At 43.2% G+C, this 121,010-nt stretch overlaps 5 protein-coding genes across 13 annotated transcripts; 3 read left to right on the top strand and 2 right to left on the bottom strand.

Annotated features, from left to right (window-relative positions):
- Window positions 1-22,484: 22,484 nt before the first annotated feature.
- LOC133107021 (MAPK/MAK/MRK overlapping kinase-like) lies at window positions 22,485-36,394 on the top strand. 3 transcript variants are annotated; one of them, XM_061216078.1, is made up of 12 exons: window positions 22,485-22,512; window positions 23,477-23,591; window positions 23,958-24,047; window positions 24,483-24,553; window positions 29,714-29,792; window positions 30,377-30,425; window positions 31,565-31,743; window positions 32,580-32,681; window positions 32,845-33,018; window positions 34,664-34,784; window positions 35,732-35,929; window positions 36,229-36,394. In XM_061216078.1, exons 2-12 carry the CDS (start codon window positions 23,572-23,574, stop codon window positions 36,304-36,306), a joined length of 1,161 nt encoding a protein of 386 aa, XP_061072062.1. In that variant the 5' UTR covers window positions 22,485-22,512; window positions 23,477-23,571; the 3' UTR covers window positions 36,307-36,394. The 3 variants fall into 3 exon arrangements, with proteins under 3 accessions (XP_061072062.1, XP_061072060.1, XP_061072061.1); XM_061216076.1 differs by lacking the exon at window positions 22,485-22,512 and adding an exon at window positions 22,902-23,106; XM_061216077.1 differs by lacking the exons at window positions 22,485-22,512; window positions 23,477-23,591 and adding an exon at window positions 23,688-23,815.
- A 2,660-nt stretch (window positions 36,395-39,054) lies between these two features.
- wdr20a (WD repeat domain 20a) lies at window positions 39,055-66,681 on the bottom strand. 2 transcript variants are annotated; one of them, XM_061241497.1, is made up of 4 exons: window positions 66,411-66,681; window positions 43,170-43,352; window positions 41,190-42,515; window positions 39,055-40,880 (listed from the first exon to the last, which is right to left on the bottom strand). In XM_061241497.1, exons 1-4 carry the CDS (start codon window positions 66,672-66,674, stop codon window positions 40,806-40,808), a joined length of 1,848 nt encoding a protein of 615 aa, XP_061097481.1. In that variant the 5' UTR covers window positions 66,675-66,681; the 3' UTR covers window positions 39,055-40,805. The 2 variants fall into 2 exon arrangements, with proteins under 2 accessions (XP_061097481.1, XP_061097488.1); XM_061241504.1 differs by having other exon boundaries at window positions 39,055-40,477.
- Window positions 66,682-71,699: 5,018 nt separating this feature from the next.
- LOC133125270 (heat shock protein HSP 90-alpha-like) lies at window positions 71,700-78,150 on the top strand. 2 transcript variants are annotated; one of them, XM_061237062.1, is made up of 11 exons: window positions 71,700-71,892; window positions 73,586-73,735; window positions 74,257-74,623; window positions 74,801-74,934; window positions 75,092-75,391; window positions 75,661-75,826; window positions 75,936-76,126; window positions 76,351-76,498; window positions 76,647-76,915; window positions 77,315-77,648; window positions 77,731-78,150. In XM_061237062.1, the coding sequence occupies exons 2-11, from the start codon at window positions 73,586-73,588 to the stop codon at window positions 77,841-77,843; spliced, it is 2,172 nt and encodes a 723-aa protein (XP_061093046.1). In that variant the 5' UTR covers window positions 71,700-71,892; the 3' UTR covers window positions 77,844-78,150. The 2 variants fall into 2 exon arrangements, with proteins under 2 accessions (XP_061093046.1, XP_061093056.1); XM_061237072.1 differs by having other exon boundaries at window positions 73,546-73,735.
- Window positions 78,151-78,767: 617 nt separating this feature from the next.
- LOC133106279 (uncharacterized) lies at window positions 78,768-81,809 on the top strand. Of its 4 annotated transcripts, none has more exons than XM_061216020.1 (5): window positions 78,768-78,858; window positions 79,801-79,868; window positions 80,212-80,283; window positions 80,446-80,529; window positions 80,674-81,809. In XM_061216020.1, exons 1-5 carry the CDS (start codon window positions 78,804-78,806, stop codon window positions 81,211-81,213), a joined length of 819 nt encoding a protein of 272 aa, XP_061072004.1. In that variant the 5' UTR covers window positions 78,768-78,803; the 3' UTR covers window positions 81,214-81,809. The 4 variants fall into 4 exon arrangements, with proteins under 4 accessions (XP_061072004.1, XP_061072003.1, XP_061072005.1 ...); XM_061216019.1 differs by having other exon boundaries at window positions 78,773-78,858; window positions 80,209-80,283; XM_061216021.1 differs by lacking the exon at window positions 78,768-78,858 and adding an exon at window positions 78,919-79,104 and having other exon boundaries at window positions 80,209-80,283.
- Window positions 81,810-82,740: 931 nt separating this feature from the next.
- Window positions 82,741-119,151, bottom strand: dync1h1 (dynein, cytoplasmic 1, heavy chain 1). Of its 2 annotated transcripts, none has more exons than XM_061215736.1 (78): window positions 118,818-119,151; window positions 116,398-116,485; window positions 115,802-115,975; window positions 115,154-115,409; window positions 114,730-114,916; window positions 114,347-114,618; window positions 113,947-114,174; window positions 112,674-113,750; window positions 112,386-112,565; window positions 111,962-112,111; window positions 111,629-111,775; window positions 111,405-111,545; window positions 111,110-111,286; window positions 110,871-110,981; window positions 110,657-110,776; window positions 110,244-110,483; window positions 109,988-110,143; window positions 109,744-109,857; window positions 109,548-109,658; window positions 108,567-108,776; window positions 108,308-108,454; window positions 107,985-108,151; window positions 107,582-107,755; window positions 107,308-107,473; window positions 107,028-107,216; window positions 106,670-106,864; window positions 106,119-106,401; window positions 105,912-106,012; window positions 105,485-105,644; window positions 104,947-105,187; window positions 104,444-104,627; window positions 103,890-104,102; window positions 103,325-103,563; window positions 102,767-102,923; window positions 102,363-102,590; window positions 101,815-102,045; window positions 101,544-101,684; window positions 101,154-101,387; window positions 100,817-101,023; window positions 100,580-100,701; window positions 100,319-100,484; window positions 99,801-99,964; window positions 99,471-99,600; window positions 99,116-99,249; window positions 98,912-99,026; window positions 98,605-98,766; window positions 98,221-98,435; window positions 97,894-98,098; window positions 97,626-97,799; window positions 97,385-97,504; window positions 97,178-97,298; window positions 96,533-96,728; window positions 95,434-95,551; window positions 94,073-94,288; window positions 93,765-93,977; window positions 93,499-93,626; window positions 93,205-93,358; window positions 92,771-92,917; window positions 92,246-92,396; window positions 91,844-92,097; window positions 90,873-91,007; window positions 90,570-90,664; window positions 90,269-90,443; window positions 90,097-90,172; window positions 89,731-89,891; window positions 89,351-89,462; window positions 89,204-89,264; window positions 88,901-89,024; window positions 88,659-88,772; window positions 88,380-88,550; window positions 87,865-88,082; window positions 87,396-87,499; window positions 86,224-86,435; window positions 84,820-84,973; window positions 84,415-84,557; window positions 84,132-84,300; window positions 83,894-84,018; window positions 82,741-83,199 (listed from the first exon to the last, which is right to left on the bottom strand). In XM_061215736.1, exons 1-78 carry the CDS (start codon window positions 119,068-119,070, stop codon window positions 83,071-83,073), a joined length of 13,932 nt encoding a protein of 4,643 aa, XP_061071720.1. In that variant the 5' UTR covers window positions 119,071-119,151; the 3' UTR covers window positions 82,741-83,070. The 2 variants fall into 2 exon arrangements, with proteins under 2 accessions (XP_061071720.1, XP_061071728.1); XM_061215744.1 differs by lacking the exon at window positions 96,533-96,728 and adding an exon at window positions 96,003-96,198.
- Window positions 119,152-121,010: the final 1,859 nt, after the last annotated feature.

Genomic DNA, 121,010 nt, shown 5'->3' with positions numbered 1-121,010 from the left:
CCAGTGTGGGGTGGTATTATGTAACTCTTCAAATGTCGTTCAAGGCAACCTGTCGCCAAATACCCAAGTATAACCTATACTAATGAAAGTAGGAGACATTTTCACAGACACAGATTAAGCTTAGTCCTGGACTAAATATAGTTTGTGTATGGAGAATCATCATTGAAAATGGAATTTAGTCAAGGGCTAGGCTTAATCTGAGTTTGTTATACTGGCCCTTGGAGTGGAATTTTATGTAGTCTACCTGTAGGGCACTACTACTCCCCAGTGACAAGTGTTTGTACCGTTATATGCAACTGTTCACACTTGTTACTTTATTTTCAAGAATGGAAGCAAAAATCTGCAAACCTCTGTAGGTGTAAAATGTAACGACAGGATGGCAGCTGTATCACTGAAATGACGTCATCAGTTGGACACTACATGAGCACTCACTGCCTGCTCTGCTTTCGCTGGGCGTAGTGGCGTGCGCCTGTCATCCAAGCTACTGGGAGGCTGAGGCTGGTGGATTGCTTGAGCTCAGGGGTTCTGAGCTGCTGCGGACTATGTCGATCAGGTGTCCACGCTAAGTTCGGTATCGATATGGTGCTCCTGGGGGAGCCCGGGACCACCAGGTCGCCTAAGGAGGGGTGAACCGGCCCAGGTCGGAAACGGAGCAGGTCAAAGCCCCCGTGCCGCTCAGTAGTGGGATCGCGCCTGTGAATAGACGTTGCAGTGCAGCCTGAGCAATACAGTGGGACTCAGTCTTTTGCAATTCCAAATCAGGAAAAAAAAAAATCTCAATGATTGAACGTAAGAGAACAAATTGAGTACTCATAAAAAGTCTTTTTCTTTGTGCAAGCCATATATTCTTGCGTCTCCGTGTGTTCAACCCTAATGGTTGAAGCGTAACCTGCTATGTTTCTCTCTCTTGAAATACAGAAGTGTCAGTAGGAGGTGTTATAGTGTAACTCTTCAAATGTCGTTCAAGGCGACCTGTCGCCAAATACCCAAGAATAACCTATGCTTTAGAAAGTAGGGAACATTTCCAAACACACAGATTAAGCTTAGTAGTGGACTAAATTTATTTTTTGTACGGAGAATCATCATTCAAAATGGAATTTAGTCAAGAGTTAGTTTAAACTTAATCTGTATCTGTTATACTGGCCCTTGGATTACAATTTTATGTAGCCTACCTGTAGGGTATTACTACTCCCCAGTAAACACTATATTTTTGCATCTCCGTGCGTTTTCCGGTGCAAGGAGATATTGCCCCCTAATGGTTGAAACGTAACCTGCTATTTTTCTGGCTGTTATAATGCAGAAGCGCCAGTGTGGGGTGGTATTATGTAACTCTTCAAATGTCGTTCAAGGCAACCTGTCGCCAAATACCCAAGTATAACCTATACTAATGAAAGTAGGAGACATTTTCACAGACACAGATTAAGCTTAGTCCTGGACTAAATATAGTTTGTGTATGGAGAATCATCATTGAAAATGGAATTTAGTCAAGGGCTAGGCTTAATCTGAGTTTGTTATACTGGCCCTTGGAGTGGAATTTTATGTAGTCTACCTGTAGGGCACTACTACTCCCCAGTGACAAGTGTTTGTACCGTTATATGCAACTGTTCACACTTGTTACTTTATTTTCAAGAATGGAAGCAAAAATCTGCAAACCTCTGTAGGTGTAAAATGTAACGACAGGATGGCAGCTGTATCACTGAAATGACGTCATCAGTTGGACACTACATGAGCACTCACTGCCTGCTCTGCTTTCGCTGGGCGTAGTGGCGTGCGCCTGTCATCCAAGCTACTGGGAGGCTGAGGCTGGTGGATTGCTTGAGCTCAGGGGTTCTGAGCTGCTGCGGACTATGTCGATCAGGTGTCCACGCTAAGTTCGGTATCGATATGGTGCTCCTGGGGGAGCCCGGGACCACCAGGTCGCCTAAGGAGGGGTGAACCGGCCAAGGTCGGAAACGGAGCAGGTCAAAGCCCCCGTGCCGCTCAGTAGTGGGATCGCGCCTGTGAATAGACGTTGCAGTGCAGCCTGAGCAATACAGTGGGACTCAGTCTTTTGCAATTCCAAATCAGGAAAAAAAAAAATCTCAATGATTGAACGTAAGAGAACAAATTGAGTACTCATAAAAAGTCATTTTCTTTGTGCAAGCCATATATTCTTGCGTCTCCGTGCGTTCAACCCTAATGGTTGAAGCGTAACCTGCTATGTTTCTCTCTCTCGAAATACAGAAGTGTCAGTAGGAGGTGTTATAGTGTAACTCTTCAAATGTCGTTCAAGGCGACCTGTCGCCAAATACCCAAGAATAACCTATGCTTTAGAAAGTAGGGAACATTTCCAAACACACAGATTAAGCTTAGTAGTGGACTAAATTTATTTTTTGTACGGAGAATCATCATTCAAAATGGAATTTAGTCAAGAGTTAGTTTAAACTTAGTCTGTATCTGTTATACTGGCCCTTGGATTACAATTTTATGTAGCCTACCTGTAGGGTATTACTACTCCCCAGTAAACACAATATTTTTGCATCGCCGTGCGTTTTCCGGTGCAAGGAGATATTGCCCCCTAATGGTTGAAACGTAACCTGCTATTTTTCTGGCTGTTATAATGCAGAAGCGCCAGTGTGGGGTGGTATTATGTAACTCTTCAAATGTCGTTCAAGGCAACCTGTCGCCAAATACCCAAGTATAACCTATACTAATGAAAGTAGGAGACATTTTCACAGACACAGATTAAGCTTAGTCCTGGACTAAATATAGTTTGTGTATGGAGAATCATCATTGAAAATGGAATTTAGTCAAGGGCTAGGCTTAATCTGAGTTTGTTATACTGGCCCTTGGAGTACAATTTTATGTAGTCTACCTGTAGGGCACTACTACTCCCCAGTGACAAGTGTTTGTACCGTTATATGCAACTGTTCACACTTGTTACTTTATTTTCAAGAATGGAAGCAAAAATCTGCAAACCTCTGTAGGTGTAAAATGTAACGACAGGATGGCAGCTGTATCACTGAAATGACGTCATCAGTTGGACACTACATGAGCACTCACTGCCTGTTCTGCTTTCTCTGGGCGTAGTGGCGTGCGCCTGTAATCCAAGCTACTGGGAGGCTGAGGCTGGTGGATTGCTTGAGCTCAGGGGTTCTGAGCTGCTGCGGACTATGTCGATCGGGTGTCCACGCTAAGTTCGGTATCGATATGGTGCTCCTGGGGGAGCCCGGGACCACCAGGTCGCCTAAGGAGGGGTGAACCGGCCCAGGTCGGAAACGGAGCAGGTCAAAGCCCCCGTGCCGCTCAGTAGTGGGATCGCGCCTGTGAATAGACGTTGCAGTGCAGCCTGAGCAATACAGTGGGACTCAGTCTTTTGCAATTCCAAATCAGGAAAAAAAAAAATCTCAATGATTGAACGTAAGAGAACAAATTGAGTACTCATAAAAAGTCATTTTCTTTGTGCAAGCCATATATTCTTGCGTCTCCGTGCGTTCAACCCTAATGGTTGAAGCGTAACCTGCTATGTTTCTCTCTCTTGAAATACAGAAGTGTCAGTAGGAGGTGTTATAGTGTAACTCTTCAAATGTCGTTCAAGGCGACCTGTCGCCAAATACCCAAGAATAACCTATGCTTTAGAAAGTAGGGAACATTTCCAAACACACAGATTAAGCTTAGTAGTGGACTAAATTTATTTTTTGTACGGAGAATCATCATTCAAAATGGAATTTAGTCAAGAGTTAGTTTAAACTTAATCTGTATCTGTTATACTGGCCCTTGGATTACAATTTTATGTAGCCTACCTGTAGGGTATTACTACTCCCCAGTAAACACTATATTTTTGCATCTCCGTGCGTTTTCCGGTGCAAGGAGATATTGCCCCCTAATGGTTGAAACGTAACCTGCTATTTTTCTGGCTGTTATAATGCAGAAGCGCCAGTGTGGGGTGGTATTATGTAACTCTTCAAATGTCGTTCAAGGAGACCTGTCGCCAAATACCCAAGTATAACCTATACTAATGAAAGTAGGAGACATTTTCACAGACACAGATTAAGCTTAGTCCTGGACTAAATATAGTTTGTGTATGGAGAATCATCATTGAAAATGGAATTTAGTCAAGGGCTAGGCTTAATCTGAGTTTGTTATACTGGCCCTTGGAGTACAATTTTATGTAGTCTACCTGTAGGGCACTACTACTCCCCAGTGACAAGTGTTTGTACCGTTATATGCAACTGTTCACACTTGTTACTTTATTTTCAAGAATGGAAGCAAAAATCTGCAAACCTCTGTAGGTGTAAAATGTAACGACAGGATGGCAGCTGTATCACTGAAATGACGTCATCAGTTGGACACTACATGAGCACTCACTGCCTGCTCTGCTTTCGCTGGGTGTAGTGGCGTGCGCCTGTAATCCAAGCTACTGGGAGGCTGAGGCTGGTGGATTGCTTGAGCTCAGGGGTTCTGAGCTGCTGCGGACTATGTCGATCGGGTGTCCACGCTAAGTTCGGTATCGATATGGTGCTCCTGGGGGAGCCCGGGACCACCAGGTCGCCTAAGGAGGGGTGAACCGGCCAAGGTCGGAAACGGAGCAGGTCAAAGCCCCCGTGCCGCTCAGTAGTGGGATCGCGCCTGTGAATAGACGTTGCAGTGCAGCCTGAGCAATACAGTGGGACTCAGTCTTTTGCAATTCCAAATCAGGAAAAAAAAAAATCTCAATGATTGAACGTAAGAGAACAAATTGAGTACTCATAAAAAGTCATTTTCTTTGTGCAAGCCATATATTCTTGCGTTCAACCCTAATGGTTGAAGCGTAACCTGCTATGTTTCTCTCTCTTGAAATACAGAAGTGTCAGTAGGAGGTGTTATAGTGTAACTCTTCAAATGTCGTTCAAGGCGACCTGTCGCCAAATACCCAAGAATAACCTATGCTTTAGAAAGTAGGGAACATTTCCAAACACACAGATTAAGCTTAGTAGTGGACTAAATTTATTTTTTGTACGGAGAATCATCATTCAAAATGGAATTTAGTCAAGAGTTAGTTTAAACTTAATCTGTATCTGTTATACTGGCCCTTGGATTACAATTTTATGTAGCCTACCTGTAGGGTATTACTACTCCCCAGTAAACACTATATTTTTGCATCTCCGTGCGTTTTCCGGTGCAAGGAGATATTGCCCCCTAATGGTTGAAACGTAACCTGCTATTTTTCTGGCTGTTATAATGCAGAAGCGCCAGTGTGGGGTGGTATTATGTAACTCTTCAAATGTCGTTCAAGGCAACCTGTCGCCAAATACCCAAGTATAACCTATACTAATGAAAGTAGGAGACATTTTCACAGACACAGATTAAGCTTAGTCCTGGACTAAATATAGTTTGTGTATGGAGAATCATCATTGAAAATGGAATTTAGTCAAGGGCTAGGCTTAATCTGAGTTTGTTATACTGGCCCTTGGAGTGGAATTTTATGTAGTCTACCTGTAGGGCACTACTACTCCCCAGTGACAAGTGTTTGTACCGTTATATGCAACTGTTCACACTTGTTACTTTATTTTCAAGAATGGAAGCAAAAATCTGCAAACCTCTGTAGGTGTAAAATGTAACGACAGGATGGCAGCTGTATCACTGAAATGACGTCATCAGTTGGACACTACATGAGCACTCACTGCCTGCTCTGCTTTCGCTGGGCGTAGTGGCGTGCGCCTGTAATCCAAGCTACTGGGAGGCTGAGGCTGGTGGATTGCTTGAGCTCAGGGGTTCTGAGCTGCTGCGGACTATGTCGATCAGGTGTCCACGCTAAGTTCGGTATCGATATGGTGCTCCTGGGGGAGCCCGGGACCACCAGGTCGCCTAAGGAGGGGTGAACCGGCCCAGGTCGGAAACGGAGCAGGTCAAAGCCCCCGTGCCGCTCAGTAGTGGGATCGCGCCTGTGAATAGACGTTGCAGTGCAGCCTGAGCAATACAGTGGGACTCAGTCTTTTGCAATTCCAAATCAGGAAAAAAAAAAATCTCAATGATTGAACGTAAGAGAACAAATTGAGTACTCATAAAAAGTCATTTTCTTTGTGCAAGCCATATATTCTTGCGTCTCCGTGCATTCAACCCTAATGGTTGAAGCGTAACCTGCTATGTTTCTCTCTCTTGAAATACAGAAGTGTCAGTAGGAGGTGTTATAGTGTAACTCTTCAAATGTCGTTCAAGGCGACCTGTCGCCAAATACCCAAGAATAACCTATGCTTTAGAAAGTAGGGAACATTTCCAAACACACAGATTAAGCTTAGTAGTGGACTAAATTTATTTTTTGTACGGAGAATCATCATTCAAAATGGAATTTAGTCAAGAGTTAGTTTAAACTTAATCTGTATCTGTTATACTGGCCCTTGGATTACAATTTTGTGTAGCCTACCTGTAGGGTATTACTACTCCCCAGTAAACACTATATTTTTGCATCTCCGTGCGTTTTCCGGTGCAAGGAGATATTGCCCCCTAATGGTTGAAACGTAACCTGCTATTTTTCTGGCTGTTATAATGCAGAAGCGCCAGTGTGGGGTGGTATTATGTAACTCTTCAAATGTCGTTCAAGGCAACCTGTCGCCAAATACCCAAGTATAACCTATACTAATGAAAGTAGGAGACATTTTCACAGACACAGATTAAGCTTAGTCCTGGACTAAATATAGTTTGTGTATGGAGAATCATCATTGAAAATGGAATTTAGTCAAGGGCTAGGCTTAATCTGAGTTTGTTATACTGGCCCTTGGAGTGGAATTTTATGTAGTCTACCTGTAGGGCACTACTACTCCCCAGTGACAAGTGTTTGTACCGTTATATGCAACTGTTCACACTTGTTACTTTATTTTCAAGAATGGAAGCAAAAATCTGCAAACCTCTGTAGGTGTAAAATGTAACGACAGGATGGCAGCTGTATCACTGAAATGACGTCATCAGTTGGACACTACATGAGCACTCACTGCCTGCTCTGCTTTCGCTGGGCGTAGTGGCGTGCGCCTGTAATCCAAGCTACTGGGAGGCTGAGGCTGGTGGATTGCTTGAGATCAGGGGTTCTGAGCTGCTGCGGACTATGTCGATCGGGTGTCCACGCTAAGTTCGGTATCGATATGGTGCTCCTGGGGGAGCCCGGGACCACCAGGTCGCCTAAGGAGGGGTGAACCGGCCCAGGTCGGAAACGGAGCAGGTCAAAGCCCCCGTGCCGCTCAGTAGTGGGATCGCGCCTGTGAATAGACGTTGCAGTGCAGCCTGAGCAATACAGTGGGACTCAGTCTTTTGCAATTCCAAATCAGGAAAAAAATAATCTCAATCATTGAACGTAAGAGAACAAATTGAGTACTCATAAAAAGTCATTTTCTTTGTGCAAGCGATATATTCTTGCGTCTCCGTGCATTCAACCCTAATGGTGGAAGCGTAACCTGCTATGTTTCTGTCTCTTGAAATACAGAAGTGTCAGTAGGAGGTGTTATAGTGTAACTCTTCAAATGTCGTTCAAGGAGACCTGTCGCCAAATACCCAAGTATAACCTATACTAATGAAAGTAGGAGACATTTTCACAGACACAGATTAAGCTTAGTCCTGGACTAAATATAGTTTGTGTATGGAGAATCATCATTGAAAATGGAATTTAGTCAAGGGCTAGGCTTAATCTGAGTTTGTTATACTGGCCCTTGGAGTACAATTTTATGTAGTCTACCTGTAGGGCACTACTACTCCCCAGTGACAAGTGTTTGTACCGTTATATGCAACTGTTCACACTTGTTACTTTATTTTCAAGAATGGAAGCAAAAATCTGCAAACCTCTGTAGGTGTAAAATGTAACGACAGGATGGCAGCTGTATCACTGAAATGACGTCATCAGTTGGACACTACATGAGCACTCACTGCCTGCTCTGCTTTCGCTGGGCGTAGTGGCGTGCGCCTGTAATCCAAGCTACTGGGAGGCTGAGGCTGGTGGATTGCTTGAGCTCAGGGGTTCTGAGCTGCTGCGGACTATGTCGATCGGGTGTCCACGCTAAGTTCGGTATCGATATGGTGCTCCTGGGGGAGCCCGGGACCACCAGGTCGCCTAAGGAGGGGTGAACCGGCCCAGGTCGGAAACGGAGCAGGTCAAAGCCCCTGTGCCGCTCAGTAGTGGGATCGCGCCTGTGAATAGACGTTGCAGTGCAGCCTGAGCAATACAGTGGGACTCAGTCTTTTGCAATTCCAAATCAGAAAAAAAAAAAATCTCAATCATTGAACGTAAGAGAACAAATTGAGTACTCATAAAAAGTCTTTTTCTTTGTGCAAGCGATATATTTTTGCGGCTCCGTGTTTTTCAGTGCAAGGAGATATTGCCCCCTAATGGTTGAAGCGTAACCTGCTATTTTTCTGGCTGTTATAATACAGAAGCGCCAGTTGGAGGTGGTATTATGTAACTCTTCAAATGTTGTTCAAGGCTACCTGTCCCCAAACACTCAAGAATAACCTATATTTAAGATAGTACGGGCCATTTTCAAAGACACCTTTTGCCAACAGTGTTGGGGCTAATGTGTTACTTTAGTAGCACATAACAGTAATAGTATTACTTTTATGTGTAAGTAAGTAATATAATGAGTTCCTGTCAAAAAATGTTTCATGTTAGTAGATTTATAAGACCAAGTAATGTATTACTCTTTCTTCAGAAACTGTTTTGATTGGTGTTGTTTTTTGTTTTTTTTTATCAATTTGTGTACTCTGCCGTATGCTAGGAAAAGCAGCACCACAAATAAGATGAATTGCCTGCTATGAATTCAGTGAAAATGGAAGATACCAGCTTGTTCTCCAAGTGGAAACATGTACATTAATTATGCACATTCATTTCATCAATGAAAAAGAAAGAACATTTTCATAAAATGCAGTTCTTGTCCAGGCAATACGGAACTGCCTACAGCCAGAAACACTAAAACACTACACCTAACCTCAAAGAACAAGGTACATGCTAATATTAAGCTAGACGATAAAATCACTGCCCAGTGTGCAGCTTCTGCAAGAGCAGTGGTGGATGTGTCATCGTACACAACAAGTTTCATATAGTGTCTGACAACATTAATCTTACAAAGTATCATTGAAACCTCCGGCAGGAAATGTCCTTGTTATTGATGTGGGGTCAATGGCAAGATTACTCTGACAATTTACTTGATTCTATTCTATTTAGCCTCATATGCCTTGTCCATTAGTGCTTCATTTAAGGTCATTCTTTACAGGTAACGCAAAATTAACGTGAAGTAATGTAACACATGACTGGGCATGAATAGAAATATTGTAAGATTACTTATTTCTCGTATTTGAAAATAATAAATAATCATATATATATTTAAAGTAACTTCCCTGGATAGGATAACCTACTATGAGTACAAATTCATATAGGCTATTACAGGGTGCAAAAATCTGCAAACGTCTGTAAAGTCTGTAGGTACATAATTCAACCACAAGATGGCACCCTTTTCACTGAAATGACGTCATCAGCTCGACACTTCATGAGCACTCACTGCCTCCCTGGTTTTCGCCGGGCGTGGTGGCGTGCGCCTGTAATCCAAGCTACTGGGAGGCTGAGGCTGGCGGATTGCTTGAGCTCAGGGGTTCTGAGCTGCTGCGGACTATGTCGATCGGGTGTCCACGCTAAGTTCGGTATCGATATGGTGCTCCTGGGGGAGCCCGGGACCACCAGGTCGCCTAAGGAGGGGTGAACCGGCCCAGGTCGGAAACGGAGCAGGTCAAAGCCCCCGTGCCGCTCAGTAGTGGGATCGCGCCTGTGAATAGACGTTGCAGTGCAGCCTGAGCAATACAGTGGGACTCAGTCTTTTGCAATTCCAAATCAGGAAAAAAAAAAATCTCAATGATTGAACGTAAGAGAACAAATTGAGTACTCATAAAAAGTCATTTTCTTTGTGCAAGCCATATATTCTTGCGTCTCCGTGCGTTCAACCCTAATGGTTGAAGCGTAACCTGCTATGTTTCTCTCTCTTGAAATACAGAAGTGTCAGTAGGAGGTGTTATAGTGTAACTCTTCAAATGTCGTTCAAGGCGACCTGTCGCCAAATACCCAAGAATAACCTATGCTTTAGAAAGTAGGGAACATTTCCAAACACACAGATTAAGCTTAGTAGTGGACTAAATTTATTTTTTGTACGGAGAATCATCATTCAAAATGGAATTTAGTCAAGAGTTAGTTTAAACTTAATCTGTATCTGTTATACTGGCCCTTGGATTACAATTTTATGTAGCCTACCTGTAGGGTATTACTACTCCCCAGTAAACACTATATTTTTGCATCTCCGTGCGTTTTCCGGTGCAAGGAGATATTGCCCCCTAATGGTTGAAACGTAACCTGCTATTTTTCTGGCTGTTATAATGCAGAAGCGCCAGTGTGGGGTGGTATTATGTAACTCTTCAAATGTCGTTCAAGGCAACCTGTCGCCAAACACCCAAGTATAACCTATACTAATGAAAGTAGGAGACATTTTCACAGACACAGATTAAGTTTAGTCCTGGACTAAATATAGTTTGTGTATGGAGAATCATCATTGAAAATGGAATTTAGTCAAGGGCTAGGCTTAATCTGAGTTTGTTATACTGGCCCTTGGAGTACAATTTTATGTAGTCTACCTGTAGGGCACTACTACTCCCCAGTGACAAGTGTTTGTACCGTTATATGCAACTGTTCACACTTGTTACTTTATTTTCAAGAATGGAAGCAAAAATCTGCAAACCTCTGTAGGTGTAAAATGTAACGACAGGATGGCAGCTGTATCACTGAAATGACGTCATCAGTTGGACACTACATGAGCACTCACTGCCTGCTCTGCTTTCGCTGGGTGTAGTGGCGTGCGCCTGTAATCCAAGCTACTGGGAGGCTGAGGCTGGTGGATTGCTTGAGCTCAGGGGTTCTGAGCTGCTGCGGACTATGTCGATCGGGTGTCCACGCTAAGTTCGGTATCGATATGGTGCTCCTGGGGGAGCCCGGGACCACCAGGTCGCCTAAGGAGGGGTGAACCGGCCCAGGTCGGAAACGGAGCAGGTCAAAGCCCCCGTGCCGCTCAGTAGTGGGATCGCGCCTGTGAATAGACGTTGCAGTGCAGCCTGAGCAATACAGTGGGACTCAGTCTTTTGCAATTCCAAATCAGGAAAAAAAAAAATCTCAATGATTGAACGTAAGAGAACAAATTGAGTACTCATAAAAAGTCATTTTCTTTGTGCAAGCCATATATTCTTGCGTCTCCGTGCGTTCAACCCTAATGGTTGAAGCGTAACCTGCTATGTTTCTCTCTCTTGAAATACAGAAGTGTCAGTAGGAGGTGTTATAGTGTAACTCTTCAAATGTCGTTCAAGGCGACCTGTCGCCAAATACCCAAGAATAACCTATGCTTTAGAAAGTAGGGAACATTTCCAAACACACAGATTAAGCTTAGTAGTGGACTAAATTTATTTTTTGTACGGAGAATCATCATTCAAAATGGAATTTAGTCAAGAGTTAGTTTAAACTTAATCTGTATCTGTTATACTGGCCCTTGGATTACAATTTTATGTAGCCTACCTGTAGGGTATTACTACTCCCCAGTAAACACTATATTTTTGCATCTCCGTGCGTTTTCCGGTGCAAGGAGATATTGCCCCCTAATGGTTGAAACGTAACCTGCTATTTTTCTGGCTGTTATAATGCAGAAGCGCCAGTGTGGGGTGGTATTATGTAACTCTTCAAATGTCGTTCAAGGAGACCTGTCGCCAAACACCCAAGTATAACCTATACTAATGAAAGTAGGAGACATTTTCACAGACACAGATTAAGCTTAGTCCTGGACTAAATATAGTTTGTGTATGGAGAATCATCATTGAAAATGGAATTTAGTCAAGGGCTAGGCTTAATCTGAGTTTGTTATACTGGCCCTTGGAGTACAATTTTATGTAGTCTACCTGTAGGGCACTACTACTCCCCAGTGACAAGTGTTTGTACCGTTATATGCAACTGTTCACACTTGTTACTTTATTTTCAAGAATGGAAGCAAAAATCTGCAAACCTCTGTAGGTGTAAAATGTAACGACAGGATGGCAGCTGTATCACTGAAATGACGTCATCAGTTGGACACTACATGAGCACTCACTGCCTGCTCTGCTTTCGCTGGGTGTAGTGGCGTGCGCCTGTAATCCAAGCTACTGGGAGGCTGAGGCTGGTGGATTGCTTGAGCTCAGGGGTTCTGAGCTGCTGCGGACTATGTCGATCGGGTGTCCACGCTAAGTTCGGTATCGATATGGTGCTCCTGGGGGAGCCCGGGACCACCAGGTCGCCTAAGGAGGGGTGAACCGGCCCAGGTCGGAAACGGAGCAGGTCAAAGCCCCCGTGCCGCTCAGTAGTGGGATCGCGCCTGTGAATAGACGTTGCAGTGCAGCCTGAGCAATACAGTGGGACTCAGTCTTTTGCAATTCCAAATCAGGAATAAAAAAAATCTCAATGATTGAACGTAAGAGAACAAATTGAGTACTCATAAAAAGTCATTTTCTTTGTGCAAGCCATATATTCTTGCGTCTCCGTGCGTTCAACCCTAATGGTTGAAGCGTAACCTGCTATGTTTCTCTCTCTTGAAATACAGAAGTGTCAGTAGGAGGTGTTATAGTGTAACTCTTCAAATGTCGTTCAAGGCGACCTGTCGCCAAATACCCAAGAATAACCTATGCTTTAGAAAGTAGGGAACATTTCCAAACACACAGATTAAGCTTAGTAGTGGACTAAATTTTTTTTTTGTACGGAGAATCATCATTCAAAATGGAATTTAGTCAAGAGTTAGTTTAAACTTAATCTGTATCTGTTATACTGGCCCTTGGATTACAATTTTATGTAGCCTACCTGTAGGGTATTACTACTCCCCAGTAAACACTATATTTTTGCATCTCCGTGCGTTTTCCGGTGCAAGGAGATATTGCCCCCTAATGGTTGAAACGTAACCTGCTATTTTTCTGGCTGTTATAATGCAGAAGCGCCAGTGTGGGGTGGTATTATGTAACTCTTCAAATGTCGTTCAAGGCAACCTGTCGCCAAATACCCAAGTATAACCTATACTAATGAAAGTAGGAGACATTTTCACAGACACAGATTAAGCTTAGTCCTGGACTAAATATAGTTTGTGTATGGAGAATCATCATTGAAAATGGAATTTAGTCAAGGGCTAGGCTTAATCTGAGTTTGTTATACTGGCCCTTGGAGTACAATTTTATGTAGTCTACCTGTAGGGCACTACTACTCCCCAGTGACAAGTGTTTGTACCGTTATATGCAACTGTTCACACTTGTTACTTTATTTTCAAGAATGGAAGCAAAAATCTGCAAACCTCTGTAGGTGTAAAATGTAACGACAGGATGGCAGCTGTATCACTGAAATGACGTCATCAGTTGGACACTACATGAGCACTCACTGCCTGCTCTGCTTTCGCTGGGCGTAGTGGCGTGCGCCTGTAATCCAAGCTACTGGGAGGCTGAGGCTGGTGGATTGCTTGAGCTCAGGGGTTCTGAGCTGCTGCGGACTATGTCGATCGGGTGTCCACGCTAAGTTCGGTATCGATATGGTGCTCCTGGGGGAGCCCGGGACCACCAGGTCGCCTAAGGAGGGGTGAACCGGCCCAGGTCGGAAACGGAGCAGGTCAAAGCCCCCGTGCCGCTCAGTAGTGGGATCGCGCCTGTGAATAGACGTTGCAGTGCAGCCTGAGCAATACAGTGGGACTCAGTCTTTTGCAATTCCAAATCAGGAATAAAAAAAATCTCAATGATTGAACGTAAGAGAACAAATTGAGTACTCATAAAAAGTCATTTTCTTTGTGCAAGCCATATATTCTTGCGTCTCCGTGCGTTCAACCCTAATGGTTGAAGCGTAACCTGCTATGTTTCTCTCTCTTGAAATACAGAAGTGTCAGTAGGAGGTGTTATAGTGTAACTCTTCAAATGTCGTTCAAGGCGACCTGTCGCCAAATACCCAAGAATAACCTATGCTTTAGAAAGTAGGGAACATTTCCAAACACACAGATTAAGCTTAGTAGTGGACTAAATTTATTTTTTGTACGGAGAATCATCATTCAAAATGGAATTTAGTCAAGAGTTAGTTTAAACTTAATCTGTATCTGTTATACTGGCCCTTGGATTACAATTTTATGTAGCCTACCTGTAGGGTATTACTACTCCCCAGTAAACACTATATTTTTGCATCTCCGTGCGTTTTCCGGTGCAAGGAGATATTGCCCCCTAATGGTTGAAACGTAACCTGCTATTTTTCTGGCTGTTATAATGCAGAAGCGCCAGTGTGGGGTGGTATTATGTAACTCTTCAAATGTCGTTCAAGGCAACCTGTCGCCAAATACCCAAGTATAACCTATACTAATGAAAGTAGGAGACATTTTCACAGACACAGATTAAGCTTAGTCCTGGACTAAATATAGTTTGTGTATGGAGAATCATCATTGAAAATGGAATTTAGTCAAGGGCTAGGCTTAATCTGAGTTTGTTATACTGGCCCTTGGAGTACAATTTTATGTAGTCTACCTGTAGGGCACTACTACTCCCCAGTGACAAGTGTTTGTACCGTTATATGCAACTGTTCACACTTGTTACTTTATTTTCAAGAATGGAAGCAAAAATCTGCAAACCTCTGTAGGTGTAAAATGTAACGACAGGATGGCAGCTGTATCACTGAAATGACGTCATCAGTTGGACACTACATGAGCACTCACTGCCTGCTCTGCTTTCGCTGGGCGTAGTGGCGTGCGCCTGTAATCCAAGCTACTGGGAGGCTGAGGCTGGTGGATTGCTTGAGCTCAGGGGTTCTGAGCTGCTGCGGACTATGTCGATCAGGTGTCCACGCTAAGTTCGGTATCGATATGGTGCTCCTGGGGGAGCCCGGGACCACCAGGTCGCCTAAGGAGGGGTGAACCGGCCCAGGTCGGAAACGGAGCAGGTCAAAGCCCCCGTGCCGCTCAGTAGTGGGATCGCGCCTGTGAATAGACGTTGCAGTGCAGCCTGAGCAATACAGTGGGACTCAGTCTTTTGCAATTCCAAATCAGGAAAAAAAAAAATCTCAATGATTGAACGTAAGAGAACAAATTGAGTACTCATAAAAAGTCATTTTCTTTGTGCAAGCCATATATTCTTGCGTCTCCGTGCATTCAACCCTAATGGTTGAAGCGTAACCTGCTATGTTTCTCTCTCTTGAAATACAGAAGTGTCAGTAGGAGGTGTTATAGTGTAACTCTTCAAATGTCGTTCAAGGCGACCTGTCGCCAAATACCCAAGAATAACCTATGCTTTAGAAAGTAGGGAACATTTCCAAACACACAGATTAAGCTTAGTAGTGGACTAAATTTTTTTTTTGTACGGAGAATCATCATTCAAAATGGAATTTAGTCAAGAGTTAGTTTAAACTTAATCTGTATCTGTTATACTGGCCCTTGGATTACAATTTTGTGTAGCCTACCTGTAGGGTATTACTACTCCCCAGTAAACACTATATTTTTGCATCTCCGTGCGTTTTCCGGTGCAAGGAGATATTGCCCCCTAATGGTTGAAACGTAACCTGCTATTTTTCTGGCTGTTATAATGCAGAAGCGCCAGTGTGGGGTGGTATTATGTAACTCTTCAAATGTCGTTCAAGGCAACCTGTCGCCAAATACCCAAGTATAACCTATACTAATGAAAGTAGGAGACATTTTCACAGACACAGATTAAGCTTAGTCCTGGACTAAATATAGTTTGTGTATGGAGAATCATCATTGAAAATGGAATTTAGTCAAGGGCTAGGCTTAATCTGAGTTTGTTATACTGGCCCTTGGAGTACAATTTTATGTAGTCTACCTGTAGGGCACTACTACTCCCCAGTGACAAGTGTTTGTACCGTTATATGCAACTGTTCACACTTGTTACTTTATTTTCAAGAATGGAAGCAAAAATCTGCAAACCTCTGTAGGTGTAAAATGTAACGACAGGATGGCAGCTGTATCACTGAAATGACGTCATCAGTTGGACACTACATGAGCACTCACTGCCTGCTCTGCTTTCGCTGGGCGTAGTGGCGTGCGCCTGTAATCCAAGCTACTGGGAGGCTGAGGCTGGTGGATTGCTTGAGCTCAGGGGTTCTGAGCTGCTGCGGACTATGTCGATCAGGTGTCCACGCTAAGTTCGGTATCGATATGGTGCTCCTGGGGGAGCCCGGGACCACCAGGTCGCCTAAGGAGGGGTGAACCGGCCCAGGTCGGAAACGGAGCAGGTCAAAGCCCCCGTGCCGCTCAGTAGTGGGATCGCGCCTGTGAATAGACGTTGCAGTGCAGCCTGAGCAATACAGTGGGACTCAGTCTTTTGCAATTCCAAATCAGGAAAAAAATAATCTCAATCATTGAACGTAAGAGAACAAATTGAGTACTCATAAAAAGTCATTTTCTTTGTGCAAGCGATATATTCTTGCGTCTCCGTGCATTCAACCCTAATGGTGGAAGCGTAACCTGCTATGTTTCTGTCTCTTGAAATACAGAAGTGTCAGTAGGAGGTGTTATAGTGTAACTCTTCAAATGTCGTTCAAGGAGACCTGTCGCCAAATACCCAAGTATAACCTATACTAATGAAAGTAGGAGACATTTTCACAGACACAGATTAAGCTTAGTCCTGGACTAAATATAGTTTGTGTATGGAGAATCATCATTGAAAATGGAATTTAGTCAAGGGCTAGGCTTAATCTGAGTTTGTTATACTGGCCCTTGGAGTACAATTTTATGTAGTCTACCTGTAGGGCACTACTACTCCCCAGTGACAAGTGTTTGTACCGTTATATGCAACTGTTCACACTTGTTACTTTATTTTCAAGAATGGAAGCAAAAATCTGCAAACCTCTGTAGGTGTAAAATGTAACGACAGGATGGCAGCTGTATCACTGAAATGACGTCATCAGTTGGACACTACATGAGCACTCACTGCCTGCTCTGCTTTCGCTGGGCGTAGTGGCGTGCGCCTGTAATCCAAGCTACTGGGAGGCTGAGGCTGGTGGATTGCTTGAGCTCAGGGGTTCTGAGCTGCTGCGGACTATGTCGATCGGGTGTCCACGCTAAGTTCGGTATCGATATGGTGCTCCTGGGGAAGCCCGGGACCACCAGGTCGCCTAAGGAGGGGTGAACCGGCCCAGGTCGGAAACGGAGCAGGTCAAAGCCCCCGTGCCGCTCAGTAGTGGGATCGCGCCTGTGAATAGACGTTGCAGTGCAGCCTGAGCAATACAGTGGGACTCAGTCTTTTGCAATTCCAAATCAGAAAAAAAAAAAATCTCAATCATTGAACGTAAGAGAACAAATTGAGTACTCATAAAAAGTCTTTTTCTTTGTGCAAGCGATATATTTTTGCGGCTCCGTGTTTTTCAGTGCAAGGAGATATTGCCCCCTAATGGTTGAAGCGTAACCTGCTATTTTTCTGGCTGTTATAATACAGAAGCGCCAGTTGGAGGTGGTATTATGTAACTCTTCAAATGTTGTTCAAGGCTACCTGTCCCCAAACACTCAAGAATAACTTATATTTAAGATAGTACGGGCCATTTTCAAAGACACCTTTTGCCAACAGTGTTGGGGCTAATGTGTTACTTTAGTAGCACATAACAGTAATAGTATTACTTTTATGTGTAAGTAAGTAATATAATGAGTTCCTGTCAAAAAATGTTTCATGTTAGTAGATTTATAAGACCAAGTAATGTATTACTCTTTCTTCAGAAACTGTTTTGATTGGTGTTGTTTTTTGGTTTTTTTTATCAATTTGTGTACTCTGCCGTATGCTAGGAAAAGCAGCACCACAAATAAGATGAATTGCCTGCTATGAATTCAGTGAAAATGGAAGATACCAGCTTGTTCTCCAAGTGGAAACATGTACATTAATTATGCACATTCATTTCATCAATGAAAAAGAAAGAACATTTTCATAAAATGCAGTTCTTGTCCAGGCAATACGGAACTGCCTACAGCCAGAAACACTAAAACACTACACCTAACCTCAAAGAACAAGGTACATGCTAATATTAAGCTAGACGATAAAATCACTGCCCAGTGTGCAGCTTCTGCAAGAGCAGTGGTGGATGTGTCATCGTACACAACAAGTTTCATATAGTGTCTGACAACATTAATCTTACAAAGTATCATTGAAACCTCCGGCAGGAAATGTCCTTGTTATTGATGTGGGGTCAATGGCAAGATTACTCTGACAATTTACTTGATTCTATTCTATTTAGCCTCATATGCCTTGTCCATTAGTGCTTCATTTAAGGTCATTCTTTACAGGTAACGCAAAATTAACGTGAAGTAATGTAACACATGACTGGGCATGAATAGAAATATTGTAAGATTACTTATTTCTCGTATTTGAAAATAATAAATAATCATATATATATTTAAAGTAACTTCCCTGGATAGGATAACCTACTATGAGTACAAATTCATATAGGCTATTACAGGGTGCAAAAATCTGCAAACGTCTGTAAAGTCTGTAGGTACATAATTCAACCACAAGATGGCACCCTTTTCACTGAAATGACGTCATCAGCTCGACACTTCATGAGCACTCACTGCCTCCCTGGTTTTCGCCGGGCGTGGTGGCGTGCGCCTGTAATCCAAGCTACTGGGAGGCTGAGGCTGGCGGATTGCTTGAGCTCAGGGGTTCTGAGCTGCTGCGGACTATGTCGATCGGGTGTCCACGCTAAGTTCGGTATCGATATGGTGCTCCTGGGGGAGCCCGGGACCACCAGGTCGCCTAAGGAGGGGTGAACCGGCCCAGGTCGGAAACGGAGCAGGTCAAAGCCCCCGTGCCGCTCAGTAGTGGGATCGCGCCTGTGAATAGACGTTGCAGTGCAGCCTGAGCAATACAGTGGGACTCAGTCTTTTGCAATTCCAAATCAGGAAAAAAACAATCTCAATCATTGAACGTAAGAGAACAAATTGAGTACTCATAAAAAGTCATTTTCTTTGTGCAAGCGATATATTCTTGCGTCTCCGTGCATTCAACCCTAATGGTGGAAGCGTAACCTGCTATGTTTCTGTCTCTTGAAATACAGAAGTGTCAGTAGGAGGTGTTATAGTGTAACTCTTCAAATGTCGTTCAAGGCGACCTGTCGCCAAATACCCAAGAATAACCTATGCTTTAGAAAGTAGGGAACATTTCCAAACACACAGATTAAGCTTAGTAGTGGACTAAATTTATTTTTTGTACGGAGAATCATCATTCAAAATGGAATTTAGTCAAGAGTTAGTTTAAACTTAATCTGTATCTGTTATACTGGCCCTTGGATTACAATTTTGTGTAGCCTACCTGTAGGGTATTACTACTCCCCAGTAAACACTATATTTTTGCATCTCCGTGCGTTTTCCGGTGCAAGGAGATATTGCCCCCTAATGGTTGAAACGTAACCTGCTATTTTTCTGGCTGTTATAATGCAGAAGCGCCAGTGTGGGTGGTATTATGTAACTCTTCAAATGTCGTTCAAGGCAACCTGTCGCCAAATACCCAAGTATAACCTATACTAATGAAAGTAGGAGACATTTTCACAGACACAGATTAAGCTTAGTCCTGGACTAAATATAGTTTGTGTATGGAGAATCATCATTGAAAATGGAATTTAGTCAAGGGCTAGGCTTAATCTGAGTTTGTTATACTGCCCCTTGGAGTACAATTTTATGTAGTCTACCTGTAGGGCACTACTACTCCCCAGTGACAAGTGTTTGTACCGTTATATGCAACTGTTCACACTTGTTACTTTATTTTCAAGAATGGAAGCAAAAATCTGCAAACCTCTGTAGGTGTAAAATGTAACGACAAGATGGCAGCTGTATCACTGAAATGACGTCATCAGTTGGACACTACATGAGCACTCACTGCCTGCTCTGCTTTCGCTGGGCGTGGTGGCGTGCGCCTGTAATCCAAGCTACTGGGAGGCTGAGGCTGGTGGATTGCTTGAGCTCAGGGGTTCTGAGCTGCTGCGGACTATGTCGATCGGGTGTCCACGCTAAGTTCGGTATCGATATGGTGCTCCTGGGGGAGCCCGGGACCACCAGGTCACCTAAGGAGGGGTGAACCGGCCCAGGTCGGAAACGGAGCAGGTCAAAGCCCCCGTGCCGCTCAGTAGTGGGATCGTGCCTGTGAATAGACGTTGCAGTGCAGCCTGAGCAATACAGTGGGACTCAGTCTTTTGCAATTCCAAATCAGGAAAAAAAAACTCAATCATTGAACGTAAGAGAACAAATTGAGTACTCATAAAAAGTCATTTTCTTTGTGTAAGCGATATATTTTTGCGGCTCCGTGTTTTCCAGTGCAAGGAGATATTGCCCCCTAATGGTTGAAGCGTAACCTGCTATTTTTCTGGCTGTTATAATACAGAAGCGCCAGTTGGAGGTGGTATTATGTAACTCTTCAAATGTTGTTCAAGGCTACCTGTCCCCAAACACTCAAGAATAACCTATATTTAAGATAGTACGGGCCATTTTCAAAGACACCTTTTGCCAACAGTGTTGGGGCTAATGTGTTACTTTAGTAGCACATAACAGTCATAGTATTACTTTTATGTGTAAGTAAGTAATATAATGAGTTCCTGTCAAAAAATGTTTCATGTTAGTAGATTTATAAGACCAAGTGAGGTATTACTCTTTCTTCAGAAACTGTTTTGATTGGTGTTGTTTTTTTTGTTTTTTTATCAATTTGTGTACTCTGCCGTATGCTAGGAAAAGCAGCACCACAAATAAGATGAATTGCCTGCTATGAATTCAGTGAAAATGGAAGATACCAGCTTGTTCTCCAAGTGGAAACATGTACATTAATTATGCACATTCATTTCATCAATGAAAAAGAAAGAACATTTTCATAAAATGCAGTTCTTGTCCAGGCAATACGGAACTGCTTACAGCCAGAAACACTAAAACACTACACCTAACCTCAAAGAACAAGGTACATGCTAATATTAAGCTAGACGATAAAATCACTGCCCAGTGTGCAGCTTCTGCAAGAGCAGTGGTGGATGTGTCATCGTACACAACAAGTTTCATATAGTGTCTGACAACATTAATCTTACAAAGTATCATTGAAACCTCCGGCAGGAAATGTCCTTTGTTATTGATGTGGGGTCAATGGCAAGATTACTCTGACAATTTTCTTGATTCTATTCTATTTAGCCTCATATGCCTTGTCCATTTGTGCTTCATTTAAGGTCATTCTTTACAGGTAACGCAAAATTAACGTGAAGTAATGTAACACATTACTGGGCATAAATAGTAATATTGTAAGATTACTTATTTCTCGTATTTGAAAATAATAAATAATCATATATATATTTAAAGTAACTTCCCTGGATAGGATAACCTACTATGAGTACAAATTCATATAGGCTATTACAGGGTGCAAAAATCTGCAAACGTCTGTAAAGTCTGTAGGTACATAATTCAACCACAAGATGGCACCCTTTTCACTGAAATGACGTCATCAGCTCGACACTTCATGAGCACTCACTGCCTCCCTGGTTTTCGCCGGGCGTGGTGGCGTGCGCCTGTAATCCAAGCTACTGGGAGGCTGAGGCTGGCGGATTGCTTGAGCTCAGGGGTTCTGAGCTGCTGCGGACTATGTCGATCGGGTGTCCACGCTAAGTTCGGTATCGATATGGTGCTCCTGGGGGAGCCCGGGACCACCAGGTCGCCTAAGGAGGGGTGAACCGGCCCAGGTCGGAAACGGAGCAGGTCAAAGCCCCCGTGCCGCTCAGTAGTGGGATCGCGCCTGTGAATAGACGTTGCAGTGCAGCCTGAGCAATACAGTGGGACTCAGTCTTTTGCAATTCGGAAAACTTTTCTTTTTTTTTTTTCGTTTAACGTAAGAGAACACCTAAGTAATCATGAAAATTCATATTCTTTGTGTTTATTCAATATATTGTTGCATCTCCGTGCTTTGTTCGGTGCAAGGAGAAATTGCCCCCTAACGGTTGAAGTATATCCTGGAATTTCCAGAGTGTAAATCTTGTTATTAAATGTGGCTCTCCCTGTCGCCAAATAGTCATTTAGATACTGGGGACCACGAACCCACAAAAGCTCTGAGCACAGCTCTGAATTCCAGTGTCGACATTAAAAGTAGGCCTACAGTATTCACATTGAGTGCTTAATGACGTTTTGGTTTTTGTGGTGAATATACAAGGGTGTGTGTTTTATGAGGTAGAAGTACACTGTATGCCGGATGTATTGGCGACGGTTGTCTGGTTACTTCTTAAACGAGAGCAATTGGGCTGCATTATATTTAGATATTGAACAAAACATAGCCTAAATTCATATGCAATACAAAATATGCAAATACATCTGGCCTACCTAATTTAACAGATACGAGAAGCCTACTGAGGATATTAACAAGAGAGCCACAATTAGTCTCAATTAATCGGAAATGACAACTTTATAATGGAAATCTTAGCGGATGTCAGTAAATATGGACAGCGCTGGCACAATCGAAATAGATCTCGACATGCTCTCAGCAACACGCTCAGAAGCAGAGGTGAGACATCACGTTGTTCAAACTGATGAGTGTGTGTCTGCAGTTAACTTTACCTCAAGAAAAAATGAGACTGCGCCAGCTTAAACGCGGAGGGTGTGGCTGGGTACTTAACTTAGCTAGACTTTCTTTTTGCGAATCATCATATGCATATAACTACTATTTACCAATCTAGCCTATATTATAGTCTGGTTAACATGCACGACACGAATATTCATTTTCCTGAAGACAAATGAAAGTGAAGATAACATGGACATAAATACATCTATCTGTGTAAACCATACGCTCACAGAGAATGGAGTTTAGTAGGTTCTACATTTCGATATTCTCGCGGAGATGAAAGGATAACGTTACAGTTTTCCAGCCGCACAAGAGCGGGTCAGAGTTGAGGCGTGCCCGGTTGCTAAGGAGACGGTTGTAACACGGCGAGTTTTTAACTGTTGTCACCTTAGCTAAGTTGGCTAACTAGCTAGCTAACTAAGCATGTTTAGTTTTATTTGCGCCTTACGATGTAAACGTAATGTATGATTTAAATGTGTATATTATGGGCAAACTGCATGTGTATGCACCGCCGATGACTGTACTGAGGAATGGATGGTAAGTAGCTAAACGTGAAGACAGTGTTTGAGTCAAGTTAACGATAGCTCTAGTGTTAGCTATCTAACGTTAACGTATTTGTAGAAATATTTTCCAACTTATGATTTTCTCTTTTGCCTAATGTGCTTCTATGCAGACAGCCAACTGTTAATATGTGAACATGTGTGTTTTTAGGGGCTTACAATGTAAAATGTATGTTTCAATTTTTATAATTTCCTAATAATAAGCAAGCGAGACACCTTAACATTAACTACGTAGCTTGCTAATTAGACCTATGATAAGGTAACATTAGCTATTCGAAAAATGAAACCAAGTTGCTGTCCAGAGAGCAAACATTGACTTCATGCATTGCTTTCTTTCTTTCGTTTAGATTACAAAATAATCAAGAAGATTGGAGAAGGGACGTTTTCCGAGGTGGTGAAAACTCAAAGCCTGAAAGATGGGAAATACTATGCATGTAAAACGATGAAGCAGCACGTAGACAGGTGATTTTAATTGTGTTTTTTTAACTATTTAAATATTTAATGAAAGGCTGCTCGCTTAAAAAGTCAGACGTGTCCAGTTTTGACGGTGGTGCGCCAGCATATGTGTACGATGCGAATTGCTGACCTGAAACTCGAGCAGGCCAGACCAACACGTCCGAGGCGCGTTCTTTTCCGGCCTCATGGATGACATCATGCCCTGCTAGTGACCTTGGGGGCAGGCTGAGGTCAGCCTTTACTTAACCCCAGGCAACGCCGTCACCTTTTCTGCTTTCAAAATAAAACAGCACTGTTTTAAATAGACAGATGTTGTGCAGTTGTTTCCTATTACTGGCCCAGAGCAGAGTTTCATTTTGCGTTGTCTCTCAGCTTGGAGCAGGCGAACAGCATGCGGGAGGTGCAGGCTATGAAGAGACTCAGCCCCCATCCCAATATCATTCAGTTGCACGAAATTGTTTTGTGAGTAAGATGGGTTTGGGACTTGATGAAAAAATTAAAAAAATGTTTTAAGTAATTTTACTTGTAAAACCTAGCAAAGAGTAAGTGGAAAAAGTTGCATGCCACTCAAAATTCAAGGGAAGTCCATTGAAAAACGATTTAAAGAAGTAGAAAACTTCTTTCAATGGATTATGCTACTGCATCAACCTTTGAAAAATATTTTTGATACTAGACGCAGTACCTAACCTCATTCATTCACTTGGGAAAACTAGAAAACATTCAGTTGTAAAAATAGCTAGCCCTACCCCAAAACAATGTGTTTTATTTTATTTGTTTTACAGTAGTTCATGACAGGTAAAGAGTTATTAGTAGCTCTATAATGATAAATGGAAAGAAATCCATATGTATGCATAAGCCAAGGGTATATTCAAGCCATCCTGTGGATTTTTTTTCCAGCGATGAAGAGACTGGATCTCTGTCCTTGATTTGTGAACTGATGGAAATGAACATCTATGAGTTAATACGAGGTATGTATAGGCATATTTGTCTAAATGTCTCTTCAGAGATCTCTGAACTTGCTTGGACTTTCTTGGAATCGTTAGGAAATAATGTAATTAGTTACAGCCATATTGGAGTAGAATACAAGTACCTACCCATACCGTATCCATGCCTGCTATCCAAACATAAGAAATAAATTATGTTTTTTTGTATTACTTTCGCAAAAAACAAACATACTCTATGATACACCTGCATCTGTGCTCACTTATGCCCAAGGCCTTGCGTGCCTTGTATTTGTTATTCTAAAAACAAAAACTGTTGGGTCGTTTCTGGGTGTCGCCCTTTTTATGCCTCCGTGCCAGCAACAGCCGTGGCTGGAGGCATTGTGTTTTCTGGTTGTCCGTCCATCCGTCTGTCCGATGTCCTTCTGTTGTCCACTGAGGATGAAGTGATTAGATTTTGGTGGTCAAAGATCAAGGTTGCTGTGACCACACAAATTATGACAAAATTTCATACTAATGCCTAATAGGATAAAGTGATGAAATTTTATATCCAAAAGGTCGAAGGTCAGCTTCACTGTGACATCATAATGTTTTGCTTACCACTGTAGCTGAGAAAACGATCTTGGGTTATTTTGTGTGTTGATTGGTGATGTAATCATTACTTGATATTTTACAGTTAGTATCATACGCTTCAATTGTTGTGGTTTGACAGAAAAAAATTATGGTGCAAATCAAATAAATTCATTGAATGTTGTTTAAATATGTGCAATTTTATTAAAAAATGTAAATAATGAAATTTTTTTCTTGGTCTTATCATTCCACTACTCTGCCTTCAAACTAAATATTCAGGTTGTAATGATAAAAAATATTTGATTCAACATTTAATGTTGTTTACATTATAAGTAACATCAATGACAAAGAAACGGCACATGCATTCTTGAATGAAATGTATAAAAATAATAAAAATACATTAAGCTGTACTTCTTGTGGATTCACAAAGTTTAGTAATTAGTTATTGCTGGACAGACACGGATGTAAACTGTAACTTGATTGGTTGGCGGAGGCATACAACCGTGAGGCATTTATTTTGCTCTAGTTTCTTTCTGTACTGTATCAGAAAAGCAGGTATCCAACACACTGAACTTGTATGTTCTCCGGTCAAATAAAAGAAGGAGGAGAGCAAGAGGAGCCATGTATGGATTGGCTACTACAGTAGTGTGTTAGCTGGGTTTGCATGAGAAAGCCTTGGTGGCTAACTGTTAAGCAAGAGGCTGGCTAGTGTTCGGTAATGTTAGGTAGCTGTCGTTATTAACAAAATTCTGTTTTGTACATCGGCTGGCTGGCCTCAATAGCTTGGTCGCCCTGCACAGTTGGGGAGAGCAGGGCATGTTGTCACACTTTTCACTTTCTTACATTTCTTGTGTAGAATACATTACATTGGAATAAATGTCATACCAAATGAAAGAATTAAGTCTTACATCTTCATATCTTATTTCAGTAAAAAAGTTATAGTCAGTTAAGTAGAGGGTGTGCACTTGTGACAACTTGCCCCATCAGTGGGTAAGTTGTCACACTATGTCAGTTGTCACACTTTACCTAACTTGGTATGCATTTAAAAGACCCTGCAAGGCCTCTTGAACTTAACTCTGAAGAGTGCCAGAATGACTGCAACCAATGCAGAGCCCTGAAATGGACTAGATTGACCACTAGGTGGTGTGATTGTATCTCTAACTGCCTTAGAAATATGCAATTAGCATAAATATGGGTCATTTAGAAACATGAATGTGAACAGGCAATGGAAAAAGATTGAATCAGAGAAAAAGTGTAGCTCTGTAATGTGAACTTAGCCATACATACAGAGGTGGATCTCGGGGGTGGCCATCCCTGTTGCCACCCCACCCCCCAAAGTTCTTGATTCAGGGAAAAGATTGAAAAGCAATTACATGATAACTCAATCTTCGAGATTTCATGTCAAAACTACCATAACATTTTCAATAATCACTGTGGTGTTTATTTGCTTTAAGGACCAAATGCACCAGGCACTTATTAGATACCGGGAGTTATTCTTGAAATAGCATTGCACTGGCGCTTATGTGCCATGCGTATAAGACCAAGAATATGATCGGATCACACAGTCATACGGAAGGCTACCTTGCTTTCTTTCACATCATATAGACTGCTGGTACTTCAGATAGCTTAATACGGATGGGCTTTACAGGGCCAGTGCCCACTGGTCGGAGATACACTATGTTAATTTCATGTGCTTGATGCCTCTTGTGTGACGAGTTTTATTGGCTGCGCTAGCTGCTGTGTCAATGGCATCCATTGCTAAGGTGAGCTACTTTTGACGGGCGCAACATGGGCACTTATTTGGAAAAGAAGAGATGAGCTTTAAAAAAGTTAGGGTATTAGTTTTCAAATTATGTTGTTAGTTTGGAACTTTCCATACGTTGAATCATACAGTTACCCATTTCGTATTTTACTATGTGCCACGGTCTAAAAAATCTCTTGCCCCTATTTGGCCACCCCGTTCAGAATTATCTGCTTACATGATATTAGTCTGTGCATGTGCCAAAATCTCCTTTGGATGGTACAGAATGTTTTCCCCACATTCATCCATTTATTTCACATTATTGTGCATTGTGCACAAATAATCAAATTGTGTGGGCGGTCAAGAAGATTGGTTCTGTGTACCGATACAGGATTGCCACATCTTCATAGCCTATTGTCCGTCGGCCTGAAAATAATAAAAAAGTCTTAATGGACCATAATAACTGTCTTGCAGTCTCAACTCCCTCAGGGTAGTGCCATGTATGACCTGAAAACCACAATGTAGCAAAAAGCATGGTTTGTAAAATAATCTACTGTCTCTCTGTGACTACACTATGAAAAGTGTAAGGGAAAATGATGGACTGTCAAGAAGCTGCACAATTGTAAAAAAAAAAAAATGTCCGGCACTTGTACAACAATGGAGCTGAACTCTGCCACAGTAATCGCTGCAGTGGAATATCAATGTACAACGATTTTTGGAGCCAAATGCCTAGAAACGGCACATAAATGAGATGAGAAGTCTAATTACAGAAATTAGGAACTGCACATTCTGCTGATGGTGAGGTTATTGTTCACTTTTTAATTACACGCCTGAGATGTTTTTTTGTTTCCCTGGTGTTGCTGTGGATGGGCTCCTGTACCCAGGTGTGCTGCCTGTGCATGCATCAGAAATTACACAACAACATATTTTTAGCTCAGCAGACACCAGGGCCTCCTACTCTGCATTGGTACATCTCATGCCCATTAGCACACTTGGTATTACTGAATCCTTTTTAGCCTCGGCATTTCGCTAGAACAGTATATGTACCATTAACCCCATCCACTCTGCCCCCTTGTGGGTCGTCGACATCTCAATTTATTGTTGGAAACTGCAATGTAATGTAACTGCAAAACAGCGATGCCAGATTGTTAAAAAGACTCTCCGCTTGGGAGAAGAGCAGTTTAGATTCTTATCAGTTTCTTATTTGCAATGCAGGGCAATAAAACAGCAAGCTCCTCCAGGCCACGGTGACAGTTTCCAACCCTGACCTGGTCACAGACAGAATAAAAGGCATATCTAATACCATTTCTCTACATCAAAAAATCATGTTCCAATATAAGAACAAAAATATACAATTCAGAAGTTGCATGAATAACTTTTATGCCGATATTTTATTTATTTATTTTATGCCGGGTTTGGGAGAAATGCAAGTTTGTTTTGCAAATTATTCGATACAGACATATTTATGGAACCAAATATCCCACCTGGTGATGAAGCTATGACTGTTTTCTGACTAGCATTGAAGTTTATTTCGAGAAAACTATGTTTTTGCCGGAACTTTACCTAAGCGAATGCAGTCTCGAACTACTTGTTATTGTTGCGTAAAAACATTGCTAGGGCATTTCAGTAGCAAACTAATGTAAACCATTGCATGCTGTTTTTACAGGGTTTCCTACCCCTTCCAACAAGGTATAATGTGTCATATTCAGGCAACAGACAGTTTAGGATTACCGCCGTGTTCGCATAGCAGAATGAATATATAGACATGCGTAATTACAGGATTTGAACTTGCTAGAGATGTAAACCTGTAAATGCAGATGTTTTGTATTTGGAGAGATTTGGGGACACTGGGTGCAGTTTTCGTAAAACTCATGTGGAATGTGAATGCTTGTCGATATCCTTACTATATCTTGTACAAATATACAATTTTGGGTTGGTCCTTGACTTAGAAATTGAGATATTCAGTGCTGAACTATAAAAACACAAGTTTTGTCCTTTTTTTTGTATTTTAGTGTAATTTTGTATTTTGTGTACAATGTATGTACATGCTCTAACATAAATTAGTTCTGTCTCAAATTTCTGAATGGTACAAGCATCATCTTTCATTTAAGTCGTGTGTGCAGTAAGTCGCTTTTGAGATACTGACAATTTTATAGGACAAAATAAGTGGAAAAGTGTAAAGGGTTAAGATGTGGAACCTAAAAAGCTCTCCTCACAAATGGACTGTAGTAATTGAAAATCCACTATCTATTATCTATTAAATGGCCTTGAACAACTACAGTGTTATGACTCACAGGCCAGAGAATGGATCCATTTTCTGTAGCAGTGGTTATGGTGGGCTGCAGCGTCGGCTGGATTTTATTTCTACCTTAAACGCAGTAACCTCCTGTATTTAGACCCAAATAAGAAAACCAGCAGGCACTGCAGCCCGCCATGCAGAAATACTGCTCTGGAGATAGGAACTGTAAAGCATTATTGGCAAGTACTGTGTGGCTTGAGGTGATGTACATGCTAATTAATTTGATGTCAATCCTGAAGTTATTATTATGGGACTGATCGCATCGATCATTGTCAGGTCCTAAAAGTTTCAGAATGTTATAGTTTCTGTTATTATTATTAAATGTTATTAGCTAGGCTTTATGTTCATTTTAATTGTACATTCTCAATTACTGTGTTGCTGGCTATTCTGTTTCCTTTTTATTTTGGTCTTTGTACTGTACATTTAATGTATTTGGTCCTGTCTGTCTGTAATGCTCTTCATAAGATTCTCAGCCCAATAATTATAAAAAGTAGAAATACATTTTTGTACTTTCTATACCGTCCTGGAGATATTACAGTTCATAATTCAGTGTTGATGTTCACTGTTTTCTATGCAGGGCGACAGTATCCTCTACCAGAGAGTAGAGTCAAACACTACATGTACCAGCTGTGCAAGTCACTGGATCACATGCATAGGTAGGTATGGCCATTCACAAGGCAAGGCGGTTGTAACAAAGGTGAACAACTCACAATACATGTCGGGTTCATATGTTTGTAGTCTAAATTGTGGTCAAAGGCAGTTGGCAGTATACATCTGCATTCATAGTGATTATAAACAAACATTAGGTATGAGCTCTACGTAAAAAATGAAATGAAATGAAAAAAAGTGTTCTACATACGGAAAAAAAATCCTTTAATTTTCAAGAATATAACCGACTCACTCATCTAATTAACTCACTTTTATCTCTCAGCTTAACGAGCTCTGCAGTATTAGATAGTCTCTGCTTTCTGCAGTGTTTCCCATGGAAACAACCGATAAGATAAACCATTTTAGCTATGAATGAATGAACCAGCAAGCAGATGCCTGCAGTTGTATTTATTTTCATCATTACCGAGACTAGAATTTCATCAGCAAGAACAGTAATTACCAACCCTGCCAATATATAAAAAATCAAAATCTCCCAGGCCTGTTTGGACTATGGGTCACTGGTAATTCAGTGAGATGTGTGTACACATTCCCGAGTTCATCAGCAGATTTTTGTATTTTGTACTTGTTTCAGCAATGGGATCTTCCATCGAGATGTCAAGCCGGAGAACATTCTGATTAGGGTAAGTTGGAGCATATGTTTCCTGCTGCTTCAGAGCAGCATGGCTTCCCGCAGCGCAGTGCACCAGTGTGTGATGTTTGGAAAGGAACATGCTGCATCATGGGACATAATGAAATGAACAGCGAACCTCGCTCTTGGAGCCAGTCCCTCGGATGGCTGATTTTGTCCCCAGGTGGTTATTGTGTGTTCCATTCAGCCTTATTCTGAAGGGAAGACATTTTGGCTCTGCGCCTCTGCCTCTGCCTCACAAGGATGCAGTAGCAGCTTTATGATGAAGCTTCTATGAAAGGGAGAGGGTCTCCCATCTCTGATTACACTTGTTTATGTTGCCTCAAGGCATGCATTGCCAATGACATGTAGCATGTCAAGATCCGCTGATTTCCATTAAAGGAACATTGCAAAGATTTGTCTTTTCCTGTCTTTGAGCGATGCTGAGAAGCTTGTTTCCTCTAGGATAGATTACTACAATGCTCTATTCTCTGGCTGTCCGAACATAATCCTTGCTATTTACAACCTATTCAAAACAAAGCAGCTAGATATAGTTGATATATAGATAGCAATTTTATGGATTTTAAAGTACTGCTGCTGACTTAAAAATCACTGGACAGTTTCGCCTTGTGATATCTTCCCAACCTGCCCATACCTTATACAGTATGTTCCCAGATGTATTCTCTGTTCACAAGATACAAGACATCTTGTGGTCCCTAAGACTAAAAAAAACAAACAATAGGTGTCAGAGCCTTTCATATTGAGCCCCTAAGCTATGGAGCAGTCAGCCAGGCCATGTCAGGGAAGCAGTCAGTGTCTACATTTAAAACCCTTTTTGCTCTTGCGTTCTTAGAAAATATATCCCTGTGTTTCCATCCTGTAATTGCATGCTTGTTTTTAAACTTCACTTTGTTATTATATTCATTTTCTTTTTTTTACTGTTGTATATATTGTGACCTTTCAATTCCAAACTTGTTATGACTTCTGTGCACGGTCTACATAGCGATAGTGGACAGTGAGTGCCAAAGACATTTAAAAAGAAAGGACAACCGAAATTGAAAATCACAAGGGAGAGAGAGAGCAGCAGTTTACCGTCATCTCAACCATTGTAAGCCCCAGTGGATGAGTCACGCGACCCTGTCGTCTCAATAGCAGGACGTCCTGAAGCTGGCAGACTTCGGCTCCTGCAGGAGCATGTACTCCAAGCCCCCGCACACAGAGTACATCTCCACCCGCTGGTACCGCGCCCCAGAGTGCCTGCTCACCGACGGCCACTATTCACACAAGATGGACATGTGGAGCGCAGGATGCGTCTTCTTCGAGATCATCAGGTAGCTCCTCGCCAAGACTCCGTCTTACTCAAACCTTCTACCAGTCTGTCAATCTGTCCCTTGCCCTAACCCACCACCATAGTGTCTTCACAGGTTTCATGGGGTTTCCCCCAAAACAGGGCACTCCGTTCTGGGGGTAGGGGTGGGTGTGTGGGTGGTGATTCAGCCTGGTTACCTTCTCACTTCACCCAGGAGAAAGTATTCAGTTCTTTGCAATTCAGGGACTTGGGAAAGTAAGTCTCCACTAATAAATGGAGGAGTTATAGATTAAATGTATGGACTAAACAAAAGCATACCGGATTGGTGGTCTCTGTCCCGTACAACCACTAATAATGTCATTCCCTTTTCCCTTCTTTCTTTTCAGTCCCTTTCCAAAGTTTCCCATTGAGTTTGTGTAGATGTTCAGAGTGACAGCACGGGGAGAGAGAGAGAGAGAGCCCACTGTTAGTCGCCAAGTGATCGACCCACAGCATAGTAACACTACTGGGCACCGAAACAAGCATTTCTTTGACAAGACTTTCCCTGTCCGCTGTGGTGTCTCCCCTTATGTAACCGGCAGTTGTGGGGCCTGGTGGGGGTAATCCCGCTTAACAAATTACATCTAATGTGACGGGACATCCTTTTGGAAGAGGACTTTGAATGTGTTATGCAACTCTCGTTTGGACTCATCTGGTATAATGATTTAAGTACACCTAATTACATGCTAAAAAGGCAGTGCTGTGCATATTTCACCTGTGGTACACATTTAAGTTAATCATTTGTGTGAATGTTGTTTCCCTGTAATAAAACGATGTCATTGCTGAGATCAACTATAACTGTATTCCTTTGTCCTGTAGCCTCAATCCTCTGTTCCCAGGATCGAACGAGCTGGATCAGGTGTCCAAAATCCACGATGTACTGGGCACACCAAACCCCAGTCTCCTTCAGAAATTTAAGCAGTAAGCATAGCATTTCATCCTAACCTCATTAGGTAGTCATTACAGATTACTGTAGGTAGTAGATCACAGTTTTACTACGGAGTGGTTCAGCTATAGGTGTTCACAGAAGATAATGTTTAATCCCAGAAACAAGCTCATTTGCTCCATATCTTTTGCCCCGCAGGTCACAGGCGATGCGTTTCGACTTCCCTCCCCGGAAGGGCTGCGGCATCTCCCAGCTGGTCCCGCAGTGCTCAGCCCCCATCCTGTCACTGCTGTACCAGATGCTGGAGTACGACCCGGAGGAGCGCATCGGAGCCAAGGCGGCCCTGCTGCACCCCTGCTTCAGAGAGCTGAGGTCAGTCCATCAAACGCACTGCAGTCTAATGACCAGTCTACATACTGCTGCACCCCTGCTTCAGAGAGCTGAGGTCAGTCCATCAAACGCACTGCAGTCTGAGAGTCTAATGACCAGTCTACATACTGCTGCACCCCTGCTTCAGAGAGCTGAGGTCAGCCCATCAAACGCACTGCAGTCTGAGAGTCTAATGACCAGTCTACATACTGCTTCAGCCCTGCTTCAGAGAGCTGAGGTCAGCCCACCAAACGCACTGCAGTCTGAGGGTCTAATGACCAGTCTACATACTGCTTCAGCCCTGCTTCAGAGAGCTGAGGTCAGTCCACCAAACGCATTGCAGTCTGATGACCAATCTACATCATACTGCTGTGAGTCATTCAGGCCCAAGACTCTTATAACTGATACATTACTATAGAGCAGCAGTCATTTTCATCCATTATACCTGGAAAATATGCATTACTATACATTACTGAGTCATTCTTTTCCAGGATACGGTACAACTCGTTTCGCAAATACATATTGCTATACGGTGTCATCCATCAGTGATCTGCATTACGATACTTGATAGGGGGGCGAAGTATTCGGCAAATGGGGATATCCAAGGAATAAAATTCAGTGCATATGCACATTATATCTAAAACTACAGAGTAATAATCGTGTTCTTTTTAAGAAATGTATGGGGTGGGTGGGGTGCTTTTCTATAACTAGATTATGGTACGGACCGGAAAGGGGTACTGGAAATGATTACTGATAATGAAATATTATTTAGTGATTCTGAGATGCAAAAGATAGTGATTTGTGGCTACAATGTTAAGCACAGCTGGGTAAAGGGTTAATGTTGCAAAGATGCACCTGACTTTCATTTATTTGCACGGGTGGTTGTATCCACTGTGCTAGATCAGCTCATCCATAGACAATAAACGATGTGTTCATCTGGGCAACACTGATCCAAAAACCCAGCTTTATTTAAAGCAAGTGGCAAACATCCATTAGTCTTCATAACATGGGGATGTCCCAGTCTATTCACTGCTGTCTACCATCAGCCATCCAGATAATAATGACTAGTGAATCCACATAGCCCAACAGGCAGACAGGAACAGGCAGAGATCAGTTAGCTTGAAAACATGGGTTAGACTCCAATGTTTCAAAGGGGTCTTAATTTACTTGAAGGTTATCTGGTTGATCCATCCTAAAAACTAGTGCAGTGCAATAGCAAGAGCTGGTTTTGAAGATTCTATTGTGTGGTACATTTATACATATTGTTATATCAAGTTTCTTCCCCTTACACTTACAAATACAAAATTACAAATACAAAATATGAAACAAAAATACCTCTGAAGGGTTTATTACAAGCAATCATTTCAAATAACTGAACCTCATAACTATAATTAAAATGAGCAACTGCAAACACATATCTACTGCAAATGTATTTTAGTATGGTGATATCAAAGATGATATCATAAAATATTTAAAAAATATATCTCTGAACGGTTTATTACTAGGAACCATTTCAAATAACTGAACCTCATAACTATAATTAAAATGAACATCTCTACCGCCTGCATTTCTTGTTGATAGGCTGCCGTTTGTGGTGCCCCATTTACACGGTGGCATAAAGATAACCCATCAGCTCTTGACTCTTTAGGTTGCTGGAGAAGAGAGCTTCAACTCTGCGGAGGAACATTGGGACTGAGGGATCACAGACAACAGGGACTCCCAACTCAGTGGATCACCTGTGGCGCATTGCAAGGCAGGGCCGAAGACAGGTGAGACAGCCATTCCACAAGGGGGCGCTGCACTTAAGAGTATATACAGGCCTCAGAGATTCATCTAAATCTCACATTTTACCAGAATACTGCTGTGCATCAGCAGAATTACTTCTGCTTGTATGGACACTGGCAAGTTCCCACAGAAGAAATGGTTCTTGATTAAAATGTACATTGTATATATTGACATTTGTAACTGTGGCATTATATTTTGAAAGAGACATTGAGTTGTTGAGTTTTGCGAATTTACATTTTTGGCGATTCATTACCAGAAACAAAAAGGTCTGTATAGGACCATTATATCACAGGAAACTCTTGTCTACAAAAGACACAACAGATTTAGTCAAATCTAGAAAATGAGTCACATCTCAGCAAAACTATCTGGATGGCTAGATCGTACTCTGGGCAAGTTGAAAAATACTTTAATTTAATTTTGGATGAACTGCCCCTTTAAATATGGAGCGCCACAATCGATTTCCGGGTCAGTCGAGGACCAAGGAGATGAGGACGGATAAAATTATCGATTGCAATGAGTCCTAGGTGTCTACACCATTTACACTTTGCATTCAAACTGATCAATTATTGAAGTTAATCAGCAGTTTTTTCTGTAATCTTACTAAGAAACATTAATCTTCAAGATTGCTTTTCTCTGCAAGTTTTGAAATGAGAAAGATGATTTCAAATCTAGGAATAATTGTCGCTCTTATCCTGTCAAATCACAGACTGTCACACAGTTAAAAGAAGCTAGTCTGGAAAAGCAATTTGAGCCATAATTTAAATCATCAAGAATCATAATTCTTACGTGTTGCTCTGATGTTTTTGGCTGAAACAGAAATAATTTGCAATACACAAGTAATCTATTTGGTGCAGCTTGTAGCCTGAACATTCTTAAGATGGGTATAACACGTGAGGAAGGTGTAACATGAGATCCTCTTTTGTTTCCCTAGCACCACGTTAAACATGTCGCAGAACCCCTCATCAGACGCAACCCTCCACATTACCCAGGTGAATTACCCAAGCTGAATATGGTGCTCCCTCCACCCAAAATCTCCTACCCCATCGCCTCCCTCCCAGCTCTCACCATCACTCACCACGGATCCCTCCCCACGATCCCGCCAAAGAAATGCCACTCGCAGCTGCCCAAGGTAAGTACACCCGACACCTTTGAATAAATAAATAACCAAGTCTCATTTCTAGACTCTGACTCCAGGCTGTGCTGAGCTCTGAAAACAAGAAAGGTCGACTTTGCCATTTCTTGAATTTGGTGGGAAGGGTTCAGTACAGAGAGAAAGCACATGCCTTGGTCTCAGCATCCTTGTTAAACGCAAGGAAATTAAAGCTCGATTGAAATGACGTGTTCATGAAATAAACGATTCCTTGCTGTGATGAACAATTTCTAGACATATGATGTGAAATACTAAGGCCTGCCTTCTGATCCCAGCAGCCCAGAGATGAGGCTCATCGTCAGAGCTTCAAAAGCTACTACATACCCCCTCTCCATAGGAAGCGTGGTGGCTACTAAGCAACAGAGGAAGAGCTCCACCTCATGTCTCAGGGGAAGTTACTCCATGGTCCCCTTACAATCATTGTCCCTGGTTGTGGATTTTGCCCAGTACATGAATAAAAACATTTCATATCCTGACTAACCCTGGACAGCAGTCCTGGAGGAGAACCAAACTGTTGGGAGAGCACTCTTAGAAAGTTTTCAGGGAGAAGTTTGTAGAAATCACATGAACCACAGGCAATGATTTCCAATAACAGACCACAAAACAACCCCAAACTTACAATCTCATCACTGGAATGAGCCTGAAGCAATCATGTTAACTTCTTATCCAGCCGTGACTCTAGTAAGACGGTTTCATTTAAAGTAAATAAAGCTAACCCTGAAGACCCACTTGGGTGGAGTAGTCTAGACCAGTTTGGCTTTGGTATACAGTTCAAACCCTGCAAGATCAAGAGGAACACTGGGAACATTAAAGTGATGATTGCCTTTATGCCTGCATTTAGAGAGCAGCCACAAGTTGTATGCAGTATTTACAGAACCAGCATCGCAGAACACGATGTCCAAAGTAATATGAGAGAACATATTTTGAAAGGTCAGCACAAATAACGTTTCTTGCCCATGTATTCTCAAATAACCAGTGTATGCTGCTGCCTTTTATACAGATAAGTTTACACATTTAACTCAAAGCAGGTACTCAAAGGCTTATCATTTCCCTTCATGTTCCAGTCTGACCTTTCAAGTCAGCATTACAGCCAAATTGTTATTTTCTTTTCGGGCATCTACAGTTTATGAATTCAGTGATCAAGTTCAGATTCACTGTAAGGTTGAGCTTCTTCTAGCGTATGAATGAGCAGCGTTTTAAAAATCTCTTACCTGCTTTTGCATGGGCATCCCAGAAATGACTTTTAAAAGACGTAGTTATCAACTGAAAAGGCACAATGTCATTCAACAGAAAACTATTTCAACCTTGACCCAGAGAGTGTCTTGTTCCTGCTGAGCCATTTGGGTGCTTGCAGCCATTTTGGAATAACAAAACAAGTGCAATCCTTGAGTGAATCAGCCCCTTGGTTTTAGAGGCAGAACGGAAAAGTGTACTTGGAGCATCAGTATAATACCTGAAGTATAACCTGGCAAATCTGGGCTGGTTCAACAGATTTTAGGACTAGTTTACACTGGCAGGGGTGCACAGGGACTGATGCACATCAGAAACCTATTTGTATTATGGGCCAGATTTAAGCTGACGATTTTCAGGCACACATACAGTATGACACAATGCATGTTTCCTTGGCAGAATGTATGTACCAAACTAGCGCAAGGGGCTGGGACCGCAGTATGACATCACAAGATGCACTTATCTCCTTAATGCATATGCATTTAAGGGTTGATCACGCAAATAAAGGGCGGAGATATTAAGTGTGGCTGATTATGTATTACTTCGAATGAGCTAAAGTTCAGGCACTTGACAATGGTCAATTGTGCGTGAAATTTCACCACCTCTAAAGAGCAGGCGTAAACTGAGGTGCAACTAAAATAGAGACACAGGCCCCGAATCTTGAAATAACCGAATACAAATCTTTTAGCCTTTTTTAGAAACAGAACAAAAATAATAAAAACAGAGTTGCGTGTTTGTTTTGATTGGTTATCCTCTTAAGCAACCACGGAAAAGGAAGGGGAAAAGACTTCCAGCCATACGTTTCTGGGAGAAATAAAATATATCATGGAAACGACAATAGCTGCCACAGCTGGAATATGTACATATTTTGTCCTGCACTGGATACGCTATTAAGTGGCAGCCGGTACATGGATATCACCACATGCAGTGAAGCTATTCAAAGCACTAAACATGTGTTTTAACTGCGCCATTTAAGATCTGCCTCATTCACAAAATGTGGTTCGTAGGCAGAATGGGTCTGCCTGACTGCGTAATGAGCTTTCAGGCAGACTGACTGCACCAACACACTCTCGTCAGGCCGCACTCTGTGCTGTGAGCTTCATGTACATAAATCTGGCCCTATGTCCTATGGCCAATTGAATACAAGGCTTTCCCCCTGGTGAAAACAAGAAAAGAAGCTTTGACAAGAGAAGAACAAAATAAAGAGTTAAGGTTCCCCCTCACTAAAAACAGCGCTCATATTTTGACAGCTGTCCTGACAGCGCTTTGAAGAAGCATCTCCCATAGCTGAAACAAGAGAGAGGAGGCGGTTCGGTCTCATTGGGGTTTACAGGAAGAGAAGCTATGCTGGAGTCTCAGGGATCAGGGGGAGGTTGTCATGCTCCACTGGGAAAACAGTGGTGCGTGGAAGGGATGGCAATAAGCTCTTTGATGGTCTGACTCAGGAAATGGAGGGCAACACCGTTGCTGTCCTCAAACCTTAAGAGGATCCATTTTGAGAATAATGGCAACATGTCATTTTAATGCGCTTCAGTGCTTTTCACAGGGAATGTGTTGGAAGTTTCTTCTCTGTTAGGATTAATATTTTAGCACAAATGAACTGTATTGTCCCCATTTGTCAGCAGATAAAGACATAGGACACTGTAATGTTACTAGAAAACTTGTGCATTGCAAAAGCATGGATAAACCTGCACCAACTGCTGACAGCTTCAAATGGCAAAGAGCATTCTTGTTAATAGTGTATTTTCTTAATAATGAAGGAATAAAAAGATGAATTTGAAAGTGCAACATCAGTGTTGGTGCAACTTCGCATTTTGTTTGTGTGCAGTCACCGACCCCTTGAAGATCATTGACAAAGATGGAACGTCACAAAATGAGGTACATTAAAACTGTTTTTAATAGTGTCACACGAAAAAGGTCCTACTGCTGAACCTTGAACTTAGTAGTTCCTAGTGGATGCTACTTAATGTTACATAGAATAGCATTGATGATGTTAAGCAAAATATTACTTATATTTTTAGTCTACCATAGACTTCCTGAGCTTCAAATAATTGCGGAGTTCAACTGTTCCTATGCCCCACTACTGTACATTTGTGAATCCGTAACAATAAGTAAGCATTTCAGCTTCATCTTGGAGATAAGAGCATTTGATACAAAGACCTCCTATACCAAACATTTAATTAAGAAAAATACATCTGAATGATCTTTTGTACAACAGAAGAGAAAAACAAAAATCTGCATATCCAAGATTGTTTTAATATTATTAATATGTATACTTTTCTGCATTAGAAATATCACTATTTTCCATTAATGAAGATGAATTTCCACTAATGTAATGATCATTTGTTTTTGCCCCATCAATCACTTAATTACAATTTTATACATATAATACAGAGCAGGTTTTTAATCTGAAACAATATTAAAATAAATGCTCAATAGATACAAAGGTTTTAATCACTTAATATTTTCTCCACCTTGTAGCTGTCTGGGAGTCCTCGCACACCCAAAAATTGTAAAGCCATTCTCTTCTAACAAACTATTAAGTGCAAACAATTTTTCTTTTAAAAAACTATGATTGCAGCATCCAGCTTTCAGATTCAAAAAGTCCAAGCCAGAAGATAATGACTTGTCATAACCCAAGTGCATCCAGGCCTTCCTCAAATGTTTTTTGTTCCTTTATAATAGTAGTTATAAAGTAAAAATAAAATGAAACAAAACAAAATTATCAGTGCAAAGTATTCAATGGTGAGATTATAATGTAAATGAAAAAAAAAAAGGGGTTTAAATTTCTAAATAATTTTGGAAGGAGGCAAACAGTTCCTTTCCTGCATCTCAGTCTACTAAGCAGGCATGATGAGGTTGTACCTCACCATTCCACAATAGTGAAAGACAGGCTCCAGAAGAACAAGACCGATTTGCGGTCAGGGGCCATCTTCAGTGAGAGCAAATAGAAGAGACACAAGTTGAAGGGCCGATGTGGTTGGTGGGAAGGAGACAAAAATAAGGAAACATTGCTGGGATACTGTTAGCCGCCGTCCAAAATTGCAGCCCGCCCCTTTCCGTTTGCGATTACGGACCTCTGCCATACACTGGGGGCCGTGTTTGTTAAAACTATAAAAAGACCAAACAACGCAAGAAAAAAAAAAAAAAAACTTGCAATGCTGTGCGAGTGAAGGCCAGTTTCAGGCTCTGACGACATTACGTCTCTGTGACGAGGGTTTCTTAGCAGCAGAAATACGGTGGCTATACTACAGTTCCGCTAGGAGAGTTGGCTTGGTTTTGGGATGACAATAAACCCTGGAAAGGAAAACAAGGAGAGTTGCATTTGGACAACTTGATAAGGAACAAGATAATTTACCTCCATCGTCCCTTTCCCCCCTCCCCTTTGTAAGGCCTCTGCTGTGGGACTCCTCCCGACATTAGGGGGCGCCGTGTGGTAGTGAGTTTCAGTGTGAAGTTTAGTGGAGTGGAGTGTGTTGCCTGCGGTTTGATAATAGACCTTACCCTTATAAAGCTTTATTAATGCCAACAGTTTTTTTCTCTTCAATAGTGCAGCTGCTCCGCTGTATGTGGTCTTGTAGGAAGAGAGGTCACCGCACATATAAATACGGGGCCTGCTAAAGCCTCAGGCTACAGCTGTTCTTCCTCCTTGGTTCTGAAGCCAACTCTGCATGTGCTTACTTTGGAAGTAATGCTTTTCCTAGTGTTTTTCAGAAACAGATTGCCAAGGAAATGTCACAAGCTTTGCACAGTTGTAGTCGTAGCCAAAATGAAATATGACACAGTGGTTCTGTAACACATTTCTACACACACACACACACACACACACACACATACACGCATCAGTGTTGCATTGTGAGCCTAGGTGACGTATTAGAACCAGAAGGTCCTACCACAAGACACTCCCTGCACTGCAAGTAAGAAGACCAGTGTTTTATGTGTTTGGGGGGGGGACAACATACCGGGGGAGGAGCAGTTTTTCTCTTTTTCAATTCACCAAAGAACTTACCACTTTGCCAGGCCTCGCCCATGTGCAAATAAATCCCTCCTGGCAGGCTGTGACTATACAGTCCTCCAAAAATATCAAGACAGTGAGTCTTTCATGTGCTATCTTTTTACAGATGAGGGGCTCTAGTAAGGGTATGTCTTCCATACGGGGGCACAGCAGCGTCCCCAGGGTCTTAGCGGGGTCCGTTTTGGTTTTGGCCAGCAGGTTGAGCTTGTCGCTGCTCTTGCTGCTGATGTGGCCCATGCTGTGGTTGCGCTTGTGGTCCTTCTCGTGGTGCCGCTCCTTGCGGTCGTGCAGGGAGAGCGTGGCGAACTTGCTGACTCCCGCGGCGATAGAGCCGTCCGCTGCGGCGCTCTTGCTGTTGCCGGTGGCGGCGGTCCCCGCCGAGTGCGGCAGGCTGTTGGAGCGGGGCAGCGGCGTGGGGAGGGAGTTCCCGGGCGTGCTTCCGCCGCTGTTGTTGCCGTTGGTGCCGGGGTTGTTGCTGATGACGATGCTCCCGCTGCCCGCGCCGCTCCCTCCCGCTCCCGCGGGGGGGTTGGTGGCGTTCATGACGTTGGTGTGCGTTCTCGTCCGGGACAACGGGAGGTGGGGGAACAGGATGTCCTCCGTCAGGTCCCACAGGCAGAGCTGCGTGTCCTGGCCCACCGAGCCGAACCGGTACGTGACGCTCACCGGGCGGCTTTCCGTGGAGTTCCGTTTGGACAGCCGGGACTGCGTGCTGTTGGCCCGGTCGCGGTCAAAGTGCATTTGGTCCTGGAAGTCGTCGTCGCTGCCGCTGAATTCCATGGGGTCGCTCTCCTCCACGCTGGTCGTGTAGTGGTCGAAGGCCACCACGCTGACCCACGACTTGTGTCCGTGACCCCGCGCGATGACGCGGCAGTCCAGGAACGACCAGACGGTCACCAGGTCGTCCTCGCCGCCCGCCACTATGTACTTGCCGTCGGGGCTCCAGCAAACGCAGAGCAGCCCGCCGAAGTAGCTCTTCATGGTCCCGTGCAACTCCACCGAGTCAAAGTTGAAGACCCGCAAGAACCCGTCCTGGCTCACGCAAGCCAGGAACTTCCCGTCGGGCGAGAAGGCGAACTCGTTCAGCGCACCTTCGCCCACCGTCCATTTGAGGAGAGGGTTGCGTGTGGACTTGCTTTTGCACGTGTGCACGGCGTAATTCTCACCCTGTTTGAGGAGCTGGTAGTGTGGTGCTGTGGTGCCGCACGTGTGCTCCACGTTATACAAGTACATGCTACCGCTGGAATGCGCCACCAGGAAGAGGCTCTCCGAGCCCGGCACCCATTTCACACAGGTGACCCTCGACTTGTCTATTAGTCTCTGACGGAAACGGGCGGAGGGAAGAATGGAGAGAGGAGGGACGGGTGAAAAAAAAGAAAAAAAAAACAGATGTTAACTTCTGTTATTAAAAGTAACTCAACAAAGCCTTCCGTTAATTGCATTTTTAATGGAAATGTCACTAGGCAGATTAAATTCAACCACGGCAACAAAATTACTTTTTCCTCCTCTATTACCACATGCCTCGTAAATCTGTGCCGCTTCAGCGATCAAACACAGAAGTTCAGTTAGCAGAGCCTTAAGCTGACACGTGTGAAATGACCCTTAAACAACCGACACTGTTGATTAAAATAAATAATTTCTTGCAAATTATCACTCTGGATGCCAGTGTTCTCAGGTTCTTTGGAGCAGGCTTCCTTTCAGTTTCCAAACCTGTCTTTTTCGTCCAGTGCAGAGGACTGCAGCACACAAAGGCCTGCATTCTCCATCATTCCCCATTGTCAAAATGCAAACGCACCACACTGACAAGCCCTATGTTGTGAGCTTCCACCCACCACAATAGACACAGTTAACACCTTCAGGGAGGTGAAGGTGTTAACTGACAACCCTAAATACATGGAGACGTGTAGCTTAGGTGCATCATGGCACAGGTGCTCCACAGGAATGTGTGGAACGCTGGTATTCCACAGCACTTACTTCTTCGTTGAAGAGCTTGCTGGTCTCCTTCTTGATGGGGTCGATGAGCTGCACCTGTCCGGCCGAGAAGCCCACCAGCAGGGACACGCTCTCGGCCGTGGCCGTCAGGTGGTTGAAGTCATGGCACGTGGGCTGTGTTCCCTTGTATATCCTCTTGTCTATGGGTTTGCTCAGGTCGGCAGCCTGTAGGGGTGAATGAGAGAGTCACATACAGAAACAGTGAGCAGTTCCTCTCTAGCACTCCCACTGTAAGCAGACATACTCCACCATACCATCAACAATTGGCAATGTAGAGTGTTTAGGGAGCCAAATTTCGAACCAAGTGGTTATACGTACAGTATTCATTCTACATGTTGATTCTGCCTTTGTGCTTTTAACCTTAAGGAAAGCACTGGGGTTAAGCTACATTTATTCCACTGTGGAAATGGATAACATAAGAAATTTGAGCCACTAGGACAAGCCTGGACAAGGACATATGCTAAGCATATCACCATCAAAATATAATGCAGTGAACATGATTCTGAACTGAGCAAAATCAGTACTTCATGGGCCCAATTCAACTTCAAATGAACTCCTTGATTGCACAAACCAAGCAAACTGGATCTTATCCCGTTATATATGATCCAGCCAAGTGGTTGGCGAATGCACGATGCAACTATGCGATTAGCTTTGCTTTCTCAAGGGAATGTTGTTACTCTGTAAATATCACGGTTTGGTAACGGTTTCATGGCCAAATTCAGTCTGTGGACCAGGGGAAAATTCAGCAGGACATAACATGCTATACAAGCAAAAATGAATTGCGCTTCCCTGGCACAGCCCCTTAAATTAGTTTCAGTTCAATCTAAAGTCCTCTAGTGTACTTTCTGATAAGTGTACAGAAATAGCACAATGTGAAATTAGAGAAAACAGGAAACAGGCACTGTTCGAGAGAAGAGAAGCAGTGTGCTTAAATGAGGTCAATGAGGTCTATTCCCTTCACATTCACTATTCTGCTGCTGCCAAAGCCACACAGAGATAAACTGCTCCAGGGACAATAGGTATGGGAACAATTAAATACGGATGGAAAGGCCCAGGTATCCACTGAAGATGCATTAAACAGAAATGCCAAGTAAGGCAAATCATTGTCATACGTAGACCTGATTGAATTAAAAAGCAATCAATGACAATATGGACAATACCTGAAGGTACAAAGACATTTTCAGATTAGAAAATATACGGGCCATTCCATGGGAACTCCAGGAGGTTGCACCACAGCACCTCTTGGATTTTCTTATTTTTCTGTGTGTTGGTAGACAATTATGAGATATAAACTTCCTGAGATTTGAGCTTCCTATTCCTTTAAATATTCTATTATTTTGTTTAGGTTGATCAAAGATGCATGCAGTTATAGATCAACACCAGTTTAAAAAGTGGAATAGTCCACAGTAGCCATACTGGTAACAGCAATCAGACTGTCATTTTAGATAAAACAAACTGAAGGCTTTTGCTTACAAAGTAATGGACCTCTAGAAATCACATTTTTCATCGCCACACTCGGCAAACATTAAATGGCGCTACTGGCAATACAAAACCCAAGACTGAAGCTTGAGATCTCATTATCTACAAGCACACAGTTTGCATTGATTGGCCAATAAAGTAAAATAAAGACTATAAAGCAGCCCAAAATATTGCTGCCACAATATATTTCTTCTTAGTTTGTTTTTTTCTGAAGTGATAATCAAATATCTTCATAGGCTAAGTCCTGCCTGTGGGTCCTACCATGGCTACCATGAACAGATTTAATTGAGTGAAGCAGACTGTCCAAGGCCAGAATGTCCAAGGGAGGGAGGTAAAAACTTGCGGTACTAGAGCATAAGATGAAGGTAGGTAGATGTGTCTGTAGGAAACTGTGATGTGTCAATGTCTCTGTGTTGTACCGTTAAAGGGTATGCCTTCCCAATGCATTTCATCCCATGGGATGTTGTTGCCATGTTTTCTTTCCACCAAAGTAAGAGAGGTGTCTGAGGATGAAGAAGCCTAAAGCACATGTCATTTCTTCAGGAAGACAAAGAAAAGACCCAGAGTAGTTTAGCTTTTAAGCACTCGCAACACAGGGGGGGGGGGGGCAGTGGCCTGACTGTTTTTCCTCCAGACTTAATGGCAGATGTGGAGAGGAGGACAGAGGACACAGCTGCTAATTGACAGAGCTGTTCTCTGGGGCCCTTGGCAGCAGCGAGGGAAAGCCCCATAGTATCCACTAAGACACACACACACACACACAAACTCAAAAACACAACCATAGCGAAGACTGATTAAAAGGATCCTGTGCAAACGCTGAAACTATTCTTATTTTGTTTAAAGGTTGCACTTTCAGCCTTTACACTTTGGACTCCTGCAGGCTTTTAATCCGTGGGATACATAATTTGTGAACAAAAAAAACACACTAAGACACCAAATGAATCCTGCGGGAGGAACCAATTACAACCCCACCTCCTGATCCCAGCTCTCCAGCACCATGGAAACGGAGCGCTTCTGACATCCATGGTGAAAATGTACCCCCTCCCCCAGTGTGTGTGAGAGACCCATTATCACATGAGCTGAATTAGCCTCCATTACGAGGCTGCACAGGCCTGCCAACTGACCGTCCCAAATCTGACTACTCACTCCAGTGAACTGAAGTGGCATAAAACTGGGCAGTTCAAGCAGAAAGGCAGAAATGTTTTAGCACCGGGCAAAGAAAAATGGATACAAAATACATCCAATTGGATTCCAGCCCTATGACAGCGTTTCCATTGGAGTCGATGTGCAAACCTGAGCACATAATTGTAACTGTTAAGGGCTTTATTTCAGAGGCCCGGGAACACACAAACTATCCATCAAAGATGTGGGCAGTGGGTTAAAAAGAGATCTGCCATTTTAATGACTGGTTCATACTAAGTATACTTCTTCTCCACAGATTAGGAAGTAATGCAGGCCTGCCAGAAAACTGTACAGCCAACATCAGAACGGCTGAAACAGGGTTTTTAATAGAGACCTGTGCCAAAACTGGAAATGCAAGTACAGTGGGGAGAGAAATATAAAGTCAGTTTGTGTGAGTACAGTAGAGCTGCTTCAGGTTCAGCCACAGCCAGGCCCTGCCCTTGCATTAGTGTTGACACTACTCTGGCACAACGCTGATAAACAAATGGGTAGGGAGACTATTCAAAATCAACTGGGCATGTCACAATCTGTTAACATCCAGGTTACACACAGCTGGAAGATCTTACAATACCAAAGCAATCGATCTAAAATACAGTAACTCAGCCTATTACAAGTCGTCATCTGTGTTTTTATTGTAAAAATAAACAATTAAGTTTCTTGTTTGTAGAAAAAAGAAAAAAAAAAAGATTAAAAATGAAGGGGATATGATAAGTGCGACAGCAAAATACGAAGTAGGCTAAATCCCTTCAAAGCAAGACAGCATGAAAATTTAATTTGAACTAAATGTCCGTGGCAGTTAAGGCCACACACTAATTGACTAAACAATTTGGCTTAATCATTTAAAACTCTCACCGGGCCGTCGTCCCTGAGGGGACACGGCTGCGCTCGGACACAGCGCAGGTTGATGCTAATGTTCGGGAGGAACCAGGCAACCACTGCCGTTCTGACAAAGCTGTGCTCACAGCCTAAATGTGAGTCGTTACCATTGAGAGCTGGTACGCATGTCACGATTTACGGAGTAGCTTGGAACATTCCTTAGTGAGAATTCCACTTATGAGGTATGAAAAGACCTTCATGAGAAGTTTTGAAATATTTTAGCTTTAGGGAGATCGTATGTACATCCACAAGAGTTGAAACACAAATCAAACACTGTTTGGTAGAACGTATTTGGACTATGTTTTACAACCTTTGCACATAATTACTTCAGTCACACACATGATTTCACCGACATTTTTTAAGAAGAAAAAGGCAAGCAGCTTTTAAATTTGTAAGAACCATTGGTTATGAGAATATGGGTTTCCTAGGCTGCGTTTCATCCATCTGCCAGCAGGTGGTAAGTGAGTGAGGGTGACTGTGCAAACTGGCAGGAAAACAGTAGTCATTCTCACATTCTCACCCCACTATTCTCACACAGTACAGGAATCTGGTGCCATCGCACCATGACACACAGCAGAAGAGGGAAAGTGACAGAGTAAAGTCATTGCTGGTAAACGGAATATTCCAGAACAGAAAATTCAGTGATGTCTTTATGAGTGTAGATTTCATCAGACTAAAGGGTACACGTCAACCCCCCCTCCCCCAAATAATAGTAATTTCCTTAAATGTGGAACACCATTTCTATCTGCACCCTTAAGGGGTAACTCTGTTTCCACAACCCCTCATTGCCCCTCCCAACTGTGTCTCCCTGCCAAAAAGAAAAAGCAGCCAATTTCCTTTGCTTAGGCTAAGGAAATAGCAGGCCTCAAACTTATTCTCAGAGAAAAGAAGTGATCGTTGTAGCAGTGGCACAGATATTTACTGGAAATATAGTATTATTAATGAATAATAGTAACAACAATAATGATGTTTGTTAGTTTTCTTGCATTATTTTGACTTGATATCCTGCTGCACACCAACACTAAGGAGATAATTATGCTTGATAATGATTCCCATAAGTTCCCATTTCAGTTTTGCTTTTATAGGTGACCAAACCAGCATGGCATCAAAAAAGAAAAAAGCCTAAAAAAGATTTTATTTAACAAGAGTCAAAGAGTAAGAAGGCATCTAGTTTTATATCAGTTAATTCTTACAGATAAAGAAAATTGGCTTAATATCTGTCAACAGCCAAAAAAGCATGCACCAGTTGAGGCTATTAGACTGATGAGCACATGAGGCAGCTCAGGCACAGATCATGTTTGAGGGAACTCAGGTTGAGCATGGTGGTGACGCGTCCATGTACGATCATTCTGGGGAGGTGGGTATTGGTAGTTGTAGGACAACAGTCAAACGTGTCCCCACCAAGGTTAAAATCAAAACAAGGACTTGGATGACTGAGCTGGGCTGAAACTGAAAACCCTAAGTGCAAGTTGGTCAAATGAAGCTGTAATCTGCAAGCCCAGGGGCAGGCCCAGAATCTCCAGCTTTCGCCAAGACTTGAACTGAGACGGCACCAAATGACTTTCAAAATATGACCCACATCCCTGCTGGGAGATTCTGCTGACTCGGGGCCATTTGTGAATGAATCGTAAAAAAAACTAAGTTTACGGCGGATGTTTAGACAGCTGACACAGATGAGTGTGCTGCAACGGACTCACCGGACTCACCGATCCCATACGCTCCAAAGACACATACGGGGGACTTTTGAAGTCGAGACTGAGAGAGGGGAAAAACCTTGGACTACTGCTGAGGAGGGCCACTGAACAATCAACCAGCTCCTAGTTTCTTCATTTACGGTCTTCATTTAAATGGATTAAGATGACAAACAAAACCTATTGCTCAGGGTAAACTGTGAGATAGAGAATCCCAGTGGACGAATGCCACAGGTGCAGACTTGCCTCATTATCCTAGTACAAATTAGCGCTACTTGGCCACACTGCAGTGAGAGAAAGAGCTGGTAAGGTGGAACCTTTACTGTTCTATAGGGAATTGTATCATGAAGAGCAGAGACAAACACACAAAATAACAGAATGAACAGAACCGTCTATAAAAGTAAGAAAGCCTGAATAGTTGTATAAACATTTTTTTATTAAAACATACAAACACAATGATTGAAGAGGTAATGGACCAGGTTTGCAGAAACGTCTGTTGAAGGTACCCTACCAATGTACATTTTTACATGCTGAAATGCCCTGGAATTCCTTTAGATGCAGTAGTGATAGTTTGATACCAAAAAATATGGAGTCAATTGTGAAATGACAGAATTTATTGCCACAAGGAATGCCTGTTGTTTGTGAGTTACACAACAGCCCGCAGGCTTTTCCGAACACGATTCCGATACAACAGGCCTGTACCATCGCTGCCTGGAGCATCCCTTTGTCGATAACTTTTGACTTGTAAATGTCTCCCGAACCACATGCTGTTTGCGAACAGTTGATTCTTTTAATTCTGCATTTGAGTTGCAGTCACTGCATCAGAAAAGTACTCTTTATGCAGGTGGCAAAAGCAGCCTGCAGACCCTTAACTGACCAGTTTCCAGCCTGTCACCATAACACCCTATGACCTCTATGTGTGACACTATAGCCACTTATATACGCCACTGTGCGGGATTGGCTGCCACTGACACAATGAGGATTCAATTATAGTGGGGTGTCATTACACTGGTGACAGCGCTTTAGAAGGACGTGTCATCCAACAGACCTAAATGTGCTTAATTGTTAATGTGCTAATTGAATCTACTTAATGTGTTAATGTGCTTGTTAACATGCCATTGTTAATTAAATCTCACTCTACCAGGATCTTAACTGTACTGCCAGTTTTCACAAATGAAAATCCTTGGGTTCTTTGCAATATGAAATTGGCACCTGTTCGACAACATGTTTACCAACCGACTGCCTGATCCGAATTCAATTCTGTATGTTGGATGGGCTTGTTTTCCTCGATAAGTAGCAGCAGTAGTAGTATTATTTGTTTATTTTAAAGAGCAACCAAAGACTTGATTACTTCATAAATAACTCCATAATTACAACTTCAGAAAAAGATCATGAAAATAGATTGCAATCGCAAAAATAGATCGCGATGGGGGGGAGGGGGGGTATTAATTAGTATAATCATTCACTGATGGATGCTTGTAGAGTGATGCAAGAAAGAGGCTTCTCATGCAATAACTATAGTTTAAATGAATGACAGTAGATTTTCATGAAGCTCCATATTATACAATACCTTTGCCACTACAGCATTTGAGTGGGTGACCTTGAGTTCTCAGAAGCAAACATTTGTTCAACTTGAAACCTCTTTATCAAAGCTTGACTTTGTGACTGCCATTGAACAAGTACAAACGTCTATAAATATCTAAAACTACCTGTATTTGAGACTCTGAATTGATGCAGCCACGTTGTCCGAGTGCACAGAGACCGAGCAATGAATATACACGCTTTTCTTTTCAAACCGAACCCACTCCACACTTATACAGGCAGCGACTCGACTGAAGAGCAGGCAGCTGCAAGGGAAATGTGTACAATGTAAGCGATCTGCTCCTTCAATCTCCAGCTCTCCCTGACCACCGACGGCATCATCTCTTACACGTCTCCACGGAGATGAGAAAAGCAGGAGCACTTCAGCTCCTTAAAACCAACAGCTGTTCCTTTTCAACATATCCAAGAACATGAATAGCAGTGCTTTGAAATGCTGAGCGTACTTTACTGCAGCTCGATGACATAAACGAAACGATTTCAAACGCTCCCTAGATAAAACATAATAAATTGCGATTATCCATTCAGCGAAGATAAACAGATGAACACTTTGCTGGCCAGGAAAACAGAATCCATTAGCTGAGTTCAGTAGATTAGTTGAGATGTACGTATCGTGTGGCTAAATGTTGAACCTGAAGGGCTGTTTAGATTGGCACATTTGATGCCTCTTCCATAATAAAGGAACGTGATGGTCAGGCCTTCTTAACTTCAGCCCAAGTTCAAATCTCCGACATTCAGTTAGCAACCGAGAATATCGGTCCCAAGAATGTGCATACATTAGGCACTACTGCACAAGGTCTCCTGGCAGCGTTTGCATGGCAATGTTGTGAGTGTGGCACATCCCAAAGACAGCAATTCTGTATGCTCCTTCTGACCCTCAACTCTCCCGTTCGCTTTTCTTTAATGCTCTATTACTATTCTTTCTTCAGGCTGAATGACCTTATACTCTCCAGAATCCAACAGCAATTCCTTTGAGAAACTTTTAAGCGCTCATTCCATTTATAGTAGAATAAACGTTTAACAATTAAATGAGAGTTTAAATATTTTATACAAATTTTGCTACTCAAGGATTTAGAAAGATGATATTCTCCGAATCTGGATTTGGTTGTAAAACATGGCACGCTTAGTTGAAAGGTCAAATTAATAGTGTGTAGTATGTGCTGACGACGCCAAGATTTGTGTTTTTACTGTATTTACTGCAGACTCCTCCAGAGTAAAACAATCTGGAATCGCAGACAGAGCAGGGGTACTGTAAGGGTTATATACAGTATATCTGAGTTCACCAATGTACTGTCGCTACCAGTGTTCAAATGTTTATTTGTCAACATAAATAAAATAAAAACCTTCATATTATTCAGTCATCATTATTAATGAAGGAGAGCCTAAGAGCCATGAATGGTTTCCCTGTCTGAAAGCATAGAGGACACAGATCTCTTTGTTTTGAGTTATTATTTGCACAAAGCGTTTCATACAGTGCTTGGTGGGGGGAAAATACAGGATTCGAAATACCCATCCTCGGTCTGAATCCCTTTCAGATGACTTAACGACGGCTCTAGATGAAAAACCTGTCCGTATACGTAACCTTTCTACAATATACTGTAAAATGTAAAAACTGAAAAAACAGTGAGTGGTAACAAAATGACCACATAGCTACCTTTCCCCATCCGGTGCCAGAACATGGACAGCCTTGTTACATCACCTACAAATTTCTATTCTGCTCGGGTATAAATATATTAAGTACTAAAAGGCCCTTGAGATACACAATTGTGGTATGGACACATAATTACTCAATCCTGGCTGCAGTGTACACGCCGTCACAGCTGAAATTTAGTTTGAGAGTCATGGAACAAAGCACTCACCCAGTTAAAAAACAGAGTATATTTGAGGACGAGATAAAGGCCTGCTTTTTATGGCACCGTCACCACAGGCTTAGAATAAAACCAGGCACAAATGACAAGGGGAGCAGAGCACAGACACATTTGGGGAACGGAACCCCAAAGATTTTGTAAAGGACAAGAAGGCTTTTAATTTTTAGCCTAATTTTTATTGGACAGCACAGTGTAGAGAAACAGGAAAAATGGGGGGAGAGAGAGAGACATGCGACAAAGATCGTGTGGCCAGCTTCTAACTGCCAAAGTCACAGCTGGTGAGTGTGTGGAAGGTGCTCTATACAGGCAACACCACGAGACTCACCCTGTAATGGACAATAAACTCTCAGTGCAGACCAGGCGGCAAACAGTTCTGGACCACGCCATGACTCAACGCGAGTAGTGAAATGTACTGTCCCCTCCCTGAGCTGATGGTATTCGGCACAGCAGACTTCAGGTACATGGATGATGTACTATCCCACAAGCCATACATAGTACCCTGCTGGCTTAGTGAACATTACTGAAGTTATCATCAGCCACAGCAAATGGTTACCAAGACTGCAGCCCAAAAAGCCTCAGATACACGTGATTGACAGAACACAGGGGCAGAAGCACAATGCATAGAACTCATAGCCAGCTGAATTGATGGTTGGAAGCATAATTACCCACTTTCTTGCATTAAAAAAACAGGTAGGCTACTTTTAAAAATAAGTAAGGCCTCCCTCTAAAAGGTATTTAGTATTCACAATGTTTTGTTTGTAAACATTGGATCACAGTTATAAGAGCCCAGGCCCCATTCCTAGACAATGACAGACAGTGACGCTCCACAGGGTAGTCTACTCTCACATAAATCAAACAAGTAAGTTTTTAAAAGGCTGAATCAAAATGCCATAAAAATAACAATGGTTGCATACAGAGGGCTTATGGGGGCAACCAGGCCTGTCTGGGATGCTGGTGAGCATAATATGAGGAGAGCATTGAATCTTCAGTGTAGAGGTGTGCTCAGAATGCAAAATAGTGCTGGTGTATCTTGTCTGAGCAGGGACTTTCTGTTCAGCTGGGCTGAAGCTGCTCATGTGATGTTCCTCTGCTAATTGTTGTAACTGCTTGTCCAGTTGTCCAAATGGCAGAGGGATTCTTCTCATTCTTCAACTGCAATAATTACAGGGAACTTTACTGAGAAGAGTAGCACATTTACACATTGAGTTTTTCCAACATGTGTAAAGAAGTGTGAAGTAGTCTTTCGGGTGAGACGTTAAACCAAGGTCCTGACTCACTGTGGTGATCAAAACTCCCATGACACTCTTTGCAAAGTGTAGGGAATGGGAGTGTAGGGAATGGGAATATATCCCCAGTGTCCTGGATACATTCCCAACCTGGCTCTTTTAACCTGCCACCCAACTGGTAATGTCCATGAATTGCAGACTTCAAGCAGTCAGTGCAAGGATATGCAACAAAACCCTAAAAACTACTTTCATTTACATAAAATTGCTGTGTCCTAAACATTATAGTGCCAAGAAATGGGGGGACTATTTATAAACACTGCTACTTTCTACATGGTGAAATCAAAATCTATAAAAAAGCCCTGATAATGTGCACTTTAACCACATCAATTTTTATTACACATCTCAAATTGTGGAGTACAGAGGCAAATAAATAAATAACGGGTCTTAGTCCCAAACATTATGGAGAGCACTGTAGATTATTATCCATGTAGTTCATTATATGCAGCCTTTTTTCTTCATTTCTATCAAGGGTGCCAATAATTCAGGAGCCCAACATTTTAAATAAAGGGTTCTTTTGTAGTTTTTGTAGAATTTCCACAGAAAAACCACAGAAAGATGCTGCGTCAGTTGAGTCTTCACACTTCTACATGTCAGAGCCACCTGGAGGCTGACACTTCATTTTCAGCAAAACAAGCTCATTCATTTTTTTCCCGTCCTGGGTTTCTCCTTGCCAAACAGAAACATCAAGGGGAATACTCAGTTAACTTGAAAAATGCAGTATGACTTTTTTAATGATTTTTTAACAGAAGCTGGGAACTGTGCACATGTTACATGGCCTGGCCTCTCTCCCAAGGGCACGCTTCTCCAGGTATATTTGTAAGGTAAACACAGTGAAAGTGAGAGATAGGTAGAGGTCAGCCTGCTACAGGGCTATATATCAGGGCTGTTAGTCACAGATCAGCGTCGAGCAGCTTCCAGGCAGCTCTCAGTGCCCCCGCTGGCTTCACAAACGCTGCGATTTAACAGCACCGGGAGGGGGGGAAATCCGTCCTCTTCCTGCTTCGCCGTTCAACATTTCCATTGGCCGCAGAGAGAGAATATGAGGGCAGACACGGTGCTGCTCGGACACTCCCAACCACTGTCACCCGCGGGGCTCGAACGTGTTCTGAGGTCAGCTGACATTTCCGCTCGCTTTCCCACGTCTGCTCACACACTGTTCGGTGGCAGAGCGAACATTTTGTACATTACAACAGCTCGCCGTCTCTACAGCCAGCAAGCCCGTCTCCGCACGCACGTACCTGCAAATGCAAATAGTCGTTCCAGGAATATTTTGTCTAATTTTGAGTAGATACACTGCCAAGTCAGCCACCTGATGAGTTTCATATGCTGAAGAGAAGATACTCAGCATCTGGCAATGTCGATTGAATTGAAATGACTACTGTCAATTATAACATTAATATGCTCCCAGAAGATTGGTGCCCGGAAATGGGGGTGAGGGGTGGGGAGCGATGTATAAAAGGTGCTGTCATAATCAACTATAATAAAATAAAAAAACAACAATAACCTTTAATAAACACTGGGAAATTGCACTTTACCTATCCGTGAATTGTCAAAGTATTTTGTGACTATCCAAAATAGTAGAGTACAGAGCCAAACCAAGACAGAAACGGGTCTCTGTCCCAAACATTATGAATGGCACTGCAGGTAAGCTACTTTTGACTGAGGTCACCCAAAGCCAAGTAAAACATGCAGAACTTATTAATGAAAAATACATTCCATTACTGCACACTGAAGCAGAGGAGACACAGCAGAGTACAACCCTCACAGGTATGCTCCGCCCCCCCCGGGACACCAAGCCTGAAATTATCTCCAAAAAATGTAATGACTTATCTACCCACATGCACAGCAGAGACCATCCTGAGACAGAGCATAATAATGTCATTTTAGTAATAATTAAGACAGACACCACCTAGTCATCTCTCGTAATAAATGCATCTCCCGTTTAAATCCCCACGAGCCTGGAGAAATGTTCCCTGTACAAAAACTGGGCCATCTAATCCAGACGTATAACACACAACCTCCATTTAAAAATGTCCATCTAATTATGTTTCATGCAGCACTAGACCTTTTTGTCATGTTGTCAGATTTGGGCCACTGCAAAGTGCCTATTCGCCTTCTGCCAACCTGGAGATATCCTGATCTACTTTCATACTGTGTGGCATGCATGCATTTAAAGGCCAGTGAAACACACACACACACACACACACACACACACACACACACACACACACACACACACACACACACACACACACACACACACACACACACACACACACACACACACACACACACACACACACACACACACACACACACACACACACACCATGAAGCACATCTAAAGCACAGCTTGGTAACGTTCATTTAGCTTTTATCAAGCAACTGACATGCTCACAAAGATTTGACACAGATTCCAAACTTTTGAGCGTCACTTCTGATAATTATGTAAGGTATGAAAAACAGTAAAAAATTGCAGCATTGTACAAAATAAAAAATCTGCGGCATAAGCTCCCTTGATTCTAAGGTTTCCTTTATTTTCTTGCAATCCGATCTGCAACTTTCTCATTTTACAGATGTCTTTCCGATTCATGTTTAGTTGAACAACCTGTTTCTGGTTTCAGTTTGCACACCATTTATACACCGGTACATGCAGGGACAGTGACACATTTCTTATTATTTTGGTTCTGTACTCTATCACTGAGTTTGAAAGGATACAATAACAATGTATTATTGTATTGTAAAGGTATTGTAAACTGTCAGCTTTAATTTTAGGATATATTTATCCATATCATATGAACCATTTACAAACCTTTTGGACATAGTCCTCCCCCATTTTCGGGCATCAAAAATATTTAACAGTTTCACATAATGTAGAATAAAGTAATCATTTTTAATATATGGTCACATATCCTTTGCAAGCATGCTTGAAGTCTGCAATGCATAGACATCACCAGATGCTGGGTAGCTTCCCTGGTGATGCTCTGCCAGGCCTGTACTGCAGCCATCTTCAGTTCCTGCTTGTTTCAGGGAAAAAGGATTTTCCTCTATTTGCCCATCAAAAATCTGTATGTTTCGGGTCATTGGCTTGTTGCATGATGAAGTGCTATCCAATCAGTTGAGGCACTTGGTTTTATCTGAGTTTTATCAGTATATTTATCCAAGCAGAAATATTTCTGTAGAATTCAGAATTTATTGTTCTACTTTACATCGATGATTACAAGTGAGCCTGTTCCACTGGCAGCCATACAGGCCCAAGCCATAACAGCCCCTCTGGACTGTATTATATATAGCGCCTTTATCCAAAGCACTGTATAATTGATGCTTTTCATTCACTCACTCACACATCAATGGCGATTGGCTGCCATGCAAGGCACCAACCAGTGTGTCCTCTTTCCATCACTCTGGTACATGTTAATCTTTGTCTCATCCATCTCATCTTGTTCCAGAACTCTTGCGCTCTTAGGTCTTTTATAGCAAACTGTAATCTCGTCACTATCAAATTAATTATGGTGCTCGCTGTATGTTGTGGACTGAGATTAGTGTAGCTACATAGGCATCACAGATACATTTCTTCATTGAAAATCAACTGTACAGCGAAGAAATTCTGCAGAATTCAGGTCAACTCTTCAGGTAAACCAGAACCTGATCACACACTCTACTGCATTTCTACAGACTTCAATCAAGTAAGTTAAGGCTTGGACGATAAAATTATCCAGCCTTTAGTCAAGTGTAAACAAGCCAACAGTCCCCAGCAAATGGAAAATGCATGTTATTTTTATCTTTGTGAACTAGCAATCCATAACCATAACTGAGTTTACCCAAACGCAGTTTGTTTGCCCCACAATCACAACAAGACATTTATTACCAGAATCCAGGGTGAGACTGCAAAACAGCAGCACAAGTAGGCCTACTTATCAAATGTAGAATTTTGGTCACATGTACATTCATTTACCGTACTTGTAGAGCAATGCCGCAATATGTTGAAAGGGAACCTTTCAGTTCACATCATCTCCACCATTAAATCTATCCATACAGGCACACATAAAGGCATCAGCATACATAGCCGATTGTCCAAGACATGTAAATGGATGACAAGTTACTTGAAAAAAAATAAGAATGAATGATTTGCATCAAGATTTTCCAAAACATTTCTGTTCGGGAACACATCCTTTCTCCTAAAACATAAGAACAAAAGTTTACATAATGGTCAAATTTAACCCAGAGAGAATCCAGTGCTGCATAAAGTGCAGACTTGAACACCTTGATGATCTCCACATCTACTATATGTCCTGGCAAACTGTTTCACTGACAACTCTAATAAACTCTTTGATTCCAACCTTTTATAATTCTGGAGTGAATGTGGAAGGCCCATGGACACACTTTTGGGGTCTCAATCTCGCCACACAGAGGGTCCTTCAAAGACATACCAAGATACTGACATACGATTGTCCAAAACCTGAAATGGTAAAAAAGGTGTTAGGAAATCCACCATGTATATGCCATCAATGGATACCCACTATACCCCACAGTGAGTCTGGATCACCATTAAATTGTGATTTATAACCACGCAGTGGGTATAGGTCCACCATAAAATAGTGATTTATAATCACACACTGAAATCAACTGCATACCACACCTATTTTAATACACACATGCTTATCCTCCATATATATGGAAGCATAGCTAACATAGTGATTATTCCTTTGGATGTTTCCTATGTGTTCTTCCGGTTTGGTTTTCCATAAGCACCAAAGATAAGTGCATGCGTGCTTTAAAATAGGTGTGCCCTACAGTTCAGTTTTATGGAGATCCTGACCCACTGTGGGGTATTTTTGGACAATCGGGTGGTGTCACACTCCACCCCTTTGTGCCACGCGGTTCAGAGACCAGTAGCGTTTACTTCAGCCTGGTTTCAGCCCGACCTCACAGGGTGCTGGGTTGTGTATCATTAGCATCGCCAAGCAAGGAGCTGTGTCTGCACTTTCTTTCCAAACTGCATTGAGCATGAAAGGTCCTTTATGTGCGTTTCTGTAATAGAGTTTAGGCAGAAAAGAAAATTTAACTCGAAAACACTGTGTTATTTCACATTTCTGCTGACTGCTTGAGAATGCGATGTGCTCCCTTATAGTTCCAAGGAATGGATGTTCCAATTTAATCTCCATGACACAAAACATATAAAATATACAGTGAAATAACAGAAGAAAATGTAGAGGTACAGTTCACCTCTGACACTCCTGGAAGGCATGCACCATCATACCTGCAGATATTCAATGAAAAGGCACTAAACAACTGAGAATGGCTCTGAGCTGTCATCATACAGAAAAGGACACACTCAAGGGTAACCAGTTACGCTGGCAAGGAAAATGCTGTGCTCTCTAAGAGCTGTGCACTTCTGCCTGAGAAAATGCATTATTAAGCTGACTCATACAAGCGTTCGACATTCACACAGTTCCTTCCCATCCTTGGATCAACCTTGATGTTTAATCTACAGCACTCTCTGGACTGCCCTGCACTGACAGCATCAGCCCACATATTGTAAATTATGGCAATTACCGTCAGGAGACAGAATCTGTATTTTCTGAGGGACACATGTCATCTTGGTCTGATTACAGGTTTTTTCTCAGCATTATTTTTTTAGTTGTTAGTGGGTCCGATGCAGAGTCAGCGTGCGCGGTATCACGTCATCTATCTGGACACGTCTCAATCGACCTCTCAGCATTACAAATGTCAGAACATGCATATTTCTTCCCTGCAGTGAAACTTCAAGAGACATCAAAATGTCATCAATAACAATGATTTATGTAGCCTACTGAGTGTTGGAATGAGTTGTTTAACCTTCTGGCCACCCATAACCTGCCCTCTGGTCTGGTTCATGCCTGAAGGTTTCAGGAGTATTTTTTATTTATTAAATTTTAATGGAGATTTCTAAAGTTAAAATAAACAAATAAAATGGTGAATGGCGTGGGAAGATGAGCGGGCAAAAAATAATTTGGTCCTCGCAATTTTATCTGCACAATGCCTTGATTAGTCTGCTTTATCTCGGAACTTCAGTCTCTGAATGAAAACTCCCATTTTCATCTGCGTGTTCAAACAATTCACAGAAATTGTCATTGGGGTTCAAAGCATAGCCATTTTATCGATTCACTGTTGGCTGAATGGTAATAGCTGCCTAAAAAAGAAGCCAGAACAAATTAAATACTTTCAGGGCGTGGGTGCGGCAGTCACAACTGTAAAGCAGTAACGTTTACAATTAATATGACATGTTCAGCAGAGCAGCAAAAATTTGCAAAACATCAAACTGCTTTTCATATATTATGAAAATGTAAACAGTGGCTAATTGGCCATAAAATTAGGCACATTAACACCAAGTTATTAGAATAAACTTATCGCAGGAAAGAGCCTTGGTGGAGTAAGTGGCGATGCTTTTTGGATCAGTTGCTTTTTTACATTACATTATTGGCATTTGGCAGACACTCTTATCCAGAGCAACGTACAGTTGATTAGACTAAGCAGGAGACAATCCTCTCCTGGAGCAATGCAGGGTTAAAGGCCTTGTTCAAGGGCCCAACGGATTAGAACCTTGCGTGTCCCAGTCATTTATCTTAACCACTACACGCTACAGGCCGCCCTTTACTGCTTCTGCTGTTCCACAGAAGCCACGTCTCCCCAGATTGAGTATAGGTAGAGTGGCAATGACATAAAAATGAAACAGGCTACTATTTCCATCACACAGTGGAGGAAGTGAGGGGACAGATTACTACATTCCTAGGGGAGGACCCTGCATATTTTTGCATTTACTGTATCTTTCCTTATTTAATAGCGCTTTTTGTTGAACTGCATTTGAAAAGTAGAAATAAATGCGTTTACATCATCTTAAACCAACATCATGACATTTCTTAAAACCCATGGTTCTCCCCCTAACACAGTGTGTAAAGTATGTTCATTTTCAAATAGGTACCGTACATATAAAACCGAAGACACTTACAATTTATCAAAAATATTGTTAAGTCTAAATTGGGACATTTTCCTTCAACTTTACAACCCTCTGTGCAACCTCCTGGAATTGGCATGGAATGGCCCAATACATAAGGTTGGAACATGATGTCTAAAAATAGTTGCGAGCTATTATGCGATTTCTTTCGCTAATGAAAAGAATCAACTACCTGGAGCCTTGAATATGTAGAGAACTAAGAATTAAATAATTCATTTTAAATTCCATTGATTTCCTTTTTAGATGAGGGAAACATCATGCAAAACAGAAGCACATTTGAAACCCTAAAGCGAAATTAACACAAGCAGTCTAATGATTTTACTGAATACAAAATTATGCTCAATACATGATGGTGATTGCTTAACGTTTGCATGTTCAACAACACAGAAAATGTTTTTACTATTTATGCGAGCAAGTTTTTAATGAAAACAAGATAAGTTATTCTACATGAATTTGGTTATAAAGGCACAACCTTGGAAATAACAAATTTGTGAAAGTCATTTTAAAGCATAACCTTTTCTTTATGTTCCGTGTCCAGAAACTTCCAAATATTTTGAAATGAGGCTGTGTGAAGCCTTTTTAATTGACTCAGATCTATCGAAAAAATAAGCCGCAGATTTGTCAGATTAAGACGTTCTTTTTTCTTTAAGGAATGCAGACAGTCTGCCCTCCTTTTATAATTTTTTGCCTTTAATCAAACAGGCAGAAAGCATGGAGGGCATCAGACAGAGAAGGGTTCACAGCTCAGACGGAGTCATAATGGAGCTCAAGAAATTGCCACCCAACAGAATGAATAACATTCCTTTTTAGGGTGAAGGCTAATGAATGTTTAATAAATAAATTCTAAAAAATTCTGAAATTAAAGTACAATATATTTCAGTTTGCAGGAATGGCAGTTTTACATTAAATGGACCACATAATTCATTGAACTGGCGACAATACTGTATTGTCATTATACTGTGTTTTTGAAGTGTCCTGAAATTGCAGATGAAATTAGTAAGTATTCCTTTTTTCACCCCAATCTCAATTTCCAGACCTCCATTGTAAGTCAACAGTCTCTCAGGTAATGTAGTGTTTTTCTACTGGCGTTTATATCCATTGGTCAATGACTTACCTGTTGCATTTCCTCAAAAATATGAACAGGGCAAAATAAATAACATACTGGACAGGGAATATCCGTGCAAGCAATCTTTATTATTTTTTGACAAGTGTGTGGGCGTTTGTTTTTGCGATAGAGAGCTGATGTACCCCAACCAAAAACACGAGAGGCTTCAGGGCTAATGAACATCCTACATTTGAGCAGCTAACAGAAAATGCTTGCTGTCGCTCAGTGAGACCCTAGCATGGCACACAGCCCCACTGAAGGACCAGCCTGAAGCCAAGTCTGGCACGGAGAAAAGGAAGCAATCTACTGTGGCCGAGCAGTGTACCCACAGGAAAACAGATCCACGAAACAGACTTCAACTTCTTGCATTCCTGAACGGAAGCCAAATTATTAAATCCCTGGAGGGTAAATATAAATATGCGATCTTGAAAACCATGAAATTTAAAAACACCCAAATCGGGTTATGCCGTCATCTTGTCAATATTCATAAAGGTCAAATGGGTTAAGCCACAGGAAACTGTTTACTGCTGATACTACTTTTGATCTCAAAATGAAATGGCAGAATGAAAAACAACCATATACCCTTTCAGCTTCCTGCCCTTCTGGAATTGTCCAGAAACGTGAGCTCTCAACAGGGAAAGATAGGTGGTAAGCAGGTGCTTGTTTGTGTAACATTTCTCTTTTTACCTGCTGGGGCAAACGTGGGAGCTGAGGCAGGTTTTTATTTTTTGCCTTGTTTGAGACAGGCACATATGATGACATACTGCTGAAGCTCATAGAGACATACTTGATCCTGGACAAAACAAGTCAAATCCAGTGGCAGAGGGCAGTGTAAACTCTCAACACATTTTGTCTACGTAAACAATCGTGATGAAGTATTCTTTATTAGGACTGAGCTGAGGATGGTTGGCAGCAAGCGCCAACAAATGGAAACAGACTGCTGCTGCTTCTAGAGACTCCATTAAAATGCGGGGACCTCTGTTGCCCAACATAGAGGGCATATATTTCCACACGGCACAGTTTCAAAATATGTACCCTACGTATTATGTTTGAAGTTTCACGTTTCCCTGACTCTTTCTTGGAACACCTTTTCATGCCTCTTCCTTCAGGACATTCAGCTTACAGGATACAGGCTGCTTTGAACTAAAACAAGGCTACTTCATCTTAAAAGCTTACCGCTGGCCATTTCATTCCCAACCACAAGACCATTGAAAAAGTATAGACTATATGAACTAGAAGTGGAAATTCACAATATAGCAATAGGTTCCACTGAGACTTCAGTGACTTTGACTGTGGCACGATTGTTAGTGGTATGAGTATCTCGGGATTTTCACACACACCAGTCTATAGAGTTTGCAGAGAATGACGCAAAAAACTAAACAAATCAGCGAGCAGCAGTTCTACGGGCATGAACATGGAGTTAATGAAAGAGGACAGGAGAAGGGCCAGACTGACAGGAAGGTGACTAACGTAAATAACCACACATTACAACAACGGTATGCAGAAGAGCATCTCTAAACACACAACTCTAACTGGATAGGCTGCAACAGTAAATGACCAATAAGTCAAAAAAATAAGTCTAATAAATACCTAATAAAGTTCTCACAGAGTATATACAAAGAAATTCCTGCAACCTCATCAGCCAGCACTTGCAGCAAGACAATGACTCCTAACCCACTGCCGAAGCAACCAAAGCAGGCAAAAATTGGAAAGTTTTGGACTGCCCAAATCAGTCACCTGACTTAAATTAAATTGAGCATGCTCTACACTTCCTGAAGAAGAGATTAAAGACAGAAAATTCCCGAAACATTCCAAATTCGGGTGGGATTGGAGATTAAGTAAAGAAAATTTACACTCAGTGACCACATTATCAGGTACACTCTTCTAGCACTGGGTAGGACCTCCCTTTGCCACCAGAACAGCCTGAATTATTCATAGCATGGATTCGACAAGGTGCTTGAAACATTCCGGAGAGATTCTGGTCCATGTGCACATGATAGCATCACACAGTTGCTGCTTATTTGTTGACTGCACATTCATGCTGTGAATCTCCAATTCCACCATATCCCAAAGGTGCTCTATTGGATTGAGATCTGTTGACTGAAGGCCTCTGGAGTACACTTACACTAAACTCATTGTCATGTTCGTGGAACCAGCGTGAGATGATGTGTACTTCATGACATGGTGCCTTATCCTGCTGGAGGTAGCTATCAGAAGAGGGGTAGATTGTAGCTATAAAGGAATGCACATTGTCAGCAGTAATACTCAGGTAGACTGTGGCATTTAAACTGTGCTCAGTTTGGCTTAAGGGGCCTAATGAGCGCTAAGAAAACATTTCCCACACCATTACAACACCAGCAGCCTGAACGGTTGATAAAAGGCAGGATGGATTCATGTTCTTTTATGCCAAATCTGACCTTACCGTCTACATGATGCAGGACAAGCAAGGATCAGAACAGACAACGTTTTTCGATTTTTTCAACTGTCCAGTTTTGGTGAGCCTACGCCCACTGCGGCCTCAGTTTCCTGTTCTTAGCTGACAGGAGTGGAATCCGCTGTGGTCTTCTGCTGCTGTAGCCCATCCACTACAATGTTCAACATGTTGTGTGTTCAGAGATGCTCTTCTGCATACCACTGTTGTAATGTGGTTATTTCAGTCATTGTCACCTAAATCTCAGCTTGAACCAGTCAGGCCACACTCCTCTGACCTCTCTCTTAAACAAGCAATTTTTGCCCACAGAACTGGTGCTTGTTTTTCTGCACTATTCCCTGAAGACTCTAGACTGTTTCAGGTGACAATCAGGCGAAGGTCAGCAGCTTCTGAGATATTCAAACCACCACGTCTGGCACCAACAAAGTCACTTATATCACATTTCTCCCCCATTCGGATGTTTGGTCTGCACAACAAGTGCTAAACCTCTTGACCACATCTGCATGCCTTTAAGGATTGAGTTGCTGCTGACACAATTGAATGATTAGATGCATTAACAGGTTATACAGGTGAACCAAATAAAGTAGTCTGAGTGATGTGAGAAATTATATTTACTTGTCAAAGTTGTACTGATCGGAGTCGTGAACAAAAGTATTATAAGCTTGGATTGATCCATTGAAATAGCCACTAAACATTCGGAGAAAATATCTAGGCCTAATGACGCTGCAACTGAAATAAAACACTTGCATTATGCTTAAGCATCAGGGCTAAGTCAAATGACAAATTGGGGCAACCCTGAACATTTTAATTAGCTGTACTTTCATTGACCCAGATACAATCCACTGCATTTTGTTCTTAGCTCGGAGTAAGAAATTTAACAAAGCACTAGGCCTACTTTTTAACTTTATGCCTAAGTCCAATGCACAACATTTTAAAATACATCTGTTGCACAATAATTTAACTAGCCAACACTAGCTAAAATATGTTACTCTGAGATACGGATGACGGCAGTTTGATCTAACTTGCCTGTGATTAGTCCATCTGACTTGTCAGACATGCTGGGCTAGGTCAGCTTATAACATAGAGGATAATGAGGAAATTAACAGCAAAACTTCAGACCTGTGCCTCAGAACCAGAAAGCCACCGAAAAGAGCAGACTATGTGTTGTTACACACTCTTTCCAGGAAGCATGAAAGGTGTCGCCACAATGTAATGTGGCAGGTAAGGGCAACGCACTGATAAGGTTTACACATGCATATTTAAAACTCTGCCCAGAGTCCTGAGATAACGTAAGCCTATGGATAAAAAAAAAAAAAGTAACAAGTGTTCGACCTCAGAAACCCTTTGCACCAAGTGAATTGCAGTCATGCTTCACTGACATGGGAAAAGTAAGCTACAAAACTTTCCTGCTTCAAGAGGTCAAAAGGTTTTTATCCTGGAGGCCTGGAGTGCACTGCCTAGGACGTCAGCTTGCCCGTACCAGTTAATGGTTCACATTTAAATTGGAGCACCTTTAGTTAATTTTAGTCATCACAACATATATACTAGTTTATTGTCAGAAACCATCCATTTAAACCATCACACTTTATCTGTGCATACTTACTGTAAATACCAACTTCAGAGTAGTAATTGCAATTCTGCAAGATGTAATGCAATTTTTGAACGATCAATTCTGTTTTTGCCATTGATACTACATTAGTACGCCGTTATTATCAGAATATTTCGGAAATTCTCATTGAGGTTTCAGTCATGATAAACTAAATGGATTCAATAAGGCTCAACAAAGCAATGCACAAATGTTGGGCAATGCACAACAGAACAGGTCGATGTAGGGCTACAAAAATATAACTGAGACAAAGTGCACAACTCTGGGCCAAAGAACAAGCTAGTACCATACATGTATGGTCCAGGCATTCTGTCATCCAAAATGACATGGCTGCGGTTGTACCGCTTCACGACTTGTCAAGCCTGAAAACGTATCGCACGTCCTTGCTCCTCCACCACTCGAAATCATTTGGGGAAGTGCGCCAATTAATTCCACCTCACACACCGATGTCGTTTCATAGCCTGCGTATGATTGGCAATGATGGCAAATTCCACTGCACCCAACAAGTCCACCATGGCTACACGCAATTTGCTACGACAAGCAATTCACGTTAGCGTAAACAACGGAAGTCTTTAAAGTATCTAGCCTACATGCATAACGCAATTTCACGCAATTTCATATACTTGAGTGTTTCCCCATATACTTATTAAAACAGCAACTTATCCCTGACTGACATTGCTAAATAGTCTAAAAACACCAGTATGTGAACCGTACGAAGCCAAACATATCTGTCACAATGAGGCTACCGCCGGTGTACCGCAAGCCACGTCCCGGGCAATGAAGCGGAAGCGCCGTGAAGTTCACTCTCCCAAGTTCACGCACATATGTATTGAGAACTTTCGGGATTTAATAACACTACCACAATATGCATGAGGAATTCACGGCAGGTGAACAGAGGCCCTAAGCTGTCAGCTTAGTATCGCACAACCACAACACTTTTACAAGAGACGCGCAGAACAAACTGGAGGCAGAGAGGGGGGAGGACCATCACTTCGGCTGCGTCAGTCATAATCTAGCCAAACTGGACAACATTGTTTCTAGACCTCATTAAACAAATGCTCAGAATGCAACAACCATTTGCGTGGAGAATGTAACGCACTGTTTACCTTTCTGACGCCTTTGTAGATATAAAAGTATAGCTCCCGGCCCACATTGAAACAGATTCTGTCGCCGTTGCCAGACTGGTCGTTGACGTTCACGAAGGAGACTTTGACTGGGTTAGAGCCCTGCGAATTAAAAGGCACCCTGTTTGGGCGGCTGTATTCAGAGTGAGTGAGGAGTTTATAGACGCCTTCTCGGGTGGTGAACTGAGTTTTAATTTCGTTCATCTCCTTCCCTCCTCCCTCCGCCGCCATCTTGGAAATTAGCATTCATCCTGCCCCAAGCCCGGATCTTACTCACAGAGCATGCGCGCTCCAGATGGAACCGCTGCCCTCTCCTCTTCGATGCTGGATTTCACGTGGTAGTCGTGGCTGACTAAATGGCTTGTGTGATGTGAAGCCTGTTGAGCAGTGGGTACGGAAAAGGAATTCAACGTATGTGGGAAGGATGAGCAAACACGTGCTTGAAATAATTGTAAAATTGTATTTTCTCTTAAAATAAACGTTAGCTAGTAATCCGCAATAAAGTTTGCTGACTTCATTGAAACATAGTTATCGGATATTGTAAGCTTATAATAGGTAACGTTCGTGATTTAAATGACAAATCAATATTTACATCCAGTGGTTTGGACAGGTTTGTTGTCAATGTTCGCACGAAGTTGCACCAGCTTTCGTAAAAAAAACAGCTACGGATCTCCCTAACCTCTCTATCAGTTTTGTTCTGGTCAAAAGACACACAATGAGAATGTTAGCCTGAGTTAGTGTGATCACCCTGAAGTCACCATACATGCTGCACACATCATGGCTTTATAGATTCCATGAACAACAGCTCCATTTAGTGGATAATCCATTTGCGACAAGCTTAACTGCAAAATACGACGGGTAAAAAAGCCAGGTATACGTGGTAGAGAATCTTTGACAACAGTTCACATGAACGCCTCGCCATAAGGCTGACAACACTGTCATACACATGGGATAACAGCTGTCACAAGATGGCATAACATGATGTCATACATGATTTCATACTTTTACAGTATATTTTACGACTGTAACGTTGTCTTAACACTTACCAATAAAAATATGACAGTTTTATATCTTTTGACATCAATTTGACATCTATTATGCCACCTTGTGACAGCTATTATGCCAGTGTTATGTAAGCACTTAAACAACGAGCAAGAGATGATAGCCGATGTTCCCTATGGAAGAGGTGTCCGCTGTTCTCCCAAAAAAATAGTATATCAGCTACACTCACCGAGACATATTTTTTAGACTTTGACTGCTGTAACCTGTCCATTTACAGTTATGATGTGTTGTGTGTTCAGAGATGCTCTTCTGCATACCACTGTTGTAATGTGTGGTTATTTGCGTTACTGTCACCTTCCTGTCAGCTGTGACCAGTCATTCAGGCCATTCTGTCTGTACAACTGCTGCTTACTGGATTTCTTTTCGTTTTTTTGCACCATTCTTTGCAAACTCTAGAGACTAGTGTGCATGAAAATCCTAGGAGTTTCTGAGGTACTCAAACCACCCTGTCTGCCACCAACAATCATTGCATGGTTAAAGGCACTTAGATCACATTTTTTCCCCATTCTAATGGTTGATGTGAACAATAACTGAAGCTCCTGACACATATCTACATGATTGTATGCATTGCACTGCTGCCACACAATTGGCAGATTAATAAGTATTATCACATTAATAAGTAGGTGTAATAAAGTAAAAATGTTCCTAATAAAGTGCTTGTGAGTGCATATCTTACATGGTTAGGACAAATTATTGCCTTCCATGGTAGTCACCAGCAAATTGTATTCTTGCGCATAGAATAGGATTGCATTGACAATACTGTACTCAATATTACTGTACTCATGAAATTATATCACTAATTGTATTCATAATTTGAAGGGGTTATAGGAGTTATGTCTGTATAAAGTTCACTAATTATTTGAAAATGCAATGTATGATATGCTCTGTAGGTATAATTTAGGTAATTGTTGTCAGTAAGTAACACTTGTCATTAAATGGTCTCTCTGGTTTGTGGTTGTGCATCTGTATAATTTCCTTATTATGCATTTCCAGTATTTGCAACCATCTTCAGATATTTTTTCCAAGAAATTATAAAGACCTCTTGAAAAACAACTGCACACACACACAGTGCTGAGTTTGTAACCAGAACTGAGTCAGCAAATATGAAGCTGTATAAATTAATAACCGTAACAATGCCAGCTGTGCAAGTCAACCTTGTGCAATAAAAGTATGTTCATTATTTTACTTTGTATATAAATGGTTTGCTCTACACAAGATGTGTACATATAGTACTTGCACATTCAGGTAGTTTGCTTTGCTTTAGTGGATATGACTGGTTATGTCAGATTTGAATCTTTGACCCTTACTCTGTCTCCCATTTCCTCTATCCAAGGTCCAAATCTGAACTCCACATATTTGCAGAGAACTAGACTTCCCTGAGAGATAAGAGGCAGAAAGGAGAAACTATTTTCTATTTCACATCCAGTAAACTAGAATTTCTATGTAAATAGTGGTTATTATATGTGAGGTCAGGCTTTGTAGAATGGAATTAAACACATTTGAAGAAGAATAAGTAGTAGAAATTGCTCTAAACAAACATAAAAGCTGTTCTAAATTGAATTGTGTGTGTTCTACTCAAATGTCTTAGTATGCTAGCTGTGGTAACCCAAGCCATTTGATAGGACAACCCTGGAAATTATCCATGCAATATTGTTTTTATGTGTTTGGATACATATTTGCTTTCCCAAAGACAGATCTTTAGGTTGAACAACCACATTCCCTCAACATACTGTTGACCTGAATGCCCTCTGAATAGTATATTTTCGCAACAGCCCAAATATGCTCTGTTCAGGTTTGAAAAGTCAATCTTTATTCAGTATTCTCTCTCTCTGTTGTTATGCGCCCTCATGTGGCCTGTGTGGAAATCTCCATCCTGGAAAACATTTCACGTTTATGATCTGTGGACTGGAGACTGGACCTTTTAAAGTAACACTAATTTGTTACTTTAACAGCTTTGAAAAGGGTGGTCTAAAAATAACCAGGCCACAAATGCAAGAGGTAACTCATGAGTTGTAGTTGAAGAGAGGAATAAGGATATAGCCTACACTCACTGAGCACTTTATTAGGTAGATCTGTGCACCATCTTGTTAATGCAAATATTTAATTAGCCAATCATGTGGCAGCAACTAAATGTATAAAAGAATGCTGATGTGGTCAGCTGGATCAGCTGTTTTTTAGACCAAATGTCAGAATGGGGAAGAAATGTGACTTTGACTGTGGACCATGCCAGACAGGGTGGTTTGAGTATCTCAGAAACTGCTGATCTCCTGGGATTGTCAGGCACAAACATCTCTCAATTTTGTAAAGAATGGTGTGAAAAACAACCAGTGAGCAGCAGTTCTGCGAGCAGAAATGGCTTGTTAATGAGAAAGGTCAGGACCAGTCTGGTTGAAGCTGAGAGGAAGGTGACAGTAACGCAAATAACCATGCATTACAACAGTGGCATGCAGAAGAGTATTTCTGAACACACAATATCTCGTGATCTCAGTGAACAATTTCAGAGAAAGGACCAGCTCATGATCCAAAGAACCCCACCCCCACTTAACTTAACCTGTAAGGATGTAGCGTTATGGCTTGGCATTTGTGGCCACTACTGGAACTGACTCACTTGTCTTAATTGATGATATGACTGCTGACAGCAGCAGCAGGATAAATGCTAAAGTGTACATCTGCTCAGATACAACCAATTGCACAACTCACTGGACGGCGGTTAACCTTGGAGTAGGGCAATAACCCCAAACACACTACAAAAGCAAGCAGGGGTTTTTCAGGGCCAAAAAGTGAAATGTTTTTGATTGGCCCAGTCAATCACCTGACCTGAATCCAGTTGAACTTGCTGAAGACAGCATTGAAAAAATAAATCACCTGAAACAAACAGGATCTGAAGATCTCTGGCACGCAGGAAAGATTCCTAGCATCTGATGATATCTATGGGCCGCAGACTTACATGTCAAACACTGTACTTGCAAAACAGGCAGATTCACTGCTGTTTCTGCAAACATATAAAGGTAATCTTTTACTACTACACCTGAACATAAAAAAGTGACAAGACAACAGACATTCTCCCCTGTCATCTCCCAATATTCAACAAAGTTGGATGTGAATTGTGCATTCCGCCCTCCGCCAAGTTCCCATGATCAGAAGTGTTTACATCTAAGCAATTAAAAAAATGTTGGAAATGGAAAAATGGAAAAATTTCCAGTTTGCAGATTTGGAAAACGGTAGATTTATGCAGGTATACAGCTCACTAAACTTTAAAAGTAAAAAAGATGTGACTGCATGGTCTTTAAAAGCTGCAGACAGATGTCTTGGAGTTGTTGCGCAGGGAGTGCTTTAAGTGCTGTTGTCCTCATAATCTTCAGTTACCTTGATACAAGCTGTATAAATAAAAATGCAACTCACACATTTTCTATTGGTAGAAAAAACTCTCTGACAGTGGCATCACAAATAGTGTCTCATGTTCATCTCGCCTGCAGCACTTCTCAGTGGAGGGTCACCTGGAGTTTCAGGCATTGTTTTTTGCCTGGAGAAGGGCTGCATTTGATTTGTTCAAGAGCTGCAAGAAGAGGAATAACACCAAACTGTATGTATGTGTTCATTATGGAACTGATGTCTGAGTATCTGTCTGAGTATGACGGTTTAATCTCATCTGAATTTATCTATATTATCACATTTGCAGCGCTCAGGCCAAGAAAAAGGTTTTGTGCACATAGTTTTCTTTTGAAAGAGTATTAATATGTCAATCATTAACATGGCATAACATCCAAGCCTGAGTAAATAGGACAGAATTATGATATTTTACTAAAGCGGCAATAATGATCTTGGGCAGAACTTTTGTAACACTGATTATCCTGAAAGCTAAATCTTGTTTCAACTTTGAATAAGGATCAACTGACATTAATTGACAGAGAAACACTACTTTTGTTCTTTACTATGCAGGCATTGATGATGGCAATTGTGGAGGATGTCCTTCAGAAGATGATATGCCTGTCCTAGAAGGTGATGACGATGCATCATGAATGGAGGGGGTTGATTAAGAAAATAATAATTTTACAAACAGAAAAAGTGTCATTAATAATGAATTTAGAAACTATTTATTATATATCTAATTATATATATATATTATTTCTTTATTATTTATTTTTTTACTCAGCGAGTGGGGAATTACAGAGTGACCTGGCAACAGTAGCACACTGGCTTCGAGAGGCTTCTGGACACAGGGATTCTGGAACTATCTCTACAGCACAAGAACAGCAAGCCAGGACTGAAAGCACAGTTGAGTTAGCTAGACACAAGCCGAGGAATGCAGGTGTATTGTGAAGGAACTGAATAGAAGTGTTGCTTATTTAGCAAGAACTAGACGTGACCAACCAAGCAGGAATTATACAAAGGGAACAAGAAGGTAAGACATACTGTATACCATACTGTAAATACATAAAACATAATATTTAGCCAAATAAATTATATGTGTAGCTACAGTAGTATAACGTTAGATAATGTAATCTAACAGTTGCGCCGATACAAGCTAGCTATTGACGTTAGCTATTCCCAATATTTAACATCAATGAATTGCTTGAGGGTTAGCGAGCTACCCTCGTGTGTGTCTTTCAAATGAACCCTAGCTGGGTTACGACAGCATTTCCAGAATACTCCACGTCTGCTGCCTCGAGGAGATATAACTTAATTAAGTTCAGCAGTTGATCGCTTAAATGCTCGGGCAACTTTTAAGAGATTTAAGATAGCTGAATAAAAATACGTTAAATATAAATTAAATGAATGTTTATAAACATCCTACAATGAATTAAAGTCAGTAAATGTAGGCTGCTTGGTACCGCGGACATTTATTTCAGCATTTACATATTCACCTATGACATTCATACAATGAAACTTGGATACGTTATTTGGCATAACATTTTCCCTGAAGTTAGTCATTTTATTTTTCAGGGTTGCTAAAATTATTTTTCTCGGATAACTAGTAGATGCAGTATTCACGTTTGAGAGCAGGCGCAAACCAAAAGGTTTTCCCTTAAAGGGTTTGGGTTTGCTCGGTCGTTCTGTGGTAAAACAGGGCTGGACAGTGCGAAAATATTGTCACATTTTTGCTAATATAAATAATTGGCTTTAACTGATCATTATTAATATCAATTAATTATTAATTAACTAGAAGTTCACCACCGTGGCCGTGTCTGAAACGGGATCCAACTGAGCCCTCACAATATTTACTGTGTACTGAACGTACTACCTACTGTTTAGTGAATATCTTTTATTATGAGATGGGCAGAGAAAATATCGTCCATGCTATTCGATGGTGGTGCAGAATGTCCTAAGAGGTCCAGCCCTTGTAGTAAAAAGGCCCTGCCTCTTCCTCTCTGATTTATGGGATGCAAAGATGGCTCTTTCTCTCTATTGGACCTCCTAAAAAGTATGGTTTACTTCCTGAAGAGTGTGCTCCTGCATGCACTCAGCGAAACCCTGGAAATAAGTATATTAGGGGATATCATCCTGCTATTTTTAGAGAAAATTTCCCATCCAATGTACTCGACTTATGTGCTCAGTACTAGGCAAGTAGGCTAAGCGGTTTCAAACACGGCCTGGTGTTTATCTGGTGCAGTCAGTATTAATATAGCAATGTAATGTAATGATATGCAATGATAAAATATAAACTATGGGGAAAATGTTTTTTTATATAATATGTAAGGGATGATGTATATGAATTTGATGCACGACGCGGTCCACCTGATGCTAAGCCCTGCCATCCTGTAATACATATGACTTTATATCAGAATGGTACTTCAAGAACCCAGCAAATATCCCAAACAGTAGAAAAAACCTTCTCAACCAGATATCCTACTTGTTCTAGTCCCTCTCATTCTCAACTTTTAGTGCTTTCTGTGACTTTTAGGCAGTTTTTGATGAGAATTGTCTTCACTGCCAGTGTACACTATTGCTTGAGGAATATTGTATTATTCGACCCATTGCCTTGAATTATCACAGTATGGTAGCTGTCAATTATATTTTCCTGTAGAGTATAGGCTGAAATATTGTGATTTTACAGGGTTTGACAGCTAGTGGCTCTGCACGATTTGTGTCCTCAGATGCCTGAAGCACATGAACAGCCCATGGAGGAGGAGATGGAGACATTTGCCTTCCAGGCGGAGATCGCCCAGCTGATGTCCCTGATTATCAACACTTTCTACTCCAACAAAGAGATCTTCCTTAGGGAGATCATCTCCAACTCTTCTGATGTGAGCATACTGTGGGGACACTGTCAGTGTGCAGCTTTTAAAATAGTCACTGTCACTACCCCAATGAGCTTGACTGCCACCCTAATGACTCTCATCAACAGTAGTAGCTCTTATGGTCATAAAAATCTACATGCATTGACACGGTGTGCCAAAATGGGGCAGAATCAGCATGTGTCAGATAGCACGTTTAAAAAAAATGTCAGAACCGTAAGATTTTGAAATATTGTATATCCATAAAGAAAAAATAACCTATATATGCCAAAGGTTAAGAATTTTCCTGCACCAAAATATCTGAAATATGATACGATGACGTATGCAACATACAGCTCAACATTTGCATGGTTCCACGTGTCCATAAATGTTTTATAATGCTTAATAAGAAGAAGAATGAAAAAGTAATCATCTGATCTGCTATATAAGATGAAGCTTTGAAGTAATATAGATAACTTTTTTTGTAATTATGATTTTTTTAATTGAAATGAAATTACCATTATGAACATAATTTTTTTTTCTTCTGAAAGGCTCTTGACAAAATCAGATACGAGAGCCTCACAGACCCCTCCAAGCTGGATTCTGGGAAAGACCTCAAGATTGATATCATTCCAAACAAAGAGGAGCGCACTCTAACCCTCATCGACACAGGCATTGGGATGACTAAGGCTGACCTGATTAATAACTTGGGAACAATCGCCAAGTCAGGAACGAAAGCTTTTATGGAGGCCCTGCAGGCAGGGGCTGATATCTCCATGATTGGCCAATTTGGTGTGGGCTTCTACTCTGCCTACCTGGTAGCTGAGAAGGTGACCGTTATCACCAAGCACAATGATGATGAGCAGTATACCTGGGAATCATCTGCTGGGGGCTCTTTCACAATCAAAGTGGACACATGTAAGATTACATTCATAGAAGATCAGATGAAATATTAGCGTTGATAATCTGTCTTATTTTATGCCAAGCCTGTTAGAACTGTATTCTCCAATATCTAGTGCACAAGATAAAATATTTTACTGTGTTAGTGTGATTTGTGATATACCCTAATTCATCAAATATCTGATGATTTATTAGCTGAACCTCTGGGCCGTGGAACAAAAGTGATCCTGCATTTGAAAGAGGACCAAACCGAATACCTCGAGGAGCGGAGGGTGAAAGAAATTGTAAAGAAGCATTCCCAGTTCATTGGATACCCTATTACTCTGTTTGTAAGTACTGTCGTGCTAGCCCTGAAGTTCAGCAGTAAGTTAGTTGAACACCATAACATGAGCACAAAGAAACTGTGAGCACAGCAGAAATGTTGTATCCCATCACTCAAGCTTATATTGCCCTGGTACTGTGTGCTGAGCTCTGTTCTCTGTACAGGTGGAAAAGGAGCGTGATAAGGAGGTGAGTGACGATGAGGCAGAGGAGGAGACGGACAAGGGAGAAAAGAGTGACGAGGACAAACCCGACATTGAGGACGTGGGCTCGGATGCGGAGGAGGACGAGAAACAGAGCTCGGAAAAGAAAAAGAAGAAGATCAAGGAGAAGTACATTGACGAGGAGGAGCTCAACAAGACCAAGCCCATCTGGACAAGGAACCCTGAGGACATTACCACCGTGGAGTATGGCGAGTTCTACAAGAGCCTGACCAATGACTGGGAGGACCACCTGGCTGTAAAGGTGAGGCTTAATATCCTGGGGCTGTGTTTTCACTGTGAGCCAATCAACAAAGCACCCTGAGTTCTTTTTTGCACAAGACACATCTTGTTTGAATACATTTTGCAATTCCAGAGTTGTTTTATATGATGTCATCTGCTTGGGACAGCCTGTGGTACTACAATATATAATATGTATCATTTGTGACCAACACTGCAGTCACAGGTGAAATAAAGAGGTTTGTATTTTGTTCCTTCAAGCTCTCCCTCACCCTGATTGTTCTTCGTTGGCAGCACTTTTCAGTTGAAGGCCAGCTGGAGTTCAGGGCTCTCCTCTTTGTGCCAAGGCGTGCCCCCTTTGACCTATTTGAGAACAAGAAAAAGAAGAACAACATCAAGCTCTATGTACGCAGGGTGTTCATCATGGACAACTGTGACGAGCTCATTCCAGAATACCTCAGTAAGTAGGCAGAATTCATATCTCCTCATGTGGCTGAATTACTTGATGTGCTTAAAGAGGGCTTGTACGGTGTGCCCAGACCAAGAGCTGCCTTGTTTGTTCCTGGTAGACTTCATTAAAGGTGTGGTGGACTCTGAGGACCTTCCTCTAAACATCTCCAGAGAGATGTTGCAGCAGAGCAAGATCCTGAAGGTGATCCGTAAGAACCTGGTGAAGAAGTGCTTGGAGCTGTTCACTGAGCTTGCTGAGGATAAGGACAACTACAAGAAGTGCTATGAGCAGTTCTCCAAGAACCTCAAGGTCAGTCTTCTGCCACAAAAACAGCTGTTGCCTTAGTTAGACATTTTGAAATTGACCAAGGTGTCATTTTACCCTTGCTAGAAGTAGCTAAATGTGGAACTTCAGTAACTCATCCAACTGTTTCCCTTCTCAATGTAGTGTAGTTATTTTGGTTACTTGTACTAATACTCTTACATTGTAAATTAGTGACATAATCAAATGATAAAAATGCCCCCCGCTCCCAGCTTGGAATCCACGAGGACTCTCAGAACCGCAAGAAGTTGTCAGACCTGCTGAGATACTATACCTCTGCCTCTGGAGATGAGGTGGTGTCCCTCAAGGACTATGTCACTCGAATGAAGGACAATCAAAAGCACATCTACTACATCACTGGTGAGTAGTTTATTTGCAGCACAGACCATACTGTAGATCACCTATCTCTTTCTAGTGGGGTGGATCAGTGACAAGTTATTGTATAGCATCGTATTAGTGCTTGTCAAGACTTGCAACTTGTCTCAGTTGTAACTTTGTGTTCCTGCAGGTGAGACAAAAGAGCAAGTGGCCAACTCTGTCTTTGTGGAGCGCCTGCGCAAGGCTGGCCTTGAAGTGATCTACATGATTGAGCCCATCGATGAGTACTGTGTCCAGCAGCTCAAAGAGTTTGAAGGAAAGAACCTGGTGTCTGTAACCAAAGAGGGCCTGGAGCTGCCTGAAGATGAGGAGGAGAAGAAACGGCAAGAGGAGAAAAAAGCCAAGTTTGATAACCTCTGCAAGATTATGAAAGACATCTTGGAGAAGAAAGTGGAAAAGGTGAGATGCATCACTGCCTGCAAAGCTCTATACTGTAGTCCCTGTCTCTTGTCATATTTTAGGCATGAGCGAGCTCACTGTAACTGCTGAATAAAACGATAATGAATAGGGGCGGCCTGTAGCGTAGTGGTTAGGGTAAATGACTGGGACACGCAAGGTCGGTGGTTCTAATCCCGGTGTAGCCACAATAAGATCCGCACTCTGTTGGGCCCTTGAGCAAGGCCCTTAACCCTGCATTGCTCCAGGGGAGGATGGTCTCCTGCTTAGTCTAATCAACTGTATGTCGCTCTGGATATGAGTGTCTGCCAAATGCCAATAATGTAATGTAATGTAATGAATAGCTTTCTTACAACCTTGTCCATTGCAAGGGACTTAACGTTTTTGCTTTGTTTGGACCAGGTCACAGTCTCCAACCGCTTAGTGGCATCCCCCTGCTGCATTGTCACCAGCACGTACGGCTGGACAGCCAACATGGAGAGGATAATGAAAGCTCAGGCACTGAGGGATAACTCCACCATGGGCTACATGGCTGCAAAGAAGCAGCTTGAGATTAATCATGAGCACCCCATTGTCGACACTCTCAGACAGAGGTCCGAGGCTGACAAAAATGACAAGTCAGTGAAGGACCTAGTCATCCTGCTCTTTGAGACTGCCTTATTGTCTTCAGGCTTCACGCTGGAAGACCCCCAAACACACTCAAATCGCATTTACAGGATGATCAAGCTTGGCTTAGGTGAGTGCCCTGGGTGGGTTGCGGGTGACTGCGTCCTCTGTGCTTGAAGAACTAGCTCACCAACACCTCTGTCCATCACCAGGTATTGATGAGGACGACATGTCCATGGAGACAGAAACTAAATCGGTTACCATTGAAGATATGCCTCCCTTGGAAGGAGAAGACGATGCATCCAGGATGGAGGAAGTTGACTGAGTTTTCTGAATGCAGTTTTAGTTAGTTTGAAATCTGGATTAACAAATGCTGCGGGCATGTGACCAATTTTCATGCTTAAAATTTCAAGTATATTACCCCAGTCATTGCAGCACTGCCTGAGGTTCTGTATTTTTAGCCATTCCCTTACCATTTTATTTTGTAATGTTTTCTTTTTAAATGTTTACATTCCAACACTTTTTTCTGGGAAATAATTTGGATTGTGGTTTCTTTGAAATAAGTTTTGAAATGGTTGCGTCAAATATACATGTCCTTGGATTATCTTTTTATTAATAAACTATCATGCATATTGTGCTAGTACTTATGCTGTGTGTGTGTGTGTGTGTGTGTGTGTGTGTGTCTGTGAATGAATGAATGAATGAATGAAGTGATTACATACCAATGTTATGCTATTTTTCTTACCATTACAATTGAAAGTGGAAAAGTAGATTCCAGCCCTGCCTTCTAGACTGGCATTGATGCTGAACTGACATTAAGCCAAATCCTATACATAAAATGCTTAAATAAAAATAAATAAAATAACAATAAAAAAATAAAGAGAAATCCATAGCTGTAGGTTTCTGTCCTCCCTTTTAAACAATAAGTTGCCTTACAATTGTCGATATAACTTGCACTCAAGTATAAACTGTGGGTATGAATACCAAATGAATGCAGTACACCTTTTATAATTGGGTAAATTACAAGATCTGCACATTATGTAGCGTGAGGTTCCTCCGTGGCACTAGAATTGGCAGTATCTCAAATGTGTATTTCAATTTATACAAAACCCACAATAAAATACAAATGTTGACAGGGATGTATACAGTTTATGGGAATAATGTTTGAATAATGTAAAGTAAAAAGCTGCGAATACCAATTTATGAAATTCGTGTTCTTAGGTAATCAACCGTCGAAAATCTGCCTGCACTGCATTTCTGTTAAAGGGGGCGACAAAAACGCTTCATGCGCAGAATGTCGACTAGGCGTAAAAAGCGAAGGCAGAAACAGACGGTTCAAGGTAACAATGTTTTGCATTGGGTAGCAGTTAAAATATTAAGCGAGAAATTCTATCGGTACAACGAGTGCCTTCGTTTCGCGGGTAATAATATTTAGTGAGTCATGATGAAAATCTGCCTTGTTTTCAGAGCATGACTCACTATTCGTGTGTCAGAGTGTTTTCACCCGGAATTGTTCAAGCTCGCCTTCGCATTGAAGAAACAAGTGTTTAATCATACCGTAATGTCACTGAATTTAGATTTCCATGGTATGCATCGGTCTTTGGTTGTTTCTGTCATTTCCAAGCGAATTGCACCGTTAAGTAGTCTGCTTAACTTCCAAGACGTTGTGTTTGATGGTGAATTGCGTGAATGTGAACCAGGGTGTTTAGTCTTCATAATTCGCAGGTGCGTTGAATCATGAAAAGTTTTCATAGCACCTCATTTACAACCTCAGGTTCTACCTTTGCACTGTTTGGTATTAATCTGGCAGAGCAGTATAACAAATAGTCTCAATCTCTCAACACGTTGCTGTATGTGAAGTGTAATGCTCATATATAATCGCACTGCAAAGTATGTACCAAAGATATCTAACGTTACTGTATTAAGGACGTGGAAATGGCGTGGTTTCAGACTGAAACTTTGAGTGCTGCATGAAAAATTGTAACTAAACCTTCAAATCACTTTCATATTTTTGCCACTGAAGACTGAGCATTGCAGTAAAATCAATCTTGCACCTGTGATTAGCTGCACATATTCCATTTATCTACCTGGAGGCATTGTTACTTCGAACTTGTTGTTGAACTTTTCAGAATACCATGGTAGTAACTAAATTGATTTTATACATTAGGTGGTCATGTTTTGCTGACTACCATAAAACATACAGGGCTTTAACTGATGTAGAAACACAAGTGGTTGGGAACCATTACACCTGGCAACGGGCTTTCTCATCTTTGTGTGAGCAGGTTGTCGTGACTGGAAAGATGGACAGAGAAGCACAGGTTGTGTGGATAGATTGGCTTTCAAGTACATGGTGAGCATATACAGAAATACCTGGTCCATTTATACAAGTACCCATTTAGTTTTCAGTATGAAAAAAGGGAGCCACAGTGCATAGATGCTACGAACTAAACATAGAGGGTGGATAAGATGAGCAAATATCGATATAACTACATGCTTTACCACACAAGTGATGTATTACAGTTTGTGTAAAAACAAGACATCTTAGTTTAATTGGACTAAGGCAAGCAAATTGGTAGTATATATGCATGTGAAGATTGAGCAATGTTTTTTTTTTTGTTGTTTTTTTTTTTTTTTTTTTTCCTCTTCCCCCCCCTTCTTCCCCTTTTTATTTTAACTCACTTTTATCCCAGGAGATGTGTAAAGTAGAATCCAGCACGGACTCAGAGTCAGACACTAGTCCGAGATGGTCTGACACGAGCACCAAGGTATTTCACCCGGGAAATTCTGATAAAAGTTTACTTGAATATACGTTATTCTGAATTGAATTGGTTTCAAAACAAAAAGGCCGTTGTGGGATAAGGGACAAGGAACAGTGGATGCTGAATCACACCACTGTATGAATACATCTGTTGTATTGCTCTGTCAAGGGATGCGTTTCTAGTACACCCGAGAGCCGAACCACCCACAAGACACTGATGTTTATACCAAAGCCTGGACGCCATCAGCTACCTGTGAGTAAGAGTTGTCTGTAAATCTTTGCAATGACCATTTAAACTATTGCATATACCCAACTCACTACATTTGACTCACTACACTACATTTCCCAGTGTGCATTGTTTCATATTTATTTATCATGCCTGTTTTTCTCTATCAAGTCTTTGGACCCATATGATGGGAGCTCAGAGGACTCTGGATCATCCAAATGTGGCCCAAAAGGACAACGGCAGGGAGGCTGCAGAATGCGGAGCAGGGGTCGCAGGGGGACCACAAACACGGCTACTTTCACCAGGGGGGCCCAGGCCAGCACACCGGCACTGCCGGCTCTGGATGTCCAGATGAGATCATCGAGTGACTCCGAAATTCGGACGGTTGACCTCGGCCTCTTGTCCCCCAGAGGCCACAAGGGACATGTCAAAGAGCTGGCCGTTGATTCTGGGATGCACACAGAATCATCCCACTGCACACCCGGAGTCTTCGCCTACGTGGGTGTGACTCCTGTCCGACTGCCTGAAAGCCCCGCCCACAAGAGCCAGACAGGATCTCATAGGCTGCACCCCAAATCCCCCAGCAGCCCAACCTCTCTTAAGTCCCTTCCCAAACGCAAGTCGTGTTTCCCAGGAGCTGAAGCAGGAGAACGTGGTCTAAGGAAGAGGCAATGTGTTATGGATATGGACGTGAGCCACTTTCCCCTGTAGACTTGCATGCAGGAAAAATTGCAGTGACAATTTCTTTGTGAAACGCATCTGTGCCATGTATCTAATTCAGTGCATTGTAAGCCAAGGGGTGCATTGCCCATTAATTGAAGAATAACGTGAAGACAAACTGTATTATATGGTCAAGTGTTTGAGGTCAGACTGCACCTTTTTCTTAATTCATGTGGCTTGTGACTCACTGTATGCAGCATATCCATCAGTCCACAACCAGTAGAACAAAGTGAGTCTTGAAATGTATGCAGCTTAGCACCCTAAAGCAGAAATTACTGATACTGCTAGTATCAATGACTATAGTGAAGTTAGTTCATTGGCTGATAGTGTATTCAGTGTCCTTGGCAGTTTTGTTCTTTGCGCAGGAGAAGGAATAAGGAGTAATTTTCCTTAATTTGAGAGATCTGCAGGAATCTGCTGGAAGTGGCAACAATTCAATAAGGGCTTCATGCTTAAAGCGTATTTTTCCTTATGTACTGTACACAGTTTAAATTGTATAAGGGTATGCACAGCATACATTTTGCTTTGGTGGTGGAGTTTAGTACTTCTGTTTGAAGAAAATAAATATTGCACTTGAAATTACAGTATATTGAAGCGCCAGTACTTCTGTCTTCAAGTTTTTCTTCAGCTGAATGTTTGTAAGCCTGTTACAAAATTGTCAACAACTTTAAAAGTTATGGATTCCATAAACATACTGTATGTGAATGACAGAATATTTTTATGGGCAAGTACAAATGTAGTAGTACAAATCCCAATATGTAATGGTTTTGCGGTTAAGTTTTAACTTGCTGCATTGACATTTCTTGAATTTTTTGAACCACCACAAAACATTCCAGAAGCAATGCATATGCATGTCTGAACATATTGATGACATTGTTTGCAATATGTACTTACATTTAGGTATTTTAATTTGTGCCAATTTCAAGTGAAGCTGAATGTGGCATCTTTGAAGTTCCATAGCAATTCAGTTACTTCGTACACAATGAAAACAATCAGAGAAAGCTTGAGGCAAGATCAACGGCAGAAAAATTAACGCTGTTTCATTTCACTTGGATAAAAGCGACATTAGAGACTTAAATACTATGAGCAGCAGAACTGGGATTTAAACACTCCGTTCTCTCTCTAGCAACTGTACAATTCAGAAGTTATTGGATGCACAAAACTTCTTTACCCCAAACCCAACAGTAAATCTGTTTTTCATTTGGTGATGTTACATGAAAATGTTGGACACAAATTTAAAAAACTGTTCTCCCCTTTATCATGCAAGTACAGATTTGGACATTGAAAGCTAATGACAAATTGCTCCAAGTATCATTACTGTGTAGGGTCAGTTGAAATTTGCACTGCATCACGTCAACCGTTGGATGCTACTGGGCATGGCAGAAGGAGGCAAATATGGCAAAAACAAAAAGATGAAGGAGATTGCCTTTTTGTATAGTAGTTTGTATTTGGTGGATGTCTGTTGTTAGACCAATTTCTTCACAATACAAGTTGCAGTGTAAACCCCACCACACAGAATTATGGTTACAATGATTTATTATGCATGACCTTACTACACAACATGTTTCCTTCATAAAAAACATACAGGTTCCTTCTTTAAAATCCTCCAAACCATCTTCAAAATCCTCCAAAGCTTACCTCCAGTCTCACATCCTTCCTACACAGACCAACTAACTACATTTCTTACCAACCACAAGACTTTCTAAACAACTTTCACAAAAGAAGTATTATTCCTTTAATGCATCTCTGATTATACGAGACAAACTACTAAATGTTTTCTTTTTATGATTAACTACTATGAATAGTATGAATGAATGTTAATTCGGATGCCATCCTTTGCAGTGCAGTCTACTCGGTGCAGAGCACAGCCACCCCCCGTTCGTAGAAGTGGTGAGGATCCTCCTTGGTGGCGATATCGAAGTCCACGGTGAAGATCAGGTCAGCCCGGGTGAAGTTGAGGTACACAGGGAGAGTGACCTGTAGGGATATGAGTGGGAACGGTAGCAAATATTTTCATAAAAGCATGCAGACTTTGTCCTTGCCATGACTGTATTAAACCCAAGAGACTGAAAGGCCCCATTGCTGCATCAATTCAGGAGAGCGCAGATGAGAACATCTGTCCTCCACCCACATTTTTCATACTGCCTCGCTTTGTGGATGATGCTACAACCAATGGCACAATGTCTTGTTAGCACCCTCCTACAGGCATTGGCACATTCAGGATTCCATTGTGAAGTTTAGACCACACTACTCATAAGAGTATTTGTAGTGTGTATATACCCACACTACAGCTATACACACAACTATGGTGAGGGCTGCCCAACCCTGTACCTGGAGATCTGCCATCCTGTAGGTTTTTCACTTCAACCCAAACCCAAACAAAGCACACCTCATTTCATGGCTAGAGATCTCATTGAGCTGCCAATTATTTGAGTCAAGTGTAACAAATTACAGTTGAAGAAACAAAAACCTACAGGAATGTAGATCTCCAGGAACAGGGTTGGGCAGCCCTGTCCCAAGTGGTATGTATAGCTGTAATGCTACTCTTTGGTCCAGTGGTGTGCCAAAGTGGTGCACCAATGGATGTAAGGGTCTATATGACTGAATTCTACCAGGTTTGTCTGGACGGGTTTCATGGATGTGTGTGTGCGCAATAGTGTTACAGCCTCACCATGTTCCTCTTCTCTGCGTTGAACTGCTTCATCCATCGGAGTTGAGTGAGTGGCAGCTCGGTGGAGATGGATGTGGACAGAGACAGCTTATTGTTGCTACAGGTGGCACCCTGCAGCTTCAGACCTGTGGTTGGGAATAGAGTGCAAAAGAGGGTCAAATGGTTCCATCCCACAATACTCCAGCAGTCAGAAGTCGAGTATACTGTGGTGCCTGCACCACAAGCAGGGGGTGATCACCTTTGATGCCAAAGCTGCACGCGTCGAGCGCTGCCCCCTGGGTGGTGGTGACGTTGACCTCCAAGCAGAGTTCCTCCAGGGACCAGCTGTTAACCTGGGCAACGTACTGCCTCGTGGCAGTGATGTAAGCCTCAGGCACAAACAGGCTGCCCAGGCACACATGGATGTTCTGCAAGGGAGCAAAATTGCCTTGGGTTTAGCATTTATCCTTACTGCTGAGCAGGGGTGATGAATAGATAGGGTGTACCCAAAATCTACCCAAACTCTGTATGAGGGAGCTAACCTTCAGCTCTTTGGCACCCCCGCTGGCCGCTGCCTGAGAGATCGCCTGCAGCTGCTTGATGCGATCGCTGAAGTCCGCCACCCACTGGATCACGGTCATGGAAGTCGGGACGGTGTAGCGAGACCAGGTTTGAGGCAAGATACCTTGGACACATTGTTGGGGATCACACCAGTGTTCAGGTTAGAAAAAAGTAAAGTCCTTAATAGCTCTGTCATTTAGTAGCTCTGCTACAATATGCTTCTGGTGCATCCAAATGAAAGGTGCAAGTCGGTACACTATCTTACAAAAGGAAAGAAGATTGTCATTTGTTTAACAGGCTTTTTCAGAGCTTCAAAAGTGAACCTTAGGTTTAAGGTCCATGCTTGTATTGTTATACCATAAAAATGAAAGCGCAGGGTGTGGTACCTTTGACCAGGTCGTTGATGAGCGTGCGCAGCAGGTTGGTCTGCTTCTTCTTGCCCTCGCACACCTGCACCACGTCGGTCAGGTCCTGCCGCACGTCCCGGAGCATCTGCGCGCCCATCTTCACCTCACGCTCGAAAAAGCGGAAGAGCGGGTCCTAGCGGCCACAAACTCACGTCAACAGCAGCTATGAAAATGCGAGTGGAGCCAACCAGAATATTTACAGCACATTTACTACTACTACTAGGACTGTTATATGGATGAGAAGGAGGAAAAATGCAGTCAGTGTGGCCGCTAAGATGCAGCTGCCTCCAACTCATCTCTGCAAACGGATGGATGCAGATTTTGCACGTGGGCTTCAGAATGCTAGTAGGCGTGTGGTATCCATGCCCAATATTTTCCAGTTCTGAACTACTGTCCTCCCTGTGAACTGCAAGGAAACTTCGTAATATTCAGGAGAGAATCTCCTCCTTGATAGCTCAGAATTCATGATGGCTGCTACAGAGGAATACATTACAATAATGACATTACCTGAGAAGGGTGTGCTCGGCAAATAATACATGGTGTGCAAATCAATACAAGCCAATGTCTGTTTGAAGTTTCAAACCCTAATTTTTTCATTTGAACACATTCATTAATCATGAAATTATTTCTTACAAGGCCGTGATATTTGGTATATCAATATAAATAAGGTATTATTCCTTATTTATTACTCCTGAAACAAACAAGGAAATGTCCAATTGCTTTGGAGTCTGACATTGGTAGTAGATACGAAGCCAAGCTTTTACTGGATAAATTCAGAGTAACTTGCCCCATTTCATTTTGGGGCGTTTTTCTAACGCTGAATAAAATGAACAGTTCAACTTACCGATTAAGATAGCACTGGTGTTAAACTTACCTACTCTTAATTCTTGAAGTGATACATTCATTTACCTGTTAAAATCTCGGCAGTGCACAGTAGCCTACATCTAACTTTTATAAACCTGTGTATTTATGATATAACTACACTGGTAACTAGCTATCAAATGGCTACAAGTAACATTGTTAGTTAGCCAAGTTACTGTAAAAACATTACGATTTATAAGCTAGCGATGAAGGCAAGCAAAATGGTGTATTTCATGACGGCTAAACAAAATTTATTGTTATTTAAACAAGAAAGAAATGACTTGCCATTAAATTGCAGATCTGTGACAGTATTGAAAACCGTTCAGACTGGTAATATTAGTTCAAACCAAACTGAGGCAAGTTAGAATGGCTTTATCAGCCCCTGTAATACTACAGTGGGCCAAACTAACTAACTGACAGAATGATCCATAGTCCCCCTCGATTTCATTCATTATGTAGGGACCATGTCAAATAAGACATCCGAACAACACGGGGTCACTGTCGCTGCCTGGTCCTGCTCACCTTGATGTTCTCCACAGTGCGCTTGAGGTGGTTGACCGCCTGCGGGATGAGCTGTAGCCAGTTGCCGGCAGTGGTGTGCAGGGTTCTCATCCAGGCAGGCTGGGCATCCGAGGAGGAGCTGGAGCGCTGCTTCTTCTTCTCGGTCTCGTAGGCCAGGTCGTCCTCATCCTCCAACATCTGCATTTTCAGCATCTTACCCATCATGTCAGTGCCTGAGCCGCACAAGCACGGGAGGTCAGGGGAGGGTGAGGTGGGGGAGTGGACGAGCCCAAGGAGGGAGGGGAGAAGAAATTAACCGTGGCAAACACATAATTTGGGCACCAAACGCAGATCACAGACAGGGATAAATAAATAATGTATTAACCGGGGACGGGTATAAACAAAACAAGTAAGTACAAACAAACTTTTGTGGTTGTGTGCCAGGCATAAGGATAGGCATTCTGACAAATAAAGTGACTGAGCATGCATTCCGAGTTAAGCAGGTGACAAAGTAACGTTGTGGGTGGAATAAGGGTGGGTGAGGTGGAAAGCAGCATTGGACAAAAACTGAACACAAAGACAAGGTATGGGGCTGACAGATAAGCACTGGGAGGCGGGAGCTGGAATGTTCTCAGGTGACATGATGGCAGTGAAATACAGCTGCTGGAGGGTGAGGAGACCCCCCTGCCGTCAGGAGAACACACCCACTGACACGTGTATGGTCATCAGTGTGGTCATGTTAGAAAATGTTCACAAATGTTTGCTCAGCAGTACCTGGGGCAGGCCATGTTAAAGTGTAAGTTAATGTGTATTGTCGATGGGATCTTGGGAGGCAGGCCAGTTTAGCTGACAACGTAAACAAGTATAGTAAGGAATTAATGTATGACTAGTCAGAGGAACTACTTGCAGAGTTAGTGTGGTATGTGGAAATTTGGAATATACAAGTACAGATGTTGAGAAAATTAATGTTTTTCAGAGACCATACACATACTCAGAGGTGCTCTACCAAAAGCAGAATGACACAGAAATGGCACTAAAAAGATTAGGCCTGTAAAAATAAGATCAGTTAGAACAGAGAGAAGATGTGGAAACCACGGACGATAACAGATGGAACTGCATGAGCCCAAATGAGAAGTGGAGAAATCCGTTGGTCGTCATCTGGAATGTGGGCAGGATAAGGGGTAGGCCATTACCCTGAGTGGTGAGCAAGACCCTCTCGGCGTTGCTGGGCAACCCCAGCCAAGACGGAGTTTGGGTATCGGGCAGCATCTCCACCCAGTGCATGAACTCCTCACGTCTGAAATGCACACAAGCCACAAAAATGAGGAACCCAATAATGCAGACAAATGGAACATGAAACTACAGTATACAATACCTCCTACACGAATTAAAGATTTCAATTTGTTGCCTGTGGAAAGGTACCTGCATGAAATACTTCCCTACAATCAAGTACACTGCTCAGAATCACAGAAACCAGGAGTGTGTTCTTAGTGGCAAGATCACTAAGGTTACTCCACACCTACCAGGAGGACTGTGGACATCACCGCTTCCTCAGAACATGTACATAACAGAAGCTCTCCATGAAGACGGCTTTCAAATAAAAGCCTTGAGTCACGTCCAAATCGGTACACACTACTTCCATTCCTGAAGCTGGCCACTGACCTGATTCCATCGGGCATCTTGATGTCCTTGTGCCCATCCACCTTGAAGGCCAGCTTGAACTCGCTGTCGAAGCTGCGGGTGGTGAAAATGCGCTCCAGGAAGGTGTTGAGCAGCCGCTGGTCGAACTCGTTGTCAATGCGGCCTCCGTAGATGGACTGAGCCATCAGGGTCTTCAGGGCTGCCCATGGGATCTTGTCTGGGGAGATATTTTGCCGTCCCTGCAGTGCAAACAGACCAAAGGAATGGAGCTAAAACCTGGAAACCTGCCATAGGAGAAATAGCCAATGCTACACTTTTGCTTGGTCAGTGCTGATTACGCATGTCAAGTAAGTTCACTTGTGTGGAGCCATTCTAGCCCTCACATAAGCAGTGTATACTTGTGCATGTATACTTGTGAATTTTTTCAAAGACGTACATTTTTTAAAATTTCCAATTTATTACCAATTGGAAATGTATTTACACCATTTATCAACATATTCAGTGGTATGAGGCAGCTTTGAGTAAACTGTCCTGACCTTGGCAGTGTCGTCCAGCCAGGTGTCCACGGTGTCACAGGCGGAGCGCAGGTCCGACTCTCCGAACTCGTACTTCTTGGACCAGCCCAGCGGGGCGTAGCGCAGTCGCTCCTGGATGACTGCATGGAACCAGGCCAGGAGGAAGTACAGGCGGGCACGCTCGTTTGGAGCCTGGGGGTGGATGAAGATGATATAAGCATATCCAAACAATTTACAATACATCTACCGACACACCCGCTTCAGCATGAGAAGGATGCCGTGGCGGATTGGCCCTCTCACCTTGCACATGCGGGCCACGGGAATGCTGCTGAATGTCCTCAGCATGTTGGCCTTCACGCCAGGAGGAGGCTCGAAGACAAAGACGCGGCCGGCCCGGAGCAGGTTCACGGGCACCTGGGAGGAAGGGAACAGAGAAGAGGCTGGATCGTCAGTACGGACCCAACGTCACAACCAGATACAGAGCTCAAACCAGACCAGAGAACTGATCCACAGTTAACGCTCGTGTGGGTGGAAGGACTCACCTTGGGGTTGATCTCCATGGTGAGGAAGAGGCGGAAGCTGGCATGAGGCTGCATGGAATGCAGCTTCTTCTCCAACTGCATCAGCCAACCCGGCGCCAAGTGAACGTTCTCCAGCATAACCCACCTGCCAGACAGACACCAGGCATACAGAAGAGTATGAGGCATGGACAACCTCCTAGTGGCTCAAGAACTACAGACATTGTTCTTATACATATTATACAGAAATGGCTCTCAAAATCTTATCCACAAGTCAGCGTCACATCACTGAGTAATGTGCTTTTTGAAGTCCACTGCATAACCCACCTGCCAGACTTGACGGCGGTGTTAATATCCCGATCAGCTTTGTTGAATCCTTCAGCAGAGCCTAAAGATGGAGACAAAGCAGTGTTTAGTACTACAGCTGTCCGTCCCTGGGCCACAGGAAGGAGTTCATTTCTGACCGTTCTTTACCGATGGAGATGGACGTGATGTGCTTGTTCTGTTCGGCTGCCAGGTCTCTCACTAGCCCGCTGGCGTCATATCCGGGGACAGAGCACATGAGGACTGGAATGCCGGGCTTCACCTGCAAATGGCCCATCAAGACATTGGGTCATTCACAGCAGAGCTTTCAGTTGGGGCTGTGCAGTCATGTGCGGTTCAAAGCACATTGATAGTCATTACTTGATTCAAAAGCATAGGCCAACACAATAATTTCTATTTTGGGTTCTGATACATTGATACACTATCCTTTGGATTAACAAATAGAACAGTAATCGCCTGTCATACATTTGGTTTTTTTAACTATTTCCAAAGGTGAAGAAGGAAAGAGGAGTTCAGACTGTGATCTCTACCTCACTGTCAACGATGCTAGCCAGATCCAGGGGCTGTTCGATGATGGACATGAAGTGTTCTCCGAGGACTTTGGACACAAAGATGTGGGACATGGCCAACATGCGGTCAGGCCTGAAGGCCTGGATCAGCAGCAGCTGGTGAACAGCCTGACCAATCGAAGCTGGATAAGATAAAGGAAATGGACACAAATGGGGATTTGTTAAGCTACAACCTGCCATTAAACCATCACCACGCTAATGCTTTCAGATCTGACACAGTAAACTCATTACCATCGTAACAAATACCACAGTTACTATTACACTGTACAGTTTATGCTCAGGCTGCTACTTCTGAAACTATGTTGGCGTTCAGGTTTCATTACTCACTTGCTGCTTTCTCCTCGGTCCACAGGTATGGAACAGACAGCTCGGGGGAGCTGCTTTCCAACCACATGAAGAATTGCTGCAAAAGATGGAAATGGTTGATGTGAACTTCCACACCCTACGTCAACTGCACATGGTAAACTGTCGCACTGCATGTACAACTTTGAGCGCTCACCTCATCTGCCTGCACTTTATCTACCAGTTCCTTGAAGGCAGGCAGGCGGTTGAGCCGGATCATGGCCTCACACTGGTCTGTTGTCAGGCCCTTCACCTTGGGCACAGAAGTGCCGGCCAGCACAATCTCCTTCCCACGCAGGAAGTGCTGGAACTCTGTATCGTAGACTGGTTCACTGGGGGGAGGAACAACTTCAATTCAACATCCCACTTTCTGTACAACTTTTGATTGAAAAGCAGGGTGTCGAATCTAATGCTGCTGAGAGAGGGCGTGTGCTCAAAGCCTCATCCGTTACTCTCACCTGGTCTTGGCTTTCAGACTGATCCTGGCAAGGAGCATGGCAAAGGTGATGTGGTCACTGTGCAGCATGCCTCGTGCCACTCGGTTGAAAGCAATCTAGAGAAAACATAATTGCGCCCACTCTCAATGATGTCTCAAGTCTGTAGATATAAATTTAATGTTAATCCAGAATTCAGAAATCTATGCCTTTTCCAAGCAATATGGCCGTCCGCAAACTGTTCCCCCCAGTTCTAAATTCTGTGAAAATGACATTACCTACAAGTACAAGTACAAGTACAAGCACGAGTCACTGCGCAGGCCATACCTGGAAGAGGTCTTTGGTGATGACCGCTAGGCGCTGGCTGTGGTCGCTCACGCTCCTTAGGTTGGTGTTCTCGTACAGCACGGTGTGGTAGATGTCCAGGAAGAAGTGCAGTGAGTACTGGTACAGGAAGTGTATCTGCAGGAAGACAGGGCGTATGCCAGATCAGTATGAGGTCTTGCTCAGCAATTGGTACGGGACTGATGTTGGACTCTGGTCCAAGAACTCTACAAGCCAACCGCTATGCCCTTAGCACTTTTCAACCTTGACACTTGACCCCTAGACCATTGACCTAAACGAGAACTGCAATATACACTCACTGAGCACTTTATTGGTTTACTTTATTGATAAATTTTACTTTATTACACCTACTTATTCATGCGATTATCTAATCAGCCAATTGTGTGGCAGCAGTGCAATGCATAAAATCATGGCGATACAGGTCAGGAGCTTTGGTTAATGTTCACATCAACCATCAGAATATTATCTAAGTGACTTTGACCGTGGAATGATTCTTGGTGGCAGACAGGGTGGTTTCAGTATCTCAAACTGCTGATCTCCAGGGGTTCACGCACACTAGTCTCTAGAGTTTGCAAAGAATGGTGCAAACAGAAATACCTTGTTAATGAGACGTCAGAAGAATGGCCAGACTGGTCAAAACTGACAATAATGCAAATAACCACACATTGGTATGCAGAAGAGCATCTCTGAACACACAACGCATCATAACTAAGTGGATAGGCAACAGCAGTAGAAATCTAAAAAATAAGTCTAACAAAAACCTAATAAAGTGCTCACTGAGTGTCTACACTGTTCTGTGGGATTAGGAATAGACATTGCACTTATGGACCAATCATGGAACCATGGAATACCCCTGATCAAATGTAGTGGTTGAAAGATTTTAAGGTGTGTAACTTGCTTTGTGGTGTACTACAGTGGGTGAGTAGAAGGGAGGAATGTAGAGGCCTCCTCACCTGATTGAGGGCCTCCATGGTGAAGTAGATGCTGCTGCAAGCAGAGGACAGAGACAGGTACTGCTGGGACACAGTCTCCACCTCCTGCATGACTATGTCAGTCTCCTCCACCTTCCTTGTCACCTCCGCGGCCTCCTTCTTCAGGTTCTCCAGGGTGGTGATAATGGTGTCGTCGTCCAGGATGCGACCCTTGACTTCATTCAGGGCCTGCAGCAGGGACTTCTCCAGCTGCCGGAGACGCAGCTGGAACTCACCTGGAAGGAGCAAGAGGCGGCAGGGTTTCATGAGACATCCAAAGACTTAACAGGAGCTTGGCATGTTCTCCTCTCACATATCAAACAGATTTCCTGTATTTCATAGACTTTCTGCATTTTCACAGGCCGCACTTTCTACAAGCCTCACCCTGCAGTTTGAGGAGATCCGAGCGCTTCTCATCCACATCGGGCCTCTCGGCCTTCAGCACCTCGTTCAGGCACTGGCTCTGCAGACTGCTGCGTGTCACCGTGAAGTTCACAAAGGTCACCCTGGAGCACAGGTCTGGCGGGAACTCCACCTGCATGACAGACACCACAGTCCAATACAGCACCAACAAAATCACCCAGCCAAATACCCCCTAATACCAGTTTGACACCCCTGGACAAGGGGGTATCTGTATATACATGTAGGCACTGATACAAATGCTGCAAATCATTTATACAAGTATTATTAACATTCCACTTTTGAAAGGACCCCATTCCTATGAAGAGAGGTGCACACCTTTTTAGTCGTCTGAAATTAACCCATAATCTATTATGGCAAAAAGCCATACAAGAACTACAACTTCGCTTTTTATTTTTTATACAGGATACTACTGGAGTACATCAACTGGTCTGTAAGAGACAGGATGTGGATCACAGCATCCACTTCCAGACATCGGGAACAGCTTACCGTGGGGTCTCGGGTGGAGAGGAAAATGACAAAGGATGGGGACAAGTCAATGTCCTGGTCGCCGAGGGTGATGAGCACTCGACCGCCGGTCCTGCGCACCTCCCTGTTCAGCACGGGATTCAGGATGGGATCGTAACTCTCCACGTCCTGAAAGACAGATGTCAGTTTACATCCAGCCATCAACACACGGTTTTGCCTCACAGGGAGTGGTTCTGTGCCTGGTCATCTTTTATAATGATGACAGTATATAATACAGCAGGGTTACTGGTACAATTTAGTGGTAAGAAAAGGCGAGCAATGCTGGGCTGAATGGCCTTGTCCTTATGTTACGTTAACATATTTAAATTCAGATTAGTTGTGAGCATTTAAAATCAATGTTTTGGATTACTGTCAAAAATTGATAGATGGTGTACTTGTCTCCTCTGTCTTCATACCTGCACCAGCAGAGGGTTTCCAAATCGCAGCGCACTCTCCAGGTTCTTCCTGAAGGCATCATCCAGGAAGCTGGTCCTGGTGATCTTGCGGTCCTTGTACTCGTTCATGATAAACTCAGTGGCTTGGCCTGAGGGGTCGATGATGAGGGGGTATCTGGAAAGAGGAGATGTGGGATCGTTCAGAGGCATCATGAATGCTAGCCTGAGATTTTGCTCACTCCAACAGATGCCAACAAGAGAACCAGAGACATAAGTCATGCATGTTCAAAATGCTGTTTGAGAGACTACACTGACCTGTTGAACCTCTTCAGCATGATGGCATTCTCAGTGCAGAGGTCATCAGCAGGCAGCGAGTTAGCCTGCCAACGTAGCCGTTCGTCTGCATTGGACAGGTACTCCGTCCTAGCGATATCCGTGCGGAACTATTGGGGAAAGGAGTAAGCCATTACAAAAGGGGTCAAACAAACAACACTTAATCCAAAAAGGGTCACAGGGAGCCTGTAAATTAGCAGTGTGAAGACCAAAGGGAGAAAGTGTCAGGTAGGCAGAGTGCCCAGCACCTGGATGTTGGCTTGTTGCAGGTGATGCGACCAGGTGGTGAAGAGGTTTTGACGCATCTGCTGGTCGAAGTAACCGGCATAGGCGATGAAGGCAGCCGACAGCAAGCAGTCCCCAGCGATGGTGGACATCTGGTTCTTGAACGTCTCGCTGGTCTTCTCCCATCGTTCGCGTTCAGCAGACAGGCTCTTGAGAAGGGCAGTGCTGCGGTTCACCTGTTGCGGAGAGATAGGGCAGTTAGGTTACCGATCTGTTGAGGACACTGAGCATGCTGAGGTGCGGAGGGTGTGGGACAGTCCACCCATCCTACCTTGGCTTCCACTGCAGCCAGGTCAGCCTTGATGGCCTGGGCCTCAGAAATGAGCACGGCATACTCTTCCTTGTAGCGGGCGATGCTGGACTCCAGGTCCCGGATCATCTGCTCGACCTCCTCAGCTTTGGATTTGTTGTCCGTGGCATCATCCTCCAGCTTCTGCAGCTCATTGCGGAGAGGCTCCACACGCTTCAGCATGTCCGCATAATTCAGCTGTGCGGGAGATGGGAGGAGCACAGGGAGGTGTGCTTATTTCTCATACTTAAGTAGGGAGGGCAAAGTGGAGCTTTAGAATGTAGACCGCTGTGTGTGCATGTGAGTTCGCCAATACATTTCTCACAGAAAACGTAATTTGTCCACTTTTTTACTTCACAGTAGAGGTGATCAAACTTACAATAACTAAGTGCTAGCGTGTTCTAAGCCTTTACTGGTCCCTGTACGAGGTTAGCATGATGTAGCTAGCATACGCGAATAGCACAAAGTCGTACAATTTGCTTTTTAACCGCACTTGGGTCATTCGAACGATATAAATAAAAGCGTTCAATTACGTTCAACAGCACCAAAAATTTCAGTTGCACCGTCCATAAATGGCAAAAGTCCCACCATAGGATTGTTTTAAACCTTTAAAAGTTATATATTTTCTGAATCGTCATTCATTTATCTTGGCCACTATCGGTGATTCCGCGTGATCTGAGAGTTCAGTTATGTAAATTACGTTAGAAGGATACAACAGTTATTTGCTACTTAAACAGACGCACGCTCAAGAGCGTTAACATGATTGAAGTCTGACATGTCTATTGTCAAAATCCATTGAAACTATTAAAAAGTAACCAGGGACTTTGGACTTATAAGGCTGGACATACCGAGTACCCAGCAAAAATATTGACCTGACTACAGTCACAATTTTGACAGTTCGAACTGCCACCCACTGCCATGTATGAGCATGTGAAGTAAACCAGTAAAAGCTATTGTTGCGTCACCATTTTCAAGCTCCATAAATGTAAACAATGGAATGGTCAGTGAAATCTGCCTGTTTTTCGGTGCCGTCGGGGTAAAATGAGCGCTTAAATGTCACATTAAAATTCCACCTAAGCAGAATTATTGTCCACAACACGTTAATTTAAGGTTAAACTGAGATTTTAATCATAATATTCATGTTGATTTCCGGAAATAAATTTCCCTAACTTAAGGTACACCTCAGGGCTATCTGAACCCCCAATAAAGTTAAAAGCAATGCCGTTTCATAATTCACTTCCTTACGAGAAATACCTCATTAGTTTCTAGTATAATTAAAACACAAGGTCAATGAAAGTTGCAGAGAGAGAAAGACTAGTGGAAAGCTAGGAGAAGAAGCTTACCTGAGCAATAGCCCATTTGACCATGGGTCCACAGGCTAGAGAGGCCCTGTTGACCTGCTCGTAGTTGTAGCTGGGGTTGGACATGTAGTTCTTCTTCATCTTCTCACGGATTGAGTCGCTGCATTCCAATAATGGGAAAAAAGAAAAGAAAAGAAAATGCATGAGAGCAATGCAAACTGTCAAATGATTTGTTGGAAGGGAGGGAGGGAGGGCTGTGTAAGAATGATGAGAATGGAAATCAAATGAGATAAGCGTTTGTGTCCGAACACCTGCCTTATAACATGAATTTGAAATAAAAGGGAAAAAAGGGCCTTACCACTCTGCTTTGGTTGCTTAAGTAGATAAATAATGGCAACAACACATTTTGACAAGTAAAATCAAGTCAATTCATGAAATAATTGCCTGCCAAGCCATTATCGCCAGTAACTAATTATATTCCCTTCACCACAGTGAGCAACGGGGATCATGCAAGGGTTTGGACCACATGCAATGGCAAAATCAACAGCGAGGAATATTCAGTTCCTGTCCAGCGAACAGGAGAGAGGCGAGAGAATGAAATGAGACAATACCTCATGTCCTCTGAGACAAAGTTGACTATGCTGGAGATGAAATTGTCCCTCATAATAACTTGTCTGATCTTTTTCCAGTCATTAGTCTCCTCGCCCAGCAGGAGACAGATAGACTCTAAGGCCAGCTTTACAGCAGCGGGCGGGTTGGCCATGGCACGCACTTCAACGAGATGTTGCTTCTTAATAGAGCTGACGGCTGGGGATGGGAGGGGGGGAAAGAGGAGGGAGCTTTCAGAACATGCAGGACAGATTGTGGGAGGGGAGGAGGAAGGTAAGACCATGTAGGGAGGAAGAGAGAAACTTGAGTTCCAGGCAGGGGGGGCAAGTAAGGCTTCAGTAGACCGTAGTCGACAAGGTCTTGCTTGATTTTATTGGATTAAGGTTTGCTGGGATTTCCAATTTACTAGTGAAATGTCCCATGACTGATTTGAATTTGTCATGCCTGGAGCCCCTCTCAGGCTCATACGGAACTCAGTTTCTCTCAACTGTCCCTGCAGGGCCACCATACCCCTCTTTCTCTATGAGGTCACCTGATTTCATCAGCAGAAAAGTTAACAATGGTGGGGATGAAGTTCTCCCTCATAATGATGGAGCGGATCTGCTTCCAGTCTGTGGTGCTTTCCCCTAGGAGCAGGCAGATGGACTCCAAGGCCAGCTTGACCGCCCCCGGTGGGTTGGCCATGGACCGCACCTCCACCAAGTGCTGCTTCTTAATGGACTTAACAGCTAACATCAGCCACCCGGGGGTGCAGCAAGGCAGAGAAGAACGCCAACAGTGAAGGGAAGAGTGAGAAAAACAGCACAGAAGTTAATGAGGTCTGACAGAAGAGAGGAAAACAACTGACGGCACACAGTGAGAAGACAGGGGGACAAAACGACATAAGGGAGAAAATTCAAGGTAGCAAGAGGACAGTCCTTTACCAAAGAAACACAAAGCATTGCAGTATGGGATGATACGTTGGTCCATTGTACTGGACCAAGTGAAAAACATTCAACAATCCAATCAACTTAATCAAATAATAAAAAAGCCACTAGAGTCAAACACCCATTACACACAAAATAACAGCTTCGACCAGTCTCAAAGTGGACATACTTCTCCACATGTATCACAGCTATGTACATTTCCCCACTGTTCTCATAATATGACAAAGACGACTGGGTGAGATCAGTCTTACCGTTCTGAGCCTCAATGACGGCAGGCTCCACCTGGTCCAGGTCCTGCTTCACACTCAACTGCTTGTCCTTGATTACTTCCTGCTGTTTGTAAACAGCTTCCTGAATCTCCTGACTCACAACCTGCAACACCATACAAAGGGATCAACACACTGAACCTAGAGGATGCAAACTGCTCTACCCACAATCCAATGGTACAAGTATCAAACCTTCTTCTTTTCAGCCTCCTGCTGGTCCTTGACCATCTTCTTCAGCTTATCGTTGGCGGCAGCATTCTTCACCTCCAGTTCCTGGCTCTTGATTCTCAGGTCACGACGGAGCTCCTCAACCTGTATAGATGCAGAGGGGCATCAGCAACAGAGCATGTAAGCATAATCTGGGGATGAATGTTAAGGTATCCACTTAAATCCCTGGATCCACTAGGAGGAACTTGAACTATGATCTACTTGCCTGGTCCACAGTCTCCTTGATCTTGCGTAGACCCACATTGAGATGCATCTGTTGCTCCTCCAGCTCACTGCGTTTCTCACTGAACAGGTCGGCATAGTGGTTGATGAAATCCAGGTAGTGGCGTGGGGTGATGGCCATAGTGCGCCCGCCACGCTTAGCCAGACGGTTGTTTGCCTGTTAAAAAAAGGGGGCAGGAAAATTACTTTCCTGAACAAACAAACAGACAAACATACCACAGAGGGCCCAATTAGAGAAGGTTCTGGCTCACCTGGTGCAGCGTCTGGTGGACGAACACACAGCCATTGACGATGGCCTCGCGGTGGGTGGGTGGTTGGGGCAGCTTGTCGTACACAATGGGCATATAGTCTGGCACTTTGTAATTCGGCTTTTCCAGGTCCATTTTGCTGGTGAATTCTTTGCCGACCTGGTAAAGGGCTTCTGTGGACCAGTCACCAAACCAATTCAGCACACATCTGGAAAAGAGAGAAGGTTTTGTCAGACACCTTCTACACAATCGACCAATGGCACTCCTGCTAAAGTTTACCCTGATTTAATTCATCCAGCACCACTGTCGGCTTATAGGGACTGGACCCACCTGTTGAACAGGGCTGGGGAGGTAGCAGCACGGTCTTTCAGGCCCTCGGACGATGGATTCATGGTGAAGACCACGTGCAGGTTCCTGATGACCTGGCTGGTAAACCACTTATACAGTTCCTCGTGGGTGTCCAGCATCAGGCCCTCCTTCTGTGCCCCTTCCTTGCACTGCGTCATCAGGGTGGCGTACTCATCACCCTCAAACAGTCCTGGCACCTAAGCGACATGGGACACACATCATACAAAAATCCTTCAAATATACACCAGAGACTCAGTGGTTAAACACTCTGAAATTATCTGAAATTTGTTTGGACATTAAAGTCTATGGAAGATGGATGCTTTGGTGCAAAGTCATAGTAGCTTAAATGTTCTCAGAAGGTCTCACCTCTCCGTTGGCTAACAGTGTGTTCATGCGCTCAAGGAAGCCAGAGTCCAGAACATTGGACTCATCCATGATGAAGGCGATCTTCTCATTCTTGCAGCCAGAACGTCTAAGCACAGTCCTGAGGTCCTCATCAAAGTCCTCTCCTGTGTACTTCCTGTGCACCTGCAGACAAATGCGTACAATTACAGTAACAGAAAACATGAATTGAGCCAACAGATGATTCAATTCAGTCAAACATTTCATAGCACACCGTCCCAGTCTGTGGGCTTAATAGCTCAATAGTTATTAGTCAGCTAAGAGTGATTACCTTGATCTGGTACACACTGAGGCCATTCATCCAGGCCACAAAGCGGGATAGGGTTGTCTTCCCAGCACCGCTAACTCCAATGAGCAGCAGATGACCCTGTGGCTGGCGGAAGATTCTGGGGAACAGAAGCCACAGTGATCACTCAGTTGGCTCGGACAAAGGAAACAGAGTACAGCTGGATTTTCAAAGCACCAGATGGCTCACCGATCAATTCTGAGGACATGATCCAGGACCTCGTTGAAGAGCACCAGAGGAACGTCCAGCTCCTCCTCGTAGAAGACCTTCAGGCGGGCTTTGACATAGTCTCTCAGCTCTTCCTGCTCCACTGGGATATAGTCCTGATCGAGGGTGGACATCACAGCAACATCAGAAATCTACATACACTGAGCCCAATAGCTTCAAATGTCGCTTTAGTCTCCATGTTGCTAAGAAAGTAAGTCTGCTGCTGGAACCACACAAAAGCTAAGAAGATTACCCTTACAGGGCAGATGGATAAATGCTACAGTGGAGAGAGGGAATTATCATTTCAGGGGCACACATGATTTCATGTCAGCCTTACCTTGGAGAGCCAGTTGCTGTAAAGGATGGGTCGGTTTAGACCCTTCTCACGGTCAATGTTGGGGAAGTGCTTGAGGGCCACCACATCGATATTCTCATCAGTCCAGCGCCTCTCCTCATCCTCCACCAGTCTGTGTGTGTATGGGAGGGCATAAAGTTAAGCACATAACCTTTTTACCACAATGTAGCTTTTCCTGATTAGGAAGCATTTTTTTAGATCCTTACACATCTAGAAATCTGGAACAGTGTGGGGACTGAACCTCAGTCACTTTTATTAACATATTAAGTAGCATCAATTTCTGGGCAATGGACCTAAAAACACTGTGCCAACCTGTCTTGGAAGAGACGGAGTGCCTCGTGGGCCCAGATGCGGATCAAGCCCTCCACAGGGAGGGTTTCCAGGGGCCGCAGAGCCTCGAAAATGCCCCTTACCCACCGAGTCATCTCTCGGGGGGAGTAGATGTAGTGAGGCTGGGTGTCCTGAGTAAAGCGCTCCTGCATGGGATAATGTGTGGCCATATATTAACAGAACAGGCATCATAAGGTTGCTTTCAGAGCTATGCAACTTGCCACAGACAGACTTGCCTTATACAAATATAAGGTAAAACAGTGGTTGACTATATGAGAGGAATGAAGAACAGGCAACAGCTGAGTACCAATGATAAAAATCAATTTGCGTGCATCTTCTGAGGTCAGGTAGAAATTTGTGTATATTCTGAACTTTAAACTATACTCTCGCAACAGCACCCAGATTTAGTCATTCAAAACTTATTTTAAAAATCTAGTAGTTCGTAACTCTGGCAGGTTACTGTATATGCCCTTTGGAGGAGGTCCTTAGGAGACACCCACCTGTGACATAGTGTAGAACTCCACCATGGCAGCTGTAAGGGGCTCAGCATAGGTGCGCAGGGAGGGGATGAGCCTGAGCATGGCGCGGTTGAAGGTTCCATAGATCTGGGTGAGGGACGCAGGGCCGGGGTAGTCCACATACACAACCGGCACATGGCGCAAGAATCTGGAAGCAAAAGACAGAGAGAAACAGTCATGCACACCAATCCGTGAGCCATGTGAAAATGTAGCACCATAAATGCCTGAGATTCTCCACAACACCTGTGTGTTAAGGGCTTCCGGCCAGGGTCAGTGGGTGGGTTACAGGCACCCACAAATTGGATCCTCTCCAGTTTCACCCAGGTCTGGTCAGAAGTACGGTAGAACCCTCCATGTTCCACCATCTGCGTGTCAGGGGGGCAGGGGCAGAGGAATATCAGTACGAGTACTGATCATTACGCATACATAATCATCATCACCACTACCTTTGCATGGATTCCCAATCCCAGAAGCCCTTACCTGTCTGAGGAACGAAATGACCCTCTGGGTGCCATACTTGTCCATGTCTGGCAGATTGATCTCATCACAGAACAGCACAAGCCACTTGCCCAGCTGCACCGGTGCCAGCACAACGCCATTGGGAGTCCGGCGGTACTCGCAGTAGTGATCAAAGGTCTTCAAGAGCAGCTCTGGGGTGGTCGCACTGGAGAAGTTCAGTCCCACAACCTGGAAGGGCAGAGGACAGTTTCCCATTTTACAATGGCAAATGTGCTCCTCAGATGTTGTTTGCCTGTTATTGTGACACACTATGGCCGTCGTTGCAGCTGCTATGTTGGACAACGTCGGATGGGCTCACCTCCATGTCTGGCAGGGCTCGGAGGGCGCTGAACAGGGTCATGGTTTTACCAGAACCGGGAGGACCGCACAGAACGAGAGGCTTGTGTTCTGCCAGCCAGGTGTACAGCAGAGCCTCGTGGCGAACAGTGTCCAGGGTGGGCACCACCACATCTGGGGATGCCACCTTGTGGGTCTCCACTTCAATCTGGGGCACTTTGCCTTGCCATGACTGCCATTCACCTGTGATGGACACCTGGGGGTAGGTGGGGTGAGAGTTTATTGTACCAAAGCATACAATTTCACATCGAAAATGCATTTGCCCATTTATTCAATTGGTTGAGCATTAGTGGCAAACACTCTAACCTGCGAGAATTTGCATCTTTCCAGGGTGGACAGTAGGCACGCTCACCTCGTAGTCGATGATGGGCACGTTGGGGGCAGACGGCAGGGGGATGGTCGTGATGCGGCGGATGTACTCGCCAAGCTCGGCTCTCATTTTCAGCCTGCCGTCACCGGAGAACGACCACAGGACGGCGTAGATCAGGTATCTCTGTGGAGCCACACACACAAGCACAACTTTCAGAAAGACAGCTTCCTGTGAGATCCGGCTACACAAATGGATCGATCAATCTGAAAAAGGTATCCACAGTAATAGCAATCAAAGTACTCGGAGCATATACCTGCATGTAGCGCTCCAGCTGGTCAATGGGCATGGGGAAATCAGGGTGGTTGTTGTTGTACAGTGCCACGTTGCGGCAGGCCTGGTGCAGCATGGAGAAGAGCGACCCCATGCAGCGCAGCCGGGTGAAGTCCATGATGTGCTCCATCTTGGAGGCGTGCTCCAGGGCCTTGATCACCAGCCCAGTGGAGGTGAAGTAGGGCTGCAGGACGGCAGCTGAATCCCGCTGGATCTGCATTCGGTAAGAAGGATGGAGGGTGTAGTGGATTAGTGTCGACTCTGCGCAACACACTAGGTAACGAGGACTGATGCGAAGACAATGTTTCAGGATGCAGGAATTCACTGATCTTTATGGCATGTGGACTGGCCGATGCAGTAGGTGGGCAAGTCATCCATAGAAGTTGGGTGAAATCAGGCAAACTTAGAAATCCCAGAAACACAATGACAGTACTGGGTGAAAGAGAAGCATCTCTGTGACAGCAGACCGATGCGATATGAGCAGGGACTTCTGGCATTAAGATGAGGACAGTGACGGGAGGACCCAGGTACCTGCAGCATGGGCGAGGCGGCCTCGTCGCCCTCGTCCTCCGTGCCCTTGCGCATGCGCTGAGCCTCGTCTTCGCCCTCGTCCAGAGGGATGCTCCGTAGCCGGGCCAGGAAGTTGTTGAAGATCATATCGGTGCTGAGGACGTCCTCGCTGAACCACACCATGCCGCAGCGAGACACAGTGGCCAGGGTGGCGTACTTCAGGTCCTGCACCTCAAACATGACACGAACCTGTGGAGAGAAGGGCAAGAGTGAGCGCAGTCAACCTGCTGCCACTGTGTGTGTGTGTGTGTGTGTGTGTGTGTGTACAGGGAATGTGAAAACACTGCAGACTTGCAAAATAGTATTCAAGTGGTGAGTCCACGGCCCTTGTGATGCTGTGGAAAAAGTAGTGTGTGTGCACTCACATTGGGCGGCAGGCTGAGACGCTCGCCATTCGGCAGGGTCAGTAGCTTGTTGTCGTCCAGCACGGAGTTAAGGTTCTCCACCCACTCTGGGTCGACATCACCATCAAAGATGATCCACTGGCGCTTCTGCAGCTCACCTCGCACATTGTCGATGATCCTGAGATATGAAACAAATAATTACCTTTACTAACCCTTCAGAGCAGGCCTACATCCCAACAGTACCTTCTCTAAATCAGAGTAAATTTACACCCTCAAGTTATAAATCTCTTATTCTCCTTACCAGGCTATAGTCACATTGCAGCAGCTTCTGAGTGACTAACTTGTAGGCTCAGCCATTTCTTGACTAAACAGAACTGTATCTACAAACATCGCTAGCTTGGTAAAACATAGTAATCACAGGCTAGATAGCTCACAACTATTCATCACAGAATCTGACCCAAGAAGCAGTGCTTTAAAATGTAGTGGTATCACCAAGTGATGTCAAATGCACAGTGACCATTGCTTGGTCATACTCAAATTAAATGAACCTGACACAAAGTCAGATGGTGGGGGTCTTACTTCCTGAGCACGTGTGTGAACAGCCCATCGGTCCACTCGCGGGTGTTGGGGTCCAGTGTACCATACAGATGATCCTTGCTGATGGCTTTGGGGTCGATGATGTGGGCCACGCCCTCCAGACCCTCCAGCCGCTCCAGGGCTTTCAGCAGCACCCTCCAGGCCACGGTCTTCCCGCTGCCGGACGGGCCCACCATCATCAGTCCGTGGTTGATCTGCGTGATCTGGTAGAGCTGCAGAACCTACACACCGGCACACAAGGAGAAGTCAGGGAAGAGTCTACACGGAGAAGAGCAACATACAGCACACCCCAACCTTTGTATCCTCTCCTGTATTACTGCCATCTGTCAAACCAAGGACTGACCCAGAATGAATGCCACAAACTATCATGAGAACATGAGATTTTGTACAACCCATTTCTACTTTAGCAGAATTAGACTATGTCAGAGTCCCTGTGGAAGAAACACATGCACAAACGCATTTGCATAGCCACATAAGTAAAAGCACAGCCGCACAGGTAGGGACATGCAAAGGCAAGCTCTGCATGATTTGTCAGTCTGGCTCGTACCTTCTCGACCCACATGCTTCCCACATCGTCACCGTCTCCGTAGGTTAGGTACATCTCGGCACAGACTTTCTTGAGCTCCTCGCGGAGGGCGGTCATCTCCCCGCGCATATACTGCACGCCGGGGAAGACGTCAGACAGGAGGCTGAACAACAAGGGGATGTCCTCCGCCACCAGCTTGGGCACCATAGTCTCACACACACTCTGGATCAAGATCTGGGGAGGAACAGGGATGGAGGTATTGTCATATTGGTATCAATGCTAGCTACATTTTCCATTTATTCAAAAGACAACATGGGATAAAATATTAAAATTAATGAGTGTAGTTACTATTTAACCCTTAAGCTTGACATGCTGAATGCGCGAAGTGCCTTTGATGTGGCAGTAATGGAAACAAAGGCAAAGACTGATTGAAATGATGGAGAATGGAATCAACAAGGAAATAAGAGAAACCACAGCAACACTCTCCGGCCTTAAGGGGAGGCGTTTGAATGTTATGGCCAAGGTACTGATGTCACAGTGGTGCTTCACCATGGCATTTTGACTGCTCCATTTACCTCCTGCTCAGGCAGGTTCTCGGCGATCTCGTTCTCGTCCACGATCTCTCCGCGCTCGCGTTTCTCTCGCTTGATCTTCTGGATGCGCTCACGCTTCACGTTGCCGGCGCTCACCAGCACGCTTTTCAGGGCTCGCAGGCCAAAGTCATAGTGGCTCTGAGAGGACAGCTGCTCGTCACAAAGCCTGATCACACAGATACACATATCAAAAACCATTCAAACAGAATGCACCATCTGGCAATATTTTGGGGGTAAGCAGGCCTTTCCTTAGTCGACTACCACCTGGACAACATTTCTGCATTACATCTCTTGAAAAATCAAATTGTCTTCTGTGATGAGACAATGAAAGCTGGAAGCATACTTAAAAGTAAGATTTAAAATGTAATATGGCTGTTATGTTTAATATGTAGATATGCAAAAGGTACATTGTAATGCAATGTGTTTTCAAAGTTCAGAGGAGAACCCTGACCAGTTTGAATAGATTAAGCATGGTATGCACTAACTTGAAGAAGGGGACAATCTTTTTGGCCAGGATCTCAGCAGTGCGGAATCCCTGGGAGTAGAGCATGACCTGGGCGATGAGCTGGCGGTCAGGCTTGGTCATGGCCAAGCTACGGAACAGCTTCTTCAAGTTGTCAGGCAGGTTGGAGCGGCCAGCGTAGCCCGGGTTCATGGTGATGAAGATGGCCATTTCAGCGCTCACCTTCACCTGCTTGTTCAGCAGCTCGCAGGTGACTGGAGCACCTGGCAGGGACAGGAAACTGAGCCATCAACCCAATCTTATTCCAACAACCTTCTAGAACAACCACAGCTAAACACAGGCTAAAAACTACCAGGTTCAAAAGTCCAAACTTTTCTGGACTAAATTTGGATTTGGATGCAAACAAAATGCAAAAAGCAAATGGTAAACGTGTTGTTCTGAGGCAAGTTATGCCTTCCTAAACACATATTACTACAATGTGACAAACAAATAAACAAAATGACAGAGAAGCTCCGTTAAGGCAGCCTCACGCCTCGGCATGGTCTGCATGGACTACGTACTGCGGTCTCGGTTGGGATTGCTGTGCTCCCTCAGGGCTACTTGGATGTACTGGACTTGCTGGGAGACAGCAGACAGCATTCTCTCCTCCAGACGGTTGAACTCATCAAAGCAGCCCCAGGCACCCACCTGACACAAGCCCACAAAGATACGCCCCATCGCCTGTGGAAAAGGGAGAAGAGGGTGGGAAGAAAGAGGTTACAGTCCGCCACCATGGCCTGCCTACAATGCTAATGAATATCAAAATGAACATTTTACCTTTATTGTATATTAACATTTCTGGCTTTTACTTGTAAACAATTGAATAGTCCCTTTTTTAAAAACATATTTAATACTTTGCTCAAATGTCATTTTTATACATCTAAAATACGAAGATATACAATTTTTATAAATAAATTAAATTACTACTATCATATCAAACATCATTACCTGGAAGTCGAAGGTCTCGTCACAGTTGAAGACCAGCACAAAGCGCCCCAGTTGGTGACCAAGGGCTTTTACAGACTCAGTCTTTCCAGTACCCGCAGGACCTACAAGACAAGACAAGGCATTCACCCACAAAATGGTTAGTCACAAGAATCCCAAAAATCAACACGTTTTATTGGTGCGCAATAAACTACATTGTATGTACTGTACCGAAGGGGGAGCCTCCCAGTCGGGCCTCCAGAGCCTGTGTCATGGTCAGGTAGCAGCGGTCAGTGAGTGGGGTCTGAACCAGCTTGTCCTGGACACCCAGGTATTCAAAGCCATAGTTGAACTTGGCATTGGCCATCTGGATGGACAGCTGCTGGAGAACATCGGTTTGTTTGGGGTCAAAGTAGAAGCGCATCTGGCTCAGCCACTCAAAGGATTTTGGGTTGTCGATCTTGTTCTTGATTAGAATTCTGGTCACATCCCTCTGGTGGACCAGCTCTGTGATCTGCAAAATAAAAATAGCTTTAGAAAAGCTGAATATAACCTTGACAAATAAAATTAAGCTTCATAACTTTGTTAATGCTAGCTTGCGTACTAATATTAACCGTACACACCATGACTGAAATTACTAAAAAATTCATATAAATGTTTTTCAGTTGTACTTATTTGAGTAGCAATTATGACCAACTGTCACCCAGTTCCACAAATTCAATGAAACACCCTGAAAGGACCATTTCCTGATTGAATATTTACATTAAAATGGAATCACTAACCAGGTGCTCCAGTTTCCTCCTACGCAGTGGGGGCTGCTCCATCAGCACAGTGTCAGCCAGCACGTTGAGGGTAGCATCCACATTGGACTGAACTGCCTGCATAGGAGTCATGTCCACGCCGCCTGCGATGGTGGTCAAAGCGTACTCCACGTTTTCTGACCAGGCAATCTGGGCTGAAAGAACCACCAGCTGGGCCTAGGGAAGAGAGAGAAGGGGGGGAAGATTTAAGTTACGATATAGATAAGAAGCACAGACTGCAGCAGTGTTTACACAGCTGCCAAAACACTTGCACTATGTGTATCCATTGTGCACTATGTGTATCCATCCATCCCAAGGTTGAGGGTGGATGTATAGGTACCTGGTATCTGTCGATCCAGTCAATGTAGGTGCTCAGGTCGATGGAGGTGCCCTTGTTGAAGGCTCCCACCTCTGTGACTGACTCAGCCAGCAGCTTGGCCAAGGTAACCCTCATCTCCTTCTCCACCAAGGTCAGCCATTCATTGATCTTGGGGTGCTCTGTGATGGACACTGGGGTCTTGTAGAGAACCTGGAAAGCAGGAGTGGATGTGATAAATCAGCTTTCAGCACTTGGTGGCCATTAGCCACTTAACACAAAACAGACTATGCCTCTGTCCTACCTCTTCACCCTCACGGGAGGAGATGCCCAGCACCTCTGTGTTGTCCTCATTCAGGAGGATGCTGGACACTCCAGCAAACATCTTTTTGAAGTGCTTCTGCAGCTTGGCAACATTCTTGCTGTTACCAATGATCTCCAGCAGGTCCTCATCACCAACAAAGTAGAATCTGAGGAGAAAGTAGGAAATGGAAACTTGTCACTTGAAACTACCCAGTCAACGACAGACACAGGGTTCAACATGTGTTAATTGTCAGGGCATTGGTAGGTCATTTCACCTGGGGAAAGACGACCGCTCTCTCTCCAGGTACTCGCCCAGAGCCTTTTGGATCTTGCCCAACAGGTCAGCCAGTCTCTCCAGGGACCTCTGAACCCCCTGGATGTTCAGCACATCCATCACCAGGGGTGACTTGGTCACCTTCTTCATGAGAGCAAGGAACTCTGTGCTGATGCTAGGATGGGGCAAAATAAATTAAATTTAGCATTACTTGTGAATTGTCATACCTCTACACAAGTGTTAAACCACTACAGTTTTAGAACATGTTATGTCCCTTTCACAACATGAAGAGGGCACAAATAAATGATCCCAAGTCAATGACCTCAACTGTTCCTGTGGAAGACGGTTCAGATATATTTTTACAAGCTAAGCACCAAAGCTCTTCACCATGGGAGGAATCTTACCTCTGGAACCGCTGGGTTTCCACAGGAAGCAGGTGCTTGATGTCTGCACTGCCAGTAAAGATGCCTTCCAGGTAGACCCAACGACGCTGAACATCAATCCACACGTCAAACAAGGCCATGATGCGGTTCAGCTTGTCCTCCCAGCTCAGAGCATCTTCTTCAAACACCTGCAGGCCCAGGCATTCAGTGTGAAGACATGCAAGTCCAAGACAAGAAGACCAGAATTGCGCCAAATAATTTTCACAAATTCCAATTTAAATTAATTAAATACTGTGCTTTTGGCATAATATAGGGCTCTCGATTTGGGTGACTATATCACCCACCTTGTAGTAGGGAGACAGCTTCATTGCTGACACGCTGTTGATGTGCTCCTTGACCTTGTTGAAGAGGTCATCCCAACCTCTGATTAGGCGACACTTGTTCTGGTAGTTGACCAAGTCCAGTTCATAGGAGTTCCACACCTCCCGAATCTACAACAGAAATGGACAACACCCAGATAGCATCAGTCTTTGCAGAAAACTATTCATTTGTATGGACATTGAACATTGAACATCATTGAGGACATTGAACATCATTGCTCACCTGCTTGAGGAACTCTTCAAGAGCCATCTCTCCCTGGGCCACCAGCAGCACATCCTTCACAATCATCTCATTCTTCTGCAGATCTACATCCCAGAGCTGGCCCAGTGTCAGCTCAGACAGCACCCAGTTCACATGCAGCCTCTTCATCAACTGCTTCCAGTGCCGGTCCTTCAGGGCCTCAGACTTCAGCTCGATCACGAGCATGTTGATCTAATGGTCACAAAACATCAGTGTTTGTTAGTTTGTTGCAAATGGGGAAAAACTCTAAGTTGGGAAGATTAATGTTTTATAGAAGTCTGCAAAGCATGGGAACCTGCAATCCAAAATACACTTTCTGAAAGTGATATCACAACATTGAAACAAAAATAAATCTCACTTTTCAGCACCCTCCTCTGTTAAAAATGAGTCCCTGGGTACGGTATGTGTCCCGTGTGGCTAATTGCTATTCTGTCACTTCACGGGCACAGCATTTTCACTCCAGTCTTTTCCTCTATTAGGAATACTGAATGAAAAGTGATTGCCACTGCTCTCATCACAAGTTGACTGTCTGGTGTTTTTGGCAGATAATCTGCAGTCCTGACATTGGCATAACATTTTCTTGCCCTTTTCTTTTTCTCACGCAAGCATTTTGAGTTCTAGCATTTTGGGGGATAATGTTAAACTATGCTGATCTTACATCCCTCTCGAATTTTCTTTAAACGAAGCATACAATAATAATAATAATAATAAGAATATAATAATAAATAAAAGAGTACAGTATGCAGATCTTAAAAGCAGTCTTCAGTGTTTGTTAGTGGGGTTTTCCCCCCCAAACTTGTTTGTGTTTATCTTCAAATAAGCTGCACATGTGCCAGAATGTCTCATTGTATAGGTTTGCAGCCTATACATTCAAATATATTTAGAAGGAATATTTGACAACTCCATATCAAACTGGGCCAGCAATGATATGAACTGCAGAAGTCTTCTGCATGACACACTCACCTTCATATAGCCCTTGAGGAGCCTCTGTACAAATTCATAAGAGGCGTACTGTCGCAGCCGTGCTGGGAAGTTCTTCAGCTGGTTCAGAAGCCCATCCAAGCTCTGCCGCAGCTAGAGAGACACAGAGGAGGAGAAACTGAGTTTTCCTGCATTCTGAAAAAGGAAATACACATCAATAGTGAACTGAATCCCTCACCTTGCGTGGCTGAACAGAGACCCATGGTTGCTCCTTCATCTGGTCAATCTGCTCCCACACCTTGGACAACTCTGACCACACTCCCTTAAGGTCTTGCAGCTCTTCCAGTGCCACCTACAGCATCCAAGATTGGGGGAAAAACAATATACAAGACTTTTTCAGAGAATTTCAGTGCGATTTGAAAATTCAGTGTGATCAGTGCTTTAACTAGTTCAATTTCCATGTTTGAGAAGAATGAGCTTACCTGCACCCTCTCCTCGCTGCCGCTCAGCAGACCGGTGTCGGTCAGTTCCAGGGCCTCTTTCGCTCTGGCACACTTCTCTCGGTCATCTTTCAATCGGCCAAACTTGCCTTCATAGATGGTGAGGGCCTGTAGGGCCTCCTCTGGACGCAGATTTCCCTACAGGGATTAATGTGGTCAGAGAAACTCCTCACATGATCCATAAAGCTCACAGCTGACACACTATTCGGGCCAGATGCATAGGGAGGAGTGAACTCACGGCGACAGGCTTAGTCTTCTCCCAGTCAGTCAGCAGGTCGGTAGTGCGGTTCTCAACAGCCCGGTCCTCCTGGACAATCTTCATCTGGAGGTTGGCCACCTGCTGCTGGATGGCGGTGTCCTTGCGCTTCATGATGTCACTGAAGGCTCCCCACTCACCCTCAATATTGTCAATGTAGAGCCAGGAAGGCGGGAACTGGAAGCGCTGCTTCTCCAGCAGACGCTGGCCATTGCGGAAGAGCTAGTAGGGCAGAGGGAATGCGAAACCATTGAATAAAACTATAATACTAAATACTAAAATATTAATAATATGAAAAAAACTATGTACCATTTCCAAACACCTACATCTGCAATCTGGAACATCTTTCATGAGCACAGTGCCAAAGATGTGTTCTGGGTGGAAGGAACACTTACATCAACTTGCTTCTCGAACTGCTTGATCTTGCGCTTGAGTGTCTGGACATAGGTGATGAAAGTCACAGCGTCTGAGGTGCTGGCTGTGTCCACAGAGTGCTGCTCCAGTTCTTGCCGAGACTATGGAAGAGAGTGGCACACAAATGTGTAGGTGAGACCGAGGTCGCAGGGCAGCTCAAGTGTAACCATAGTGATGGCATTCGCAAGGGCCTACCTTGGAGATCTGGGAATGGAAGTCCTGCATGTTGTTGCCCAACATCTGCCCAAATTTGCTGAGTACCTCCTTGTGCCATGAGTCATACTTCAGGTTCACCTTTGACTGAACCTGGATTTTGAATGACATGAAAGATGAGCAATTAGTCAAACAATTGATTGTAACTGGCACATCCATACATCATTTGCCAAAATCCAGTGAACATGAATTGACATTTTCCTAAAAAAAAAATTTTTTACCTTGCCATAATCTATGACTACAGGACCAAACTCCTTCCTTGTCTCTGCATTGTCAAAAGTCCCTCTGGCTTTACGAATTTGGACCAGCAGGGCCTGCCACTTGTTGAGGTCTTCCCCGAGGCGGTTATAAATGTTCTCAGCCTGCATGTCCCACAGGCACTGATACTGCAGCCACACCTGTAAGAAAGCATCACAGAAGCACAGTGAGGAGAGCAGCTCACTCATATTCTTTCACAAACAACCCTATTCTGCTATACCTCAAAGGGCTTCACGGGAACATAAACAAGGATCTCACCTTGACATACTGCTCCACCTCGCTGACATTCTCCTTAACTGAATTGTAGGCCTCCTCCAGGGCAGCTGGGCCATCAGGCATTCTGGTAAGAGCATTTCTGTAGAACTTCTCCTCTTCCGACAGCTCGTAGTGTACGCCCACCTGTCCAGGAAAGAAGAGTTCAGCACCGGCTCCTCATGGATATGTAAAACAATTTTTGAATAAGCAGTGAAATCATGACAGACCTGATATCTCTGACTCTGGATGCGTGGGAGGGAGAGGATGACCATCTTCCAAGAGAACATCTCCTGGAACAACTTGTATCGGCAGTCTTCGATGGGAGGGTTAAGGTAGATCACTTGGTTGGTGATCCGTAGCTCATGCACAACATTCTGCAGAGAGCACAGTTGTCTTAAATCTTAGATCAATGCATTTACCATGAATACCACAAAAGAGCAATATAATTGTGTCATTATAAGGGAAATATTACACAGAGGAGACTTTTGAGACATTCAGCTCACAGGTTCTCTCTGTAAATTCACCTCAACTCAATACAAATCAGGTGGTTGATTTCCTACCTTTATTTTGGGCTCTCCTCCAGGCTTGTGGCTCACTTGTGGAGCTTCTGTGTCCATGTCCACATCAGCCTTGTCCTCCATTTGTCCTCTCAGCACCTGTGTCCAGGCCCGGAGTCCAGCCTGCAGACGTACACCCAGGATCCTCTCGATCTGCAGAGATCAGAAAATAAACTCAACCACAGAAAGCAGACAGAGGCACCTTTCAAATAAAGAATACAGGACCATAGGATGTAAAAATGAGGCAGTTTATCTTCATTAAAATACTTCAGAGTAATGTGAATCAAACATTACTGAGGTATTTTATTTTAAGTGGGAAATACTGTATGTACCTAAACCATTATTTGAATTATATTAAGGTGTTATATATAAACTCAAAGAACACCTTTTTCACTACATAACAGAAAAGTGGAAACAGTGTACTGACCTCAATGTCCAGCTTGTTGACCCAGATGGGCAGGTTGGAGTACGAGTGCAGATTGAGGTCATCAACAGCCTTCTGCACACGGTTCAAGATCTCAGTGAAGGTCTTATGATCATACATGCAGGTGTCCAGAGAACGGACCTCAAGATCGATCTTCTCCTCAATGAGGAGAAGGTCATCAACCTAAAAAAGGGGGAAAACAATCATGTGAGACTCAGCTCCTTCAGCTTAATATTTATTTTAATAAGATGACATTCAAACTGAGGATTTGAAAAAAGCTTCAAGGCTGACCTTCTCCTGGAAGTTGAAGACAGTTTCAGCTAGACGCTGCACATATGGGTCCAGCTTGTAGGACTCCCACACCAGAGCGATGCCTTCGGTGATCAAGGCCTGCACCTCCTTCTTTAGCCCAGCCACAAGCAGGGAGATAGATGAACGCTCCTCTACCTTCTCACAGGTGCGCTCATATGTGCGCACGCTCTCAATAAGGGAGATGGCGAAGGGGTAGAGCTGGTTGGCCTGATGGGCTTTGTTGACAATGGCCAGGGGCACACGGAAGCTAAGCCATTTCAGGTTGCGCACTTCCTTGGAGAGAGTGATGATCTCAGGCAGGAAATTGACCTTGAGCTTCAGCATGTTGCCCGTGCGGCCCCGGGCGCGGCTGCTCTCGATGGTGAAGATGCGGCCCGACACGCCCAGGTTACGCTGCTGTACCTTGCGGGCCCAATCGTCGAAGATCTCCTGGGTGTTCAGCTTGGCACGGAAGCTGTCGCCATCCTGCTTGAGTTTAAGGCCCTCCACATGGTTCTCCCAGCCCTTCCCCAGGACGTCCTCAACACGCTTCATGTAGGCGGTCAGCTGTCGGTCAATCTGTTTTGCCCAGATGATGGAGCCCGACACTGGAGGCAGGTCTCGGACATGGCTCATCTTGCAGGACTGGCTCTGGGGATACTGCACCTTGAACTTGTCATGCAGGGACTCAATGTCGTCCTTAACACGTTGGATGAGCTGCGTCTGGTACTCACGGATGGCCCCCCGGATGTGCGGGCGCACAAACAGGGCGTTGAAGCGGGAGAAGATGCGGAACATCTCGTTGGCATTCTTGGCGGTTCCCAGCTGGTCGCGCAGACGAGCAGTGATACGGGTCTCCACGCGGTCAATGCGCTCGTCGTAGCGCTTCATGGCCGCCTCCCAGGCCTCCATACCCTCTTTGGACACATCAAGGCCGTCCACCTCCTTCACATTCTCGTAGGCCAGGTTCACCTCTTCAATGGCATTGGCATCAGCCGCATCAAACAGAACCTCAGCCACCTTCATATCAGGTGGTTCCACTGTTTCACCCTGTGAGTGCTGGGGCACAGCTGACACCTATGACCAGCGGAAAAAACAATTTTGAGAATGTTCCCCTTTGAAGCAACACCAGTAAGGACTGTTCTAATCTCACCTCAGCAACTCAATGTAATAGGAGAAATAAGTATCTGCATTAAAAATGCATGTTATTTATAAGACAAACATGTTAACAGGCAGCCTCTGATGGATGTCCCTTGACTTCATGGTTCTGTACCTGAGGCCGAAGAACACGCACGATCACGGCCCTCAGCTGCTCATGCTGCCGACGGAAGCGTCTCATGTGGTCCAAACGGGCCTGCAGCTTACGGTGGGCGGGGCTAAGGCGCCACACCATCTTCAGGTTCTCCTCCCTCTTTCTCTTCACAATGTCTCTCAGCAGCACCTGCAGCTTCTCATACTCATCCTCCCAGGTCTGGAACACCTCGAAGCATGCCACCATGACCTGCCATAGCACACAGGGAGCATCAAGCACACATCAAGTACAAATATCCTATTAAAAAACAGTACAAACTCAGCCTTGAAATGGACAATAAGAAAAATATAATCATGTCGGATACCTTGCATGGAGATGGGAGTCTCACAATGAATAGTGTAATACAATGTTGTGTGCTCACCTTCTCAAATTCTTCATAGGCTACATGCATCAGTTTCCTGGTACCCAGGACTTTGAGAAGTTGGGCACTTAGGTCCCGGGAGATGGCCTCAACCAGACGGAGTGCACGCTGGATGGGGTATTTGGTGTTGCGGATCTTGCGCAGGTGGGTGAAGATGGCCACCAATGCCTGGCGGATCTTGTCCAGCTCCGTTGCCGACAGAAGGTCGTTGAGCGGGAAGTCCTTCATCAGTGGATTGTAGTCATTGACAGTCTCCACGGCCTGCTTCAGACCTGGGAGGAAAGACTCGCATTTAGCCTTTAAAAATGTTCCTATTTGTGCCACAGTAATAACAATAATGACACAAATAGGTGCTTCCTACATCTTTGGCAGATATGACTTACCAGTGTCAGTGTCGAAGCTGACGGTGGCGTGGAAACGCTTGCCATGTTTGAGGATGTCTAGAGTGAGCAGCACCTCAGGACTCTCCCTCTTCTCCTGGATGCGGTTCAGAGCACGTTCCAGGTTCAGCCAGAAGCTGATCTCCTGTAGTGCTGTCCCAGAGGCAGGGTCCCGGTCCAGTTTGGTCACCTGAGGTTTGTGCAAGGGGAAGAGGAAGGAAAGCATTACTTCAACATTAAATTAGAATCACATCAACAGTGAACATGGTCAGTAAAATCTTGAAAAACAAAATGACTCCAATCATTTTAGAAAAGGTTTTAGCAGGTGCAATTTTTCTTGAATTAGGTTTCACACAAATTTATTACCAGGAACATTAATAGAAAATGTTAGCTGGATGTGAAACTATAGTGTTGAGGCGACACTCACCTTCTGGATTTCCCTGATCCAGCGGTTGACGCCTGACTGCAGTTGATTGAGGAAGGTTGGGTCCTCAACCTTGTCTCCAAAGTCTGTGACCTTGGGTTTCTCTCCACGCTCGTAGCACTGCTTGGCAATGTTGGTGATGATGGGGTTGATGGGGAGGCTTATCTCCGGGATCTCAATGTTCTGCTGCAGGTGCAGCAGCCCCATCTCCAGCTCTGCAATCTTCTTCTCCACAGAAGGTGCCATCTTGTCCCCATCCCTGAGTATGGCAGTGAAAAGTGAGCATTAAGGGCTGATTGACTAGCCATAAGAAATGTGTGAACACTTTGCTTTATGAAATTCATTGAATGATTACTTTTTTTTGTAGTTGAGTTCCTAGCTTCGCTTGTGTTCAACAAGTGGGCTCATTTTAATTTATAACAAGGGCTGTTTGTCAAGTGGTCTAGATAAACAGGTATAAAAAGACCACAGCCTTCTCAATTACCAATAAATGAATAAAATAAAGCAAGCCCAACAATTATATGAAATTACCCTTACCTTAAATGTCTTTGCACCATTGCAATTATAAATTCATCCTTTTAGCAATACTGAGTCAATCATTATTCTTTTTTAAGATCAATGACAACTTCAGAACTGTATTTTCAGATCTACCTGTCAGCCTTGCCAGACTCCCGGATGTAAGACTTGAAGAAGGGGGCAACGGCATTACTGATGAAAGAGTGGAGGGTCTCATAGGGGGAATCTTCACTCAAAGTAAGGACGCGCACTTGGGTAGAAATGGGCTTGTCTGCATCAATGACTACGGTCCTCTTGATGAAAGCCAAACTGAAACAACACATGAAGTATTATTAAGGCTTGTATAAATCATGTCCATGATATTTCACTTCAAGTTCACATTATTAGAAACCCCTAACGCTGCAACATATTCTTTCCTATTCAGTTCTTTCCTGACATATTTAAGACAGTATATTATCTAATAATTTAAATGTAATTGACTATAATTCACCACAACAATGGGACTGGCAAATATACATAGTCCAGAGGTAATATTCATGACACTATATCAAAAGGGATGGTTTGGACAACAGTGTCTATGAAATGAATGTGATATAATTCAACAAGAACATGGCTGATCTAAGCATCATTCCCACTGAAAACATGATCAGGACTGAAATGAAAAGAATTGGATAAAAAAACAGCACTGATTAGCAAGGGCATTCTAAAATACTGTGCACTTGGATCTGTACCTGTTAGACTTCAGCCCGTAGTGAATATCAATGCTGATGTTGTAGGAGATGCACTCCTTCTCCTCTTCTCCCTCATCCCCAACATCCTCTGACAGAGACAAAAGAGTCTCACTCAATAAATTAAAGTTACCATCTCAATACTAAAATTGCAAGGCAGTCTAGGATATTACTTCAATACAAACAAAACAAACCAGACAAAACGCGAAATAATTGTAAAAATGCTAAAAGTAGCCTAACCTCTGAACCTCTCATTACATTTACATTTTTGTCATTTGGCAGACGCTTTTAATCCAAAATGTGCAACAAGTGCTCATAATTTAACCACTACATTTACAAACAAGGTAGATTAGCTCTCCATACCTGTGCGCACTGCTTAACTATAAAGTAATCAAGTTAAAATACTTGCTTATAGAAATACTTACAGAAGATACATTTTTCCTTCTTAACTAATATGTGATCTACATTTCAATGAATATTGAAACCTGCAGTTTACATTTGTGCTAGAATGTAAAACAGGGCATGAGTACATGCCAGTGAAATAATGGTTATTGATATAGCCTCCATGATATCATGCACATCCTGAAATAAAATCCAAGAAAAGTAAGGGTTTGCAAAAAAAGACATAAGTTTGCAAAGACTTTCTTAATTATTAATTGCTGAGAAATTTGTTCTGACCTCACAATTCTAATTTTAGGAAATTAGAACATTCTGTACAATTATTTTTCTTATTATAGTACACTGCTCAGCAGAAAAAAATAAAAATAAAGGATGCAGCAAATATACAACCTTTACTGTACAAATGATACAGACATACACAAGTATGTTACAGCATACCAATATAAACATGGGCTACATAAAAGGGCTAGACTACCCGATATGGCTGCTTTGTAGCCCAGAGGACTACCAAATGTTTTATGATGGTACATCCATTGGGTACAATTAACAGAATAAGTGTGGGTGGTTTTCGAGGCAGTTTAGCTTTATGGTGCAGAGCTGCCTTGACAACCTTGCCATCAGCTGATGTCTGGGTGGGTGGGGCCGTCGGTAACATGACGTCATTGCTACAGAAGGCCCAACTATACAGAAATCGACCTGCATTGCAGCATTGCACACATTTCCTCCCCCTCACTCATACTCCCCCTAACTATGCTTGTGCAACCGCATCAAGCAAATTAAGATCTTATATTGACATAAAATGAAACGCCAATATAATGTACTGCAAGCTGCAGATGACATGGCAGAATGCAGTTAACGCACTTCTCAGAGGGGACAACCTATTTCCACGAAATACAGACAAAATTAAATGGCTGCATCCACAAAACAAGCATCTTTTACATTGTATCGAGCAGGCTGCCGTTTAATGAACTTGCTTTCGCTCCTCAGTGACTTACAGCCTTCGGCGACAATAACAGCTCGTCATATGAGCAGTAAAAATAGGCAATAACAATCGCGTGATATTCCGTTGGGCAAAAAATTGGCTAACTTAGCTAACGACTAAAGTGAAGAGCTTATATTGAGACAAATGTCCAGACATGTTTTAAAGGACACAGACAATGCTAGCTAACTAATGATAAAATAATTTCGGGATGCAATATTTAATCAACATTTCTATTATGTCGCTAGTAGACATAAGCAAGTCAGATGTGAAAGTCATCCAAGCTGGTAACCTTATTATCTTTGTATAATACAAGTTTGTGTTATCTTAAACTACCCAACCGTCACTAGTAGAACTCGATCGAATATGACAGATGGAGAATTACATCGACACGTATCAGGATGGGCTGCTGGTAATGTTAGCCAAATGCGGCAGCTAGACCAGGATGTTGAACTCGTGCCCATTATCCACTGCGATTTCAATACATAAGCGTCCACACCCAGTAGAGAATGAGGAGAGGTTGTTAATTTCTCTATATGCATTTCACGCTAGGAAAATAACGCTAAACCTGCAGATAATTTGGTAAACGGCTAGCATGAAAATGTGGTCATAGTCGCACTATCTTTATTACCCAAGTTAGTTAGCCTAGAGGGTTGCATTGGTCTAGATAACGTCAGAGCTAGCTACACAGCTACACTGCATGTAAAGCCCAGTGTAGAATAGAATAGAGCTCAGGTACCAGTCTATCTCGAGCTAGCAGCTAACGTTAGGTTAGCCTGGTTAGTCTAGCTTCGAAACCTAGTCGACTAGCTAGCTACATGAACTATATGCAATGTCAGATAACTAGATCATTAGTTAGCTAACATTTAATATCGCTTGGCGAGATATTCTGTCTTGTTAGCACTGGTTGAACAACGGGAAATAATCCATCCTAGCTCTCTTCCACCCCGGCCCAAACGTCAGAATGATGCAGCATCATTTTCCGATCATTAAAAAGCCAAATCATTGTCTATGATTCCAGCCAGATCAGATTTATGAGACAAACCTTTTAGGGTGCACCTCTCAACCAGAATGGTATGTATTTGAGGGTCTGAAAGAAATTTCCTCATCTGCTCCACCGCACTCTTTTCTTCTAGGGCGGTTTCCAGGGAGGCCGGAGCCTCGCCGCCATCTTCTAGGAGCAGCGGGACAAGTTTGCGAATATGTTTCTGCAGAACCGATGTATCGGCAACGGTCTGCACGACAGCGGAGACTTCCATGGTCCCCGAGCTATCGTCACCACCACCGCCGTCAGACATCTTCAACCCAGTCGACTCCAAGCAATCGTTGGCGAGAGAAAATATTCAACGCTAGATCGTAAGTACTGCTCTCCTCCAGGTCCATCCACTGAATGGGTTATGTGTTGGAGCCTGATATACGGAAACTGTGAGTCAAGTGACATCTTGGAGTCAAGCCAAGAGGGGTGCATTCTGGAACCTGTTGTTCGAACAGTAAAATAGTAACCGACAATAACACGGCGTTCAACCAAAGAAAACTACAATGCCCACAAAAGAACGTACCCAATCACTGGCTTTTATCTTTTTCATTCGATTTTGCGCATGCTGTTTTAGTTTTTGACGTTTCAGGTATTTGGGGGAAGAAATATTATTTCCACTTAGCCCATTGAAATAGGACTCTGAAGATATGGGAATCCGCTCACCGTTGATTAAAAACGACAAGAAACAGTGTCGAAGAAGTGTCGTTCTTCCTTTTCATAGGTAACAATTCGGATAAAGCGCTGCACAAATATAATAGGCTATAAATATAAACAGCACGTGATATTTTAGGTGTGTTGTGGTCTTAATCGCAATGTATGTCTACAACAGTAATTATTCGTTTATAGATTTACGACTTTTGACCGGACAACAGGCACAGTCGTGAATTATTGATATGTTGTGCTTCATATAACTATCTCACGGATACCCTAAATAATCCAAGTCTATCAAACTATCAAGTCGTTTGCAGCTGTTCAAGTGACCTCTATTTTACAATGACTCACAATTCTTGCAAATTATTGTAATCCCTGGTCGATACTCAGGTCAAACAGTTCTTACATAACATTATATTTCATAAAGTGCAGTCTGGCTCGATAACTTCTTATCTGGTCATAGTGCGTTTATTGCTGGCTCAACATTGATAAGCAACATTGGACTGCCTCATTTATTGACCTTTCCAAGGACTTTGATACAGTTGACTGCACCCTACTAATTAGATGGTTAAGGGACATTGGCTTTGGGTCTGCAGCATGAAACTGGTTTTCTTTCAATCAGAACTCAATGTCTGTATGTTCATTGATACCCCTTTTGGAAATTACCAAAGGCTACTCCCTGAGCTACTATTTATCTCAACAATCTTGCCCAATTCCATCTGTAATGTAAGAAAATTATAATTATGTGTATTGTATGTATTCCTGTGCTTCTGCCTTGCTGAAGCTTTCCAATGACTCAAAACCGCATTCAATTCTATTCAGTCTACACTCAAATGAGCACTGTTGGTGGTAGACTATAGAGACACACTTTGCATGCACACATCCTCAACTAATCTACACACATTTTAATGGTGCACTGCATTTCATTACAGTTGATAAATCAGTAATCCACCAATAATCTTTTATATTAATTGTTTGGACTAACTGTCCAAACAACTGTCCACAGCTATAGGCCTATATCCATCTGTAAGGCAATAAATGGACTGATTTATTCTTATCTTGTTCTGGACAAGAATGGCTGCTAGGTGATTGTAATATAATGTAATATATCTCAGCTCTCTGCTCAACTGGAATTCCAAAGAATATCATTTTAAATTCGACATGCCAATTGCAATTTGTGATTTTAAATGCATGACACAATGACTGACACACCTGCATTTTCATTCTTGCTTTTAATTCTCTTTACAGAACTGTATAATTCCTGCATGTTATTGTTATTTTGACTGATGACTACCTTTGCCATGCCCCTTGTAAAATACATTTTGTGGGGCTTCCTCGTAAAATAAAGGATACGAAATAATAAAAGGTGGTCAAACGATCAATCTGCAAATATAACAGTTTGAACGTCGAACATCGGTGGTAGGCTGCTAGTTCACAACACCAGAGGGCGATGTTGATTTACAAACTTTCATATTGTCATTCAGTCATTTAATGTCAGTCTGAGATACAGCAATCACATGTTACAGCAGTAAAATCTGAAAAATAAATAAC

Source organism: Conger conger, chromosome 1, assembly GCF_963514075.1.
Source record: "Conger conger chromosome 1, fConCon1.1, whole genome shotgun sequence".
Taxonomy (NCBI): domain Eukaryota; kingdom Metazoa; phylum Chordata; class Actinopteri; order Anguilliformes; family Congridae; genus Conger; species Conger conger.
Note: the sequence above shows the minus strand (reverse complement) of the source record. Positions and strands in the feature narration are given on the sequence as shown.

Bases quoted from the DNA above. Each gene is read 5' to 3' on its own strand.
- LOC133107021 (XM_061216076.1), top strand. The intron at 29,793-30,376 runs GTAGGTATGGCC...TACTTGTTTCAG, and splicing joins TCACTGGATCACATGCATAG to CAATGGGATCTTCCATCGAG. The intron at 34,785-35,731 runs GTGAGACAGCCA...TTGTTTCCCTAG, and splicing joins CAAGGCAGGGCCGAAGACAG to CACCACGTTAAACATGTCGC.
- wdr20a (XM_061241497.1), bottom strand. From the start codon at position 66,674: ATGCTAATTTCCAAGATGGCGGCGGAGGGAGGAGGGAAGGAGATGAAC. The intron at 43,353-66,410 runs GTAAACAGTGCG...TCACCCCTACAG, and splicing joins TCTACAAAGGCGTCAGAAAG to GCTGCCGACCTGAGCAAACC. The intron at 40,881-41,189 runs GTAAGTTCTTTG...GAAAAACACTAG, and splicing joins GGGCGAGGCCTGGCAAAGTG to GAAAAGCATTACTTCCAAAG.
- LOC133125270 (XM_061237062.1), top strand. From the start codon at position 73,586: ATGCCTGAAGCACATGAACAGCCCATGGAGGAGGAGATGGAGACATTT. The intron at 74,935-75,091 runs GTAAGTACTGTC...TTCTCTGTACAG, and splicing joins GATACCCTATTACTCTGTTT to GTGGAAAAGGAGCGTGATAA. The intron at 76,499-76,646 runs GTGAGTAGTTTA...GTGTTCCTGCAG, and splicing joins GCACATCTACTACATCACTG to GTGAGACAAAAGAGCAAGTG.
- LOC133106279 (XM_061216019.1), top strand. From the start codon at position 78,804: ATGCGCAGAATGTCGACTAGGCGTAAAAAGCGAAGGCAGAAACAGACG. The intron at 78,859-79,800 runs GTAACAATGTTT...TTGTGTGAGCAG, and splicing joins GCAGAAACAGACGGTTCAAG to GTTGTCGTGACTGGAAAGAT. The intron at 80,284-80,445 runs GTATTTCACCCG...TGCTCTGTCAAG, and splicing joins GGTCTGACACGAGCACCAAG to GGATGCGTTTCTAGTACACC.
- dync1h1 (XM_061215736.1), bottom strand. From the start codon at position 119,070: ATGTCTGACGGCGGTGGTGGTGACGATAGCTCGGGGACCATGGAAGTC. The intron at 109,858-109,987 runs GTAAGCTCATTC...TGGATGCTGTAG, and splicing joins GCAGCGAGGAGAGGGTGCAG to GTGGCACTGGAAGAGCTGCA. The intron at 95,552-96,532 runs GTGACCTCATAG...ATTGGAATGCAG, and splicing joins TTTTCTGCTGATGAAATCAG to CGACTCAATCCGTGAGAAGA.